The sequence below is a fragment of the Hyperolius riggenbachi genome, chromosome 1 (genome assembly GCF_040937935.1).
Source record: "Hyperolius riggenbachi isolate aHypRig1 chromosome 1, aHypRig1.pri, whole genome shotgun sequence".
Lineage (NCBI taxonomy): Eukaryota > Metazoa > Chordata > Amphibia > Anura > Hyperoliidae > Hyperolius > Hyperolius riggenbachi.
Window position 1 is genome coordinate 275971952 of NC_090646.1, and position 144179 is coordinate 276116130.

Below are 144179 nucleotides of genomic sequence, written 5' to 3' on the forward strand. Positions count from 1 at the left end.
TATCACCAGTGCCGAGATCAACAGAACCTTGACAGCCACCGTGCTCATTCACTAATGTAAAAGCTTATACAGATGCTCAACTATTGTTGCCCCGAATAATCATTCATAAGAATTCCAGATGACAGTTTTAGTAAGAGTTGCTCTACAGACATGCTGCTTGGCTACAGCTGAGTGACTTGTTCTGTTGTATGGAAAGAGGAAGCTGAACAGTGAGGAGCGGATGAGCTGCTCACTGAGACACATGTCTCATATCACACATTATCAATTCAACCCAGGAAAATCTGGCATCTGATATAAGTTAACTTTAGAACAGTGCATAGTGCAGACTGTGACGGGGGAAGCATTGAGCACATTTTCTTCATGAGAGAAAGGCAGAAGATAAGACTATTCTATAACTGAATATGCCAATACTCAGCATTATAATGAGGTATGGGTGCAGCTTTAACCAAGAAGGCTGCTACTCACTTTCCGCAACTGTGACTGGGACTATGAGCAAGACAGACAGACATCTGTAGAAACTATTATTGTGGATATTCCTGCTGCACTGGGGGACAAGGGTTCTAAAGGGGACCTTACTGGATAGATGGGTATCTTTTCATCTTACAGGCACATTTTAGATGTTGCTTGGAGATGGGCTGGGCAAAGTCTCACCTCTCCTGTGAGGCCCTTATCCACTGGTAGGGAATGTGTTTGTTACTATAAAGGGCAGAATTAAAGTCCATGTATTTTAGTAGCAGAGATGGAACCCTTAACCTCCCTGTTCAATTTCCCCAGGATTTTTGTGCAAAAAGTTACCTAATTAATTTTCACAATCTTTTTTTCCTGTAACTTGTCAAAATGTGTCAAGCAAGGTTCTAGTATACAGTGCAGGAGAGTATTGACGTGTATGCATGTCTATACTGTTCACTGCATATTTTGTATTGATGTGTATAACCGTCAATACCGGCAGTTAGGTTAAAAGATAATTCATGTAATCCGGGTGTTTAGATTAAGCAGCTGGTTGCCACAAAAAAGGACATTTGGCAAGTAAGTTATAGGCCTCGATTCACAAAGCGGTGATAACCCAGTTATCACGCCTAAAAGACTTTAGGCGTGATGACCTTTTCACCACTGAGTTATCACCGATTTTTCCTGCTCTTCGCGCGAAGTTACCGCGCGAACGCGCGTTCGCGCGTTCGCGCGTGAGAGCGCGCGCAAAGTCCCATAGGGCTTAATGGGAGCTTCGCGCGAAGCGGGGACGCTGCGCGCGCACGCGCGCGGTTGCGCGCGCAAAACTTTGCGCGCGGCAACTTCGCGCGAGTTTCTTCTTATCATGCCTAAAGTGACTTTAGGCGTGATAAGGGCCTTTTCACCACGGTGCTAACACTTTGCACCGCTTGGTGAATCGAGCCCATAGTCATTTCTTTGTGAACCATTTCTGTAGAGAGTACTAGGAATACAATCTTGTATATAGCATGCATTGGGCCTGATTCACAAAGCGGTGCTAACCCAGTTAGAGACTTTAGGCATGATAACCATTGCACCATGCTGGTGAAAAGTCAGTTTAGGCGTGATAAGTTTAGGTGTGATAAGTTTAGGTGTGATAAGTTTAGATAAGTTTAGATCGCTTGCAAAGTCCCGCACGCAAAGCAGCGCCATTAAACTTTATGCAAAGTGCACCAGACTTTGCTAGCGCAAAACTTTTGATCAACTGTGCACTGCGGTGCTAACCCAGTTGGTGTTTAAACTTATCGGGCCTGATTCACAAAGCGGTGATAACTCAGTTATCACGCCTAAAAGACTTTAGGCGTGATAAGCTTTGCACCACTGAGTTAGCACCGTTTTGTGCTCTTTATCGCGCGCAAAGTCCCGCGCGCAAAGTTTTGCACGCGCAACTGCACAATTCAGCGAACAGCGCCCATAGGGTTTAATGGGCGCATCGTGCGCACTGAACCGCGTGCAGCGTGATTGCGCGCGCAAAACTTTGCGCGCAGGATTTCGCGCGAGTTTCATTTTATCATGCCTAAACTGAGTTTAGGCGTGATAAAGGGCTTTTCACAGGTGTGCAAACACTGTGCACCGCTTTGTGAATCAGGCCCATCATGCCTACACTTATCATGCCTAAACTTATCATGCCTAAACTTATCACACCTAAACTTATCATGCCTAAACTGAGTTTAGGCGTGATAAAGGGCTTTTCACCAGCGTGCTAACTGTTAGCACCGCTTTGTGAATCAGGCCCTTAGGGCCTGATTCACAAAGCGGTGCTAACAGTTAGCACCGTGGTGAAAAGCCCTTTATCACGCCTAAACTCTGTTTAGGCATGATAAGTTTAGGTGTGATAAGTTTAGGTGTGATAAGTTTAGGCATGATAAGTTTAGGTGTGATAAGTTTTTAGGCGTGATAAGTTTAAGCACCAACTGGGTTAGCACCGCAGTGCACAGCTGATCAAAAGTTTTGCACTAGTCTGGTGCACTTTGCATAGAGTTTAATGGTGCTGCTTTGCGTGCGGGACTTTGCATGCGATCTAAACTTATCTAAACTTATCATGCCTAAACTTATCATGCCTAAACTTATCATGCCTAAACTTATCATGCCTAAACTGAGTTTAGGCATGATAAAAATGGTTATCACGCCTAAAGTCTCTAACTGGGTTAGCACCGCTTTGTGAATCGAGCCCTTTGTGTGTATGTAAGATCCCTACTTAAAGTACATCCTAATGCTTCTATATCTATCTTTTAAATCATGATAAGATAACATTTTACGGTAATTATGAAATAAAAATAAACTAGTTCAAGCAGACATTTTGACAAGAAACCAAAAAGGCAGACAATGGGCTCGATTTACCAAGCGGTGCAAAGTGTTAGCACCGTGGTGAAAAGGCCCTCTTCACGCCTAAAGTCACTTTAGGCATGATAAGAAGGGCTTCGCGCGAAGTTTCCGCGCGTAAAGTTTTGCGCGCGCTCCCGCGTGCGTGCGCGCGAAGCGCCCCTCACTTCGCGCGATGCGCCCATTAAACCCTATGGGACTTTGCGCGCGCGCCTGTGCGGGTGCGCGCGCAAAACTTTGCGCGCGATAACTTCGCGCGAAGTGCAGCCAAAAACGGTGCTAACTCAGTGGTGAAGAGGTCATCACGCCTAAAGTCCTTTAGGCGTGATAACTGGGTTATCACCGCTTGGTGAATCGAGCCCATTATGTCTAACTTTAATTCTCCAGAGTTTAAAGAGGGTCAAAAGCCTGAAAGATTTGCTAAGGCTGCAATTTGATACAGAGCACAAGGATTTGCATCAATTAAGGTAATACAAAGAAATCAATGTGCATCCTGTAACTGAGAATCAAAATGCTCTTATCAAGGGATGCTTGTAAATGTATGGGAAATGCTCTGTGCTGCAGAGAATTAATATTACAGTTGCTATTTATGCACTTTGTATAGTAAAATATATTTTTATTATTGCTTGTGCCCCTTCCGGTTTGTCATGGGAACAGGGAGTTCAAGGGAAATCCCCATATTATGGTCACATGTTAATGATTCAATTAACAAATCAAAATAATTTATGTCCACACTTTATCCAGACCGCCATACATCTTCTGATCCATCATTTATGCTACCAGAATGTGGAGAAACGTCAATCTCCTGATAGCCAGACAATAATAAGGTTAGGTTTCCACTTCGGGGTTTTGGATTAGATTTTTCGCATAGACAATTCGCATTAGTTTCGCAACACATGGTAGTGAATAGAGATGGCCCAAACCTCCGATTTTCGGTTCTCGAACTTCCGCAAAAGTTCGGTTCGCGCAAACTTTCGCGAACCGCAATAGACTTCAATGGGAAGGCGAACTTTGAAAACTAGAAACACTTATGCTGGCCACAAAAGTGATGGAAAAGACGTCTCAAGGGGTCTAACATCTGAGTTTTTGCATGGATGAGAGGGATAGACGCCAAACGTCCCGGGTAAAAATCTGGATTTGACGCAAAGCAGCGTTTCAAGGGCAGAAATCACATAGGGCTCGATTCACCAAGCGGTGCAAAGTGTTAGCACCGTGGTGAAAAGGCCCTTATCACGCCTAAAGTCACTTTAGGCATGATAAGAAGAAACTCGCGCGAAGTTGCCGCGCGCAAAGTTTTGCGCGCGCAACCGCGCGCGTGCGCGCGCAGCGTCCCCGCTTCGCGCGAAGCTCCCATTAAGCCCTATGGGACTTTGCGCGCGCTCTCACGCGCGAACGCGCGAACGCGCGTTCGCGCGGTAACTTCGCGCGAAGAGCAGGAAAAATCGGTGATAACTCAGTGGTGAAAAGGTCATCACGCCTAAAGTCTTTTAGGCGTGATAACTGGGTTATCACCGCTTTGTGAATCGAGGCCATTGAATGCTAAATTGCAGGCCTAAAGTGCTTTAAAACATCTTGCATGTGTATACATCAATCAGGGAGTGTAATTAGAGTACTTCTTCACACTGACACACCAAACTCATTGTGCAACACACCGCAAAAAGCTCTTTGTGTTGTGACGGCCGTGCTTGATTGGTGCGCACCATGGCAAGAGTGTAGGCCGTGGCGGTTTTCAAGCCCATATGGTCGCCAGGCTGTGGTAGCTCAATGATAGTACAGCAGTGGCCTTAAAAATTCAGGAATTCGCCTGGACCCTGTTGGTGGTGGCGGAGAAGACAATCAAGCGGCCTGCGGGCAGAGGTGCTGTGTGGGGAGCGACTTAGTCTTGGGGCAGGCAATCACACGGAATGCAGGCAGAGATGCTGTGTGTGGGGACTGACTTAGTCTTCGGGCGGGCAGTAGCCCTCCGGGATCCATGCCTGTTTTGCCTCACGGGAAGGGTTTTTAAACCCTCTAACTTCGTTCACCACCGTAGTGGGTAAAATGAATTGCAGCAAAACATTCAATAATAATATTTATTGAGCTACAATCCTGTTATAATAATTATCTAGGCTTGCAAAATCATAGTTACATTGTAATTGAGTAATTAGTGAGCATTAATATTATTTCTTACGGAGTATTGCAGCATCACCCAGAGAAGATCGGGGGACCTCAGCGACCTCGGAGGGGAAATACTTGGCTACACCAATAGACGGCATGTCTGCTTGTCCTTCGAAAGCACCCAACTCGAAAGCATTTTCCCTCCTTTATATAGACAAGATTCAATGTCTGCGCAGGCGCAGAACATGTTTCATCCATGCACCTGTGCAGATAAGGGTAAGTGATCACCATGTGCTTGTATCATTGCGCCTGTGCAGACAAGACACATGACTGCGTGATCACAACGTGCTTTAGAAGCGTCATAGAACACGTCTGACTATTGTTGCTTATGTGAGAACTTGCGCACAACATCTCATATTTTGACTAGTGTTGGAGATAGCAACATTCTCATGGTCAGTTGCCGATGAGAATGAAAAAACATGTTTACTAAAATAACCACTAGTGTTGTGACTAGCTGCATTTCATGGTCAGTTTTCGATGGGAATGAACAAATGTGTTATTTTGAATTATAACTGCCAGTGTTGTAATGAACTATCATAGACCATCCAGTACTGAAAGAAGATAACATATATACCGTGAACAGTAATCTCTTATCAATCAATCAGACATTCATGTCACTTTTGTATCTCAATGCCTCATTCATTTTGGTAAAGGTCAGGTACTGAACACTTTTGTGACTTAGGCGACTTCTCTTCTCAGTGACAATGCCTCCAGCTGCGCTGAAGGTCCTTTCTGCTTGAGGCAGGGCAAGACAGAAGTTGGATGGCAAATTGGGACAGCTCTGGCCACAGGCCAAGCCTGCGCACCCAGTAGTCCAAGGGTTCATCGCTGCTCACAGTGTCTGCATCCACACTTAAGGCCAGGTAGTCGGCTACCTGCCGGTCCAGGCGTTGAAGGGCTAAGGCGAGGCGTTGGACTAAAGAATGTCCGCATGTCCGACATCAGCATGAGATCGCTGGAGCATCCTGTCCTTGCCTGCGTGGACATGGGAGAAGGATTACTGGCAGTGGTACCTTTATTGCGTTGTGCTGTGACATCACCCTTAAACGCATTGTAAAGCATAGTTGCCAGCTTGTTCTGCAAGTGCTGCATCCTTTCTGCCTTCAGGCGATTTGGAAACATCTCCGCCACTTTGTGCCTAGCGTGGCCACCCAGTACAGCTCATTCCCCTTGAGTTTTTTTATACGGGGGTCCCTCAACAGGCTGGACAGCATGAAAGACACCATCTGCACAAAGTTGGATCCAGACGTACTATCCATCTACTCTTGCTCTTCCTCAGTGATGTCAGGTAAGTCCTCCTCCTCCCCCCAGCCACGAACAATACCACGGGAACGTTGAGCAGCACAAGCCCAATGCGACGCCTGCTGCGGTTGTTCTTCTGCCGCTGCCTCCTGCTCCAAAGAAACACCTTCCTCATCATCCGAGTCTGACTCCTCTTCCCCACATGACTCTTCCTCCTCCTCCTGCTTCTGTGCTGCTGCAGGTGTTGAGGAAACATCTGGTTCTGAGGAGAATTGATCCCACAATGCTTCCTCCTGTAACTGTTCCTGTTCACGCTCCTCCACAGCTTCATCCACCACTCTACGCACGGCACGCTCCAGGAAGTAAGCGTAAGGGATCAAGTCGCTGACAGTGCCTTCACTGCAACTCACCAGGTTGGTCACCTCCTCAAACGGCCGCATGAGCCTGCATGCATTTCGCATGAGTGTCCAGTTGTTGGGCCAGAACATCCCCATCTCCCCAGAGTGTGTCCTTCTACTGTAATTGTAGAGGTACTGGGTGACGGCTTTCTCTTGTTCTAGCAGGCGAGAAAACATAAGGATGGTCGAATTCCAGCGAGTCGGGCTATCGCAAATGAGGCGTCTCACCGGCAAGTTGTTTCTCTGCTGAATCTCGGCAAAGTGTGCCATGGCCGTGAAAGACCTCCTGAAATGCCCACACAACTTCCTGGCCTGCTTCAGGACGTCCTCTAAGACTGGGCACTTTGACACAAGTCTTTGAATGACTAGATTCAGCACATGTGCCATGCAGGGTACATGTGTCAGCTTTCCCAAATTCAAAGCAGAAAGGAGATTGCTGCCATTGTCACACACCACGTTGCCAATCTCCAGCTGGTGTGGGGTCAGCCACTGATCCACCTGTTTGTTAAGAGCAGCCAGGAGAGCTACTCCAGTGTGACTCTCGCTTTGAGGCAAGACATGTCTAAGATGGCGTGACACTGTCGTACCTGGCATGCAGCATAGGCCCTGTGGAACTGGGGCTGTGTAGCTGGAGAGGAGATCGTGGCACCAGCCAAGGAGGAGGAGGATGATGACAGTGAAGAGGATGTAGCAGGAGGATAGGAGGTGGCAGGAGGCATGCCTGCAAGCCGTGGAGGTGTCACAAGTTGGTCCGCTGCACAGCCACGTACTCCCTGCTTGCCATCGGTCACCAGGTTGACCCAATGGGCTGTGTAAGTAATGTACCTGCCCTGACCGTGCTTGGCAGACCAGGCATCCGTGGTCGGGTGGACCCTTGACCAATGCTGTGTACCAGAGATGACACCACTTGCCTCTCAACTTCACGGTGCAGTTTGGGTATCGCCTTTTTGGATAAATAATTGCGGCCTGCTAGCTTCCACTGTCCCAATGACTACAAATTTACGGAAGCCTCAGTCCACCAGCTGGTATGGTAACAGCTGGCGAGCTAACAGTTCCGAGAAGCCAGCTGTCAGACGCCGGGCCTGGGGGTGACTGGCAGAAATTGGCTTCTTCCGCTCAAAGATTTCCTTCACAGACACCTGGCTGCTGTGGGCAGAGGAGCAGGAATCGCTCAAGGGCAGAGGCGGAGTGGAGGAGGGTGGCTGTAAAGGTGCAAGGGAGAAAGCGGCTGAAGATGCTGCTGAGGGTGGCTTTGCTTTTGTGTGCTGCTTTTGCTCAGGTGCTCTTCCCATTGCAGTTTGTGCCTTTACTGCATGTGCCTTTGTAAGGCAGTTGTCCCTAAGTGGGTGTTGGCCTTTCCATGGCTCAATATTTGGAGGCAGAGAGTACAGATGGCATTGCTCTGATCTTTGGCATATACACTAATACATTTCTACTCCGCTGAGCCACCCTGGGGTGTGGGCACTATGATGGCGTCAGCAGCTGACGTTGAAGGGCAGGTTGGCTGGCTGTCCATAGGTGGCAATACATGGTGTCGGACACTGCCACCAGCTGTTTCTGATGACGAGCTCCCCCTGCTTCTATCAGCAACTCATCTCCTCCTACTCCACTCTGACTCCCCCTCTGAACTGTCCCCTTGGTCATCGTGTCTCTTAGGATCCCATGTGGCATCCGTATCATCGTCATCATCATATCATCCTGCCCAGTTTCGCTTGCCTCAGACACCTCATAAACTGCACCAACAGCAGGTACTTCATCATCCTCCTCCTCACACGTTACATCCATAGTATCGCCGCCTAACTCAGACATATGAGGTGGTGTAACTTGCTTAGCGCCTTCATCTTGTTGTGCATCAGTGATTTCCTCACCAAATAACTACTGCGAAGTGTCAAATACAGCGGATGTGGTGCTTGTAGTAGAACTGTTGGCTGTGGAAGATGAGGTGTTCTGTGTTAAAAAGTCAACCACGTCCTGACAATCTTGGGAGTTAATGGGACGTGCCTTCTTGTGAGCACTGTACTTTTGTTCAGGGCCGCACAAAATCACATCAGCACGACCTCGCACAGACCTGCTGGGTGGCCTTCCCCTGGGTCTGTCTCCACCTCTGCCTTTACTTGTTTAGTCCGTTTTGTCCATATCGGGGGGGGGGGGGGATGAAGTGAAAGGTATGCACTGACTTCACTAATACAATGTGATGTCACACAGGTGCAGTTAACAGGTAGGAATGATCGGAATAAGCAAATTCCATTCGGCCGGAATTGCGCCAGAGCTAAATTCCGTCACCATTACATTTCCACGGAATGTTGCGAATTTCCCATTCCGGCAGAAAAATTAAAGTAATCGTAAACGAAACCTTGTTTTTGCTAAATGGTAGCCCATGGGACCTAGCGGCTGTTCCCCCGGTCATTTTTTTTTTTGCAGCAGCAGGAGGTGTCGCTTAAGCCATGGGACCTAGTGGTGGTCCCATGGTGGTCATTTTGTCAGTGCAGGAGGTGTCTCTGAAGCCATGGGACCTAGAGGTGGTCCCATGGCGGTCGTTTTGGCACCGCAGGAGGTGTTGCTTACGCTGTGGGGCCTTGCGGTGGTCCCATGGCGGTCAATTTGGTGCCACAGGAGGTGTCGCGTAAGCTATGGGACCTGGCGGTGGTTTCATGGCGGTCATTTTGGCGTGGCAGGAGGTGTCGCGTTAGCTATGAGACCTGGCGGTGCTCCCATGGCGGTTGTTTTGGCACCGCAGGAGGTGTCGCGTAAGCTTTGGGACCTGGCAGTGGTTACATGGCGGTGGTTTTGGCGCCGCAGGAGGTGTCGCGTAAGCTTTGGGACCTGGCGGTGGTTCCATGGCGGTGGTTTTTGCGCCGCAGGAGGTGGCGCGTAAGCTTTGGGACCTATACAAAATGGTTGGGATAGGTGAGATAGCTAGGGAGCTGGTTGCTAACATAGGATTGATTGTTTTTTGTTAATACTGTAATTGGTGCTGAAATAACTCAGATTTTCATGCAGAAATATATTTGGGTGGTTTTTGTAAGCCTCTGACAGGTGCAGAAATTCCGATTTTCATGAAGAAATCCTGTTGTTTTCACTTTAAACTTCTTCTAGGGGCTTCTTTGTGATTGGCTAGCAAAATTCCGCATTCCGCCTGAATTACGCATTGTTCCGCGGAATTTCCGCTATAGCGCTAAAGCAATTCCTTTCCGATGTGATGGAACGGAATCACCAAAATCCGTCCGGAATCGCGGAAAACGGAATTCTGTGGAACGCGGTGAGCATCCCTATTAACAGGTATGCACGGAGTGGGATATCACACTGCGTGCACTCACGTAGTTAGGTGGGAGCACTGAACACAACAGTAGGTATGTGCAGTGATGGGTATGACAAATGTGCACCTGTCTCACACACACATACTGTGAACAGGTACAGTGACTGGTGGTATTAAATATCACAGTGCGTGCGCTCATGTAGATAGGTGGGTGCACTGAAGTGAACAACAGGTAGTTATAAGCAGTGATGGGTATTACAATATGCACCTGTCAGTCACACACAGTAGGAATTACCAAGGCTGTCTATGCAACACAAGTGTCAGTGGGACACACACTCAAAAAAAAAAAAATAGATCACAAGAACAAGATTAGCTCCCAAAAGAGCTGTTGAGAGGTGCTTTTTAAGCAATAAGAATCAGCAAGGAGCAAGCTAACAAGCCTACAAGAGCCTAACTAAGCTTTCCCTATAGGTTTCTGCACAGCAGCTCTCCCTTCTCTAATTACTGCAGGCACACGAGTGAGTCCAATGCCTGACGCTGCCTGCCTTTTATAAGGGGGGGGGGGGAGTGGCTCCAGGAGGGAGTGTAGCCTGATTGACTACAATGTGCCTCCTGACTGTGATGTAGAGGGTCAAAGTTGACCCTAATGATGCACTATGGGGGCGAATAGAACTTCTGGAAAAGTTTGCGGTTCTCCGTGAACGCGAACAATGGAAGTTTGCCGGGAACCATTCGCGGGTCATCTCTAGTAGTGAATTTACATTTAATGCAAATTTTCGTAAGTGTTCGTATGCGAAAAAAAAATCTGAGGTCCTGCTTAATTTTTGGGTATATTTTATGAGTATTGGTCGCAATTCACGTATAATGCTTTACAATGGCATCGGATAGCAATGCGAAAATTTTCCTTAAAAAGCATGGTTACAGGAAGTTGTCAGCATATATTGCAGAAAATGACCAGCACTGGAAGGCTTTGCAGACAGGTATTTTATTCACCTCCAATAGTGAACAAAATGTAGCCAACATCCATTTAAAGGATACCCGGAGTGACATGTGACATGATGAGATAGACATTTGTATGTACAGTGCCTAGCACACAAATAACTATGCTGTGTTCCTTTTTTTTCTTTCTCTGCCTGAAAGAGTTAAATATCAGGTATGTAAGTGGCTGACTCAGTTCTGACTCAGACAGGAAGTGACAACAGTGTGACCCTCACTGATAAGAAATTCCAACTATAAAACACTTTCCTAGCAGAAAATGGCTTCTGAGAGTAGGAAAGAGATAAAAAGGGGAATTTCTTATCAGTGAGGGTCACACTGTAGTCACTTCCTGTCTGAGTCAGGACAGAGTCAGCCACTTATATACCCAATATTTAACTCTTTCAGACAGAGAAAGAAAAAAAGGAACACAGCATAGTTATTTGTGTGCTAGGCACTGTACATACACATTTCTATCTCATTATGTGACATGTCACTTCGGGTATCCTTTAAAGCATCAGATGTAATTGTAGCTCAAGTAAAATAGCTCTTATGCTGCCAAGCAATGAATCAACCACCAGATGGAGTAGGCAGTGTCACATTGTGGCATGGTTCCAACAATGGACTGTCCCTGTTTTGTCCTTTGTCAAGTAGGTGATGCACTGAAATGTGCATCACCACCTCTAAGTACCCTCTGAGTAGGTCGTACCAACTTAAAGTAAATCACAAGGACATCTAATGCAATAAACAACAAATTGAGAATTATACTCAAAAAAGCCCTGAATCGAAAATCTTTTACCACTGGGGGTAACAGTGGAGAGTGAGGAGAGGTGTACTTTTTGGGTGGGAGGTATTACTGGTGGTGTTGAAATATGTGGTACCCAATTGGACTTATACAATATGTTACAGATATGTGTAGTTTTTATGTAATGGTTTTGATATTTGTCCATTGGCTGCTTTGTATGACAGCATGGCTTGTTCCCTCCTGATCTCACTGTGAGGCTTATCTTGAATATACTTGTTAGCGTTTCTAGATCTGGCGTTTTTTACATATGTGGATCGTTTAAGCTGTAGTTCACCAGGTTACATTTCTTGAGGTTTGCTGGGGGCAACCAAGCCAGACAATGCATGAAATTCAGCCGTTAATTATATATTTTATGCATCAATGCAGCACTTTATACGCATAGATAGTTGTATCAGGCGTAAATTTTTACCCGTTTGCATGTTTTTTCCTAATGTTATTGGACGTGTACATGCGACCAAACTTACGTGGCGTACTTCCGGCTATATGCAATGTAGAAAGGCGGATGTTTATGGTTTTTCAAGCGCTAATTGGATTCTATGATAGATAGCATTGCTGGCAGCAGCCATACATCATCCCACAGGGTTGGAGATGATCCTCACAGTGAGTATTAGCACTTGATTCTCATTGGTTGTCAGTATACCACTCCCCATTGCCGAAGTTCCCCATCAGGTCCTCATTTGTCGGGATTGGTTGGGAGGGAAGGAGATATGTATATAAAGATGTGGTGATGCTCATTTCAGTGCAATACCTACTTGACAAAGGACGGACATACCGTCCAAAACAGCGACAGTCCGTTGTTGGAACCACGCCCCAATGTGACACTGCCCACTCCATCTGGTGGTTGATCCATTGCTTGGTAGCATAAGAGTTATTTTACTTGAGCTATAATTACATTTGATGCTTTAAGTGGATATTAGCTACATTTTGTTCACTATTGGAGGTGAATAAACTACTTGTCGTCAAAGCCTTCCAGTGCTGGTCATTTTCTGCAATATACGCTGAGGAGACCTGTCGATGTGGGACGGACCGGACCATTGCACGGATTGAAAATTTAAGAAAGGTGCGCCCTCATACCCTGGTTTTACTAAGGAAATTGGGAAATTGTAAGCACTCATGACTAAGTTGTTACTAGGCAGACCATGACAGATTTGACTAATGCAAATTTTGGCGTATGTAAATTCGAATAAAAACACGTGCAAATTTACAGGCAAATTTTCAACAAATCAACAAAAGAAAAATAGTGTACGATTTTTTGGATGCAAAAATTTCCCACTACAGTGGAAAAGTAATATGTTCTTTCTTCTTTCTAAAATAATTACCCTCTCAAGCATATGCAAAGATAAATCCACAGTATAATCAGGATCAGGGCTAGCATCTCCATAAGGGCTGATGAACCCACCCCCCCCTCTGCAAGTGGGTTGTGGTTCCACAGCCAGGGACATAACTTCATAGTGGCAGGTCCCCCAAAGAGATCTTTCAATGGTTTCCACTCCCCACTTACATCACCGGAGGCAGCAGCTGGGGGGCCCAGTCCTGCAGGTATGCAGAGTAACAGTAGAACATTATATGTTACCTTCTCCCGGTGGTGATACAGGTCGTCTTCACTCCTCTTAAGTGTACAAGTGCCGTGCAGCTAACAAATCACTATGGGCTTGATTCACAAAGCGGTGCTAACTGTTAGCACGCCTGTGAAAACCCCCTTAGCACGTCTAAACAAGCTTTTTGCGCATAAAACTTTACGCGCGCAAAACTTTATGCGCATAACACTTTACGCGCGTACTGCACAGAGCGCGAAGTGCCCATTAAAGCCTATGGGACTTAGCGCGCATAAAACTTTGCGCGCGTAAAACTTTGCGCGCGCAAAGTTAGCGCGCGATCTGATTGAGAAATCCGGTGCTAACCTACTTAGCACACTGGTTAGCGCGTCTAAAGATTTTAGACGTGCTAAGTAGGTTAGCACCACTTTGTGAATCAAGCCCTATGTGGCTTCCGTCCCATACCATGTGACCGGGATGGAATACAATTAAACACCTCACCTTCCAATAGTTACAGACTGAATGCTCCAGAAGCTGAGGTGTTTATAATTTCATTTTAACTCCCATTTATTTGACTCTTGGACTTTTGACAGTGTACCCATAAGAATTATGTAGAGAGAACTAGCATTTTTCGTACAGTTAGTGTAAGACTTGTCAAATTGGGGACACTTTGACACAGTCGGTGAGTTTAACCATTTGAATCAATGGTGTAAAAAATGACCTGCTGTCTGCTGCAGCCCTTTGGATTTATATATTTTGCACATGGAGATTGGAGAACTTCATTGCTGCATGCATAGATTGCATAAAATTGCATAAAATTTGGTTTGTGCTGCTCACTCCTCTGTATTATTCATTACTAGCTGGACGCCCGCCGTTGCCCGGGTATGTATTTGGCTAGTGTTGGCTCTGCCCACTTTTCCTAACCCTAACACACAGTTACTTAATGACCAAGTATGTGAGCTTTGTGGTCTTTGGCATCAATAATTTGCAATGAAATAAAATTAATCAGATTGGATGTGGCTCCACCCCTTTTCTGAATTTGAACCCCAATCACCCAATGGCCAACTGTACCAGGTACGGGTGATTAACAGTGCAAGAATGGCAGCAATTAAATATTCCCCTTAAAAATCAATAGGTGGATTTTGATTGGCTTTTATAGGCTCCACCCACTTTTCTGAATATTTATCCCAGTCACCCAGGGACCAACTGTGCAAAGTTTAAAAACCCTACCATTAACAGTGTAAGAATGACTGCAGTTTACATTTCCGCAATGAAATTCGTATTTTTCTCCACCAACTTATTTCCTAACATTATTGGCTGCTGTTGGCTCCGCCTACTATTTCTAACCCTAACACACAATTACTCAATAACCAAGTTTGTGAGCTTTGCGGTCTTTGGCATCAATAATTTGCATTGAGATTAAACAAATCTGATTGGCTGTTTGTGGCTCCACCCCTTTGTCTGAATTTGAACCCCAGTCACCCAATGACCAACTGTACCAGGTTTAAGGCCTGTGCCATTAACAGTGCAAGAATGGTAGCAATTACATATTCCCCTTGAAAATCAATAGGTGAATTTTGATTGGCTTTTGTAGGCTCCACCCACTTCTCTGAATATTAATCCCAGTTACCCAGTGACCAATTGTGCAAAGTTTGAGAACCCTACTATTAAAAGTGTAAGAATTGCTGCAGTTTACATTTTCTCAGTGAAATTTGCATTTGTCTCCACCTACTGATGACCCAGCATTGCCCCATTATGTATTTTGCAGGTGTTGGCTGCGCCCACTTTTCCTAACCCTAACACACATTTAATCAATTACTCAATGACCAAGTTTGTGAGCTTTGCGGTCTTTGGCATCAATAACCTGCATTAAAATGAAACAAATCATATTGGCTGTGTGTGGCTCCACCCCGTTTTATAAATGTAAACCCCAGTCACGCAATGGTCAACTGTACCAGGTTTGAGGCTTGTGCCTTTCACAGTGCAAGAATGGCAGCAATATATATAATATATATATATATATATATATATATATCACACAACAGGAAAGCAGTGACAGGGGCTCTTGGTTACGCTTTAACGCGTTTAAGCTCACCAACTGTGCCAAAGTGTCCACAATCTGATGAGTCCTACTCTAACCAGGCAGAAATGCTATATTTTTTTTTATCAGCGTTCTAGTGGACACTCATGGTTCCCACTAGAATGCTGATAAAAAAAAAAACTAGCATTTTTGCCTGGTTAGAGTAGGACTCACCAGATTGGGGACACTTTGGCGCAGTTGGTGAGCTTAAACGCGTTAAAGCGTAACCAAGAGCCCCTGTCACTGCTTTCCTGTTGTGTGTTGCAGCCCCATCGGACGTGTGTATGTATGTGTGTGCCGCCATTACTTTAAAACACCTACAGTGATTGCAATGAAGCTTGATGAATCAGATTTTACCCATTCACGTCAATAGAAAAAATGTAAAACGCTTTCATTGTCACAGTAATATAGCCAGAGTCCCCAAACTTTTTTCAATGGAAAAATACACTGTAAATGGAAAGGTTCACAAACTTGGCACACTTGGTCACTAGGTGACTGGGATTAATATTCAGAAAAGTGGGTGGAGCCTACAGCAGGCAATCAAACTTCATCTATTGATTAACAAGGGGAATATTTAAACTGCTGCCATTCTTACACTGTTAATGGCAGACTCCTCAAACCTGCTACAGTCATTCATTGAGTGACTGGGGTTAAAATTCCTTAAAGGGGCAGAGACAAAAACAGCCAATCAGATTTCTTTGCTGGATAAAATGCTTCCATGCACACATTTGTGTTGCCAGGAACCCGAAAGCTCACAAACTAGGTCATTAAGTGTCTATATGTGTCAAGGTTACAAAAAGTGGGTGGAGCCAAAAACAAATTTCACAGGAAAATGTAAACTGCAGCCATACTTGCACTGTTAGGGCTTGATTAACTAACCGGCGCCAAGCCCGGTGCTCTAAGTGCTAGTGTGCGCAAACCATGGCGTTAGGTGGTTTGCGTCCACACAGTTGAAATAATCCCGCTCACTGCACGCGCAGCGCGGATAATAGTGCGCACTGCTGGTACTTAAAAGTCGCACCCGATGCGATGAAAATAACACATCGGGTGCCTGTTAAGCAGCACCCGATGCGTCATTTTCATCGCGTTAAGGCCAGCGGGTGCAACGTTATTGTCGCACCGCGCACTAATATCGGCGCACCCACGCTGCACGTGCAGTGCACGGGGCCGCGACCAAAGTAGGTTTGCGCACACTAGCGGCCAAAAAGGGCTTTTCACACCGGCGCTAACACTTAGCGCTGGTTAGTGAATCAAGCCCTAAATGGCAAGGTTCTCAAACACCACACAGTTGGTCACTGGGTGACTAGGAGTAACCAGTTCAGGACCATAGGCTTACACCCCCCCCCCCCCCCCCCCTAGTGACCAGGCTATTTTTTTGCAATTTAGTGCTCTGCAGCTTTAATAGCTTTCTGCAGAGCCATATCACTTAGCACACAAGTGAGTCCCCCTCTTTTCTGCCCACTAACAGAGATTTCTGTTGGTGGGCTCTGACCACTGGTGTCATATTTATTTATTTTTTTATTTGTATTTATTTTAAATAAATTTCTCTATTTTTTATTTATTTTTATAACTCCACTCCCACCCTTCCCCCGACAGCCAACCAGGGCGATCCTCTGTCATAGGCAATGGCCTATGAGAGAGGATCGCGATTGGAGCCTCTCTAGGTGACAACGAGTGACACGGCTGTCCCCAGTACAGCGCTGAATTAGAAAATAAACAGACGGTTCTTTTCTTTTCAGTCTGCTAACGGTGATTGTCACTGGCAGATTGTTACAGAGCTCCGCTCCATCAATCAAACAGGGATGCGCGCGCATCGGCGCGCACAATCTCCACTAATCTCTGCCAACTGCTCTTGTTCGGACCTGGGGCTGCCACCTTTACAATACCTATTGGTGTTAGGCGGTCGGGAAGGGATTAATATTCAGGAAAGTGGGTGGAACCTACAACAGCCAATCAAAATCACCTATTGAATTTCAAGGGGAGTATTTAAATTGCTGCCATTCTTACACAGTTAATAGCAGAGGCCTCAAGCCTGGTAAAGTTGGTCATTTGTTGACTGGGGTTCAGTTTCAGAAAAGGGGTTGGAGACTAAAACAGCCAATCAGAGTTGTTTCATTTCAATGGAAAAATACAAATTATTGATGTTAAGGACCCCAAAGCTCATAAACTTGGTCATTGAGTGACTGTGTGTCAAGGTTAGAAAAGTGGGCAGAACCAACAACAACCAACTTTTACATGGGAAAATAAAGACTGCATTAATTCTTACATTTTTAATTATTGCTCCAAGGGCATACAGTAGATATTCATTTATGCAAGGTAGTGAGAAGTGAATGAGCGGTGACAATTGCTCTGGTCCTGAAGTGCTTAATGGCAAGGTTCTCAAATGTCACACAGTTGGTCACAGGGTAACTGGGATTAATATTTAGGAAAGTGGGTGGGGCCTACAACAGCCAATCAAAGTTCACCTATCAATTTTCAAGGAGTATATTTAAATTGCTGCCATTCTTACACTGTGAATGGCAGAGGCCTCAAACCTGGTACAGTCGGTCATTGGCTCACTGGGGTTCCAATTCAGAAAAGGGGGCAGAGCCACAAACAGCCAATTCGAGTTGTTTCATTTAAATGGGAACATTTTAAATTATTGATGCAATGGACCCCAAAGCTCCCAAACTTGGTCATTGAGTGAATGTGTGTCAAAATTAGAAAAAAGTGGATGGAGCCAACAAAAAACAAATACATAACCAGGCAATGCTGGGTCATCAGCTAGTAGCATACTATCAAGCAGATTGCATATATCCAGAAAGTTAAGTCAGTAGCTTGTAGGAAGATAAGGTGTTTACATTTCTTTTCCACTCCCATTTGATTCTTGGGCTTTTGGACTCACCGTAATGGGAACACTTTGGCATAGTCTGTGGGTTCAAATGCTTGTACTTATCCTACTACTAATCCTGTTCCTGCTTTTTCCTGTTGAGCACTCTCATCCCTCTGCTCAGCTGGTAGCGGAACCCCTTCTTATAGCTGAAAGGACCTTTTTTTGGGCGTAAGGACTTATCACATGTTCCAACAATCCAAAGGCCTTATCCCAAATAAACATGATAGAGCAATCAGACTCCTCTGTTCCAAGCCATGGCCATGGTGGAGTAATATTCATCCTGCCTGACCTCAGTTTCACTCCAAAGTGGCTGTGATGGAAGATGCTGCGGTGATGGCTTGAATCCACCATAGTTATCAGCACAATGGAAAAGTACTTATTGTAGCTGAAGTACCAGCTTCCACTTGAAACCAGCATCACCAACCTGATATGCTTTTCATCCACTGTTCTGAGACAGATGGGGAAATAGTGCTTCTCCCAGAAGCTAGCAGCAATTTCTTCCCACTTTTGCAGTATCTGGAAGCGTGCAGGGTGCAGATCTTCTGGACAATCCTCCAGATCATAGTTCTCCCCAATCAGAGCTCGACAGAGTCCATTAGGGATAATTTCAGGTTGGAGATTGACAAGGAGAAGCAGGACTACAGGGAAGAAACAGTACTTGGAGGATCTGTTCCTCAGTAGCAAATCGATCTGGAAAAAAAACAGTAAAAGTTGCTACAAAAGCACTTAGCAATTGCAATGCGTACATTTTAGTGGGACCCAGTCCTAAGAATGCAGCAGGCTTGAGGTTGCATCTGGTAGGAACGTTTTTTGCAACCATACTGAACCTATTCTAGTGCCAAAAAAGGGGAACCAGTGTAAAGCAAGAATACATTATTTATAAATTTTAAATAATATGCAGATAAATGGATTATACTGTATATAGTACCTTAGAGGCCAGAAGAGAAAGGGAAAAAATGGTTGGTGGGAGATAGAGGTCAGCGTGCTTGAAGCAAACTTCTATATTGTGTTTTTGTCAGGAAAAATCAAATTCTTTGACAAAACTGCAAATCAGCAGCCGTGCCAAATAATCACAATATTTCTATCTGTGCTTTGCAACAGCAGCTGAAAAATAATAACCTTCCTACTGTCTACAAAATGCTTTTCCTAACTCATGCCTAACAGTAAATTACCTAAAGTTACAATAGTTTTCACTGTGTAAAAGCTTTTATCTGTCACTGTGTATCACAGTTCCTATCCTCTCCCCTCATATACTGCACAAAGGATGATCTAAGTCCTGTTTTCTTATAGTTTAAACAGCAAGGAGGATGGCTAAGTAATTATTGGCAGATAAGGATGTCTGTATATGGCATCAGCCTTTGCAATGACATCTGGGAATACTCAGTTTGCTGATGGTGCCGAGGGGAGCTGGGCAAAATCACCACATGGAAGAATTAAAGATCAATTCTCCCAAAATTCTTCCGGACCTGAAAAATCTGCAGTGGAATCAATTCTGCCTGCTATTTAAGAGATGGGTATACATCATGCACTATTGTATGTGTGATTTGCTGGATGTACCCAACCGTTGCACACTTTTCACAGTTACCCCTGATGAAGCCTCTTTAATAGGGATGAAACATGGATCTAACAGCCATTAGACAGAGTGAGTTGTTTTGATTAAGGTAGGGTAGCAGAGTAGATGGATACTGATGTAGGTAGGACTACTGTAGGGATGTTGCTGCTAATATATTGTACCTGACTTCTGCCCCAAAACTCTCTGTCCCCCTGACTGCCCTATTCCCTACCCTTAACTAGCAGACTCCATGCAACAATATAAAAACTATAACTCACAGCAGGATTAATAACAGATTACCAATTCATGACTTAAAGTTGTAAGGTCAAATCCAACCTCTTTAACCTTCCTGGCGGTAACCCCGAATGTAGTTCGGGGTAAGCCGTGCAGGAGATTTTCTCCGGCCCTGCTCGGCCGATTTTCTTAATTTTTTTTTTGCTGGACGCAGCTAGCACTTTGCTAGCTGCGCCAGCACACCGATCGCCGCCTCCCCGCGCCCGATTGCCGCTATCCGTCGCGGCGCACGGCCCCCCCCCCCCCAGACCCCGTGCGCTGCCTAGCCAATCAGTGCCAGGCAGCGCCGAGGGGTGGATAGGGACTCCCAATGATGTCACGACGTCGCTGACGTCATCCCGCCCCGTCGCCGGGGGAAGCCCTCCAGGAAATCCTGTTCTTTGAATGGGATTTCCTGATCGGAGATCGCCGAAGGCAATCGAAGTGGGCGGGGGGATGCCGCTGAGCAGCGGCTATCATGTAGCGAGCCCTGGGCTCGCTACATGATTTAAAAAAAAAAAAAAAAACTGCTGCACTGCCTCCTGGCGGAATTTTTCATACCGCCAGGAGGGTTAATACGTATTTGTTATTATTAGTATGATTGATTCATAAAGCACCGAAATATTCAGTGGCGCTGTACAAAGTAATAAAAAAGTGGGGTACAGAGTAATAGACAATGGTATACACCAATATACTATAATATAGAATTGTTACAATATACAAAATGGGTAATTACAGTGACAAGAGTAACATAATAAATAAAATGTATAACAAATTCCAAGGCATAAATGGGTGAGAGAGTCCTGCCCTTGCGATTTTACAATCTAAATAATCTAAAATGATGTTCTAACATGTTTGTTTATTGTCCTCTATGCATAATGCTTACGATTTATGTGTACATCTTCCCAGGAATCTAGAAATACACCTATTTGTCATTTCAAACTTATAGTAGGTTACCCTAATTAAACTTTTGATTATTTTTACAATTTAAATCAGATGTGTTATAGGAAAGTGCCTGTAATGCAGTTTTTCCACATTCTTTATTAAGTACTAAATTTCAGAATGTCTGTATGTGACCATAACTAAAGCTCTGTACACACCGAGGGATTGCTGTCAATGGGAAGGGATCGAAACTTGATCCCTCTGGTGTCAGTGCATAGCCGACACTGTACAAATGCATCACTAGCTTCCAGGCTAGTGACACACCTGTTATTATGGGGGGTCAACGGAGGGAAACCAAGAGGTGCGCAACTGAGCAGCTTACCACGGAGTGAGTGGGGAGAACAATGCACTCGATCCTCATTCACCGTCAGGGATCGATAAAGCCCTAGCATGCTGGATTTTTATTAGATGTTGGGGCGACCTCTGTACACATGCTGGATTCACTCAAAATTCTCAGCCATGGCGGTCTTTATCGGCTGCCATGGCCAATTTCAATCCAGCAGGTGTACATAGCTTTAGTGAATTTCTGGTTACTAAACCTATCGGCTTATAGTAGAATGATTTCAGAGAATCTGTATAAAGCAACATATCAATATCTTCAGAGCATTTGCCTCATCATGTCTGCCTACATTTCAGCAACCTCGGTACACCTGCCTAAAGCTTAGTACATACTTTACATTTTTCTTGGCTGAAACAGCAATTCCTGTTTGTTTCAGCCAAAATCTAAAGTGTGTACAGGCAGTGGCGAAGCTTAGGAGCTCTGGGCCCCAGTGCGAGTTTTACACTGACCCCCTCTCAAGCCCTCTATACATAACAATTGATATGGCCCACCAAAACCTGCTAGGAGAGCCCTGGCGTCAGAGAGGTGTGCTGGGGAGGAGAATAGTCTATTCATGGTTACATCTGATTAAAGTACATATAGAGGTGATTATAACCAGCATAGCACATATAAAGAACTACTAAAGTGGTTGAAGGAAGGCCCTTAGTGGGCGCCTCTGTTCCAAGGAGCCTTGTGTGGTCCCTACCTCTGCATCCCCTGTTGCTACGCCGCTGTGTACAGGTGTCCCCTGACATTAGTGGCTTCCTTTTCAGTAATCCACCAAGACAGATCGCTCCGGCACAATACATTTTGCTCCTAAAGGAACATCAAAGGAAGTTCATTCAGTGTTGTGCTGCTCCCGCATTGTCCCATCTCCCCTGCCCATAATGCAGAAAAACATGTTTGCTGGTGTGTCTGTACAGCACTTATTCCTAAGTCAGCCCTTATATAGAGTTTAGTTTACTATTCAAACTGTTTATCCGGCAGATATTTAAATTTGTTTAATTTAACTGTGTGTAAAACAAGAACGCAACATTTTTTTTTATATTGTGCATCATTAGTTCATGGTATTGATTAATTCATTAATGAAAGGACTGTAACGCTACAGTAGCTTTCCAGTATAAAAATGTTCTTTTTTTCCCTCAGTACATCATACCAATGATGATGTTGAACACTATAATGATGTGGTTCATTAATCTGTATGTCTGTAGCATCAGTTCTTTGCCCTTGAGCTACAAAAATACGTCTTTCAGTGCTAACTACTACACAGATTCTATAAATCATATATCATTTTAAGAGCATCGTTAAGAAATGATAACAAACACATGGAAAAATGTTTTAGTCTCTAAATAATGATGAAATAAATAGCATGACCTAGTTAATTTTGTGTCCTTATCCACACATGGGCTTCAATTCATCAAGCATTACCGCATTCGGTAATGCTAAAAACAGCTGAGTTAAGGGAGCACTTTAGAAAATGTTAATTCATCAAAGCTGTTACCGAATGAGAAGCTGAAATGACACAGCAATGAGATAAATTACCGACATGTGCTCAACAAATGTTAATTCATCAAGGTTCCCACATTCGCTAACACATTCGGTGTTTATCTCAAGCTCTCCCCTGTCGTTACAGGCTTCGAAAGCCTTCTGTGTGAATGTTTTCATGATTAGCAGGAGCAGGCAGCCAATAGAAACAGCCCCTGTTCTCCTGCAAGTGCCGCTGATAGGTCACACAGGCTTCTCCACACAAGCTTTCAGACCCCCCAAGCAGTGAGCAGAGAGAACGGGACAAAATATATCCCCAGATTCCCTTCGGTGGTTTCACCCTTTCAGGCCCTGTTTGATAATGCAAAGATGCTGGTGGGGAAATCACCAAGCATGGCATTTGTAATGTCTCCAGGAAGTTCATCTACGTTGTGGCAAATAAGTCAAATGTTAAGAAAGACTGATGGACAGATTCAGAGCTGCAGAGGCAGTATAAGTAACAGTAAATATAACACACGTTTACATGTAAAGGGATGTCTGGATGCCTTCTATTGTTATCAGCTTGTAACAACACAGAGACATTCCAAGCTGCTCTGCTGTTATCGAACAGCCTTTGATGAACTGAAGCCTAGTAGTTCGGTAACTTAACGAACCTCTACCGCACATGGGAAAATATTGATGAATTAGCACAGTGAAGTGTAAAATACCGAATGCGGTATTTTAAGGACTGGGGTTTTGTTATCGAACACCCTTTGATGAATTGAAGCCATTGTATCTGATTAGAGTCTTGGTCTATAAAATGTAATGGTATTTTATCTTTGAAAAAAAAATACGCTCTGTGAAATATATCATATTTCCTTTGAGATCCTTAAAAGCAAATATGCAGTTTATAAGTGGCAGCGAGCAGAGTAACAGCTGAACCCAACTTAATTACGATGTAAAATCTTCTATGTGTGCTACCATGGTGTATACAGATGATGCTGCGTGCAGATCTAATGCACTGTAAAACTGGTTAATGACACTTTACTAGCTATTGGATGACTTTTTATTTGTTAAGTGACATTGTAATGTACTCACAATGAAAAAATAATAAGTACATTTTGCAGCCTATTTTAAATTAACATTTACAACCCAGGCTGGGAAAGTTAATGGCTGGGATGTTAATGCAGGAAAGAGGTTAAGGAGGAATTTGATTTTTATGAAGAAGAGGGTTAAATTGTTCCTTGTTCAACAGAACACAGGAGAAATCCATTATTTGAGGTGTCATGTACAGGTGCAATATGCATAGAGAGACATTTAACCTTTTAGTCGCCAATTTATTTAGAGACTTGCAAGTGCTCCAGGCCAATTTATTTTAGCACATTTTTTTGTATTTCTTATTTGTCACATTTCCCTGCTTCTAATTAGTACTGCTGTAATGTGTATTTATGGCCACTTGTCACTAGGGGACAGTGTGAGACAATAACAGATGACTTCTGCTTTCAGTTTCTATGAGGGACATTTATCAAGAGTGTCTGAGACAAAATATTAATAGGCTTTTAGAAATCCATGCAGAACGGTCTTAGACATCCTAAGCAGATTCCTTCTTAAACTGTTTGTAATGGGAGGAGTTAGGAAGGTCTCTCAGGCAGTGCAGTGTGTGAGGGAAATTACTGTTGCTGAGGTAACCAACACATCTGCTGTCAGCAGGCTCTGAGTGAGGGGGAGGAGCCCTTCCAAATCATATCTAGCCTGCACTGCTGCACTGGAGAACTGCTATGAAGCACTCAAATGAGATAACTCTATTGAAGTTGCTAATGGGTTAAAGAGGAACTGCACTGAAAAAAACATAATACAAAAATCTGCTTAGTTTCTACAGTATTACTTTAAAAATTATTAGTTTGTGTTTGCCCATTGCAAAACCTTTCCTCACCCTGATTGTCATTCTAAAAATGTATCACAGGTAGCAACATCTTAAGGAAAGTGCAGCTTTGTGGAATGTTTGTTTACTGAGAGTACTGAAGCCAGTGAAAATAATACCTGGTCTCCCAAAATACCCTGGAGGAGAGTTTCACATATCTAAAAAGCCTAGGCTATCCATCACTGGAAGGGCAGGGCTACGTACAATATACAGCAATGCATAGGTATAGGAAGTGTTTCAGGAAAAATACTGCACATGTGGGTATCCTGAGTAATTTACTGTATTCTACTATATGTCTTTATATTGCCTCTTTAAGCTGAACATAATACATTGGAGTTTTCATGCATTCAAATTTTGATCAGAGTTAAGTAAACCAAGTAAAGTCTAAATTAGGTGTTCATATGTACCGTGTAGTTACCACATGTTATGTCTTTTCATCAACTGGCAATCTACTCTGCACTAAGTGGCTGTGCGTACAAGTGAGTATTTATATGCGTGGCTGTGGCCATTGTTTGCCAGGTAGCCATGAGCCACACTCTACAATATGGTTCAAAAATGTTGCATCTCATCTCATTCCTGACATGCTAAAGTTGTCTGATGCAACTGGCCACCTGCAGACTGCTTCTAACACACAAGTGCAGCTGACAGGCAATAAATACATGCCCTGTTCTACGCTTGCACAAATAATATGATCAGTTTAAATAAGAACTTTTGATGCAAAATTGCATTTCATCCCAATCAGTTTCCGATACCCCCATCACATGAGAAAGATGTACGTTTACTTGAATAGATCATCAGGGATGTCTGTGTGGCTGATATTGAGGCGAAACCCCTCCTACAGCGTGATGCCATTGCAATTGCCATAACAGTCTAATGTCTGTAAACCTCATTGTATTGTGGGAGAAAATGGCTGTTGCCAACTGGCAAGCAAACAGTATCTCTTTCTGTGTATCCTCTATAATAATATGCAAGTGTCTCTGCGTCCCTGTGCGACTTCCTGTGTGTGTGTGTGTGTGTGTGTGTGTGTGTGTGTGTGTGTGTGTGTGTGTGTGTCCCGTGCAGGCAGGGACGCAGATACTGTGTAGAGCGGAGGGAGGACGGGGCCAGAAGGGGCGAGCGTGTGCACGCATGCGCTTATGCGCCTGGAGGAGTGCAGACAGACCTAGCCCTTTTTTAGACTGGCTAATGTTACTATTAAATAAATAAACTTACCTTTATAATAGCACATCGTTAGTGGAGGTGTTTATGGATAAGGGCAGCCAGTGCTGTCCAATTTTTTTTGTGCCTACCAGCAGTACAGATGATGACCTGCGGGCTCATGAAGGATCAAACAACATGAACAAATTAAATGGCTAGTATCAATCATTTCTTTATCTATTTTCTATTTGTAACTTCTCACTGTGCAATGTCTTGATTTATCACCCCCCCCCCCCCCCCCCCCACACACACACACACACACACACACACACAAACCTCTCTAAATGGTCTCTGTAAAAATGTGCCAGCACTTAATACAGGTATATCCACAAACAAACACATACTAATAGATCTGACATTAAAGCCCAATCCCAGGAAATATTTTACTTTAGTTTAGAACACTGTAGAAATGAGTTAGAGCTTTCAGGGGTTTTGTTGCTTCCAGTGTCCCTATTGGAGACATATAAACTCACTTCCTGACAGTTAACTTATCAGTTTGTTTTGGGGATGTTGGAGAAAATCCACTCAAACATGAGGAGGAAATGAAAATTCTATTCAGGTAGTATCCTGGTCAAGGTTTAAACCTTGGACTGACTATTGCTGAAAGGTAAGAGTACTATCTGCCTGGCATACGCTTTATTACTATAGAATATGTTCTATTTGTATGCCCATGTGGCCTGTCATTACCTTGTATTATGTTTTTCTGGCATTAATGTGTGTAATGATCTGCTCAGCTGCCTGTGCATGCAGGCAGCTTTTTGACCATTGTTTAGGTTTGCATGCTGCAGGACTCTGGAAAGAAGAGCTTATGTCAGTTTTGCAGCTTGTGTTTGCTGAGGAATTTGCATATGTTGTCATGCAAATTGTGTGGCCACATTCATTGGAGGCGTGTACTATAAGTACTAGGTGTTTCCCACAATGCTTGGCTGGTCATAAGGATTCCTTCCTGTGAAACACTCCTGGAGGAGTGTCAGCCTTACTCTCTGTTTGAAGATCAGCTTAGAGTAATTCCTGGAAAACTGCACTAGGCAGGTTTCCTTAGTGCAGTTAGGATTGCTTATCTGTTTGTTTGTTCTGTTGCGATTGTCCTGTCCCAGCGGTGGTCGACAGGAAATGGTTCTGATCTCTGTTCTTGGAGTATAGCTGGTGCAGCGGTTGCTACCAGCTATCTCTTCTGATCTGTCTCACTTGGATCGCACTAACATCTTGCGCTAGCGCTGTGGATCCTTCTGTTCTGTCTCCTTGGATCGCGCTAGCCACTTTCCGCTAGTGCTGTGGATCCTTCTTTTCTGCTACTCTGTACCTGGATCGCGCTAGCCACTTTCACTAGTGCTGTGGATCCTTCTGTTCTGCTACTCTGTCTGCCTGGATCGCACTCGCCTAGCGCTAGTGCTGTGGATCCTTCTGTTCTGTCTTCCTGGATCGTGCTAGCCACTTTCGCTAGTGCTGTAGATCCTATCTCTCGCTTGTCCCTGTTTTCGTGTGTCTGTCTTGTCTGCTACGAACGCTTGCTGGAGGCTCGGTGAGGTAACCGTTAAGCAAGCGCTCGCATCCTCTGTTACATGTTTGTCTGTCGATGGTTAGTTAGGCGTGCTTGTCTCTATTGTGCTTATCACGTGGAGACCGCGCATGAACGCATGCACTGTTGCGAATGAGTGCGGTGTTCGCGTTCAGTTAGCGTTTGTTGTTTTCCGCATCTCTTCATTGTATGATTTGCTGTGCCTTTGCTATCCTCGTATTCTGTTCTGATCTGCCTTGTGTCACTTTTGGCAATCGCCTTTCTTGCGGTTGCGTTTCTGTTTTGTATCTGCTGTTGTGTGTGCGCTGTCGCGGGGTGGCGACTAGATTGGCGCACACACATACAACCTGTCCCTTTGCTCGTTCTCATTCGCAATCGCCTCTCTTGCGATTGCGTTCTGCGCTTCGTACAATTCCTGTCTAGCATTTGTGGAGGTACAGAGGATTGGTTCCTCTGCACTCCTCAGCGCCATCTGCCGACAGAAATTTCCCTCTACAGGTGCGTAGCACCTTTTGCTGGGTGCCTGCAATTATACGCTTGTGGAGGATTTCCGCCGTATCAGCGCACACGTTGTGCGCTGATCACGGAGAAAGTTCCACAATCGTTACCATGTGCAGTTTAGCTTGATGGAAAGCTTCCACCAGTTGATTGAGACTCTAGTCCAGTGTGCCAGTGTTCCCCTGTAAAAGGTCTATAGCAACAGAAAAAGCCATGTTTTGCAATGTTTTATTTAGTAATGTCTGGCCGGGGTTTATTCTTATTTTTCTACTCATTCTTTCCAACATCAGATTAAAAAAAACATTTAGGACAAGAGATCAACATGTCTCATTACCTAGTTCACCTTGAATTCACAGTACAGCTCATTGGGCACCTTGTATTTAACAAACCGCTGATATACAGAAATATTATGTTCATATTTTTTTCAGACTGTTGTGTATAGTTAAAATGTTGTTTCAGGTATTAACACATTTTTTACAAAATCCACACAGTCTCTTAATATGGCTTAACCCCTTGCATACCAGCAGTCTCTTGTCCCTTAAGGACCAGAGACTGTTAGTACCAAAAACCGCTGCATACCAACGAATCACCACACATACCTGCTGCTCTTTCCGGTCATGCCGCTATCGCACTGCCGCAGGCCACTCTCTCTGCTGTCTCTATGATGGCATAGCTCTGTGCGCTGGCCAGGAGCCGCTTTCATTAGTTCCTGACACCGTCCATCAATGTAAGCCAATGGAATTGGCTTACAGTGGTCACATGGAACCAAAGAACCCGGCTCCCGACAGGCTCACAGAGTTCTGCCATCATATGGACGGCAGGACGAATGAGCTACAGTGGGGAAAGAGCGACGCGATCAGCGTAGCGGCAGGGATGCTCGGAAGCAGTAAAATCTACTGTCAGAGCTGCAGCACCACCTGCAGGACATATATTCGTACTGCTTCGGTCCAGAAGCAGTTAAACAAAGGATTTCAATCTTTTAGCTTTTGTCTTTGTCAAGAGTACATACACAAACATTTAGGGGCACAATTCTAGTTTTAATTTGTATTTATAACCAAGAAAACATAAAATAACTTTCTATTTAGCTGACTTTTGTTCGTCCTCCCTAATTTGCTACAGCAGCTTATATAGCTCTTGATTGATTTCTATGTCAATTCAATTATAGCTTTGGAAAACCCAGGCAATATAGAGGGATACATTTCCTCTAGATTGAAAAACTCATGAATGCATCTGTCAGTTGTTTAAATCCTCACCTGCATTAATTGCTTGTTAAAAGATGTACATAAATCATGAAAAACAGTTCATATTTTTGTATTGGAAAAGGTTAGATAGCTTTTATCTGACTCCAGTTGTCAAGATCTCAGTACATATGTCTCTCTTATGGAACATTAAAGAGAGACTGAAGCAAACAAAAATTGCTACCTTTACTTGCTAGTTCGCTTCAGTACTCATTAGATGTAAACCACCGCATTCCCGCTGCAAAACGAGGGCTTTAGACCTCCCAAATCCCCGGGGGGCAATGCGGTGCTTCCAGAAAGAGGCAGAGCTTTCAGCTGCAGCTCTGCTTCTACTGATGTCAATTGCCACGGATCGCCGCCTCTCCCCGCCCCTCTTACTCTTCATTCACAGAGAGGGGCGGGGGAGAGGCGGTGATCCACATGGCGATTGACGTCAGGAGAGGCAGAGCTACAGCAGAAAGCTCTGCCTCTCAGGGCAGCACAATACACGACCAAGATGGTCGTGGATGTTTGCCCCGGGATTTGGGGGTCTAAAGCCCTCGTTTTGCGGCGGGGATGCGGCGGTTTACATCTAATGAGACTACTGAAACGAACTAGCAGGTAAAAGTAGCAATTTTTGTTCGCTTCAGAGTCTTTTTAAAGAGGAACTTTAATGAAAAGGGAAAAAAATCAAAAATATTTCAAAGTGTGAAGTTAAAAAAATAAAAGAGAGATCAGGAAATGATTGATATTCACCATGTAATTTGTTCATATTGTTTGATCCATATTCAGGCTGCATATAATCATCTGTACTACTGGCAGACATGAAAAAAACAGACAGTCCCAACTGCAATTATTTATAACCACACCCACTAACAATTTGATAGGCTAAAAGATTGTTTTTTACAGATATGCATATGCACAGAGGGAGATATTGGTTGCTTGGCAGTTGGAAACAGTCATTATTTCTCACAATACAACCAACGTGACCTAGGCCCTGACATCACACTGTGGGAGGGGTTTCACCACAATGTCAGCCATACAGACCCCCCTGATGATCTATTTGAGAAAATGTGAAGATTTCTCATGGGAAAAGGGGTATCAGCTGCTTAATCATTCAAAGTAATTCTGGACAACAACTCCATCAATTAAACTCCATCAATTAAAACAGGTTTTATCTCCTTGCATTAAAATTGCACCAAGGGTGCTATGTAAAAATTGCCCACAGAGAATTAGCTGTTAAGTGGGCAGCACGGTGGCGCAGTGGTTAGCTCTCTCGCCTTGCAGCACTGGGTCCCTGGTTCGAATCCCAGCCAGGGCACTATCTGCAAAGAGTTTGTATGTTCTCTCCGTGTCTGCGTGGGTTTCCTCCGGGCACTCCGGTTTCCTCCCACATTCCAAAAACATGCGGATAAGTTAATTGGCTCCCCCTAAAATTGGCCCTAGACTACAGTACTTACACTACATAATATAGACATATGGAAATTGTAGGGATTAGATTGTGAGCTCCTTTGAGGGACAGTTAGTGACAAGACAATACATATATATACACTGTACAGCGCTGCGTAATATGTCGGCGCTATATAAATACTAAATAATAATAATAAAAAAATAAAAAAGTCATCATCATGTAACACATACTGAAGCAGTAGAAGATTTAATCACTTCCATATGGTTTTCCCCCTCCATACTCTTTGAGCTCCCCATACCCCCCTCTCCATCATCTATATTCCCAGGATCCCATTGACTATCTACTCTGTTTAACCTGCATGTAGTCTCTGCTCCCACCCCCCTCCCCTAGGTCTTAGTTTAAAAACTCTTCCAACTTTCTTATCATCTTCTCCCCAGCACAGCAGCACCCTCCCCGTTTAGGTGCAGGCCATCCCTACAGTAGAGTCTGTAGCCAACTGCAAAGTCATCCCAGTTCTCCAAAAACCCAAACCCTTCCTTCCTGCACTAATTTCTCAGCCAACTCCCTAAGGTCCTGCTGCCTTTCTATTGAAGCACGTGGCACTGGCAGTATTTTGGAAAACACCACCTTGGAGGTCCTTGTCTTAAGTTTGTCTCTAACCTCTAACCAGTTGTGCTTTAACCTCTCCCAGAAAAGCTGATAGGGGAGTACAGAGGGGCTATAATGATGATCAAAAAATAAAAACATGCTTTTTATTTATTTTTAAGTTTTAATATGAACCTAATTAGCGAAGGATCAGGCATATGTAAGGAGGGTCATCAAAGATTAATGTTACCTAAACTAACTGTCAATAAATTAGTAAGAGAGTAAACATTGGGCAGCTTTGTTATTTCCATAGCTAGAATATTGACAATTTAAATTAAAACTGTATTTCAGCATAAGAAGAGAAAGACCTCCATTAAAAGTTAAGAAAGCAAAATTTGCGGACACACTGTGCAACACATGCCTTCTGCTCATTGTTGAAAGAAATTATTAGGACAAAAGACTGACAAATCCTCTCATTTGAGCACATATCTTTTCTAGCATTGCTGATGAGTTCTATATATTGTATTGTAACACAAGCTGTGCAGTACAGTGCATAGCTGTGCTTAATTAAAGAAGTTCACGCAATGCAGACTCAGTGTGCATGTGCTCTTTCATAGTCATTCATTAACTAAAAGCCCTGACAGAACTAAAACGTGCTAGCCCGAGTAACTTAAGATGCCTAGTTTGATCCCAGTTGCAAATATTACATACCCATTCGTATCATAGTAAATCAGAGAGATGTGTCTTTCATATGTTAAGTGAGGAGTTTTGGAAGCAGTGTGCATGTGTATAAACTTCCTCGTCAGCACATGAAGCTTATCTGGAATTTCACAATCCCTATCAAAACCTCTCCAGCTGTCTGAAGAAGCCCATTTACCTCAGGAAAACAAAGATTGCATTACAAACACGCATTCCTGGTGCACATAAAAAATGTTGATTGCTTAACACAAAAGTGCTGAAGCCATTAGTATATCCTTTTAGTATTGAAAAGTACACATGTATTATATGGCTCTCTCTCTCCCAGTGGAAATCACCACTAGTGTCACATTGCACAGTGGATCCATTAGTAACATAATGTCATTTAACCACAGGACAGACTAATGGTCTAAATTAGAGGCATTTTCTTCACATTATTTGGTCAAAATACCCAGTCAGCTTCACCATGCTGTTTGATAGGAGTCATTAAACCGAATCCTACACCAGTCAAGCATGGAGTCAGTGGATCCATGAGAATGATAACAGGAAAGTTTGGAGGTACATTTTTAGCATCCTATTCATAAAAATGTACATATTATATGTATAGATGACAGTTCATAATATAGAGTTTGTATTGTGATACATAATCATCTTGAAAATAGTGTGAAGTTGAAAACATAATAAATAAGTTGCACATAATAAAAGCAACACCAACATAGACGTGGACAATTTCAGGCAAGTTAAACTCAGTTTAATAATAAATTAGGATTTATTTAGAGGCATAACATACATTTAATTATATTTTTGTTTTATTTGTTGTGTTTATTAATTTCAGCACTGAATTTGATTTTCTATTTTGAAACCTTTTACTCGAGTGCTTACAAGTTTAAATAATATTTATGTTGCTTCTGTTTTTGCCTCTTTACCAAGGTGAACCCCTTGTCTAATAATACAATTCTAAGTGGTTCCCAGTCTACCTCATTCAGCATGAATTGCCTAATACAAGAAGGTGTGCAGGGCAGGCACATTTAACCACTTGAGGACCCACCCTTTACCCCCCCCCCCTTAAGGACCAGCGCTGTTTTAGCTGATCTGTGCTGGGTGGGCTGTGCAGCCCCCGGCACAGATCAGGGTGCAGGCAGAGCGACCAGATCGCCCCCTTTTTTCCCCACTAGGGGGATGATGTTCTGGGGGGGTCTGATCGCTCCTGCCTGCCTGGGTGTTGCGGGGGGGGGGGCCCTCAAAGCCCCCCTCCGCGGCGAAATTCCCCCCTCCCTCTCCTCCCTCCCTTCCCCGGAGATCCGAGGCTGCACAGGAACGGATCTGTCCTGTGCAGCCTCTAACAGGCTCCTGCCTGTCATGTGACAGCGATCCCCGGCCGCTGATTGGCCGGGGATCGCTGATCTGGTACAACGCTGCTACTGTTAGCAGCCTTGTACGGATGTAAACAAAGCGGATTATTTCCGCTTGTGTTTACATTTAGCCTGCGAGCCGCGATCGGCGGCCCGCAGGCTATTCACGGAGTCCCCCGCCGTGAATTGACAGGAAGCAGCCGCTCGCGCGAGCGGCTGCTTCCTGATTAATTAGCTTGCAGCCGGCGACGCAGAACTGCGTCGCTGGTCCTGCAGCTGCCACTTTGCCGACGCGCGGTATGAGTGCGCGGTCGGCAAGTGGTTAAATAAGATCTAGACTGATTCAGCATACATTGCCTAACACAGGAAAGTGGGCAGACACATTTAAATAATGGATTTTAAGTTCGGTTATTGTTACGCCTCTTTGCCTTTTTTCCTCGGATTCCCTTTTAAATGGGGCAATTCCCTTTGACTGGTCTGGTACACAGCTAATGTTTTTCCCTTATTCAAAAGGGAAAAAAACATAACCAGTAGACTATAGAACTAATTTTAATATCAGTTGTTTTTAAACTTTTTGAAGGTATCCTGAGGTATGATATACAAAATTATATAGCACGGAATAATCTAATTTCCGATCAATAGCATGGGTCCATTAAAGTGTACCAGAGATGATCTAAAATAAAAGTTTTATACATACAGTACCTGAGGCTCCCTCCAGCCCCATGCATGCAGATCGCTCCCACGCCCCTGTCCTCAGCCTTCTGTAACGCTGGTACCGAGTCCTGAGAGAAGTGCGCTCTCTATGTATCTCTCCAACGGCCCATTTCTCTTGCGCAGACTGGCCGCGACTGGCCGAAGTTACGGGACCCAGTACCGGCGATACAGAAGGCTGAGGATGGTGGTGTGGGAGCGATCCATGCACATGAGGCTGGAGGAAGTCCCAGGTATGTATAAAACTTTATTTTAGATCGCCTCTGGTTTCCTTTAAATAGAGGTCCTATCTCACAAAATGTTCAGCTTTTTTGAAGTGGTGGATGTAAATTAAAATCTTGGGAAAGCAATAGATGTAATATACTTGGGCTTTGCAAAGGCTTTTGACATGGTTTCCCACAATAGCCTGGTTCAGAAACTGAAGATACAGGGACTAGGATAAAATGTTAGTATATGGATAAAGAACTGGTCAAGGGTTAGTAACAGAAGGCAAAATGTGGTTGTAAACTGGATCACACCTAAAATAGGAAACTGTGTTAGCAGTTGGGTCCCACAAGGGTCACTGCTAGGTCCTATCTTATTCATTTTATGTATTAACAATCTGGTAGATAAAATAAAGTGTAATGTTCCTATCTTCCCAGATACAAAATAATGCAGAATTGTCAACACTAAGCGGGATAGTGACATACAGTATTACAACAAGATCTCAATAGCATGGCCATATGCAGGGCCGGCCCGCTCATGAGGCGGGGTGAAACATTTGCCTCAGGCGGAAAACTTCTAGGGGCGGCCGCCGAGCCGGAGGGGTAGCGGGCAGGTCGGGGGTATTGGGCCTAGCGGTGGGGAGGGGTGTCGGACCCCCCCTCCCTCGCCTGGGTCCCCCGATCTGCGCTCCCCTCCAGCTGTAATTAGGAAGCAGCCACTTGCAGATCGTAAGAGGCAACGGGCGGGGAGGACTCACCTTTTCCGCGTTCCAGCGAGCGCTCCACTGACGTCACTTCCTGCATCGCCGCCCACTGTATTGTAAGTGGACGGCGATGCAGGAAGTGACGTCAGTGGAGCGCACGATGGAACGCGGATAAGGTGAGTCCTCCCCGCCCGTGCCTCTTACAATCTGCAAGCGGCTGCTTCCTAATTACAGCTGGAGGGGAGCGCAGATCAGGGGACCCAGGCGAGGGAGGGGGGGGGATCCGACCCCCCTCCCCACCACTAGGCCCAATACCCCCAACCTGCCCGCTACCCCTCCGGCTCGGCGGCCGCCCCACCTCCCCGCACCCACGGACGGGCGGGGGGGAGGGGGTATGGGGCGGCAGCAATTTTCTCCTAAATTTGCCTCAGGCGGCAAAAAGTCTAGGGCCGGACCTGGCCATATGGGCAGCCATATGGGAGATGACATTTATAAATGGAGATAAATGTAAGGCTGTGCACCTTGAACGTGCCAATGGTAGAGCACCATACACAACAGATGGCATAAAGCTGCAAACAACAGACTTTGATAAGGTCTTGGAAATGCTGGGTAACTACAAGTTAGGTAACCATATGCAATGCCAAGGAAGCAGCAGCACAGTTAAAAGCAAATACAATTCTGGGATGCATAAAACAGGAAATGAAATCATGAGATGCTAGTATACTACTCCCTCTGTATAAATCACTTGTGTGACACCATATGAGTATGGGATACAGTTTTGGGCACCACACTATATAAAGGACACTGATGTTATAGAACAGATGTTAATATGGGTAACTAACTTAATAAGATAGATGGTCCCATTTTCCGAAGAAAATTGGACAAACTGGGTCTATTTAGCTTTAAAAAAAAAAAGACTGATAGGTGACCTGATTAACATGGATAAATGCTTTACAGGGCAATGCAAAAGCTTGGAAGGTGTCCCTAGGCTAGTACAAAGGACAAGGGGACTTGCATTTAAGGGCATTTACAGCTATATTTACTAAGTAATTCCCAGAGGTGTTGATCCAGAGATTTAATCTGCCTGGCATCTGACATCATATTTGGTAATTTGAATTAATAAAGCATACTAACTGGCTAATTAACTTCAATTAACAGAATTCTGCATATTGTGCCTATTTTTAGGAACTGCCTCTAAGTGAGGAGCAACTTCCATGCTCTATTATTTGAAAACCCAGGAGATTTTATATCAAACTAGTAATAAGTCTTCCCATTTAAAAATGGGCACTAGGTCTATGCCGTGACCCTCTCCCTCCCCTTTCTCCACCCCGCAATGGCCGCGCTCCAGCACGGCTGTGCGATAAGCACACGTACCGCCGTGTGCACACACCATCATGCTCCAGCACGCACACACAGGGATTATATTATATAGGATAACATATGTTAGCACAAAGAGTTTACCAGTGTTATAGAGATAATTCATCTGTAGATTTGTAAACAAATTTGCACACACACAGACACAAACACACACATATATGCACATTGCAAAAAATGATTTTAAAATCAAAAAGAAAAATGCCTTCTCGACTGTAAGCTCCACTTCTTTGTTGTAAATCTTCTGTCACAACACGCAGTAAATATTAACAAGTGTTGCTTGGGAATTTTCGCCTAAGTAATTTTCGTATCGAGAAAATATTCGCGAAAATACATTGTATTTTTTTCACTATGGTCAAAGGGTAAAACAAATTTTTCTTTCCACTGAGAAAATTCAGGAAAAATCGTTATTTAAAGTGGAAATTTGTGAAAAGCCTTTATTTTAGAGCAAAAATTCATCAAAAATGTGGAAAATCACAAACTTATTACAAAAATGGTTTTTGTTGGAATTTTTGCTCGAAAGTTGAATTTTTGGCAAAAATTAATGTGAAAATAATATTGGCATTTTCACTCATCACTGATAATGATGTTTGCAAACAGCTAAATGTCCCATTATAATAAGCATATGCATATAGGTGTGTCATTATTAGAGGCCTTTGGCTAGTGGCATCACTATTGCAGAGCAATTGGGAGCAGTTACTAGCCAGTCTCCCCTGCATGTTATTTACAATTTGTTAATGGCAAACCTTAAATCCTCTTGAAGCAGTATTTTCAATTCTTAGACAGATTTTGCATCCTCAAGAGACACATTACAATCAATTACATTCTAAAAGGACCATAGTGTTTTTAACGGTTTGCTAAGTTGGCTGTTGGAATTACTCACTGCCTGGGTGTGGTAGTAAAATTAATTGCTGAATGTGGAGGGACAACAACTTATTGCTTCAGGTGAGAGATGTTTTACAATTTACCACTATGGTCCAGAGAAATTTAAAGTGCTTGCATCCTTATACTTAAGACTGGTTAAAATATTTTAGAATTAGTCTTTGAGCAATATTGTGTTAAACTTGCATTACTGATTTTAGCTGTGTTTAAAAAAATGTGCAAAACAAAAGGTTCATCCAGAAAGTAACATCGTTTTTTATTCAATCAATTAAGGAACACACTGGTCCATATCCCATTACCATATTTTCCACTGTATAAGATGCTCCGGAATTGAAGACGCTCCAAGGTTTAGAGGGCAAAACCAAGGAAAAAATATACACTAAACCTGGTCCGTCCATGTTCCAAGAGTCAGGAGTTAATTAACACCCTTGGCGTTATGATTCTTTCCAGGTTTTAGAGTCTAAAAGCAGTGCAATTTTATTGCATGCTTTTAGCTCCTAAAACCTGGAAAAAATCATGCTGCTAGGGAGTTCTGCAGCAGCCCAGCACTCAGTCACATCGCTAGGATCCAGCACTGCAGTTTTCCCTCCGTCCTCCGGGTGGCGCTGTAACCCTATAGTGAGATTGCTGTCTGTCGGCATGACGACAGGCGATGATCTCATCAGGGGATTCAGAGCATCGGAGGAGAGGAAAAAGAATAGCGGCCACCGTCAGGATCCCCCGGGAGGTGAGTAAAGACGCCTGCCGCGCATATTGCTCTGCAAATACCTCCCGGCGGCTACCACACGTTCAGCTCTGGGTTACTGCTCCTGGCTTGTTTTTTCCACCCTGAGATGAACTCTTAATTACCGCTAAGGAGGTTAAATAAGGGTCACGGTATCTTCTGATTTTTTTTCACATAATCGCCTCATTTATTTAAGCAATTATCATACCTTTTTAAAAGGGTTTTCAGGGATGGGAGGTTCATGTTAATGCTGCTGAATAAACAACTACTGGTATTCTACAGTTATGTAACAGGGGATCCAGAAAAAAATAGGTTAACCTGACTTTTTCAAGTTAAATTAAACTGAAAGCATACCTTGCGTGGAAGATAAAAGCAAATGTCTGCCTATTTCTGATTGATCGTCATATTATCACATGAGTCACACTATGCACAAAGAAATGGGTCTTCACTAGTCCAGTATTTTTAGGCTCAGTGTGTACTGAAGTGGTGATAAAGTCTGAAAAGAGATGATAAGCAGTGCCAACACACAATTTACAATACGAGACAAAGGCAGGTATTTACACATAGTTATAACGTGAAAGAACTATGTATGTATTTGTGGAACCCATCCATGTACATAACTTATTTTGCTATATGAAATGATTATTTTTATTAAAATATGACTATAAACCACTAAACTTTCCTTTTAATTTGAGATATAAGTCAATAATATATTAATCATCATTAACCAACATATTTCATAAAAACAATTTATGTAAAACATACACTACACTAATCAGGACTTGTCTAAAAAAATGTATTTACGGGTATTCAAAAAAAATGATCTGACAGCAATACAATATTTTGGCTACATGCTAGGATACACTCTGCCAAAAATATCACTGAAGGAGACTGCTTCCTGGCCCTTATATAGCATCAAAACATGGCAAGGAAACTTGTAGAAGGACTTTGTTCCTTTGGGACAGATGGCATGACCAGAGCGTGATGCCATCTGCCTCCTCTAGAACAGAATGCGTAAACTACATATTGATGCAGACACACATGTAGGCATTCCTTTAGGAAAATAACATCTTGGATAAACAAGATAAAGGAATCATTCCACATTGCCTACATGAACATTTCACAATTCTAAAACCCACAACTTTAATAATAGAGCATCACATCAACAATCTTCTCACAAACTTCTCCGTTGAGGGTTTTTACACAAGTAATTACAGCACCACGTCACTGTACACAAGAACATAGGATATTGAAATTCAGTGTAACTGTGCAGCAGTGTGTTCCTTCCATGAATATTATTTTTCCCCTAGAAAGAAAATTATTTGCTAGTTTGTGAAATTAGTGTTCCAACATTCAAACATTGAAAAAAATTACCACAAAAGTTATCTTATAACTTGTTCCTCTAAGAGGTTAATGAGCAATGAAACAGCAAGGTAACTATTAATGTCAAGGGAATTGCTATAGCTATTTATAAAGTGTCCACATACTACCATACAGTAGATTCGCAATGTGTGTAGACTCCATATTTGACACGAGCAATCAGATAAACAGGGGAAGTCCCCATGTTATCAGTCTGACAATCTAAAAGGTACATGGAGTACAGTAATTATGGGTGAAAGCAATACTGCAGATGATGCAAGTTTTTTATTAGGTAGAAGGTGAAGGCTCCACCCACTTTTCTGAATATTAATCACAGTCACTCAGTGACCAATTGTGCAAAGTTTGAGAACCCTGCCATTTGCAGTGTAAGCATGGCTGCAGTTTACATTTTCTCAGTGAAATTTGCATTTGTCTCCGCCTACTGATGACCCGGCATTGCCGATTATGTATTTGGCAGGTGTTGGCTGCGCCTACTTTTCCTAACCCTAACACACAATTAATCAACTACATAATGACCAAGTTTGTGAGCTTTGCGGTCTTTGGGATCAATAACCTGCATTAAAATGAAACAAATCTGATTGGCTGTTTGTGGCTCCATCCCCTTTTAAAAATGTAAACCCGAGTCACCCAATGATCAACTGTACCAGGTTTGAGGCTTGTGCCATTAACAGTGCAAGAATGGCAGCAATGTAAATATTCCCCTTGAAAATCAATAGGTGAATTATGATTGGCTTTTGTAGGCTCCACCCACTTTCTTTTTTGAATATTAATCCCAGTCACCCAGTGACCAACTGTGCAAAGTTTGAGCCCTACCATTAACAGTGTAAGAATGGCTGCAGTTTACATTTTCCAGTGAAATTTGTATTTGTCTCTGTCCCCTTTTTGGTTATGGGAATAAAAAGTATCCTATACTTTATTCCAGGTAATGTACTATGTGTGTGACAAATTTCATTCAAATCCATTCAGCCATTTTTGCGTGATCGAGTAACAAACATCCAAACATCCAAACTTTCCCATTTATTATATATTATAGATGATGACAATATTAAAGGAGTACTATCGATTGAAACAACTTTTTTTTTAATACTCTATATTAGTGTACACATTACCACTAGTGCTAAGGGCACTTTATTTATTCACCCAGGTCTCTCTCTCACTATCCCTGCTTAAAAATTCATTTCTCACACAGCTCATAGTAGTTTGGGTCACCCTGAGCTGCTTGGTTACTCTGCCACACAGCTCACAAATATATTTCACTGTGTCACTCACAGCATGCAGGACACATGAGGAGAAATAGGCTGATCTGAGGTGGTAACAGGTAACTAAATGAGCTGGAGTATTGCTGGAATATAACTAGCTATACCACGAGTCTGTGTTTACACTCAGACTGGCTGCCTGCTTGAGGCGATTCACTCCAGGCTGCATCCACTTTACAAGCTGCTGAGAGGGGCAGACCACTGTCTACAATTAGCATTATTAGTATCTTTATCAGTCAAGAGAAGCAAAGATAATAAACACACATTGCTAGAATCTTTAACCCCTTACCACCATATCAACAAGATTCTTTCAGCAAGGTGATAATTAAACTATAAACTGAGGAGTTGATAGCAACTCCCCTTTGCAGAGACATGGTCTAGCCCTCTGGGAGCCCAGTATTTAGATACATTTGTATCCAACACTGACGCCAAAACTGACGGAGGATTTTACAGCTGAGAGGAACAGCTGTGTGAGGAATCAAATTGCTCCTAGTACTTGCCCTAATGTGTGCTACAACATACAGCATTTAAAAATAAATGCATACATCGATAGTATTCCTTTAAGTCAAAGAATCAGTGGAATCGAACGTTTGTTAGCCAAAGAATGTTAAATCCCCATTACAATTTACAGATATCTATAGAATTTAAGACCTTTAATATTTAGTAGAAGTTTTCTAAATTATAAACTATTGATTTTGTATTCCTTTTATTTATATTGTAACACTGTACACTGTACTAGTAATAACAGAATAGATTTATCCAAGTGGGATGTACAGGGATCGTCCCAACCTGCAGAGATCCAGTGGTGGCCATACATGGTACTATTTTTCATCCAATCTTACCATTTCTATGTAGTATAAGGGTAAATTAAGGGAATACACTGAAAGGATAATTTAGGCAGTTCCCTTATATTACATAGAAATGGTAAGATTGGATGAAAAAATTGTACCATGTATGGCCACCATTAGGCACTTTTACACCAAACGCATTTCCAGGCGTTTCTGCAAATGAAGGCATTTTATGGAGCTAGGGATGGTGTGGAGGAGCCATTAATGATCTGGTAAGGAGTTATTTAGAAGTTATAGAAATGCATTCGTGAAAGTCACCTCAGGTCACCTAGGGATGTGTTTGACCAGTAAGAGGCAATATAGATCAGTCATAACCAAATTAGTTAATTGATGTAACATTTTACAATTTGTGAGTAATGATGATAGCATTGTGAGGCATTTGCCTTACAAATCCACAATTAATGGTGAACTATTATTTTTATTAGATTTATGCAGTACAAATAAATACAACAATGGTTTGTAAACGTTAAGAGGAACTTTAACCCAGGATTGAACCTTATCCCCATCAGTAGCTGATACTCCCTTTCCCATGAGGAATGTTAACATTTTCTCAAACAGTTCTTCAAGACATAGACAAGACAAATAACATTTATATCACGCTTTTCTCCTGGCGGACTCAAAGCGCCAGAGTTGCAGCCACTAGGACGCGCTCTATAGGCGGTAGCAGTGTTAGGGAGACTTGCCTAAGGTGCTGGCTTACTGAACAGGCAGAGCCAAGATTCGAACCCTGGTCTCCTGTGTCAGAGGCAGAGCCCTTTACCATTACACCATCCAGCCACCACAAGGGGGTCTGTATGGCTGATATTGTGGTGTAACCCCTCCCACAGTGTGATGTCAGCAACCTCACAGCTCTGAGGTCCTGACTAGAGTGGGGCCGAACCTCCGATTTTAGGTTCGCGAACCGGGTTCGCGAACTTCCGCGTAAGGTTCGGTTCGCGGAAAAGTTCGCGAACCGCAATAGATTTCAATTAGGATGCGAACTTTGAAAAAAAAAATTATGCTGGCCACAAAAGTGATGGAAAAGATGTTTCAAGGGGTCTAACACCTGGACCCCCAGGTGGAGGAGTGGGATACATGCCAAAAGTCCCCGGGAAAAATCTGGATTTGACGCAAAGCAGCGTTTTAAGGGCAGAAATCACATTGACTGCACAGGTATGCGCACTGATGCGGTGGGTTCACTGAACAGAACAGGTATGCAGTGGCGGGTTCAATGAACAGAACAGGTATGCAGTGGCGGGTTCACTGAACAGGTATGCAGTGGCGGGTTCACTGAACACAACAGGTATGCAGTGGTGAGTTCACAGAACAGGTATGCAGTGGCAGGTTCACAGAACAGGTATACAGTGGCGGGTTCACTGAACACAACAGGTATACAGTGGCAGGTTCACTGAACAGAACAGGTATACAGTGGCAGGTTCACTGAACAGAACAGGTATGCAGTGGCGGGTTCACTGAACAGAACAGGTATGCAGTGGTGGGTTCACTGAACAGGAATACAGTGGCGGGTTCACTGAACAGAACAGGTATGCAGTGGCGGGTTCACTGAACAGAACAGGTATACAGTGGCAGGTTCACTGAACAGAACAGGTATGCAGTGGCAGGTTCACTGAACAGGTATGCAGTGGTGGGTTCACTGAACAGGTATGCAGTGGTGGGTTCACTGAACAGGTATGCAGTGGTGGGTTCACTGAACAGGTATACAGTGGCAGGTTCACTGAACAGAACAGGTATGCAGTGGCGGGTTCACTGAACAGAACAGGTATGCAGTGGTGGGTTCACAGAACAGGTATGCAGTGGCAGGTTCACAGAGCAGGTATACAGTGGCGGGTTCACTGAACAGAATAGGTATACAGTGGCAGGTTCACGGAACAGAACAGGTATACAGTGGCGGGTTCACTGAACACAACAGGTATGCAGTGGCGGGTTCACTGAACACAACAGGTATGCAGTGGTGGGTTCACAGAACAGGTATGCAGTGGCAGGTTCACAGAACAGGTATACAGTGGCAGGTTCACTGAACAGAACAGGTATACAGTGGCGGGTTCACTGAACAAAACAGGTATACAGTGGCAGGTTCACTGAACAGAACAGGTATACAGTGGTGGGTTCACTGAACACAACAGGTATGCAGTGGCGGGTTCACTGAACAGAACAGGTATGCAGTGGTGGGTTCACTGAACAGGAATACAGTGGCGGGTTCACTGAACAGAACAGGTATGCAGTGGCGGGTTCACTGAACAGAACAGGTATACAGTGGCAGGTTCACTGAACAGAACAGGTATGCAGTGGCAGGTTTACTGAACAGGTATGCAGTGGTGGGTTCACTGAACAGGTATGCAGTGGTGGGTTCACTGAACAGGTATGCAGTGGCAGGTTCACTGAACAGGTATGCAGTGGTGGGTTCACTGAACAGGTATGCAGTGGTGGGTTCACAGAACAGGTATGCAGTGGCAGGTTCACTGAACAGGTATGCAGGTATCCAGTGGGCTCACTGAACAGAACAGGTTTGCAGCCAGGAACAAGCTAAGCCTAACTAATCTTTCCCTATGAGAGACAGTCTGCAGCAGCTCGCCCTACTCTCACTAACGCAGGCACACGAGTGAGCTTAATGGCCGCCGCTGCCTGCCTTTTATTAGGAGGGGAGTGGCTCCAGGGGCTAGTGTAGCCTAATTGGCTACACTGGGCCTGCTGACTGTGATGTAGAGGGTCAAAGTTGACCCTCATGGTGCATTATGGGGCGAACCGAACTTCCGCAAAACTTCGCCTGCGGGACGCGAACGCGAACCACTGAAGTTCGCATGGAACCGTTCGCAGGTGAACCGTTCGGCCCAACTCTAGTCCTGACATCACACTGTGGGAGCCTTGTTGCATTGTAGGAAATAACAGCTGTTTCCAACTGCCAAAACAGCAAGCAGCATCCCCTTCCATTGACATCACCTGCCAGCAGTAAAAATGTCACTATGTGGTAAGTGTCAGAATGTAAATCGGGGAGAGGGAAGATTTTACAATGGGCAGACACTGACTAAATCATTTGTATACAATTATTGTAAATATTAAGCACTTTTCTTTTACATTATTTTTACTGGACTTTAATCCAGGATTGAACTTCATCCCAGTAGCTGATAACCCCTTTCCCATGAGAAATCTTTACCTTTTCTCAAACGCATCATCAGGGGGTCTGTGTTGCTGATAATGTAGTGAAACCCCTCCCACAGTGTGATGTCACAACCATGATCCTGACAGTTGGTTTTCTCTGTACCATGGTGCATTGTGGGAAATAACGGCTTTTTCCAATTGCCAAATAAGCAATAACTCCCTCTGTGCATAGAACTCTCAGTAACAAACATTCCGCACAGATCACCTGGCAGAACTAAATATGTCGTCACCAGTATTACATTTCAGAATGTAAATCAGGGAGAGTAAAGATTTTACAATGAGCAAACAGTAACTTAATAATCTACAAATTAATATTGTAAAAATAAGCAATTGTATTCATTGTCATTTTCACTGCAGTTCCTCTTTAAGGATTAAATTGTGTTTAACCAATGGATTTCACACCAATCTGGTGGATCTCAAACCTTGGAAAAGTTGGGCAAGCGGCTTGTGGAGTTAATTTTGCCCTGTGTGCTTAGCACTTGTCAGTACCAATTACTGCATGTGGAAGCAGTTCACAGAGTGGCAAAGGTGGGGAGACATTGTTAAAAAGAGTAAAATCTCTACTTGTAATGTCAGCATTAATGCTAATGTGATATTTAAAAAATGTATAATCCTTTACATTCACCAGTAATTCTTGCAAATGCAAGAAGTCATTTAAGGCAACAACCTTACAAAGCGGAACTGGGTGACGCTCTCCCACAGTTCTCCTGCAATTAGCTACATTTTATAGAAATGTTATACAAGTGTGAAGATCCAGTGTTTTATCATAGGAATGAAACATATACATGATAACTTGGGAGTCGTTAAACATCAAATAACATTCAGAACTAAAAATCCTAGCTGTGATGCAGCCTCCTAAGTAGACTTTGTGTAATGGAACTGTGTAACAAAATTATTAATTACCATTTCCTCTCTCCATTGTTAACCTCTTGCGGACTGCTCCACGCCCATTGGCGTGAGCAGTGCGGCAGCCCCAGGACTGCTCCACGCCGATTGGCGTGAACTGCTGGGAATGGGCTTTGCAGGAGAGCTTGCGTGCTAATGCGAGCTCCGCCCCACCTTCAGTCTCCCAGCGGATATCGCTGCTCGGAGACTGTTAGACATCGAAAGCGCTGTCTAATAACTAAGTACAGCGCTGTGATCTAAAGCAGCGCTGTACTGGGGACAGGCGTGTGTCACGGCTGTCCCCCTCGGAGGCAAAATTGTGATCCGCTGTCATAGGCTGAAGCCGATGACGCTGATTGGCTGGCGGGGGGAGGGTGGGGGGTTTAAAAAATAAAGAAAATAGTAAAATGTATTTAAATAAATAAATATTTATTTAAAAAAAAAAAAACACTGGTGAAGCAATCAGACCCCACCAGCAGAGAACTCTGTTGTTGGGGAGAAAAGGGGAAGGGAATCACTTGTGTGGTGAGTTGGATGGCCCTGCAGCGAGGCCTTCAAGCTGCAGTGGCCCAATTTATGAAAAAAGGCCTGATCACTAGGGGGGTTTAACACCGGATTCCTTAAGTGGTTAAAGTGAATATCCACTTTTGTTGAAAATAAACCTTTCTGGAATATAAAGGTACTACAAATGTTTCCAGGTAAGTCTGGAGCTTAAAGGGACACTTAAGTCAAACAAAAAAAAATGAGTTTTACTCACCTGGGGCTTCCAATAGCCCCCTGCAGCTGTCCAGTGCCCTCGCCGTCTCCCTCCGATCCTCCTGGCCCCGCCGGCAGCCACTTCCTGTTTCGGTGACAGGAGCTGACAGGCTGGGGACGCGAGTGATTCTACGCGTTCCCAGACACATTAGCACCCTCTATGCTGCTATATGGTATATGATATATGCTATAGCAGCATAGATGGAACTATTGTGGCCAGGAACACGAAGAATCACTCGCGTCCCCAGCCTGTCAGCTCCTGTCACCGAAACAGGAAGTGGCTGCCGGCAGGGCCAGGAGGATCGGAGGGAGATGGCGAGGGCACCGGACAGCTGCAGGGGGCTATTGGAAGCCCCAGGTGAGTAAAACTCATTTTTTTTTTGTTTCACTTAAGTGTCCCTTTAAGAGGATTTTGTAAACAAAGAATTATGCTTCCTTGTGGCCATGGAAGTGTGAAGACTTCTCACATCCACATGAAATCCAATGCAAAATGTCTGTTTACAGCCCACGTGCTGCAACATCCATTTGGGCAGCTGATAGATCCCTCTCGGATTTAATCACAGAGGGATTGCAAACAGATTTCCAATAAATTTCATCTTGAAATGTATTGGAAATCTATGCAGCAGCCTTCGTCTGATGAGTGGGCAGATAAGCATGCCAGAAACGCACAAGGGTTGCCATTACCAGACCATCCCTATATCCTTTTTGTTGTGCTTTTTGCCGTAATGCAATAAGGCCAGGCAGCTACTATTGTTCCACCAAAATTGGAAATTATCTTGCTACAGGCAATAATTATTTCACTTTTCCATACTTCATTGTCAGGGACTAAAAAGAACCAAGTAAGGAAAATAAGTTTTGCGTCATTCTAACTTTGATGTAGTATTATAGTTGACATTTATCATTTGCACACAATCGATCTAGCACAGGCCCTCTTTCCAATGACAAACTGTAATAATAAATAAGATTCCATTTCATAAAAGGAAGGATGTTTTTTTCTTCCTGTATCTAGACTCTGTTATCCAGTGTTTATAAAGCTCGCTGTAATCAGCTAGTCTCAGCTCCACTTCTTTTGTACTTTTACTGAGGAGCTGTCAGTTTTAGAAGGAAATAAATAAGCACAGGAAGGTTACAAAGAGAGTCCTTGAGGGTTGATCTTTTTCATATCTTTAAATATCTCAATTTGTTTCCATCACTTGACAACTCATCATGTTACACTAATACTATAACAAATAGTTCCTTTCCCAGGAGATGCCATATGAAGTTTCCTGCTTCTCTGTTCCTGTGCTTTGTATCCTTGACTATCCAGAATGGTAATATTGTTTACAAAAAACGCAGCAGAACAATATACAGTTTTATATAAAATTGAATTATTTGAATATGCTTTTGTTTAAAAGCTCAGTTAATTAACCAGTGTTTTCCTTAATGCAAATGTATTATTATTCACTTTGTCAACTATTTTTTAAAAATAAACTGTAGTGAAAATAACATAATGAATAAAACTTCTTTTTTTTTTTCAGTATTCATTTATAAATTAGTCACCGTTTGCCAGTCATAAAATCTTTCCTCACCCTGATTTACATTCTGAAATTTAACACAGATGATCGCTGCAGAATGCTAAATACAAAGAGTTTCGTACACAAAGAGAGATATACTGCTTGTTTGGCAGGTAGAAACAGACGTTATTTCCCACAATGCAACATGGCTCAGAAAAAGGAAACTGACCGGGCCATGGCCCTGACATCACACTATGGAGGGGGGTCACCACAATATCAACTATACAGAAGTCCCTGATGCATTACTACAGAAAAAGATAAAGATTTCTCGTGGAAAAGGAGGTATCGGCTACTGATTAGGATGAAGTTCAATCCTGGGTTACATTTCCTCTTTAAAGATGACCAACATGCATCAATACATGTAATAAATATATATCTGTATACATTTTATTAAAATAAACTTTTAAAACTGAATGCAGCAGGTAGACTACATGTATTCTTCTTCATCTGCTCCTATCTTCATCCCTTCTTTGGTTTCCACATCGACTCAGAATCACAGTCAATACTGGCCCTTGACTATCACATACTCTCATATTCCACCTTTGTTAAAGTGCTCACTACAATTTGCACAGTGATGAAAGCATTGCTGAGGGACAATTTATAGCTGGCGAAGAGAGTGGAAAAACCTTTGAAGTAATAGGAATGTTTTACAAGGACATCTTTCAAACAGGAATTAGCACACATTTCAGATACTTACGGTCAACATGAACTCAGGGGGCCATATGCAATTCACTTTTTCACCTTTGTTTTCTCCTAGGAGAAAACAAATTATATTTGATTTAAAATAACTTTTTAACATTTTGCAATGGAAAAAAGTATCAATAAGTAGGTTTAACGTACTATCAAAATTATTTTGAGTATTTTTTTGCTTGCTGGTAGTTTAAATGGCATTTTATTGACAAGTGTTAAAGAGACTCCGTAACAAAAATTGCATCCTGTTTTTTATCATCCTACAAGTTCCAAAAGCTATTCTAATGTGTTCTGGCTTACTGCAGCACTTTGTACTATCACAGTCTCTGTAATAAATCAACTTATCTCTCACTTGTCAGACTTGTCAGCCTGTGTCTGGAAGGCTGCCAAGTTCTTCAGTGTTGTGGTTCTGTGATGCATCTCCCCCCTCCTGGTCCCTCTCTGCACACTGCTGTGTGTTATTTAGATTAGAGCAGCTTCTCTCTTCTCTCTTATCTTTTACAAGCTGGATAAATCGTCCTCTGAGCTGGCTGGGCTTTCACATACTGTGGAAATACAGACAAGGGCAAAGCTGTTTGCAGGAAGAAAAGAGCAGCCTGAAACTTCAGTGCATGAGAGATGCAGGGGGAAAGAAACACACAAATGATCTCTTGAGATTCAAAAGGAATGCTGTATACAGCCTGCTTGTGTATGGATGTATTTTCTATGTGTGGACATACTGTACATCAACCTACTTCCTGTTTTGGTGGCCATTTTGTTTGTTTATAAACAAACTTTTTAACCATTTACCGCCATCCTAACGTATTAAAACGTCATGCTTACCGCTATTAACAGCAACATGACGTTTTAATACGTCGCGCATTCCCGCCGCTGCTACCGCCGTGTGTCCGCCGCTACCGCCGCCATTACCGTCGGGATCCCGTGCTGGGCGATTGGGGAAGAGGACTGAACAGTCCTCTACCCAATCGCAGTGCCTGGAGTGAATGGACGTGACCGCAAACAGTGGCTACGTCCATTCACATAAACAGGAAATGTAACAGTTTAATAAAGTGTGTAAAAAAAAAAAAAAAAAAGTGAACACGTCCTATGAGTGTTCACCAGCGCCATCTTGTGGCCAAAAAGTATATTACACTTACAAAATACATACATTTTCAAGTATATACACATCATTAATAAAATTACACTTCCAACCCTCCCCCCTCAAATAAACACTTGTAAAAAAAAAAATCAGCTTAAAAAAAAAAAAAAAAAATAGTTGCCTTAGGGACTCAGCTTTTTTTATTCTATATTTTATGGGGGAAAATTAATTTTAATTTATTACATAGGGGCTTGTAATTATGGCCAGAACAAACAGAAAAATAACCACTTATATTTCAAAATAATATACTGTCGCCATACATTGTGGTAGGGACATAATCTAAACGGTTTAATTATCGGGACCACTGGGCAAATAAAACATGTTTGTTTTATCCACAGGAGAATGTTTAATTTTAAAACTATAAAGGCTGAACACTGAGAAATAATGATTTTTTTTCTTTTTTTTTCTGTTTTTCTCATTAAAATGCATTTAGAATAAAAAAATTCTTAGCAAAATGTACTATCCACAGAAAGCCTAATTGGTGGCGAAAAAAACGAGGTATAGATCATTTTCTTGTGATAAGTAGTAATAAAGTTATTAGGGAATAAAAGGGAGGAGCGCTGACAACTGAAAATTGCTCTGGTCCGTTAGGATAAAAACCCTTGGGGGTGAACTGGTTAAAACTGTTTTTAACCACTTTAAATGCGGCGGGGAGCGGCGAAATTGTGACAGAGGGTAATAGGAGATGTCCCCTAACGCACTGGTATGTTTACTTTTGTGTGATTTTAACAATACAGATTCTCTTTAAAATATCACCTAGGAGAAAACTCAGGTGAAAAAGTGAATTGCACATGGCCCAGGGTATTTTCTTTTTATTGTGCAGACATCTATGGCTAGGGTTACTATAAAACAAGTATATTGCATTATTGTTTGATACCCTCATTGAAGACATTTTATGAATAATAAATACAAGTACACCAATACAGTAAATCACTTCAAAAGTGTTTGCTCTATTTTAATTGATAACGTTTTTGTCCTGTCTGTTTCACAGATTACATGCCAATAACTTCCTTGTTCATATTCCCTGCCCATGCGCCACTTCAAGGCTTCTACAAGGGCCTCTCCTGATTTTAAATGTGTAAGATGGAGGATTCAACTTAAGTGTACCCAAGGTGACATGTAACATGATGAGATAAGCCTGTGTATTTGCTGGCTGTGTTTCTATTTTTTCTTTTCCTGCCTAAAAGAGTTAAGTATGCAAGTGACACCTTCTCTATTTTCGGATCCTTGTCAGATTATAGTGTAACCCTTACCGATAAGGAAATACAGCCATAAAACCTTTCCTGGAAGAAGAGATCTTCTGAGAGCAGGGGATAGATAAGAAAAAGGTCAATAGTTCATGTGTTTTAGCTCTGAGACACTTAATAGACTGCCACTGAGCAGAAGCAATAAAACATTAAATCTACTTTAAATTTATATATACTACTGTAAATGTTTGAATCTAAAATATAACCATATGATATCTAAAAAAGTAATTTTCAGTAGTAGGATAGATACAAATGTTTATTTAATCAGTTTATTTTTTTCACCTCAGGTCCACTTAACCACTTGAAGACCCACCCTTTACCCCCCCCTTAAGGACCAGCGTTGAATTCTGTGATCTGTGCTGGGTGGGCCGGGGATCGCCGATCTGCCTTACGGCGCTGCTGCGCAGCAGCGCCGTACAATGTAAACAAAGCGGATTATTTCCGCTTGTGTTTACATTTAGCCTGCGAGCCGCGATCGGCGGCCCGCAGGCTATTCACGGAGCCCCCCACCGTGAATTGACAGGAAGCAGCCGCTCGCGCGAGCGGCTGCTTCCTGATTAATTAGCCTGCAGCCGGCGACGCAGAACTGCGTCGCTGGTCCTGCAGCTGCCACTTTGCCGACGCGCGGTATGAGTGCGCGGTCGGCAAGTGGTTAAGGAGCAGGAGTTCCTAACAAAAAAGAACAATAAAAATATCCATGGCTCATGCATTACATTTTGTGCAATATTGCAGCAAAAGAAAAGTACAAATCTATGTCTCATGCATTACATTTTGTGCAATATTGCAGAAAAAGTAAAGTGCACAGTAGTTGCAGATGTAATTTCGTTAATGAATCAGTGCCAAGATCTCATTACATATTTTCCTATTGATGGTGCCTCTGCAGTGCTCTGAAACTAAAGAAACTAAAGGTGCATTCACTTTATATCTGTTGAATTGAAGAGTATTTCTGCATATGAACTCAATGCCCATGCAATTCTATGGTCAACACAATAATCTAACTCACTGCATGCAGGCCTTGAATTAATGTGTATGTTATAATGCACCCAGTGTTCATTGCAGTTCACACACATTATAACGCATGAGTTATGCAACATGCACAGTATGAATCCAGACTAACTGGCGGCTTTAAAGAACAAGGATCCATGCTATCCCAGGAAAACACACATATATAAGTAGATAAATACTTGTTCCACTTTATACTGTATATACTCGAGTATAAGTCTAGAAATTTAGGTCTGACTCACATAATAAAACTATAGGTGTTGACTTATACACGAGTCACTGGCAACACTGAGCACTATGGCCTCAATTCACTAAGCTTTATCAAGCACTTTATTAAACGTTTGATAATTTACCTCATGGATTAAATCTAATTTTGAATTCACTAAGGTGTTATATATTTATTGAATGTTTTATCGATAAAACGTTTAATAAATATATAACACCTTAGTGAATTAAAAATTAGATGTTACCCATGAGGTAAATTATCAAACTTTTGATAAAGTGTTTGATAAAGCTTAGTGAATTGAGGCTTTTGTGTGCTATTTATTTACATTCCCATTTGCAGTAATTTACCCAGTGGAAATTGACACTTCATAAAGGAAATGCCAAGAAAGCACAGGTCTGAAAGTCCTGGCCACAACAATCAACAAGGAAAGGGAGGGGGGGGGATACTGGGCTGCAGGGAGGGGACTGAATACTTGCTGCGCTTGGGGGCCTGGAGGAGGAGGCTGCAATACTTTATGCAGTGCAGTCATTAAGCCCTCCTGGTCCCCAAGTGCAGCTGTTACCGTATTTTTCGCGTATAAGACGCACTTTTTCTCCCCCAAAAATGGGGAGAAAAAGTCCCTGCGTCTTATACGGCAAAGGCAGGGAATCCCTGACTTCCAAACACCCGCCGATACGAACCGCCAACCCGCCGTCATCGGGGATTCCCTGCCTGTGTCCCCGCTGGGTCTGGCTCCTCGCTGTGCTTTCATCCTGCCCCCCGCTTATGTCTCCTGGCCCCCGCTTACGTCTCCTGGCCCCTCCGCTTATGTCTCCCGGCCCCCGTCCAGTCAGCGGCAGCAGCTTACCTCCTCTATCTTGCCCGTGCCGACTGAAGACATCCGGCTTCTGTGTGCAGCTTCCTCTAGTGCCGGCTTCTAATGACGTGTCATTGATGATGTGTCATTAGCAGCCGGCACTAGAGGAAGCCGCACACTGAAGCCGGATGTCTTCAATCGCCGCGTGCAAGATGGAGGAAATACGCTGCTGCCGCTGACTGCACGGGGGGGCAGGAGACATAAGCAGAGGTGGCCGGGAGACATAAGCGGGGGGCTGACCAGGTTCAGCGAGGAAACATAAAGAGGCTGGGGGGGACCAGAGGACACAGGGGGGCGACCACAGGATATGGGGGGGGGACAAGAAGACACGGGCCGACCACAGGGTACAGGGGGGACAAGAGAACACAGGGGGCGACCACAGGGTACAGGGGGGGACAAGAGGCCACAGGGGGCGACCACAGGGGGGACCAGAGGACACGGGACCACAGGGTACAGGGGGGGACAGGAGGACACTGGGGGGCAACCACAGAGAGGACACAGGGGGGACTACAGGGTACAGGGGGAGACAAGAGGACACAGGAGGCAACCACAGGGGGGATCAGAGGACACAAGGGGTGACCACAGGGCACAGGGGGGCAACCACAAGGCACAGGGGGGGCAGAGGACACAGGGGGGCAACCACTGGGCACAGGAGGGGACTAGAGGACACAGGGGGGCAACCAAAGGGCACAGGGGGGTACCAGAGGACACAGGGGGAGACCACAGGGCACAGGGGGGCAACCACAGGGCACGGGGGAACCAGAGGACACAGGGGGCAACCACAGGGCACAGGAGGAGACCACAGGGCACAGGGGAAAACCACAGTGCACAGGGGGGGATCAGGGGACACAGGGGGCAACCACAGGGCACAGGGGGGAGACCAGAGGACACAGGGGGAGACCACAGGACACTGGGGGTAGACAAGGGGAGATAAGAGGACACATGAGGTACACATGAGGACACCATTTGGGGGAGGGCATGTACAAGACGCTCCTGAAATTAGGACGCACCAGGTTTCGTTTATTTTTTTCCCCTGTTTTTTTGCTCTTTAAATCTGGGTGCGTCTTATATTCCGGAGCGTCTTATACGGCGGAAAACATGGTAATTCTTCCTGGTCCCCAAGTGAAGTTGTTAACTTTGCTGGGTAGACTTATACTTGAGCTAATAAAAATTCCAACTTAAGAGGGTCAAATATTGGACTCGACTTTTACACGAGGTTGACTTGTATTCGAGGATATATATACGGAATGTATTGTGCTGTCCACATTTTTATTTTAGTGAATTTTATAAAGTAAATAAAGAGAAAGGAATTTTTCATCTTTAGTGCCTCTGACTGAAGCCAATCCTGATGTCATTTCTTCCCTTACTTCTCTGCCTGAAATGTTGTATGCCAAACTGCACTGTCACATTTAGTTTACCTTGTAAACACATGTAAGCAGAACGCAGATTGGATTTTAGTAGCTTCTGGAGAGGGGTGAGGTGACTTATCTTCTATTTCCCTTCTCAGCCCTGTTTCACATTGAACTGAACTCAGCCAATTAGAAAGGGGCATATTGTAATGCTTGCAATGCAGGGTCAGGATGTAGACTTCCATAATAAACCAGTGGCGTACCTAGGGAATTTGACACCCAGTGCTGATTATTCACAGACACCCCCGAAAACAACCAATTTTTTTGATGGAAGGGTTGACAGGTTGGTGCGCCGAGCGTGTCGCTGCAAATTTTGGGGTTTTTTGGACTAAAAGGAGTCATCAGGATGTGGATGGAGCTAACCGTTATGAAACTCTGTACTCTATACAGTGCTGCAGAAGATGTCAGTGCCATTGGCTTCTGCAACAGCAGACTGCCCTGCATTATTGATTAATTACTCTGATCAGGATAAATAATCAATAGTCTTATATTACAGCAGCCAGTACACATGGCTACTAATGACAGGCAACTCCTGAGGTACTAAACACATCATGTCACCTCTCCTAGCTAATGTTCCAGCTGCAGCACAGCAATCATTCTTTCTACTCACCCTGCTGCTCTGCGCATTCTCTTACTGCACGTAGAGAGCGAAGAGGCACATTGCCCATGGTACAGGAAGGGGGAGGGGTGCTACAACTAGTGCAGGAAGTAGTACAGTCCGCTGCACTGCCTGCTGCTATTTTCCCAAATGTAGCCCAAATTATGAGAAAAGGTCCCAGGTTGAAGAACACAGTGACTGAGCATCACAGCAGCACCCCTAGCCATGGCTACACCCGGTGCTGTGAGCACCTGCAGCCTTATGGTAGATACGCCACTGTAATAAACACAGAGTTGTGGCTAATAGGAATTTGGATTTTATGGCTGACAATCCCGCTTAAACCAGTTTGGGACTGCATGTAGTCAAAACTGTTGGCGCTTTATAAATACAATAAATAAATAACTATGCCTCACTTGTGGCCGCTTAAGCCTGATGTGGCGCAGTTTTAATGCCGCTGGCTCCTGTGCACGAGACACAATAGCGCGTCCCTGTCGGCACAAAACTCAGTTGTGTTTAGACAGCTGAACTTCGCAGCTCGATCAGGATCCGATGTCATTGGTTCCACTCACAGTGAGCCAATCACAGTGATCAGGAAATGAATAATGAAAAACAGGCTCTGGTCCTTAAAAAGGAACTGCGCTGAAAATAACGTAATGAAAAAAGTGCTTAATTTTTACAATAATTATGTATAAATGATTTAGTCAGTGTTTGCCCATTGTAAATATCTTTCCTTTCCCTGATTTACATTCTGAAATTTATCATATGGTGACATTTTTACTGCTGGCAGGTGATGTCTGTGGAAGTAGCTGCTGCTTGCTTTTATGGCACTAGGAAACAGCTGTTATTTCCCACAATGCAACAAGGCTCTCACAGTGTGATGTCAGATCCATGGTCCTGACATTACACTATGGGAGGGGTTTCACCCCAATATCAGCCATACAGAGCCCCCTGATGATCCATTTGATAATAGGAAAAGATTTCTCATGGAAAAAGGGGTGTCAGCTACTGACTGGGATGAAGTTCAATTCTTGGCTATGATTTCTCTTTAATTTAAAGTGCCAGAGCCTCACCGTTCGAAATGAGGTAAGCAACAAAAACTGTTGTTTTAAAGCTTTCATATATGAATAAGTCCCCATATATTAATAAGTCCCAGGAGTTTATTTAGGTATAGAATATCAGCATGATTTCCTATCATTGGAAAATATTGTAATGATTGTGGAATTCTCTCCGTGGTCAGCGCACAGGCTGTGCGCTGACACTGCAGAGATCCTCCACAAGCGTATAATTTGAGAGAACCCAGCAAAAGGTGCAACGCACCTGTAGAGGGAGATTCCTGTCGGCGGATGGAGTTGTGGAGTGCAGAGGAACAGATCCTCTGCCCTGCCACAGACGCCAGACAGGAATTGTACGAAGGGAAGAACGCAGGGCAAGATAGCCCTTAAAGAGAGAGAGTAAAGCGACAGAGTGTATGTGTGTCCACCAATCTAGTCGCCACCCAGCAACGATGAACACACAACCATGAAAATCAGGTGAGAAGGCAATCGCAAGGGATGGCGATTGCTAACAGCGACACAAGACTGAATAAGCACAGAGGAGGGTTGTATGTATGTCCACCAATCTAGTCGCCAACCTGCGACGGTGGACACACAACAGAGGAAACCAAGTGAGAACGCAATCGCAAGGGAAGCGATTGCAAATGAGAATGAGCACAGGGACAGAATGTATGTGTGTGCACCAATCTAGTCGCCAACCTGCGACGGTGTACACACAACAGCAGATACGAAGTAGGAACGCGATCGCGAGAGAGGCGATTGCCAGAGGTGACACAAGGCTAAAGCAAGACAGGGCACGAGAGTAGCAAAGGCACAGCAAATCATACAATGAGAAGATAAGGAAAATAACAAACGCTAACTAAACACGAACACCGTACTCATTCGCAACAGCGAACACGTTTACAGCGCGATCTCCGCATATTAAGCACAACAGAGACAAGCACGCCTAACTAACCACCTACAGACAAACACGAAACAGAGGACGCGAGCGCTTGCTTAACGGTTACCTTACAGAGCCTCCAGCAAGCGTTCGTATCAGACAAGACAGATAAACGAAAACAGGAATAAGTGAGAGATACGATCCACCGCTCTTCCGCCAGAGCGAGTGCGATCTAAATAGGGAAACAGAGTTAGCAGGATCCACGGCCCTTTCCGCCAGAGCGAGTGTGATCCAAGTAAAGCAACAGAGCTAGCAGGATCCACTGCTCTTTCCGCCAGAGTTAGTGAGATCCAAGCAAAGCAACAGAGCTAGCAGGATCCACTGCTCTTTCCGCCAGAGCAAGTGCGATCTAAGTAAAGCAACAGAGCTTAGCAAGATCCACTGCTCTTTCCGACAGAGCGAGTGTGATCCAAGTATAGAAACAGAAGGAGCTACCAGTAGCAACCGCTGCTCTGGTGAGCACCCAACAGACAGACAAAACAGGCAATACAAATATACAACCTGACGGAACTAGAGGGATGTCTAATACAGCCCCCAGAATTACTTTAAGTTAGCTAACAATCCAACAGAGAAGGCTGACATTCCAGGAGTGTGTTTACAAACCGTTATGACCAGAAAAGCCTTCTGGTCAGCAGCAGGCTTTTATACTGCTAGCCCTCAAACGAGACAGCTGGGCAATTTGCATGTATGCAAATCTCTCAGCAAAGCAACTCTGAAAGTTGCAAGATGAAGCCAGGTCTCTTTTCCAGAGACCTGCATCTCTCAGACATAAGGAATGGTCAAACAGCTGGCTGCCTGTGCAGCCAGCTGAGCGGATCATTACAAATATTAATCAAATGTAGAAATGTAATGCAACTTTAAATCCAGATATGTATACATGTACCATTTTGGTATAAACACTTTTCAATTATTATTATTATTATTAGTATTATCATTAGCACTTTGCAATCTTTTTTGCATATATATATATATATATATATATATATATATATATATATATATATATATATATATAGTATATATATATATAACAAGTGCATATAAGACTTGCCTTTTGCAGCCATTGTATTGCCACTGAGTTCATGTGTCTGCCAATTTAAATATAAGTAGGTATGATGGCCCAAATGGTATCCTATTACACGCGAGACAGCCAGCTGAGCAAATACAACAAATTCAGAAGATTTTATTTCTAAAGCAAACGTCTAAGAATTCTTTTAAGGCACATAGAATATTAATCTGTAAAAAATAACCGTGACATTTATGAACAGTGGCAAAAAAATGCCAGGTCACATCAGGGTCATCTCATTGCCTTTCGATGCCAGGCCCAAAAATCCCTTCCATTTAGTAGAAAAATCCTTCTTTTGTCCCGCCGCTGATCGCATCCTGTTTTGCGGATTGGTCACACACTGGCTGCAGCAGGTTTAATATGCAGATGTGCAACAGACCATTATGATCGCGGTGTCCTCAGCTGAACAAAGTTTTGTTGAAAATATGTGAGATGATTAATGCCTTCCACAATTATCTCTAATTGAACAGACATGAAAGGGAGTATTTTGTCAGTCCAGATAAGCCTATTGCATGGCCATTATCAGAGCCTTCAGTCCTCCACTGAATAAAACTATTATTGCTCCTTGTCTGCAGTCAGTGTAATGTGTCACTGCAGGTTTGTGAGAAATATAAGTGACTCTTTGAAACGTAGCTACAATAATCCCTTAAGTACCAGCATAAGAGAAATAAGGCTGGCTATTTAGGCAATAATTGACTGTGACACAGAGTTTGCATTAGTATTAAGTAATTCTCCTTTATTTTCATGTATTTCTGTATTAATACTACAGCTGACATGAAGTTCACAGCATGATTCAATAAGCACTAAAGCTGAATGAGTGGGGGTAAAATATTCTGCCAAAGGAATTAACAAAGTAATATTATACAGCGCATCACCAAGTTGCAATGTACAGCGTGGAGCAGTAAGGCCTGTAAAGCTACACCCTACATATACTATAAGCTTTTCTAAATAACCATAACCATAATTATAGGGATCCCTTCTATGTTGTTGCTGTGATAAAAATATCTTTTGACATGTTTGCAGGGCTATGAGTGTGACTGCCAACTTGCTGCAATGATTTGACTGCATCTTAAAAATGTTTACATTTTGCCCATAAAGTAAGGAAGTAAGTAACATGATGATATGCCTACCAGAAAATAAACTTATAAAAATGGCAACTAAGTGTAATAGCCAAGGGTGATGTGATACCTGTTTTAAGATGCCAAATGAATGAAAAGAAAAAATAAACATTTTAGAAAATACAGTACATTGCGGTTGATTTACAGAAGCTGTGTAGAGCAATGGAAAAATTATTGCAAAACTAGGCTGTTTATTTTTTTTTAAAGTGGACAACTATTAGGTGGAAAAAAATGTATAACCTTCAGTTGGGTCATATAAGAATATAGTGTGTATGTATTGCTGAAAGGTTAGTAAAATGCAGTCACGTGCATGCACACGCAGTACATCGTACCAATAATAAGTTTTGGACTGCAAATGCTCACTTCAAGATTGCAGTCATATGACCATTAATTTACGAACCAGTCAGCAACCGCACTGAGGGCTGCAAACATGTGCAAGTATCTTGAAAAATCAAGTTTAGATTTGATACACCACTTGTGTTCTCCAGTGTTTCCTGCTATTGGTCAACCTCTATAAATCAAATTAGTGGGAAAAAATTAACATTGCCAGTAAAAATACACAAATTTAATAACATTGCTCAAAATACAAATAGCACAACCATTCTTGGCTCTGATTTACTGCTGAAGAGTCCTTGCCAGATGCTGCCTTTCTGGGGAACCATTCTGCATATTGCAACCAGTACTTAGATCAACTCCCTGCTAGATGCTGTGCTTCTAGGTCTTTAATATTCCATTTTGCCCACTCTCAACCAGGGCTGGTTTAAGGGGGCCCGGGGCCCTGGGGCAAACTGAAGTGTGGGGGGAACCTTTGCCAGAGACGCAAAGCCCCCCTGCAGCCATCAGATGACTGCTCCCCAGGTCCCTGCGAGTGTAATAGCTGCAGCAATTATCTGTTCCAGCACGTGGGAGGGCCGTGGCTGCACAATCCATGCGCTCTAAGCATGCTGCTTCCCCCCTTTCTCTATGACATGCGCAGAAGAAGGAGGGAGACAGCGTGCTTTAGAGTGCACGGATTGTGCAGCCGCTTCCCTCCCGCCCGCTGGGATGAATACAGTAATTGCTGCAGCTATTACACTTGCAGGGAACTGGGGACTTGTACTGACTGTGAGGGGAGTGCAGCATTTGACAGGTTCGGCGGTGCGGGGGCTTCAGCAGAGGTCGGGGCCCTGGGGCAATTGCCCCCTTTGCCTTTATGGCAGTGCCGCCCCTGCTCTCAACAATACATAGCCAGTACTGGGATAGCCAAGAGAACAGAGCATAATTTACAAAGATTCTCCAGGACTGAAGAAGGCTAGACATCATCCTACTTACCAACTCCCTCAGCACCAACAAGAAAACGCACTCAGAGCTCTTTTTGCAATACTGACACTGTGATCACTGTCAGTGGCTGTGGAAAAGTATAACAATAACCTAAAGTGTTTCACCTGGACACAGCACATCCCAGAAGCCAGGATACCTGTATATACCTTTATATTATATCTTGCATAACCAACTTCATCCCATGCCAGGCTAGTCCAGGTGAGGACTGGGTCTTCTTGGACTTGAGGGTAAACACCACTTAGTAGCCCCAGCACAAATTCTTATCTTTCTTGTGTGCAAATACACTGCCTGTCCAAAAAAAGGGTCACCATCTGGATTTACTAAAGACAATATGTTGGCAAGAGCCTCCCATTGGATAATTACTGCATGCATGATTATGTTTGCCAAATAAATAGGTCAACTGTCTACCTGATGGCTCAGGCATATTCCAAGATGACAATGCCAAAATTAATCTGGCTCAAATTGTGAAAAAATAGTTCAGGGAGCATGAGACAGAGTCCAGACCTTAACCTCACTGAGAATATTTTGGGATATGCTGGAGAAATATTTGCATTGCAGTCTTACTCTCCCATCATCTCCACAAGATCTTGGAAAAAAAATTAAATCAACTAGATTGAAATACATTTAGTGACATTGTAGAAGTTCATAAAATTAAGCCACAGTATATAAGTGCCAATATCAAGGCTAAAGACGATCCAATTAAATATTGCGTGTCCCATTTGTTTGGACAAGAAGTAGACATAGAATATCATTGAAACAATTTGGTAGCAGAAATTAAAGAAAAATGTTTTTGTACTGGATTCATCTTTTTTCCTGAGTAACAAGCATCAATATTTTTTTTTCGAAAAATGTGTGAGATAAAATATACAGAAGCAAAGAAACTTTCATTATTACTCCACACAGCTGAAAGGTTTTGACTAGCTAAATCTAAGTGCAGGTATATAAAAAGTGTCTTCTCACCAACAAAGTTCACTTCTAAACAAGTTAAAGTAGCCAGTCAACATATTTCTTTAGGTGTATAGCATCGGGGTGCAGCTAATCTGCATGTTAACAGCCATATATATATATAGAGAGAGAGAGAGAAAGAAAGAAAGAAAGAAAGAAAGAAAGAAAGAAAGAAAGAAAGAAAGAGAGAGGGACATACATATTTACATTTTTAGGATGTTAACAGCTCCAACCTGTAGAAACTTTTTGCTAAGATAAGAGATCATCTATAATAGACTGCCACAGGCTGGGATTACTGGCTCCAGAGCTCAAGTACACTTTACTTTCAAAACAATTTTGAAAGTACTCTATTAGTTGACTATGATAGACTCTGCAGTACCGTAGATACCCATCTAGTTATTGGTTGATCATTAGCAGCAGAATTATGTCAATAACATGCATGCTCTGTACGATGCTCATAACTCTGGAGTGGCCTTTATTGCACACCTCTAGCCTACTTCTTACACTAATTGATGGGTTTCAGAGCTAATCAAGCACCTTTGATACAATTATAGAATTATAATTATACACACATATTTAATCATAAAATCTCCATATTCAGATGTACTGCAGTTTTTGGATGATAGAATGTACCAACAAGCATATTTTTTTTGTACTGTTAAACCATAAGACAAGACATTTCATTTTCTGTCACTTGAACATATGCCTATATGCTATCATTAAGGGGACAGACTATGCATAGTTTCAGAAGTGTGGTTTAATGTAGCTATGCAAAAATGAAGCATTGTCCCCACTTCAAGCACAACCATGCAAAAAAGTTTAAAGGAAATTTAATTTCCTTTATGCCTCAGTTGGCTAAATGCGAATTGCATATCTAGAACTATCTGTTGACCCTCATACTATATGGACGTGGTAAAATTGGTCAGTGATTGGCCAATCATAATTAATTGAATCCTAACATTTGTAAAATTGAAAGTGTGTACCAGGCTTTAAAGGGAACCTGAATTGAGTAAAATTATTTAAAATAAACACACAAGGTTACTTCAAATTAACATTACATAGTTACCTTGCCATCAGTTCCTCTCAGAAGCTCACCATTTTCTTCTGACAATGATCCCTTCCAGTTCTGACAATATTTTGTCAGAACTGAAATATATCAGTTGCTGTTAGTTATATATCAGTTGCTGTCAGTTATAGCTGAGAGGACTACTAATGTGCCAGGTAATGTCCATGTTTCCCTATGGCTCAAGTGGGCGATGTTATAGTTTAACAGTGTGCTGACCAGAAAGCTGTTATGGGGTAATGGCCATTTTTAAAATGAAGGACAGAGAATTCCCTTGATCACAGTGGACAAATAGGACATGGGACAGGAGACAGGAGAAAGAGATTGAGGAGTAGACTACATGGGAGGTAAGTATGACTTGTGTATGTTTATTTTGACTTTTAATTTTCAGTTCAGGTTTTCTTTAACCTCCTTGGCGGTAATCCCGAGCTGAGCTCGGGGTATGCCGCCGGAGGTCGCCGCTCAGGCCCTGCTGGGCCGATTTGCAGTCTGAAAAAAGCAGCACACGCAGCCGGCACTTTGCCAGCCGCGTGTGCTGCCCGATCGCCGCCGCTCCGCGGCGATCCGCCGCGTGCAGCGGCGAAAGAGGGTCCCCCCAGCCGCCCGAGCCCAGCGCAGCCGGAACAAACAGTTCCGGCCGGCGCTAGGGGCTGGATCGGGCGGCTCTGACGTCAGGACGTCGACTGACGTCCATGACGTCACTCCGCTCGTCGCCATGGCGACGAGGAAAGCGAAACAAGATAGGCCGCTCATTGCGGCCTATCTTGTTACTTTCGATTGCCGGAGGCGATCGAAAGTACGCTTCCGGAGCGCCCTCTAGTGGGCTTTCATGCAGCCAACTTTCAAAAAAAACCCTCCCGCAGCCTCCCTGGCGATTTTAATAGAACGCCAGGGAGGTTAAGGTCATTTTTACATCTTTCTGTTTCAAGCTAGTTTTCTTTTATAAGTGCAAGCTGCAGGAAAAGTTATTATTCTTAAATACTAACTCTGGTTAAATTGGTATATGCTGTGAGTAGGGTGGTATAAGTAAATACTTACCATGCCTTCCTTTCCCCTCCATCTCTCATGCAGTAATCCCCGTTCTTTCAGCCAACCTGCGCGACTCGAATAACCTAGCTTCCGGACATACTGCAGTGGGCATGCGTTTTATGTCCTTTCTTCTCCCCTGAGCCCGCGCTGTATGATGTCAGTATACAGAAGCACTCGGTCCCCTCACTTCTGTGTCCCAGCTGTGCACTCCACTGCATGCTGGGATGCAGGAGTGAGAGCGCTCCTGTATAGTGACATAATTCAGCGCGGACACAGGTGAGAAAAAAGAACATACTGCGCATGTCCACCGCAGTATGTCCGGAAGCTACGTTATGCGAGTTGGCCGTGGCGGCCCAAAGAACGGGAATTACAGCAGGAAATGGCAAGTGATGGAGGGAAACGGAAAGTGTGATGAAGTATTTACTCATACCACCCTACCCACAGCATATGCCTATTTTCCCGTCAATATACAGCCGATTCGATCACTGCGATCTAATTGGCTGTGAAATCGTTGCGCAAAAGCTGACCGAACGGTCGATTTCTGTCCAAAATCGATTGTTCCCGTCGATTCCGTCGTTTCTGTTCATGCGGAAGATTTCGCTCGATCTCCGGCGGGTCGGGAGTGCATCGATAGCGGCGTTCGAATGCCCGATGACCGACGCTAGCGGCAATACATACATTACCTGATCTGGCCGGTGCGAGTCCCCGCTGTCACCGCTGCTTCTTCTCCGCGCTGGGCTCAGAGTCCGGCAGGCTTCACTTCTTCCTGTCCCGGCAGGAAGTTTAAACAATAGAGCGCCCTTTACTGTTTAACTTTACTGGACAGAAAGTACAGTGAAGCCTGCCGGCCCAAAGAACGGGAATTACAGCAGGAAAACGACGAGTGATGGAGGGAAACGGAAGGTGCGATGAAGTATTTACTTATACCACCCTACCCACAGCATACGCCTATTTAACTAGAGTCCTTTTGCTCTGGTATCCTTTAAAAATACTGTGAAATGTTCTTGTAAATCACACTTAAGGGGCCCATACACTTACAGATTTTCCCGCCGATATACAGCCGATTCGATCACTGCGATAGAATCGGCTGTGAAATTGTTGCGCAAAAACTGACCAAACGATCCATTTCCGTCCAAAATCGATCATTCTCGTCAATTCCCGTCGTTCCTGTCCATGCAGGAGATTTCACTCGATCGCCAGCAGATCGGGAGTGCGTCGATAGCGGCATTCGAATGCCCGACGACCGACGCTAGCGGCAATACATAATTACCTGATCCGGCCGGCGCGAGTCCCCGCTGTCAACGCTGCTTCTTCTCCGCGCTGGGCCCCGAGTCCGGCAGGCTTCACTTCTTCCTGTCTTGGCAGGAAGTTTTAAACTGTAGAGCGCCCTCTACTGTTTAAACTTCCCCGAACAGGAAGTACAGTGAAGCCAGCCGAACTCGGAGCCCAGCGCGGAGAAGAAGCAGCTGTGACAGCGGGGACTCGCGCCGGCCGGATCAGGTAATGTGTGCGGGGGCAGCTTTACAGATGGGGAATCGATTTCAGAGAGGGATCTATCTGTTGGTCGATCTGATGGCAAATCGACCAGTGTATGGCCACCATTAGAGAGGCTGATGTGGTGTCTGATTTTTGAAAAGCTAATTGCAGGTGCTTTCCTATTTCTATTCCAGATATCCTGAGGCAATCAATGATATGCTAAATACTGAGGATCTTCTTTTCAGTTGCAATGCGGTGATAACAAATACTATAGGTCAAGCATCCATTTATACATGCAAATATCTCCCCAAGAGGAAAGTTCCATCTAGTGAAGGACATTGCTAAGAGCGTCTGTAATTTGCTCTCAAGCTCTGTGCAGCTATGGCCACAGGGGAATGATAGTTCATGGACTTCCTTCATAAAATTAAAGAGTCATTGCTGAAGTTAAAAACAAGTTATCATTTAATGTTCAGCAAATGTATAATCTTGCAACTACAGCCTCTGAGATAATTGACATATCTTTATATATATATATACAAATATACACATACATACATACTGCTACTTCTTTCCTTACATCTGTTGCACTGCTTGTAGTAATGGGGTGCATGGGGTTATGGTTGGGCCTGATTTTCAATAGAATAGACAGATTCTGCCTGAAAGAAAATGCTTATTGTTATCCCCAGTCAGGTTCATGAAGCCATCGTTCAGTCTAATGTCACAAAGGTTGTAACAAGCTGTTTTAGCAAATCTCAAAGCAAATTATAAGCAACAGAAAAAAGGTATGTGTATGTAAATATGGTAATATTTATGGAAAAAAAAAACGAGACGCTCATTACAAGTCTCAAAAGTCATTAAAAACAAATCTTTTGGGTAGTTTCATCAGACAACTGAGCATTAAATTCAGTGTGAATGATTCTACCTCACACCAACAATTGACCTTTATCTGAGAAAATGTCAGGCTGAGAAACGAATTTTTTTTCAAAAACGTATTATATAATTGTGATAGCTGCACACTCATCTGATTATGTGGATGACAAATGTTGATTTTTGTCCATTTTCTGAGTTTCTGTGTCTCTGTGTAACTTGCTGCACAAGTACACAGATCAGAGCTGAAAAACAAAATGTGATCATATACCACCAAAAATAGCAATGTAAGTAATTAATATAGCTGCTAGACTGAAAACAATAGTTAAAGTGAAAACTAGCTTTCCTTTGTCTAGGTGGCATCCTGTATCTGCTAGTGCCCCTCCAGTTAGTATTTAGAGGCAACTTACCTCAATTCATTAAGTTATCAGCAATAGTTTAGCTTTCAGATTAAACCCATTGGCCCATATGCAATTCATTTTTTCTCCTTAGTTTTCTCCTAGGTGATATTTTTACAACTTGTCATAAAATATGTTTTAAGCCACCAGCAAGCAAGAAAATACAACAAATAAATTTGATAGTACCTTTAGGATATTTCACCAACTTTTGGGTACTTTTTCAATTGTAAAATGCTGAAAATGTAGTTTGAAGAGAAGATGAAAATTATCTCCTAGGAGATAACACAGGTGAAAAAAGGAATTGCATATGGGCCACACGTTACAGGGTTCTTGGCCAAAGCAACCAGCCATGGGTCATCTCTGCCAAGTATCTAGCATGTGTACTGCCTAACTGATGTGCAGATGAGAGATCCGGAGGGCCGGATTATCTCATCTGAGCATATTGCTCTCCTTCTTACCCCTCCTACTGGACTTTGCTCCACCATGTGCTTCATAAGCTTTCTTCCCCCTCCATAGCAACAGGATGTTTGTAGACAACTGATGCCTGAATGATCAAATTCCAATCCCTGCGGTTGACATTCTGCCCTTTCATTTTTAGTGAATAAGAAATGCAACAACTAGTGATAAGCCAAGATATTGTGTTTTGGTAAATATGACAAAATCAAATTTGCAAATATCAGAAAGTATTTAATTTTTAATTTCATTTCATTGTAATTTCACGTTACAGCGTAATTTCGTATTTCATTCGTAATTCTGTAATTTAGTGTTTTTTACGAAAATTTTGAGCAACACGAAATTGTAATTTCATGTTTTACAAAAAAATACTGGTAATTACAAAAAAAATGTAAATACGAAAAGGTCATCATGAAAATGATCGTAATTATGAAAACTAATGTAATTATGAAAATGCCATAATTTGTGCAATCATCAGCGATTCAAATTGCTGCTGAAATTTTGTAGTGGGTCATAGCTGTAAGGCACGATTCATATTGCACATTCCATTAAGCAGAACAGAGCGGATGTGAATATGCGAATTCTATGCAAACCAAAAGTGAATATGCGGATTCTATGCAAACCAAAAGTCATCAGTCTGTTTAGAAGGTATTTGCAATAATTTAGCTGGTTACCCACAATGCACCACTACTTAAATATGTATATTATCTTTTTATGTCCCTGTAGCCAGGCTTACATCCAGGACCTCTGGTGTATAGAAAGCCTATAGCTTATACATTTTACAGAGCCACATCAACCCAACATGCAGACAGCCTGTTTAAGACGTTTGGTCCTCATCAGTGCATGACAGAGACTGATATGGCTCTATGGGATAGGGCTTGGAGCAGTACAACAAAATACCCAAGTATAAACGATAGGCTTGCTATACACCAGCGGTTCTGAATGTAAGCCTGGCTACAGGAGCAAATTCAGTAGTGGTGCATAGTGTGTAACCACAGTCGCTCACTAAAAGCTGAATTATCACAAATACGTTCTGCTTCAAGAAGTCAAACTACACTGAGCATTGCTTTTTAGTAGGAGGGCTTTTCTGTCTCTTTTAGTCCCTATACTTTCCTAGTGGTTTTGGGTCTCCACCAGCTTCTTGGGTAAACAGCCAGTTTGTAATGGACCCATTTGGTCCGTTCAGATAAGCAGAACTCAGGCATTGGGAGTCTACGATAATTCCAGATCGAATGGATCTGTTGAATGTGCTGCGAATGTACCGAGCAGGTTGCACAGATGAAAAGTAAGGGATCGCGTGCGCTGATGCACCTGCATCCCCACTTGAATGACGGAGCTCCGTTCCGTCATCAGCCTCCCAGGGACAATCGCTGCTAGGGACTGTTAGATGGCAAAACTGCCGTCTAGTAACTCTGTACAACGCTGCAATCTAAGGCAGCACTGTACTGGGGACAGCCGTGTAACACGGCTTCCCCCCTGGGAGGCAGAAAAGTTATCCGTTGTCATAGGCTAAAGCCTATGACAGCCGATCATGCTGATTGGCTGGCAGGAGGAGGGAGGAAGGATACAAAAAAAATGTATTAAAAAAAAAAGGTTATTAAAAATAAATAAAAAACAAGGCAGGAGGGATCAGACCCCACCAACAAAAAGGGGGGAAATCACTTGTGTGCTGCGTTGTATGGCCCTGCATCGAGCCCTTAAAGCTGCAGTGGCCTATTTTGTAAAAAATGTCCTGGTCACTGGGGATGGGGGGGGGGGGGGTTATGACTGCAGGCCTCAAGAGGTTAAATACACATGTGAGATAGCTCCTGATCAAAGGATATATCCCCAATAGCATATTCTTGGCAAAATCATCTGAAGCATGCAACATTATTTTCCCTTGTGAGAACTGTGGAACTTAGTGCACACACTTCACATAGCTGTGCCTTGGTGTGTGTTGCAGGAAATTCTATTCTGTGGAAACTGTGGGGGACTACAGCCCCCGTTTGGTGCCAATTTGCCTTGATGGTTTTTTTTTAGATGTGTGATTTTTCTAATGATACAGTTTTTGGGTTGTCTATGAATAATAACATTTTGTAATTCTCATGCACCCAAGAGCCAATTCTTGTTATTTTACCTTTCATTGATTGTTCTGTTTGCATGGTGCACATTAATTTGTTTATATAGGTATAATATAGACCACTACTTATGGTCATTTAGATTTTTTTCAATCCCCTGGTGTTTCCCACTATTACAAGTTGTTTCCATTGGCATGTAATTTACTTTTATAGATTAAGAGTTACATTTCAAGCACAGCTTGATATATTTCACATTGGAGCAAGGCGATAAAAATGACAAGCATTATATTGTTCACCCAAATGTTTTACCCCTAAAATTTATATCTTGTCACAAACGTAAGATCATCATCAAATCCCAATGCTGACTCAGACTATAATCATAATCCAATCAGCATATCAACATGCACTTTGAAAGTCAAATAGACACAAAATTTGCTGTATTTCTAATCCATAAAAATTCATCTTTTTGCAGGTACAGCATGTAACATTATCAGCAAGATTTAGGTTAAGTGATCTTGTACGTATAGAATTATAATAACCATTATTTTAACGTCGTAATATTTTGGATAAAGTGCCACACTCCTCTAGAGTCAAATCTTTGTGTTTGAGTCGTCTGGAGTTTTACTCCCTTACATATTGTACTGCACTACAAAATATGTTGGTATTATGTAGTATTAATAATAATAATAATAATATAGCACTATATAATTATGTAATATTAATAATAATATAACACTATATTGTACAGTGCTATTCATTATATAAGACAGCAAAACTTCGGACAAAATAATCACATAGACTTCGCTGGAGTGGAGTGCATGGCACAAAATTTGAAGCTGACATTACTATCGTCAAGAAACAGTCCTTAAATTAAAAAAGAGGAACAATAATAGTACTTTATTAATGAAGTGGCCTCATGTTAGTAAAAGAACAGGTGACAAAACTATGACAGAGCCACCTAGTGTTTTTATTTGGTAAAGCAGCCTTGTTAGAGCATGCCTTCAGTACATTACAGTTATCATGAGCAAAGACAGATGTGTATGTTTGCTGCAATGGTTTTAATGCTTTCAGGATAGCAAACATTGTAACAAAGTAAGATAAAGATTCTCATGTACCGTAGTTTGTCAAGCAATTTACAAATTTGTAAATTACAATTTACAAATGATTGTAAATATTTAGAAATGCAAAACCACAGCAGACTATACTGTCAAAAACTACCTCTCTCTCTATCTATCTTTCTTAAAAATGCAGTACCATGTTAGCCATCAGTAAAAGCAAGACGCTTTGAATCAGGATGATACAATTTATTGGCTTACTTAAAATCTATGTCTCTTTGTTTCTCTCTTTCCATATCATTATTTTTTATTTATGCTCTGCTCACATTTTCCACAGTGCTTTACAGAGTATACTTAATAATTCATGTCACTACCTATCCCTAAAAGGGGATCACAATCAAACGTTCCTGACATAGCCATACTCTAATGTCCCAAATCAAGGGTCAGTTTAGGGGGAGCTAGTTGTCCTACTAATATGTTTTTGGAATGTGGGCGAAAACTGGTGGAATCCCAAGAAAACATGGTAAGAACATGCAATCTCCATGCACTAGCATCCTGGCCAAGGCTCAAACCTGGGATCCTAGCAAACAAAAGGATAAAATATTTTCATGGTACAGCTCTGAAGATATGATACTTTGATACAATATTAAGTAGTCAGTGTACAGCTCCTTACTTTGCTGCCCCATCTACATAACTCAACATACAGCCATTAATTTCTAAACCATTGGAAGCAAAATTGAGTACTATAGTATTTATATAGCACTGACATCATCCGCAGCGCTGTACAGAGTATATTGTCTTGTCACTTAACTGTCCCTCTGAAGGGCTCACAATCTAATCCCTACCATAGTTCTATGTCTATGAATGTATTGTGTAGTGTATGTATTGTAGTCGGGCCAATTTAAGGTGAAGCCAATTAACTTATCTGTATTTTTGGGGATGTGGGAGGAAACCAGAGTACCCGGAGAAAACCCACACAGACACAGGTCAACACCTTGCAGATGTTGACCTGGCTGGGATTCCAACCAGGGACCCAGCGTTGCAAGGCGAGAGCGCTAACCAGTTTGCCACCGTGCTGCCCTGCATTTAAGTACCTTTGCCAGTTCCACACACATTCAAATAGTTACAGAGCCTGACAAGTATTTATTGCATATGCTAGTCTTGGGTAGACAAAGCAAAAAATAAACAAACGGTACCTCTTAAAACATTTGCCCCTTTGATGCATGTCATATGCATTCAAATCTAGTATTGAAAACAAATATCTTATGTTGAGTAGGTTGTCGGATTTCATCTTGTATCAGGTGGCAGTACGTATGTTTCGGCCACCTGGTCAGTTTGGCGCAGGGTGAGATGAATGCTATTCCCCATCCGAGTCGTGGCAACTCGGGGGCAGAAGTAATTATATAATGTCAATGGCGTTGCCCAGGTCAGACGCAGCGTGGCAGTGAGCTTGTACTGAAATAACCTGCTTCGTCACGTGGGGCCTCTCTATTCAAGAGTACTTCAAGGACTCAGCTGTGCCAAACAAATTGTGTTTTGTGTGTAGTTAGTATAGATAGGATGTTCACTGTTTCCAGATGGGTAATACAAGGCAGACTTGCAGGTGGGCAGGTGAACCCCAAGGCAGCTTAAATCAACACTGCTACCAGCAGACAAAAAGTGGCAAGACCCCCTTACCCTCCACTTTGGGTTACCAAATAGAGCAGAAATGGCTTTAGATCACAATACAATAGTACATTGTCTAAGTCATTTATATGACAAATTAAATAATTATAACAAAAATAATGTAAACAATAATTATAAGGAACTAAGAAAAATGTTTAATGTCACAGAAGAATCTATTAAACAGGAAAGGAAACAGCAGAAAGTGCCTGACTCTCAATTAGATGAGAACATAATCCTAGACAAGTCTTCCAAGCCATGTGTGTTGTCATTGCTTTATTGATCAAGTGTGTCAGTCATCTTAATTGCTGGAAGGATGTCAATAATTGAATGATGAGACATAGCTTTCAGCAAATCTGTAAATAATGCAAGGGATTAACTGAGTTTAAACTGTTGAAGCTTTCAATAAGCATTATCAATTAAAGCAACAGACGTGGTTTTCTTAAATGTCAATTAGCTAAATTGTCATATTTCATTGACATTTCAATTATTGCAGAAGAAATTGAAATGCATTGTTCATTTTATTCCACGTGTACTGTGAAAAAAGGCATAGCAAGCATACCAGTTGTTTTTTTCTATACACATTGCAATAAATAAGGTGTGCTTCTTTTTCTTTCTTAAAGTGGTAATTCACTTTTACTTTTGTGTGCCTAAATATCTTAAAATGGGGGAAGTGTTCAATTATAATATATTTGAAATATCCAGCACATTTTCAGATTCTAGCATGTTATCTCCACTATGTACAACATAAATTGAAGTTTATATGACCACACTGTTCAGGTTCTCAACTTGTGATACGTGTACCCCAGGGGCTTCTGTTCTGATGGTCTCATGGAGATACTTAGCTTCATACGGTTCAAAAACTATAACATAATTTGATTTCAGAAAATTATAAATCATGTCCAAAGAAAATTAAATAATTATTTTAGTCAATTACCATATTTTCCCCAATCTTGGGTATAAAAAGTCTTACGGACTTGCGTCTTATGGACAAAGTAATATATTATTCAAGCAGGCACCAGGTCACCTTCCAAGCTGTCTCTCCACCACCCTATCGCAATCCCTGCACTGTGATGGCAGTGAAGTACACTCCCCTCTCTTTCCAGCACGCTTGTCCCCTCTTTTGCCTTCTATCTTCATTGAAGCTGGCACCCCCTCATCTTGGTGGCAGGTGCATACCCAAATAAATGCCGTCCAGTTACATAGAGGGGGGCAACAGCATTGATAAAGTTAGAAACACAGAGATGGAGAAGCATGCACAGCAGAGGTGAGTGCATGCCGCTGTCATTCTGCTCTGCTGGGGCCATGGGAACTGCTGTGGGATGGAAGAGAGAGAGCTTGGAGCAAGCTCGTGAGCTGGATGCTCCTACTTTTGCTCCAGTAGATGCCACTGCACCATGGATGCACCAGGTTTTGAATATTTTTTATCCCTGGTTTCAGTCTCCCGAGTAGATTTTATGGTCAGTTGCATCTTATGGTGTAAAAGATATGTAAAACAGTTGACAAAGTGACAATATCTTAAAAAATGTTTATAAACCATTAGTGTATAGTAATAAATGTTTAATGTTTAAGGGATACTTAAAATATTCTTATCTAATCGAGTGGCTAAGTGGTGTGTACCAAAATGATGCTGAAACTGCTGATTGTAGGAGGAACTCATTGCTGAAAGCTTCACATTTTTTTTTGCCTCCAAGATGAAACAAAGGTCTCCTTTGATCACGTTTCTTTAATGAGACGGGACAATAGAGTGTTGTTTCGCACATGTGCTGCTTAAGTTTGTCACAAGATACAGCTTTGGATTCACATGATATGAAGTCCAGGCAGGTGACTTCTAGGCCCCCCGGATGCAATGAAGAGAGCAGACCTCCTTTTGCCTGTCTTCACTTCCAGTACTCAGATTCAGAGAATTGCAAAGATATTTCCATGATTACTAATAGCAACAATGTTTCACCTTATAGGCCTCAATTCACTAAGCAGTTTATTCTAGTCTACTGATGGTTTTTAATCTACTGATGGTTTGGTCAGTTGCATCAAAGGGGAATTTACTATTACCAAATGTTTTAGACCTGGTTTAAATCATTTGGTAATTAGGTGGGTAAAGCAGGGGAAATGATAAAAAGATGCAATTCACAAACAAGTAGCTATGACTGACATCCTTCTCTTTTGATGAGCTCTCCTCTGCATACAATTAAACTCCTGGATAATTAATTAAAAACGTTCCATCCTCATATCTAAAATACCTCACAGAATTACTTTACCAACAAGAAATCAGCTGGTCTAATCTCTGTCAGAAATAATGGGCGTGGTTACTCCTTGTTTGCCTTTGTGAATTGTGTAATTACTGAATGTTAGACCAGGTCTAAAAATAGGTCTAAAACATTACACCAAACCATCAGTAGACTAAAAACCATCTGTAGACTAGTCTAAACTGCTCAGTGAATTGAGGCAGTGTGTAATCCACAGACCGTTCTTAATGGTCATCTGCCTATCTCTAGCTATAGTGGTAGTTATTATTGTTATCATACAAAGGAGCTCTACACCAAAATCAAGATCTTTATTGGATCCAATCATTCCACACAAGTTGAAGTCTTCAGTGGACCTCTAATCCACCACTACTTGTTGATCCTTTCAGTGGCTTAAGCCTCGTACACATACATGACTAAAGGCGGTGGCGAGCAGTGCTGCTCGGATACCACTTTTCACTATCTAGATCTAATTCGGATCTGGATACCCAGATATCCAATCCGGGTCGGATATCGGAGTTTAAAATTTTCCAATCCAGATCCGAATCGGATATCCGACCTCAGTATCCGGCCGGATTCGGATATCTGGATAGAAAACCGGAAGTGACCTGAAAATGGCTTAAAATGCTTCCAAAAGTCTCTTGAAATGGCCAAAATCCCTTTTGGAGGTCTCTCTCACTCTCTCTCTCTTTCTCTCTCCTCTCTCTCTCTCGGATTTTTTCCTTTGAAGGTGATTTTGACTTCTGCTCAGATATCTGAACTAACTATCCGCCCGGATTTCAAATGGGAAACCCGAGTTTGCTCGTATAGTCTATTCGGATTTAAAAAAATATCCGAATTGCTATTCAAAGTTCGGATAGTGGAAAAAGTTCGGATTAACTGTATAGTTCAGATATCCGAAATCTTGCTGAGCACCACTGGTGGTGAGTTCTTAATTTAGGTGATGTGGGCAGCCGGAAAAGAACTCACTTGGGCAATATAATCCCCCGCAAGCTCTTTACACGGTGTCCAGTTACCCTTTTCATGGCAGACATGAGCGTTAGCTTAGACCTGCACGCTGTCACCGCAGCATCTGGGGATCTCCTTTAACAAGGAGACCCCCAGAGCTCCCCGTCGGGTCGCCGCACACCTTAGAAGCTCCCATGTATCTCTACCGGGCTCCCCTGTAAACATACATACCGCCGCTCGCCGCAAATTCCGTCTCATAATTACAGAGTATCTATCACTGTAATTACTGTGCGCATAGAAGCCCTCACAAAGCATCTTTGAATCTGCAGCCGGGGCTCCCCATTGGTCCTCTGTCTGAGACATTTTATTGGTTCAGACAGCGGACCAATGGGAAGCCCCGGCTGCAGATTGAAAGATGGTTTGCCCGGGCTCCTATGCGCACAGTAATTACAGTGATAGAAACACTGTAATTACGCAACAGAATTTACGGCGAGAAGCGTCGGGTGATTAGCGGCGGTATGTATGCTTACAGGGGTGACCGGCAGAGCTACGTGGGGGCTTCCAAGGTGTGTGGTGACCCGACGGGGAGCTCTGGGGGTCTCCTTATTAAAGGAGACCCCCAGATGCTGCGGCGGAAGATGGCAGAAAGGTTTGGCGGGTGAGTGCGCATATGTGGGGAGTGAGGCCGTGGTGCTGAAGGACAGCACCACAGCGTAAACCTCACTCCCCATCGCCCAGTAAAAGGGAGCATCGTTCAGGCTTCCACCTGAGTAATGTTCCTTAACGATCGACCATCGCGCGAAGGATATGGGCAATAGGATTTGCCAGTAATCCTTGTGTGATGGCAAGGTGATAAGTAGCTCGCATCTGCAAGCTACTTCTCACCTTGAATAGGATATGGCCCTAAGTGTATAAAGTAAGGCTTGCCTGTTGGATGCATATAAAATGCTATACATATTGTACAAGGTGATAAACAACAAAACCCAAAAAGGAAAAAGGGGGGTCTCATCAGAGGTGCACAATGACCAGTATTCCATAGTGCAATCCTAATGCTTTAATTTACTTCCAAACAAGAAGGCTTCAAATATAATATATATATATATATATATATATATATATATATATATATATATATATACACACACACACAGTATATGCAATTCAAACCAAATATTGCTACCGTATATCCAAGTCTTATAGTTCAGGACAAAAATGTTGTGCAGTAGAGGCCACAGTAAGTGGGCAGATAAATATCCCACTATGTTTTTGCTAGCAGTGCATATATAATTATATACAATTAAATCATATAGATATTATTTTACCCCCCCCCCCCCCCCCCGCATTAGGATGGTTCCTTAAAAATATTGAATGTTTTTATTTTATGCATTTTTATCAATATTATTTCCCAGCTGTGTCTGCCTCTTTTTCTCAGTTATTGTTATATATTAACAAAGGCTTTTGGGATCATAACAATGTGATTTCTGAATAGATAATGTTTCATTCAGCCTGAGATGATGAACATTTTCACCTTTATTGAACCAATGCTATACACTAGTGCCTTCCAGCATTGTCTCTTGAATAATCCAAAGAAATAATTGAGGTGCTGTATAAATATTTACAACACTGACACATCATTAAAGCAAAGGGAGAGTCAGGTTACAGCCAATGACCCATACAAAGTTATAAATATAGCAGAAGCTAATAAGAACCTTTTCCTGCAAAGAAGACTAGCTTTTCTGAATTATATTCCTTTTGCTGTGATTGAAATGTTTTAGTTTCAAGCAAAGTAAATTACTAACTCAATTGAGCTTTGTTTTTACATGAACTGCATTCTTTTTTTATGTTTTAGTGAAGTTTTACTACCATAGATTTCAGAAAAGCAACGGGACTCTAAAAGGCCCATTTATAAATGAGTGTGTTACAATGATGAAGAAGAGCACTTTCAACACCTTTATCACTGTTTCTAAAGTTTTTGTTGTTTTTTGTTTGTTTTCTGTTATTACTAGCTATTGATAAGGTGCTCAGTGTTCTTATATTTATTATTGACAACTCACTACAAGCTGCACTAGGTTAATGTGCACATGTACCATTTATTTGACTCTGAATTGTGTTAGCCAATGCTTGTGGTTCCTGCAGTTAATTAAATTGAGATTACACTTCCACAACTAAAATGTTAGTAACTATTAGATATATAAAAGAACATTTGAAAGCATTTCCTGTATGTAAAAACATTTACTTTCACTGCGCAGTACAGTACAGGCTTGAAGAAGAAGGGGTGGGGGGGAAACAAGGTGAAGGTGGGAACTGGGGATCTGACTTCTAATAGCAAGGAACAACCTGGTATGTGAGACCAATTATAATTACTACCATATGGGTGATCACTGGGATGGTTATCACGTTGTATACCTTTTGACTTGTGGATGCTCAATGGCATATGTTGGCCGAACCACTCGACTACTTAGGCAAAGATTTGGGGAACACAAGCGCAACATCTTGGAGGGGGTAGAAAAACGCAGTGTTCCCCGCCACTTTAAATAATGCCATGAAAGTTCAGTAGATACACTTAGGATCATGGGACTGGAAATGACCTCGAAAAGTTTGCATCATGGTGAAAGGTTCAGGAGGTTATGTGAGCGGGAGACCTTCTGGATCTTTAAGATGAACACACTGAGTCCCAATGGACTCAATGAAAGTTTAGAGATTTCTACATATTTATGAAGATATTGTGTTATGCTGATTTTTAATGATTTTTTAGACCCTCCAGTAACATGTGTTCCTCTTTCCCTTCTCCACAGCACCCCCTTTAGCAGAAATCCACACTAGATGAGGATGGTGAGTATACCAGAAGTAAGGATTGGCCCATAGCAGGCTTGTAGATGTAGATGTAGATGCAATAGAAATAGATCTTAAGGGGTTATAATATATTTAAGGATAACCATCCCAGTGACCACCCATATGGTAGTAATTATAATTGGTCCCACATACCAGGTTGTTCCTTGCTATTAGAAGTCAGATCCCCAGTTCCCACCATCACCTTGTTTCCCCCCCCCCTCCCCTCTCCCACTCTGAATCTTCCCTTCCCACCCCTTCCCATCCCCCTACAGTCGCCCACCATTTTTAAGCACCATGTCCCCTGTTTGCCCTGAACCTATGGCGGTTTTTGCTAGCCTAATATTCCCACTTTTTAGATTCCAAAAATATATATACACATAGTTTTTATCATGTCTCACTTCAACTGTGTGTATAGAGAAAAAATATATATGTATAAAAAATGGTTTGGTATATAGGAAACACTTGGCATTTATGGGAGTGTGTCACATACTCTGACACATATACATATAAGGATAAGCACCTTAACCACTTGAGGACCACAGTCTTTCTACCCCTTAAGGACCGGCCACTTTTTTTCCATTCAGACCACTGCAGCTTTCACGGTTTATTGCTCGCTCATACAACCTACCACCTAAATGAATTTTGGCTCCTTTTCTTCTCACTAATAAAGCTTTCTTTTGGTGCTATTTGATTGCTCCTGCGATTTTTACTTTTTATTATATTCATCAAAAAAGACATGAATTTTGGCAAAAAAATGATTTTTTTAACTTTCTGTGCTGACATTTTTCAAATAAAGTAAAATTTCTGTATACATGCAGCGTTTACAAACTATGGTGCAAAAAGTGAATTTTCCCATTTTCAAGCATCTATGACTTTTCTGACCCCCTGTCATGTTTCATGAGGGGCTAGAATTCCAGGATAGTATAAATACCCCCCAAATGACCCCATTTTGGAAAGAAGACATCCCAAAGTATTCACTGAGAGGCATAGTGAGTTCATAGAAGATATTATTTTTTGTCACAAGTAAGCGGAAAATGACACTTTGTGACAAACAAACAAACAAAAAAAAAAAGTTTCCATTTCTTCTAACTTGCAACAAAAAAAATGAAATCTACCACGGACTCACCATGCCCCTCTCTGAATACCTTGAAGGGTCTACTTTCCAAAATGGGGTCATTTGTGGGGTGTGTTTACTGTCCTGACATTTTGGGGGGTGCTAAATTGTAAGCACCCCTGTAAAGCTTAAAGGTGCTCATTGGACTTTGGGCCCCTTAGCGCAGTTAGGCTGCAAAAAAGTGCCACACATATGGTATTGCCGTACTCAGGAGAAGTAGTATAATGTGTTTTGGGGTGTATTTTTACACATACCCATGCTGGGTGGGAGAAATATCTCTGTAAATGACAATTTGTTAATTTTTTTTACACACAATTGTCCATTTACAGAGATCTTTCTCCCACTCAGCATGGGTATGTGTAAAAATACACCCCAAAACACATTATACTACTTCTCCTGAGTACGGCGATACCACATGTGTGGCACTTTTTTGCACCCTAACTGCGCTAAAGGGCCCAAAGTTCAATGAGTACCTTTAGGATTTCACAGGTCATTTTGAGAAATTTCGTTTCAAGACTACTCGTCACGGTTTAGGGCCCCTAAAATGCCAGGGCAGTATAGGAACCCCACAAATGACCCCATTTTAGAAAGAAGACACCCCAAGGTATTCCGTTAGGAGTATGGTGAGTTCATAGAAGATTTTATTTTTTGTCACAAGTTAGTGGAAAATGACACTTTGTGAAAAAAAACAATAAAAATCAATTTTCCGCTAACTTTTGACAAAAAATAAAATCTTCTATGAACTTACCATACTCCTAACGGAATACCTTGGGGTGTCTTCTTTCTAAAATGGGGTCATTTGTGGGGTTCCTATACTGCCCTGGCATTTTAGGGGCCCTAAACCGTGAGGAGTAGTCTGGAAATCAAATTCCGCAAAATGACCTGTGAAATCCTAAAGATACTCATTGGACTTTGGGCCCTTTAGCGCAGTTAGGGTGCAAAAAAGTGCCACACATGTGGTATCGCCGTACTCGGGAGAAGTAGTACAATGTGTTTTGGGGTGTATTTTTACACATACCCATGCTGGGTGGGAGAAATAACTCTGTAAATGGACAATTGTGTGTAAAAAAATCAAAAGATTGTCATTTACAGAGATATTTCTCCCACCCAGCATGGGTATGTGTAAAAATACACCCCAAAACACATTATACTACTTCTCCCGAGTACGGCAATACCACATGTGTGGCACTTTTTTGCACCCTAACTGCGCTAAAGGGCCCAAAGTCCAATGACTATCTTTAGGATTTCACAGGTCATTTTGCGGAATTTGATTTCCAGACTACTCCTCACGGTTTAGGGCCCCTAAAATGCCAGGGCAGTATAGGAACCCCACAAATGACCCCATTTTAGAAAGAAGACACCCCAAGGTATTCCGTTAGGAGTATGGTGAGTTCATAGAAGATTTTATTTTTTGTCACAAGTTAGTGGAAAATGACACTTTGTGAAAAAAACAATAAAAATCAATTTTCCGCTAACTTTTGACAAAAAATAAAATCTTCTATGAACTTACCATACTCCTAACGGAATACCTTGGGGTGTCTTCTTTCTAAAATGGGGTCATTTGTGGGGTTCCTATACTGCCCTGGCATTTTAGGGGCCCTAAACCGTGAGGAGTAGTCTGGAAATCAAATTCCGCAAAATGACCTGTGAAATCCTAAAGATACTCATTGGACTTTGGGCCCTTTAGCGCAGTTAGGGTGCAAAAAAGTGCCACACATGTGGTATCGCCGTACTCGGGAGAAGTAGTAGAAGTATGTAACTATGCAACTATGTAACTATGTAATGTGTTTTGGGGTGTATTTTTACACATACCCATGCTGGGTGGGAGAAATAACTCTGTAAATGGACAATTGTGTGTAAAAAAATCAAAAGATTGTCATTTACAGAGATATTTCTCCCACCCAGCATGGGTATGTGTAAAAATACACCCCAAAACACATTATACTACTTCTCCCGAGTACGGCAATACCACATGTGTGGCACTTTTTTGCACCCTAACTGCGCTAAAGGGCCCAAAGTCCAATGAGTATCTTTAGGATTTCACAGGTCATTTTGCGGAATTTGATTTCCAGACTACTCCTCACGGTTTAGGGCCCCTAAAATGCCAGGGCAGTATAGGAACCCCACAAATGACCCCATTTTAGAAAGAAGACACCCCAAGGTATTCCGTTAGGAGTATTGTGAGTTCATAGAAGATTTTATTTTTTGTCACAAGTTAGTGGAAAATGACACTTTGTGAAAAAAACAATAAAAATCAATTTTCCGCTAACTTTTGACAAAAAATAAAATCTTCTATGAACTTACCATACTCCTAACGGAATACCTTGGGGTGTCTTCTTTCTAAAATGGGGTCATTTGTGGGGTTCCTATACTGCCCTGGCATTTTAGGGGCCCTAAACCGTGAGGAGTAGTCTGGAAATCAAATTCCGCAAAATGACCTGTGAAATCCTAAAGATACTCATTGGACTTTGGGCCCTTTAGCGCAGTTAGGGTGCAAAAAAGTGCCACACATGTGGTATCGCCGTACTCGGGAGAAATAGTACAATGTGTTTTGGGGTGTATTTTTACACATACCCATGCTGGGTGGGAGAAATAACTCTGTAAATGGACAATTGTGTGTAAAAAAATCAAAAAAGATTGTCATTTACAGAGGTATTTCTCCCACCCAGCATGGGTATGTGTAAAAATACACCCCAAAACACATTGTACTACTTCTCCCGAGTACGGCGATACCACATGTGTGGCACTTTTTTGCACCCTAACTGCGCTAAGGGGCCCAGAGTCCAATGAGTACCTTTAGGCTTTACAGGGGTGCTCAAAATTTAGCACCCCGCCCACTTGCCAGGACAGTTAACAAACCCCACAAATGACCCCATTTTGGAAAGAATACACGCTAAGGTATTCCATGAGGGCCATGGTGAGTTCATAGAAAATTTTATTTTTTGTCACAAGTTAGCGGAAAATGACATTTTGTGAAAAAAAAAAAAAAACACAAAACCACAATTTCTGCTAACTTGTGACAAAAAATAAAACATTCTATGAACTCACCATGCACCTCACGGAATACTTTGGGGTGTCCTCTTTCCAAAATGGCATCATTCGTGGGGTCTGTCCTGGCATTTTAGGGTCTCTGCAATCATTACATGTATGGCCAGTATTAGGAGTTTCTGCTATACTCCTTATATTGGGCATAAGGGTAATGCACTGTGGGCTGAAAGGAAAAATGAACGTCAAACAATCAATCAATGTGGATGAAAAAATATCTGCCAAAAAATTTTGAAAAAAAAAAAAAAAAAAGAGGAGGAAGGCGTCTGCCAGGACATAGGAGCTGCCGCCCCAAAAATCCAAACCCACCAGCTCGTATGCCCTGGCAAACCTGATTTATCCATTCACACCGATCGATGTGGATGAACAAATCATTGCCAGAGTTCTTTTTTGATACAAAGTGTTTGCCAAAGCATATGAATCCCCAACACCACTCCTCGGCCCATATGCCTCGGCAAACGTATCTTTTTGACTGCGGAGGAGAAATCTCTGTGTCTTGTGTGTAAGCTGACAGACGCGCAACGTTCTGTCAGGATGCACCATCAGTACTGCAGCTGGTTAGTCATTCGCTCGGTCCACCTGGAAGGTTATTGGATGGAAAAAGAGAAAAAAAACCCCAAAAAACAAGCAAGCAGCAAAGCAATTACTTCATTAACATTAATAACCTTTGAACTTTTTTAATAAAAAACTTAACATTGCAAACCAAACATTAACTTCTTTGCTTACCTGTTTTTTGTTTTTTTTTAACTTACCTCCCGAGGACAAACCTCTCCTCCCCCATGGAACAATGTGCGAAGTGCAAATTGCACAGAGTTGTGGCGAAATACATTACGCAATTTGTCCCAAGTGAAAGGAGAGGTTTCTGGCAGCCCTGTGTATTAGGGTCTCTGGAAACCCGATGTTTGGTTTCACACTGCATATTGACATATCCGGTGGGTCGAGCCCGCCGCACCGTATCGTCCAAAACAGACCTTCAGGCAATACCACAAGAGTAGCATTCGGCCTAGTAATGAACTGCGTCGCCATAGACTAACATGACTTCCGCGCCGATCGATATTGCCACAGAAGCCACGCAGTAACGTAGGCATGCACTAGCGTTAAGTCAAGCACTTCCGGCGTAGGGGGGGACCGCAAAGTGTGACTTTTGCTAGGCATTTTGCCCTAACGCATCGCAGCAGTGTGAAATAGCACTGAGAGACCCTTGTGTGCCTACCGCTGTGTGTGGAGTTCCCTACTCTCTAATAGTGTACCTGCTCGTGGTACCTCTCAAAACACTCCCCTAGGCATAGGCCAGGCTGGTCAGGACAGGTGGGACAATAAACAGTGGTGTCACGCCTTATTCCAGCCCTGCTGCAGACACGACAGCGTTTTCTTCGGATTCGTTGACCTGGGGTAGTCGGAATTGGATAGGCGTAATGCCTTCCATGCAGCCGGCTAGTTGCATCTTGGGGTTGGGCCACGGCACCTCCTGGATACAGGAGTTCCATCACGATCTGTTTATTAAATTGAATAAACGAGCCAGTTCTCCCAGCCTTACTGTAGAGAACAAAGCTGTTGTAAATTGCCAATTGAATGAGGTAAAAAGACACTTTTTTATACCAGCGTCTTGTTTTTCGGGCAACTAAATAGGGCGCTAACCTCTGGTCATTGAAGTCCACCCCTCCCATGTTAGTATTATACTCGTGGACGACAAGGGGTTTTTCAATGACCTTAGTTCGCCGTTGAATTTTAACTGTCGTGTCTGCGTGAATGGTGGACAGGAAGTAAACCTCCCTCTTGTCCTTCCATTTCACCGCGAGCAGGTCGTCAGCACACAAGGCGGCCCTCTGCCCCCGTTGAAGTCTGGTGGTAATGAGCCGTTGGGGGAAGCCCCGGCGACTAGGCCGCACGGTGCCACAGCATCGGATTTTTTCTATTTTTAAGTGCTGAAAGAGGGCCACACTTGTGTAATAATTGTCCACAAAAAGATGGTACCCCTTCTGGAACAAGGGTGACACCAAGTCCCACACAACCTTTCCACTGCTCCCCAGGTAGTCAGGGCATCCGACCGGCTCCAATTTTGAGTCTTTTCCCTCATAGACCCTAAAATAAGATGTATAGCCTGTGGCCCTTTCACAGAGCTTATACAGTTTCACCCCATACCGGGCGCGCTTGTTTGGGATGTACTGTTTGATGCGAAGGCGCCCGGTAAAGCGTATGAGGGACTCGTCTACGCAGATGTCCTGGTCAGGCGTATAAGCATCTGCAAATCTGGATGACAGGTGGTCTATGAGGGGTCGAATTTTGTGGAGCCGGTCAAAAGCAGGGTGGTCACTTCGATGACAGGTTTCGTTGTCATTGAAGTGCAGGAAGAGCAGGATGTTCTCAAATCGTGTCCTGGACATGGCAGCAGAGTACAGGGGAACATGATGTGCTGGGTCCGTAGACCAATAAGGCCGCAACACATTCTGCTTTACTAGTCCCGTGTGAAGGAGAAGGCCCCAAAAAATTTTCATTTCGGAAACTTGGACTGGTTTCCACCGAAAAGGCTGGGCAAGGTACTTTTCCGGATTGGCGGTTATATATTGTGTGGCCTTACGGTTGGTCTCTGCCACAATTAAGTCCAAGAGATCCTGGGTGAAGAACAGATAGAAAAAGTCTAGGGCCGATCCTAGATTATCTGTCTCCACCTGGACTCCAGACTGGGCGGTGAAAGGGGGAAGTACGGGTGCGGCGGAATCAGGGGATTGCCAATTTGGGTTTGCCAGCACCTCTGGTAAATTAGGGGTAGTACGGGCCCGTCTTCTTGGTGGCTGCGACTGGGATCTTACTGCACGTGCCACCGAACCAGTTTCAACTTCCATGCTGGTGCTCGCCACTTCACCAGGGTCTACGGAAGTACTGGTGCTAGGTCCAGGAGATGTTGTGCTGCTGGTGCCTGCCCCACCATGAAATCTCAGACCAGCACGAACACCACTCTGCTGCCCTTGAGGCTGATCCTGCGCCACCTGCGGTCCAACAACATGGGGTGTGGTACGCCTGGCTTTAGCCGGGACCTCAACCTCGTCATCACTATCGGTCAGTGAGCCACTGCTCAATTCAGGTTCAAACTCTGACCCGGAAGATTCGTCGAATGAGGCGTCCCAATCGTCCTCATCCGACTGGGCCATGTACCTGAGAACCTCATCATCGGAATACCCCTTTCTTGCCATGGTGGGCTGCTAAATTTAGGGGGTATTCCTCTGAGACTACGCAGAAAAAAGAGCACCTACCTAGCAAAAGGGAGTATTTGAGAGGTAGAAAGCTGTGCTCACTGAGTTTTGATAAAAAAAATAAATCAAAACTGAGGTTTACAGTGCCACAGCTATTGTACAGTGTTTTTTGCAGTGATCAGAAATAAAATTCTGTCACTGCGGTGGGGCGGGCTGAACGCAAGTGCAGGCGAACGATCAGGCCTGATCGGGCAAACACTGCGTTTTTTTTTGTGGATCCTAGTGACCCTAATAGATCTGACTGCGATCAGTAATGATCACTTACAGATACTATATAGTACCAATGTTGATTAGCGACAGTGATGACGCTAATTAGTGACTGTGGTGCAGTGGGCTGAGCACTAACTGACACTTACAAAGGGGCCTAGCTAACTGGCCTAACTGCTAACACTAGTGATACTAAAAAAGTGACAGTTTTCACTGTTTTTAGATCACTTGGATAGTGACAGGGGGGTGGTGGCGAGTGGGGAATCGGAGGCAATCAGAAACAATCACAGGACAATCAAAGGCAATCACAGGGCAATCGCAGGCCAATCACAGGGCACTCAATTCCCGGGACAATCAAAGTCAATCACAGGGCAATCAAACCAATCACGACACAATCAAAGCCGATCACAGGCCAATCAAAGCAAATCACAGGCCAATCACAGGCCAATCACAGGGCAATCAAACCAATCACGACACAATCAAAGCCGATCACAGGCCAATCACAGGGCAATCACAGGGCAATCACAGGGCAATCAAAGCCGATCACGGGACAATCAAAGCCGATCACGGGACAATCAAAGACGATCACGGGACAATCAAAGACGATCACAGGCCAATCAAAGGGCAATCACAGGGCAATCACGAGACAATCAAAAAAAATCACGGGACAATCAAATACAATTACAGCACAATAAAATTGAATGTCAGCACAATGAAATTGAATGTCAGCACAATCAAATACAATTGCAGCACAATCAAATACAATGCACTGGGAAGGTGATTGGGGGGGGGGGGGGGGCTGAGGGCGATCTAAGGGTGTGGGGGGTTGATTAGGTGCCCGCACGGGGCAGACTGGGTCCTGATCTGGTGGGTGGCAGACACAGGGGGTGACGATAGGAGATCAGTGAAGGATTACAGGGGAGAATAGATGTAAACAATGCACTGGGGAGGTTATCAGGAGGGGGGGGTCTGAGGGCAATCTGAGGGTCTGGGTTGGTGATCAGGTGCCCCCAAGGGACAGTTTAGGGTCTGCGCTGATGGGTGGTGGTGACAAGGGGTGATAGACAGGTGATAGATGGGTGATAGACAGGTGATCAGTGGGTAAGACAGCTATATAGCTGTATACAGCATACAGGGGGGTGGTCTGGGAGGGGGGTCTGGGGGGGATCTGAGGGTAGGGGGGGTGATCAGGGGACCCTAGGAGGCAGTTAGGGACCTAACCTAGGGGATAGCGTCCCTAGATAGTGACAGGGAGTGATTGATGGGTTTTTAGGTGGGTGGTGGGGTGCAGATGCTGGTGTGCTGGGGTGGTCAGGGGGGTTCTGAGGGCTGGGGTTGGCGATCGGGGGGTCTGTGTGGGTGAAAATGTGTTGTGTTACACTTAGCTGCAAGGCTGCCGTCCTCTCTGATGGTCGCACGACGAGTGACCATCAGCGGAGGAGGCAGCCAGTATAATACACTTTGTTACAATAACAAAGTGTATTATACTCCTCTGATTGGCCGGATCGCCGCATTTGAAACCCGCCGGCGCTGCTAATTGGCCGGCGGGTTTCCGTGCAGAGTGGGCGGAGCCTATTGCCGGCGGCGATCGCATCATTGATGACGCGATCGCCGCACAGCCACCGCTGATGCCGCCCCCGCCGATGGGCGTATTGCGGTCGTTTGGGCCCGGTCTTTGCCGCCGCCCATCGGCTGGGGGCGGTCCTCAAGTGGTTAAGTATAGTCCCATTCTGATAGGGAGCCTCATGTACTGATATGCAGCAGTAATGGGAAGCTGAGAAATAGAGGTTCTTTATGTAGTTTGCAGGTATAGTTATATGTCCTGAATCTGATATCTCTATGCCTTTTTTATTTTGATTTTAATTATAACATATATCATATTAGTGTTCCAACATGTAATTATGAATATGTCCTTTTAATGAACCCTTTTTTATTCATGTATTTACTAATTGTATTTTAGGTTTGTATTCTGTTTATTTGATCTGAACAACAATGTTCATATAGTGCACTATATATGAGCGCAGCTGTATCTAACAACAGCGCTCTGTGCGCCAGCACCAAGATTTGTAAACCCTGAGCTCCCCTTTATTGAGCTTAGCCAGATCGCAAATTTCCACCAGGTGCGTGTTTTTTAAATAAAGTTATTGAAATTGTCCTATTGGGAGTGCCCTGTAGCCATGACGACGGCTCAGAGGACTCCCATAAACAGTGTGCTGTGCGTATTGGCGTCATCTGACGAAGGCGCAGAGCGCCGAAACGCGTCATGACGTCATATGCACACTGACACCTCAGCCACACCCACAGCGAGACGGTGCTCCTAATCCACCAGAGATCGCGCTACTGGCCACAGCGCGCTGTTGCTGATTCGCCTGCAGGATTAAGCGGTGGTTGTACCGCTGAGAAGCGCTGATTTTATTTTTCATCTTGTGAGTATAAAAATTTTGTATGCGATTAAAGCCTACCTTGGGTAATGCACCATTGTGCGCTCCATTTCTTTCCTTTTAGAATTGTTCTTTGCCCTGATTTATGGAGCTGCACATTGCATTGAACTAAGGAGTTAATAAGACTTGTATGAGAAAGTGTGTCTGCAGCCTCTGAGAAAGGAGCGCAAGGACATCTTGTTTCTTCTACTAAGAGATAAAATGGAAAAAAAACAATTTTTTTCTCAGTTTTTCGGCCTATATAGTTTTAAAATAATACATGCTACCATAATTAAAACTCACATATTGTATTTGCCTATTTGTCCTGGTTATTACACCGTTTAAATGATGTCCCTATCACATATATGCATTTTTTAAGTTTTGCGTTCATCACTATGTACAAGCCTATATTTTCAAAAATAACAGTTATATACCCTCTTCACATACATATTTTAAAAGCTCAGTCCCTAAGGTAACTATTTATGTATTTTTTTAATGTATACATTTTATTTGGGTATTTATGGAACAGTGTGGAAGTTAAGGAGTTAATTTTAAATTATGTGTAGGTCTTTTTATTGTAATAAATGTATGTAGGTGTAATTTTACTATTTGGCCACAAGATGTCCTCACACATTACCTTCCTGAGCGTACTGTTAGTTGCGAACTTGCAATCAGGAAGCAATGTGCGCCTGTGTTCAGGTTGTTACAATGGCTGCAGGCATCTAATTGATGCCAGCAATCATTGACATGGGGACTTCTTAGATCAATGAATGGGAACGCAGTTCCCATTCACTGTTCTCCCTACTAACTAGCGGCGATGAGAAGCAGCACGGTAGTGTGTGTGAGAGACAGCCGGGAGCACACACAACGCTTTGCGGTGGGAGGCATATATTCACGCCCAGATATATTGCCTTAGAACCAATAAGTGGTTAAGGGAAATGGTTTTAAATAGAGTACAAAGTTTTTGAAAATTGTTGTGGTGTTATAACTCATCTGTAGCACTGCTGTCAACCTAATCCATCTTTGCAGATCAGGGCAATTTAAGGAAGCCAACTTTAGTTGCAAAAAAAAAATTGGTGGGACCAACTTTAGCTAAAAAATTTTTTGACTGTGATCAAAATATTAATTTCGCTTCAAGGGGAAAATGGTTTTAAATAATGTACAATGCTTTTGAAAATTTTTGTGGTGTTATTACTGCTGTCTTTCTAGTATATTTTTTGGAACTTTATGTCTAAGAGGTTTTTCTAGACATAGGAGACGGAGGGCAACCATTGATTAAAAAATAGTTGGAAATTCAAAGTATTTATAAAAAAAAAGATGAATTGTGTGCGGTTGCCTTTTTTACTCTTGGAGAAATTTTCAGCTTCCTGTCTGGATAGAAAGTGATAAAAAATCTCACAGATGGTGACACGGGACAGTAATAAAACTCCAAAAGAAGTGCAAGCCCCTTCTCACACCATTCAAAATTTAAATCATTTCTACTGGAATAATGCTTTAAAATACTATAAAAAGTGATGTGCAGCTATGTAAATAAATATTGCATATACAGTATATTTATGCTGATGGCAGCAGAAGAATGGAGGTGATATTAATGCAGACATAGGGCTATGAAGCTTCCTTGACAGAGTGCTATTTGCATACTGTCCTATGTTGAAGAGGCGATGAAGTGCTACTTCTTTGTCTGACAGACTGAGAATCAATGTTTTGCCTTACTGTTAACATCACTGGCAACACTGAGAAATATAAAATGTGCATCTCACTTGAAGTCTTAAAAGGTAATACTATCAGATCATGCTGTGCCCTCAAGTAAGTTCAAGTATGAGACTTCCAGCGATGTGACCACAGGGAGTCTCACTATTTGGACATTACATCCAGGTTACGGTCGGATACCACTGGGCAAGCCTGCACTAAGCAGGAAGGGTTACTGCATATATTTCCCTGTGTGCCTTCACCATTTTGTAGACACCTCCTAGCTTTGTTTAATAATCATAAAAACGTATTTTCCTTAAGTTCTGAAGATGCCGTTTTTAAGGTCCAGTGTTCGTTATTTGAACATTCTGTTCTGGGAGAAAGAAAGCCTCTCACTTGAAGGGAGCTCTCCTTGATCTTTTTCTTGAGACGCTATTGTATCTGGGGCACAGTGAGAAGCCTATTAGCTCTGATGCCTACACATAAGAAAGTGGAGAGAAAAAGAAGTCTTTATTAAATTTGTGAAAGGGTTTAGAAGTCTGCGCTGCAGGTGTAGGGTGTATGATTACCCATACAAGCAGCTTGCAGTGGATAATGAGATCTATAAAAGAGGTTGAGATCTTTTCCTACACCTCTTAAAAATGGCATGGACTTTATTTTATTTAGGAATGAATGATCCTGATGCTGCATTATGTCAGGATCTATGCTGTGCTACTCCCGTAAAATACATATTTAGAAAAATGGCATTCAGCACATTTGTTACACTAGTAGATACAAAGATATCATTTTACCATATACAACCACGTAGAACGTTAACCTCACTTGATGCCAGTTTATACGGATACTTTACAGCTGAGTAGGTGCATATTTGTTAAACAGCAGCTGCGCAGCATCACACAGTCGTAATTTATACTTGCTTTTATTCAAAAGCAAAGGTATCTTTTCCGCACCTACTGTAAATAGTCCTGTATGCTGTGTTATATTTAGGGACAATGGCCTCAATTCACTAAGCTTATCTCCTGTCTTTAATAACGTTTCTAGAGTGGTCACCATGGTGATGAGGCATATCGTATTCAGGAAACATTTTACCTCAGGCAAACCTAAAGTTAACTCTTCTGTCTTTAAGTTACCTCTTCAATCCTTAAAATAACTCCATAGTTAAAGACAGGCTGTTTATTAACTGTGTCTGAAAACAACTACAGAAGAGGTAAATTAACTACAGAGGAGGTAAATTAACTACAAAAGAGGTAACTTAAGGAATGAAGAGATAAGATAACTCTCTTACTGTGTGGAGGTAAGTTTCTCTTGCCTTATTATCTCCAGCATGATCTTAGTGAATTGAGGCCAATATCTTTATTTGGGATAAAGTGTTATTCAAGTACCTTCAATTCTGTGGTAAGGATTAAGGGCTGCTTTGTATTTCCTTTACAGTTTTCCTATCAGATAATTTCACTAGTTATTCATAGCAAATTCCACTATTTGGAAAAGTTTCTGGTAGATAATCTCTGGTGTGTCAATAGTTAGGGGCGAATGGACAAAATTTGGAACTTTTGCATAATACAGACCTTTAACCATTTACCGCCATCCTAACGTATTAAAACGTCATGCTTACCGCTATTAACAGCAACATGACGTTTTAATACGTCGCGCATTCCCGCCGCTGCTACCGCCGTGTGTCCGCCGCTACCGCCGCCATTACCGTCGGGATCCCGTGCTGGGTGATTGGGGAAGAGGACCGAACAGTCCTCTACCCAATCGCAGTGCCTGGAGTGAATGGACGTGACCGCGAACAGCGGCTACGTCCATTCACATAAACAGGAAATGTAACAGTTTGATAAAGTGTAAAAAAAAAAAAAAAGTGAACACGTCCTATGAGTGTTCACTAGCGCCATCTTGTGGCCAAAAAGTATATTACACCTACAAAATACATACATTTTCAAGTATATACACATCATTAATAAAATTACACTTCCAACCCTCCCCCCCAAAAAAAACACTTGTAAAAAAAAAAAAATCAGCTTAAAAAAAATAAATAAATAGTTGCCTTAGGGACTCAGCTTTTTTTATTCTATATTTTATGGGGGAAAATTAATTTTAATTTATTACATAGGGGCTTGTAATTATGGCCAGAACAAACAGAAAAATAACCACTTATATTTCAAAATAATATACTGTCGCCATACATTGTGGTAGGGACATAATCTAAACGGTTTAATTATCGGGACCACTGGGCAAATAAAACGTGTTTGTTTTATCCACAGGAGAATGTTTAATTTTAAAACTATAAAGGCTGAACACTGAGAAATAATGATTTTTTTTCTTTTTTTTCTGTTTTTCTCATTAAAATGCATTTAGAATAAAAAAATTCTTAGCAAAATGTACTATCCACAGAAAGCCTAATTGGTGGCGAAAAAAATGAGGTATAGATCATTTTCTTGTGATAAGTAGTAATAAAGTTATTAGGGAATAAAAGGGAGGAGCGCTGACAACTGAAAATTGCTCTGGTCCGTTAGGATAAAAACCCTTGGGGGTGAACTGGTTAAAGAAAGTGGACTTCTCATTTCAGTTTCTAACAATATTGTAAAGGTTAATGGGATATAAAGACAGACTCATTGGCCAATCATTACTTAGCCCTCTTCCTCTATATCAAGCACTGTAAGGCCTGGGACCCACTAGCAGCGCTTTTCTAAGTGCTTGTGATTTGTTAAAGGACAACTGTAATGAGAGGGATATGAAGGTTGCCACATTTATTTTCTTTTAAACAGTACCAGTTGCCTAACAGTCCTGCTGATCTGTTTGGCTGCAGTAGTTTCTGAATAACACCAGAAACAAGTATGTGGCTAATCATGTCAGATCTGACAATGTCAGAAACACCTGGTATGGTGCATGCTTGTTCAGGGTCTGTGGCTAAAAGAATTAAAGGCACAAAATCAGCAGCATCAGCTAACTCCCTGCCGTACATCTATTTAATGGAGGGAGGAGCATGGGGGGGGGGGACCCGATGAGAGGGAGGAAGGAAGGAGTTGGGACCCTCCACCCACAGCTGAGTCACATGTGCTGCCACTGCTCCCCTCTCGCTTTACAGCCTGGCTAGCCAACCTATACTGGGGCACCTATGGCTGGCTAACCTATACTGGGGCACCTATGGCTGGCTAACCTATACTGGAGGCACCTATGGCTGGCTAACCTATACTGGGAGCACCTATGGCTGGCTAACCTATACTTAGGGCACCTATGGCTGCCTAACTTATACTGGGGCACCTATGGCTGCCAAACCTATACTGGGCCACCTATGGCTGGCAAACCTACACTGGGATACCTTTAGCTTGCTACCTATTCTGGGAGGCAAAATAAAATATTGCATCATAAATAACATTTTCAAGCCCATGTGGGGGAGGGGTTGACAGATGTAGAGAAAGACACATTATGGAAAGGGTGTAATTATATTATATATGAATTATCTACCACTACAAGTTGCAGCAGCAGTATAAATGCAACACTTTCAGAGCAAGAGCTCAGCATATTGTACCTGGTTAACATGGGTGTTGTAGCAGTACAGCATCCATTTACAGAATAGTGTGTAACTGCATCACCGCTATAGGCCACTGTCACTGCTCAAAAGTTGAGTGTCACTGACATTTGTGACATGTGTTATCCCCACACAGCATCACACCAATACCTGTGTGACTGACCGTACTGTGTGTTATCGGTGAAATCCGTGTACCCCCCCAAAAAAAATGTCAGTGTGACAATACCCCTTGGATAGTGTGATGTGTGATCAATGTGTAGTGTTACAGTGCCACACCAAAATCCATGTGACCAACCATACTATGTGTTGTTGATGCAGGGCCGCCATCAGAAATTTTGGGGCCCCTCACACAACATCAAGCCTGGGCCCCCCTACTGACTGCTGTGCACGCCCTCTAGCCACCCCACCCCCGTGCCCACCAAGATTTACAACAGGGGTCACCAAACTTTTTCGGTCAAGGGCGGGGTCAACATACTTCAGACTGCTGGGGGGCCGGAGTATACATAAAATGATGTTGAAAAACATTACATTGAATCTAGGTATTGATTTCCCCAATCAAGGCCAGAGGAGACCTCCCAGCAGCAGCCATTCAGTCATGCGCCGCCTGAAGAACAAAACAATATACTCTGTACAACGCTGCGGAAGGTATCGGCGCTATACAAATATTAAATAATAATAGATGAGGCTCAGGTGACCACGCTCCCCACCCCCACACAGTTAGTTTGCTACCCAGCAACCAGGCTTGCTCATCACATGTAACCACGGTGGTTCAAATGAGTTGTGATTGCCTCAGCTGAGTGGCTGTATGCGGCAGGGTTAAATACCCATAATGCCGTCGTCCGCGCTGTGTTTCAACAAGCTTGCAAGCAACCCATTGGTCGCATTGCAAGCCTCGCTATGGCGCACTTCCTCCTTCAAGCTGGAAGGAGGAAGTGCGCCATAGCGAGGCTTGCAATGCGATGAATAGGTCGCTTGCAAGCTCTTTGAAATGCAGGGTGGATGGTGGCATTATGGGTAATTAACCCTGCCGCATACAGCCACTCAGCTGAGGCAATTACAACTCATTTGAATCACGAGTAACCACCGTGGTTATTCGTGATGAGAGAGCCGGCTGCCAGGCGCCAGCAACAATATACACTCTGTACAGAGCAGCACTGCAGCCTGCAGAAGATGCAATGGTGCTATATAAATATTAATAATTAAGGTTCAGGTGACCCCCCCCCACACACACACAGTTAATTTGGTAGTGAATAGCAAAATATACTCTGTACAGCACTGCAGGAGATGTTAGCGCTATACATAAATAGTAGTTGAGGGCCACCCCACACAGTTAGTTTGGTAAACCTGCTGCCTGCAATTAAATGCTTTGTCACCCCCTCCTTGATCCAGGTGCTGGCAGTGTTAACTCTACTGTGTGACTCAGGCTCTTAATTCCTAACTCTCTCACCTGTTCCGCCCTGCGCGCTCTTTATGTTCAAATTCACTGCACAGTGCAGTCTACACATTTCCGGCCTCCCGGGTATTCTCTCTGATAGGTACTGAGCGGCAGCGTCATGACGTGGCCGCTCAGTCCCGATCAGAGAAGAAGGGAGCCCGGAAGGTCGGCTGGAAATATGCAGCACAGACGAGCGCTGGGACGGGTCCCTGGACGGGAAGCTGCTCAGTCAATGCCAGCACCTGCATCGGGGTGGGAGTGAGCCAACTGCTGGCTAGCAATTAGCAAATACTCTAGGGCAGTGATGGCAAACCTTTTAGAGGTCGAGTGCCCAAACTGCCACCCAAAATCCACTTATTTATCACAGAGTGCCAACATGGCCATTTGGAGGGAGGATGGGGAGGTTAAGTAGCTAGCAGGGTGGGGGGGCTAGGTAGGGAGGTTTAGTAGCTGGGGGAGGGGGGTAGGTAGGGAGGCTAAGTAGCGTAGGTAGAGATTAGGAAGCTGCAGTAGGACAGGAGGGAGTGTACGGTAGGTATGGTAGCCGCAGCTGGATGGGTGGATAGCTGGGAAGGTTAAGTAGTTGCGGCTGGTGGGGAAGAACTATAGGTAGATAGGGAGGTTGGGTAGCTGCGACTAGGTGGGAGGATAGGTAGATTGTTTAGCTGCTGAAGGACAGGAGGGAATGTAGGTAGGAAGGTAAGGCAGTTGTAGCTTGGAGGGAGGATAGAGAGAGGTTAAGTAGCTGTGGCCGGGGGAGTGGGGGTAGGTAGGTTAGCTGCAGCTGCTGTAGGACAGGAAGGAGTGTAGATAGGTAAGGAGGTAATGTAGCTGCAGCTGAATGGTAGTTAGGTAGCTGCAGCAAAGCAGTAGGAAGAATAGGTAGCTGCTGCTGGGGTGCTGTATAGAAGGCTAGGTAGTAGCGATTTGGGTGGAAGGGACTGCGATTACGTAGCATGGACAGTAGGTAGCTATCGAGAGAGAGAGACGTTGTGAAGAGTATTGGGAGAGAGTGAAGACAGAAAGGGAGCAGGGGATAGTAAAAAACAAAACAGAAAGGCAAGAAGTCAGACTTTTTTTTTTCTTTTTACAACCACAGACTGTCAGGAACCACTCACTCCGACCACAGCGCTTAGAAAAGCCAAACACTTTCTTTCAGGCAGCTTTTCTTTTTACTCTCAGCGAACTTCCCAGGAGCCAGCCAGGAGTCCAGGACATCATAAAGTAAATGAACGGAAGGAAGATCACAGGAGTCCTCTCACAGCAGCGTGAGTGTAGGGGGCGGGGCGGCTGGAAGACAAGTCAGTCTAGCAGGTCTCTGATTCTGTTCCCAGCCGGAACTATAAGTTTATTGTCGGAGAGATCAATGCACAGTGAAGAGGCAGGTCTATATTTTGTCCACTTTCACCTGCCTGCCTCTCTGCCCTGTACCTAATAAAAAGTTTCTGGAGGGGAGAAGTAGGAGGGGAATTATTTCGTTCAAATGGCCAAAAAAACAGGAGACAGGAGCGCTCAGTCAGGAAGTTAATGCCTGGGGGGCCCGAGGCTGCGGGCCCTGATCACGCCCGGGCCCATGACGGAAGTGACGGTTGTACCCCCCTGATGGCGGGCCTGTGTTGATGATCTCAGTGAGTAAAAAAGAAAAAGAAAGAAAAGGCAACATACATTTGGAACCATTTCACTAAACTACAGACAGACAACCCCAAGGTACTCTACTATAACCTTGAGCGTCTTAGATATGAGAAGCAACACAGGCCCATAGGTGATATTTTCAAACTTTTCAATAAAATGCCTTTGAACCTCCTTGCCGGTTTTCCCGACCTGAGCTCGGGGTAGAAAAAACAAGCTATTAGCGGTGATCCCGAGCTCAGGTCGGGCTATGCATTGCAGAGCTTTACTTGAAGTTGTGGAGTCCCGCGCGCGATCTCGCTGCGCAGCGGGACTCCAGCCTCTCTCCCCGGTAGTGTGGGGTCTTTCCCTGGCCGCCGGGATCCCCCATGTCCCCGCTATTCTTCCGGGGACCCGGCAGCCAGTTGGAGCAGCGCAGCCGTGGTGGCAGCAGAGCAGTGGTGGCAGCGTGACGTCATCGGGGGCGGGGCTAATATTGAAAACGAACTTCTCTATATTAGAGAAATATAGAGAAGTTCGTTTATATGTATATTAGCGCCATCTTGTGGGCAAAGAGAAAACTGCAGCACAGGAGCCCAGGAAGGTACATTTTTTTTTTATTTTGCTGCAGATCTCCCTGCCAGAATGATTTTTTTCAGGTTTTAGGGTCTGAAAGAGTAAAAAAAAATTGCACCGCTTTTAGACCCTAAAATCTGGAAAGAATCAGACCGCCAAGGAGGTTAAACCACCAGAAAGCAAGGAAATACCTGTAATAATACAGGTACATGTTCTCCTAGTTTTTGGTACATTTTCAATTGGAAAGTGCTGATAAGTTAGTCTAAATAGAAGATGAAAATTTATCTCCTAGGAGAAAACTCAAGAGAAAAAATGAATAGCATTTCGTCCACAGTGTTGTTAATCTTGCACTAGACTTTTATACTATATGCCAATATTGCATAAAGCTAAGCTATTATGCTCTGCCCCTTCAAAAGAAAAGTGCACACGCCAAAACCTTACTCTAGATGATAATGAGTGGGATGAAGCAATGTTAGTAGTCAAGATATGCTCTTTATGCGTCTGAGAAAATCTCACGCAACTTCATAACCTACACTGAGCATCCATTACCCCAATTAGAATTGGGAGAATTCAGGAAAGATACTTCTAACACCCAAAGTTCAGGGCCCCTGATTTACATAACATCCTCCCGCCCTCCAGCAGAATTTTGATTACAGGTCTATAAATTTCTGCATAACAGAATGGGAAGCCCTGTTGAGCTGAACTGTAAATTGTGCATACTTTTGATATAGTGACAGACTACTCTCTACCAAAATGTATGAAAACTTTCATAACCGAGTCTATCTTTTGTGTTCCTAAATGGCTTTTCCCTGACTCTGGTATATTCTTTAAGAACTTGAGTATATGCACAGAGAAGCATTTTAGAAATTACACGATACAGTACTTATTGGGTACCTGTTAACTTAAGTCTTCCACACTAGTGTCCCATTCTAAAATAATTGGTCATATTAGTAAATATGATTTTTTATTATTCTGAACCAGAAATAGAATATATATAACCAGATTGATTGCAAATCTATTTATTTTTAGAGTTGCAGTAAAGTATTATATTATTAGATAGCTGAAATGTACAATGTAAATATATAATGGTGCAGCCATGTTGAATGTTTACAATGCATCTGTAAATATTACTGTCAAGTAAAGCAGTTTGCAGAAATGAAAGAAAAGCATAAAGAAAATGAACTAAATAACACCGCTTGCCCAAAAAAGAAAGAATGCTTTATTGGCAGAGTATCACAGTCCTGTGGTAAGAAGTCAGCTGTCGATGATAGCCAGGTAATATGATAAAATTAACAAGCAGCCTGGTGTAATAAAACATATATAGTATAACACAATAAGCAGTAAGGCCTGGTGCACACCAAAAACCGCTAGCAGATCCGCAAAATGCTAGCAGATTTTGAAACGCTTTTTCTTATTTTTCTGTAGCGTTTCAGCTAGCATTTTGCGGTTTTGGGAAGCGTTTTTGGTGTAGTAGATTTCATGTATTGTTACAGTAAAGCTGTTACTGAACAGCTTCTGTAACAAAAACCGCCTGGCAAACCGCTCTGAAGTGCCGTTTTTCAGAGCGGTTTGCGTTTTTCCTATACTTAACATTGAGGCAGAAACGCATCCGCAATCCAAAATCTGCAGCAGCCCGGGAGTATGCGTTTCTGCAAAACGCCTCCCGCTCTGGTGTGCACCAGCCCATTGAAATACATTACCCAAGCAGATCCGCACCCGCAAGCGGATCGCAAACTGCAGCCGAAACGCTCTGGTGTGCACTAGGCCTAAGTGTGGATGCTTAAAATGTAGCCAAAATAATTGAGTGCTTTAAATAGGGGAAAAGCAAAGGAACCTGTAAGTATATCATAAGCCTGACAGTAAAGACACGATAAAGCTCAAACAAACTGTTGGAGAGAATAGGGTAGCAACATGGCATAGTGGATAGCATTGGATCCTTGGTTTTAATCCCAGCAAGGGCACTTATCTGCACACAGTGTGTATTCTCTCCGTGTCTGTATGGGTTTTCTCCCAAATCTCAAAAACGAAATAATAATGGCAACTGGCAAGAATATACAAAAAGTGTTGGCAGTATCAACAGAATTACCTAAACTGCAGTATAGTAAAGCAATCACAAGATGTCACTGTAAAATGTGCTGCAATGATCTCTATGGTATTGCGATTTTCTATATTCATTCTGTGTTCCTTTCTGTAAGCTGCATTTCCTGATGGTGGTGTATGTCTCTGCATGTTTTCTTTGATAAAGAGTTCTAACTTGCTATACAGGGTACCCACTTTGCTCCATCAAAAAGTACACAGAGAAAATTACAGTATATATTTTATGTAACAGGAGCAGATAACAAACCCCCCACCCCCCCCACCCTCCAAAAAAAAAAAAAAAACACAGCAACACTGTGCATACAGAACAAAGGTGAGTAGCAAGCAAATATGGCCACTAATATTTAAATGTGTTATCATGAGAGCATGGCTTTAAATAAAAGTATAAATACTCCCTCTAGAGAGCAGGCTCCTCTGCGCAAGGCTCATTGGCAAAAATGTAAACACCATAATGTCAGATGGCCTGAACCTCTGATATTAGGTTCGTGAACTTCCGCAAAAAGTTCGGTTCACGCAAACTTTTGCGAACCGCAATAGACTTCAATAGGGATGCGAACTTTGAAAACTAGAAACATTTATGCTGGCCACAAAAGTGATGGAAAAGATGTTTCAAGGGGTCTAAAGGGGGCATGGATGAGTGGGATAGATGCCAAAAGTCCCAGGGAAAAATCTGGATTTGACGCAAAGTAGCGTTTTAAGAGCAGAAATCACTTTGAATGCTAAATTGCAGGACTAAAGTGCTTTCAAACATCTTGCATGTGTATACATCAATCAGGGAGTGTAATTAGAGTTCTGCTTCACACTGACACACCAAACTCACTGTGTAACGCACCGCAAACAGCTGTTTGCGTAGTGACGGCCATGCTGGACTGGTGTGCACTGTGGCAATAGCGGTTTTCAAGCCCATATGGTCGCCGGGCTGTGGAAGCGCAATGATAGAACAACAGTGACTGTCCAGCTGATCAAATTTGGTCTGTCCACAATGAAGCAATGACCTTATTATCTTCTTGTATGTAGGTAGGCATAGGTAGGTGCCCTAGTATAGATAGGTAGGCATAGGTAGGTGCCCCAGTAGATGGCTAGGCATAGGTAGGAGACCCAGTATAGGTAGGTGTCCCAGTATAGGTAGGTAGGCATAGGTAGGTGCCCCAGTAGTTAGCTAGGCATAGGTAGGAGTCCCAGTATAGGTAGGTAGGCATAGGTAGGAGTCCCAGTATAGGTAGGTAGGCATAGGTAGGTGCCCCAGTAGTTAGCTAGGCATAGGTAGGAGTCCCAGTATAGGTAGGTAGGCATAGGTAGATGCCCTAGTATAGGTAGGTAGGTAGGCATAGGTAGGTGTTCCAGTATAGGTAGATAGGTATAGGTAGATGCCTCAGTAGTTAGCTAGGCATAGGTAGGAGTCCCAGTATAGGTAGATAGGCATAGGTAGGTGCCCCAGTAGTTAGCTAGGCATAGGTAGGAGACCCAGTATAGGTAGGTAGGCATAGGTAGGTGCCCCAGTAGTTAGCTAGGCATCGGTAGGAGTCCCAGTATAGGTAGGTAGTCATAAGTAGGAGTCCCAGTATAGGTAGGTAGGCATAGGTAGGTGCCCCAGTAGTTAGCTAGGCATAGGTAGGAGTCCCAGTATAGGTAGGTAGGCATAGGTAGGTGCTCTAGTATAGGTAGATAGGCATAGGTAGGTGCCCCAGTAGTTAGCTAGGCATAGGTAGGAGTCCCAGTATAGGTAGGTAGGCATAGGTAGGTGTCCCAGTATAGGTAGATAGGCATAGGTAGGTGCCCCAGTAGTTAGCTAGGCATAGGTAGGAGTCCCAGTATAGGTAGCTAGGCATAGGTAGGTGTCCCAGTATAGGTAGATAGGCATAGGTAGGTGCCCCAGTAGTTAGCTAGGCATAGGCAGGAGACCCAGTATAGGTAGGTAGGCATAGGTAGGTGTCCCAGTATAGGTAGATAGGCATAGGTAGGTGCCCCAGTAGTTAGCTAGGCATAGGTAGGAGTCCCAGTATAGGTAGGTAGGCATAGGTAGGAGTCCCAGTATAGGTAGATAGGCATAGGTAGGTGCCCGAGTAATTAGCTAGGCATAGGTAGGAGACCCAGTATGGTAGGTAGGCATAGGTAGGTGCCCTAGTATAGGTAGGTAGGTAAGCATAGGTAGGTGTCCCCGTATAGGTAAGTAGGTGCCCCAGTAGTTAGCTAGGCATAGGTAGGAGTTTCAGTATAGGTAGGTAGGCATAGGTAGGTGTCCCAGTATAGGTAGATAGGCATAGGTAGGTGCCCGAGTAATTAGCTAGGCATAGGTAGGAGACCCAGTATGGTAGGTAGGCATAGGTAGGTGCCCTAGTATAGGTAGGTAGGTAAGCATAGGTAGGTGTCCCCGTATAGGTAAGTAGGTGCCCCAGTAGTTAGGTAGGCATAGGTAGGTGTCCCAGTATAGATAGTTAGGCAGGGCCTGGCTGGCACAGTAATAACAATACCAAGGTCCAGCTGCAACAGATAGGGCTGTATAATGTCAGTGGGCAACACAAACACAAAACACATCAGGAGAACATTAGCTCTCAAAAGAGCTGTTGTGGGGTGCTATTTTAGCAATAAAAATTAGCCAGGAGCAAGCTAACAAGCCTACAAGAGCCTAACTAATCTTTCCCTATGAGAGTCTGCCAGCAGCTGTCCCTTCACTAAGTAATGCAGGCACACGAGTGAGTGTAAAGCCCGGGGTTGCCTGCCTTTTATAAGGGGGGGAGTTGCTCCAGGAGAGAGTGTAGCCTAATTGACTACAATGTGCCTGCTGACTGTGATGTAGAGGGTCAAAGTTGACCCTAATGGCGCACTATGGGGGTGAATCGAACTTCCGCAAGTACCACCGAAAGTTCACCTGGAACCGTTCGCATGTGAACCATTCGGGCCATCTCTAGTCAAGCCTGATACATCACTTCCAGTAGTGTGAGTGTGCTGGGTGTTGGGTGTCAGGCAGAGCTGTAATTACCTAAGGTAGCAGTGCAGCTTCCAGGGTCACCTGACTGGTGACGTGGGCGCTCCACTATACAGCCCGGCAATCTTCCTGCATGAGCATCATCAGTGGGGCGTGTGAAGTGTAAAAGGACCCTGAAGGCATCATTATTTGTGGTATGCCTTGAGTGCCACTGGTCTCGGGGGGGGGGGGGGGGCACTAGGGCGAGTTGTGAGCAGCCAGGCAGAAGCACAGCACAGGACTCCAGCGGAGAGGTGAGAGCACAGCTTTTGCTGCACTATACTCTGCATTTACATACTAACCTGAGATAGTACAGGAACGGGTTGAGCAATAAAATGCGAGAGTATTGGAGGGTTGTTTTTATCTCAGGGACTCCCTGTATTTTGCATCCAGCCTATATGGCACATACTTTATATTCTCTAGTGTATGGTGTTTCCTTTCCGGGGGGGCGGGGCACAGGACTTCTTGCCTGGGGTGACAAAAAGGCTAGAAATGCCCCTGCATGGTGGCGTAGTGGATAGCACTCTTGCCTTGCAGCACTAGGGCCCCTTGTCCAAATCTTTGCATGGATGTTCTCCCCATGTTTGTGTGGGTATACATTATTAAAGCACTGTGGAAGATATCAGATTAATGTGGCAAAACAATCAGCACTGCTATAGATAAACCAGGGCCAGTGGAGTGAAATCAAACTAAAATCACACCATACATATTATATTATGCTATAATGATGTAAATGTGTCCTAGGAAGGCCAGTAAGCATGGTTAACCACCTGCTGAATGATTAATCCCCGGGCTAATGGGTAACAGTTGATGGGATATACAAATCCATTGAGCTCCAGACACTGCCCACAGGTAAACCAAAGACTTGCTTTCTACATAAGCTGGAGAGGGCCACCTGCTAATGGGCAGCAGAAGTCCACACTTAACAGTTCCACTTTCATTCTGCCCTAATCTCTGGAACTGTCAGAATTTTAGATATGCAGCTTTCACTTCAGATAACCACTGATGTAAAGGTGCCAAAAATAAGAAAACAGTTTAGTGCATCAATAGAGGCATTATTAGCATAAAAGAACCCTGGAATATTATCACTTTTGTGTGGTGTTGTAATTTGGTCTGGAATGTCAGTAAAAGCACAAATTCAATACTTCAGATATTCTCTCATTGTGCCTGTAAAGCACCACTTGGCAGAGATCTGTCATGATAACAAATTCTTGCTTCATCATTCGCTTTTACATGAGCTGCTTGCTGCCTTTACTGCACAAAAACAACTTCTCTTTCCCATTGATATTCACATTGGTTGCTTTCTCATGTCCACATCTAAAATTGCTTTGAGATCCTGGGCAATGTACAAACACAGAAGTGTTTGTTTCATCTCAGTGGTAAGGTCATCACACACAGTATTAGGTCACTATGAAATAATAACAGAGGATGCACTAGGCTTTGTTTGTCAGTTTCTTTTTACTCCCTACGTTGTAAAATGACTTGCTTAGCAATTTATGAGATATGTATTTTTAACCACTGGGAAGCACACCCGAATCCCTAATCCAGACAACTGATTTCATTTATTTGCCTTGGAACAGACATCATTTGGCTGTGCAAATAACAGAGTTCAGAATGATTGCTTACTACAGTTATTAGGTGAGTGGGAGAACGCAAAGTAAATCATTTTGATCTGAATGAAAGGCATGTAGAATATTTTGATTATGAATACTTTCTTGTTACAGCTATCTCTAGCCTCAGTGGGGAGTTTTCTGATACAATGGCTTCAGTTCACAAAGGACTGTTTGATTTAAAAAAAAATTAAATTGGTAAAATACAGAATTTGGTATTTTAGACTTTTTTTTTCCAAATTCACAAAGATTTTCAACAGGTGTGGTAGAAGTTTGTTAATTTACCAAACAATGTTGCTTCAATTCACCAAGGCGTGTTCGGAATGTAGAAGTGTCACCAGTGGAGTTGGTTTCTGCAGCAAGCTGTGTGGACTGGTCTGAATCAGCAGCTCCTGTGCCTTGTGACAGCTTGTTAGGGCTGGTGCACACCAAAACCCGCTAGCAGATCCGCAAAATGCTAGCAGATTTTTAAACGCTTTTTTTTATTTTTATGAGGCGTTTTGCTAGCGTTTTGCGGATTGCTGCTGCGGTTTTCAGTATAGTAGATTTCATATATTGTTACAGTAAAGCTGTTACTGAACAGCTTCTGTAACAAAAACGCCTGCAAAACCGCTCTGAAGTGCCGTTTTTCAGAGCGGTTTGCGTTTTTCCTATACTTAACGTTGAGGCAGAAACGCATCCGAAATCCAAAAAATGCCTCACCCAGGCATTTTTCGTTTCTGCAAAACGCCTGCCGCTCTGGTGTGCACCACCCCATTGAGATACATTGACCAAGCAGATCCGCAGCCGCAAGCCCTTAGGGCTGGTGCACACCGAGCGGCTTTTTGGGCGTTTTCAGATCCGCTTGCGGCTGCGGATCTGCTTGGTCAATGTATCTCAATGGGGTGGTGCACACCAGAGCGGCAGGCGTTTTGCAGAAACGAAAAATGCCTGGGTGAGGCATTTTTTGGATTTCGGATGCGTTTCTGCCTCAATGTTAAGTATAGGAAAAACGCAAACCGCTCTGAAAAACGGCACTTCAGAGCGGTTTTGCAGGCGTTTTTGTTACAGAAGCTGTTCAGTAACAGCTTTACTGTAACAATATATGAAATCTACTATACTGAAAACCGCAGCAGCAATCCGCAAAACGCTAGCAAAACGCCTCATAAAAATAAAAAAAAGCGTTTAAAAATCTGCTAGCATTTTGCGGATCTGCTAGCGGGTTTTGGTGTGCACCAGCCCTTAGAGAGGAGAAGGCTTCCTGCATCACTTTGTGCTCACATGCCACTAGAGGTCTCTCTTCTGTGTATCACTATATAGATCTGCACAGAAGTGATACAGAAAAGACTCTGAATGTCTCTTTCTCCTGCTCCGCTACTGTCACGTCCCACCCGCAAATGCATCCGATCAAATTGTATGAGACGCAGGAGGTGAGGATCTTCCTATTGGATCTGCTTTTGTGTAAATGCTACTGCTGGTTTCAAACAGAGCGCTGGAGGTAAATACCGAACATCTCTTTTGGCTTTACCGCATGCTTAAATCTTGGTGAATTGGCATTTACTGATATGTGTATATACCGCACAATTTGTATTTACCTCACTGATTCAAAATTTCAGCTTGCAATAATGCGGTAACAGCCTTAGTGAATTGACATTGCACTAAATGTGTGGTAAAATCAGCTGTTTTCTGCATTACTGTATGCGGTAATGCTTTGTAGATTGAAGCCATAGGTAGGTATGAAGTTATCTCTGGTGATATTATTGTCCGGTGATCTCTTAGTTTTCCAAGTAGGGATATCATTAGTGTAAGGCCCTGTTCACACTATGCACATTTGTGATAGGATTGCAATGCAACGGTGCAGCAAAGTTACATTACGTGTGCGATGTGATGCGATGTATACTTTGAACACACATATTGCCTTGTAAATACACTGCATGCTGTGTGTTATTCTGATGAAACCGACTGCACCGCACTACTGATGTGTCGATGTGAATGTACCATAGACACTTAATTGCACCATGTTGGGATGTGATTATATTGTCTATTGCAATGGAACACAATGGAGCAAATGAAGAAAAAGATCCGCACTACCTTCAGAAAAGCTTAGTCTGTTTTATTGGAAAAAGACATACAAATTTTAAAAGAACTTTAAGTCTGCCTTAAAGTTCTTTTTAAATTTGTATGTCTTTTTCCAATAAAACAGACTAAGCTTTTCTGAAGGTGGTGCGGATCTTTTTCTTCATTTGCTACAGTTTGAGTCCCATGGTGTCCGGGACTATTGGATCTGCACACCTGACCATCTGAAATTGATGGAAGCCAAGCAAGTGCGACTCCACACTCAAAATTACATGGAACACAATGGATGCAGTGTGAAAGGAGTCTAACGTAGATTTGGTATTGGTTGATTTGACTTGTTTTTCACTACAAAGTACATTTGCAACTTCTGTATCCCCTTTGCTATACAAAATGGTTTTTCCCAGCAGTAGCAATTACGCCTCTATTGTTCAGCTAGTCAATAGTAAAACTCCCCTTCCCAGAACTTTAATCTCACCCTTTACAGTAAATCCTTATCTGATTCTTAACTCTCACCTTTCCCTTTAATATTTTCCTGAGGCTTAAACCTAATTTCTTAACTCTAATGGTGGCCATACATCTAGCGATTTTGTTGTATGATTGACCATTTGATTCAATCAATTTATCGAATCGTGAGAGAATTGAGTGTGTCCTAGTGCAATTGATGGATTACAAATGTTATAGTATTGTATTAAAACTGGAGAATATGATGTTGAATTGACCAACTTCGTCAATCCAGCATGATGGAAGATATCAGTCGATCATACATCGATCGATTTTTGGTTTGAGAGCATGGAAGCACAACATTGTTCAGATGGAATGTGATGGGGAATCTCACAGGCTCTTGCTTTTAGTGTGTGGGCCACTAGCAGTGGCGTAGCTAAAGAGCTTTGGCCCCCAATGCAACTTTAACATTGGGCCACCCAAGCATTATACACATAATAATTCACATGGTGCAACAAAACCTACCAAGGACATCAACAGTATGAGAGGCATAAGCAGAGAAGGGGGACAGTTTGCTAATGATCACCACAATTCAAAGCATATGTAGAAGGGATAATTACCAGCAGAGCACCAATGAAGAGGGCTCCTCTGGTCAAAGGGTCTAGGTGCAATCGCAACCTCTGCATCCTCTATTGCTACTCCACTGGCCACTAGTTCACCGACTTTCGATCAACCACACTGATGTTGATTGACAAAAAAGTTGATCACTTTGTCAATCAATGCAAAATTGCTAGATGTATCGCTAAATAACCCATTAAAACTTACCTCCCCCTGCTTGCTTAATGATAAGCTCTACCTGATGCATAGCCCAAACCTCCTAAGTCTCCTGACTCTCCTTATTGACTATAATCAAACCACAGCACAACTTTAACCTCCACTAGCCAAAATCTACAGCACCTCCATTTTGAATATCCAATAGCTCAACATCAAAACATCACCAAAATGAGCCATGCTAAACTTAGCTGTTCTGATCATAAGTGATCCAGCAATGGATCTGGATTAACTACTTATTGATCAGACCTGTACTGTTAGGTAACTCATAATTGCTTGGTTTTGTAGTCATGTACTTGTACATGGTCCAAATCAACCAGGATTAAAAAGCAAGATGAGAAAGAAGGTTAATTGCTTGTAGAAACACTTGTCTTGGGTGGCAGTGTGTGAGGAATGAGTTGTAGAAAACACTTGTCTCATGAGATGGAATGTGGGTCCCTCTGTTAGCCTATAGCATTTTTTCTGACGCTAGTAATTAAAATGTACCTGAGACGATAATAAAGAAAGATTTGGTACTTACCCGGGGCTTCCTCCAGCCCCATAAGCACCACCCAGTCCCTCTCTGACCTCCCAAGTGCATCCGCTCTCCAGCTATCGGTCTCAGTAATCTGGCTCAGTCACCTCAGTTGGGGTCATCTGCGCATACGAGCCTGACTGTCGCGGTTGAGTCAGGTACCGAGATCGATAGACGAGAGTGGGAGAGCTGAGGCACTCGGGAGGACATCGAAGGACTCAGCTGTGCTTATGAGGCTGGAGGAAGCCCCAGGTAAGTATCAAATCTTTCTGTATTATTGTCTCAGGTTTACTTTAACCTAAAGAAGTGCATTAATCCTGCCCAACATGTAGTCTTGAGTGTCTGAATAAATAAATTTTTTTTTTTTTACTTGCTTGTGATCCTTGGAGGAGGTAAGTTTGTACTGCCTTCATCATTGTGAGGAAAGTCCTCTAGCCAATCACAGTTCAGGTTGTCACATAACTGAGGCTAGGTTCACAGTGGTCAGTTGCATAACATGTTATAATTAGTTTAAACTGCAACGAAGACTTGTCAGAGATTGGACATAGACTTTAATGCAAACCCTTCATGCAGCGAGTTAGAATAACCCAATGCAGCACTGTGAACAGGCCCATAGAATTGTATGAGCAATGAGTTAACATGCAGAATTATTCTGCAACACAACTGAGCACTGTGAACTAGGCCTTATTTGTGCAAATTAGTGATGAGCCGAAATATAGCATATGTGTAATTTTGCATCGTAATTTGCAATTACGATGCATTTCGTCGTAATGTTGCATTGTAATTTCAAATTAAATCGTAATAATGTGCAGAATTTTGTCTTCACTCATAAATTCATAGTTTTGTGTAATTTATCAGAAGTATGTGAAAATCTTTTGCCTAGCAATGTATCTGATAAAATCAATAAATGTATGCACTTAGGACTCTGGTCAATCACTTGTTACTTATTGCCATGCTATGGTTTGCATACCAACACACTGCTGTATACAATGTAATGAAATAAAATAGTTGGTTAAAGGTACGCGCTCCCCGGCTGTATAGAAGCAGCAGGTAAAAAAAATATCACCCAACAGGTCGCCAAACAAAGTTCAGTCTCTCAGCTTGAATCCAAATGTCCTTCTCAAACACTGTTCTTCCTCTTATGTCTCATGCGACCATCATAGGACATGCAATAAATCAAGAAGATAAAATCATCATAGCATATCACTATACATCAAATATGCATCCAACAACAAGTAACGTCTCCAAGCCACCTTACACAACATGCAGTACCATTGTCGGGTCACTCCCCCTATGTGCCCGCACTTACCCTGCTAGCCTCCTAAAATCCAGAGATGTCTCCGTTGTCACTACAACTCCGGGGCGGTGCTACAACCCACATGACCGGTAGTTGTACAGAGCAAGAGATGTGGAGATCTGAGGCTGGAGGGGTGTGAACGGCTACCAGGGAGACAATAGGGGAAAAGGGGCCCAAAGGTGTCTCCCCCCCCCCCCCCTCTACAGCTATGGTGACCCTATTCATGACTGCAGGGATTGAGGAAGAGAAGAAATCCAGAGCATATGAGTATGGTGCTGCCTCCTGTGTCCTGCCTGGATTAGATAAGACTCTGCTATGTGTACACTCTGCATTTGTGAGGTAAAAGATAATGGGAATAATGAGAACCCCAACACTGCTTTTGGGGACATATGAAGGACACCTAATGATATTGTTTGACTGGGGAGGGGGGATTGGGTATAGCAGGCAGCTCGGAGGCCTAGAGTGGTAAATTTGCTGTGGGGACGGGGCTGTGCTGGGGGGGCAAGTTACTTTTTCTCCGGGGACCAATTGTAGGTAGAATTGGCCCTTACTACAGATGCACAAGTTGGTGATAATGGTACGGCACATTCCCAGCTAGTGATGAAATAGGGCATGTAGGGTATTATTTTAACCAGGAAAAGACAAGTAACATATTTTGAGATGTTTTATGACTATGGCACTTGTAATGTGAAATTTGTGAAGGGTGAAATATGGAAAGAGAGTATTTTCTGCACGTACACCTATTTTTTTTCCCTATAAAATGCCTACAAAATTAAATAATTCTTGAAAACACATATTCCCAAAAGAAAGCCTAAATTGTCCTGAAAAAAATACATATAAATTCCCTTGATGGCATAAGTAATAAAAAAAAGTTATTGGTGGATCAATATTGACAGCTGAAATGCCAAAATTGTCAGGAATCTTAAAGGGGAAAAACCTTGGAATGCGAAGTGGTTAGTCATTATTTACTTACTGATTGTTTTTCAATGATCTACATTTTATGAGAAAATATTTGCATGGGTACAATATTGCTCTTTATTTTTGACTATATAGCACAAAACTAGAGGTTGTGCAGTCAGAGGAGAACACAGTTTGTAATAAAAACTAATATACTGTAAGATGCAGAGGCCACACTGCATTACATTTTCAGATTTGCCTCAAAGATTCATAACAGGAGACATGTTGTTGTTGTTAGTGTTGTTGTTCTATTTTAATTTTCTTTTTGTGTCTGTTTATAGAAAATATGAGTTCTTTGCAGGCGCGGAGCTAGGGGGGGTCGGGGTAGGACAAGTGCCCCGGGGCGCCTGGTCCCCGAGGGCGCCCTCAGCCTGGCTGAGCTGCGGGGTTTTTTTTTTTTTTGCGGCGGAGGGGAGCAGCGCAGAGAAGATGGAGAGCTGTGCGGACGGTGGGGAAGGGGGGCCATATCCCCCCTCCTTCCCTCACCTTAGGTGCTCTCTCTCTCCCTCGCTGTCCCCTCCAATGTCCGGGTGGCTGGCCTGGCAGCGGCGGGCGGAACTCACCTCCGTATCGCTCCAGCGCCGGCCGGAAGTTCGAGTGCGCAGCCGCTGCTCTGGTCTGGACCAGACCAGAGTAGTGGCAGATCCATCCGGCGCTGCGACGAGACGGAGGTAAGTTCCGCCCGCCGCTGCCAGCCTGAGCCACCCGGACATTGGAGAGGACAGCGAGGAAGGGAGAGCAGCTCTTCTCTGCGCTGCTCCCCTCCTGCTGGGGAGGGGGACACCTGACCTGGCTACCTACTCTGGGCACATATACCCCTGGCTACATATACTGGACATATATCCCTGGCTACCTACTCTGGGCACATATACCCCTGGCTACCTACTCTGGGCACATATACCCCTGGCTACCTACTCTGGGCATATACCCCTGGCTACCTACTCTGGGCATATACCCCTGGCTACCTACTCTGGGCACATATACCCCTGGCTACCTACTCTGGGCACATATACCCCTGGCTACCTACTCTGGGCACATATACCCCTGGCTACCTACTCTGGGCATATATACCCCTGCCTACATATACTGGGCATATACCCCTGGCTACCTACTCTGGGCACATATACCCCTGGCTACCTACTCTGGGCACATATACCCCTGCCTACATATACTGGGCATATACCCCTGGCTACCTACTCTGGGCACATATACCCCTGGCTACCTACTCTGGGCACATATACCCCTGGCTACCTACTCTGGGCACATATACCCCTGCCTACATATACTGGGCATATACCCCTGGCTACCTACTCTGGGCACATATACCCCTGGCTACCTACTCTGGGCACATATACCCCTGGCTACCTACTCTGGGCACATATACCCCTGCCTACATATACTGGGCACATATACCCCTAACTACATATACTGGGTACATATACCCCTGGCTACATATACTGGGCATTTATACCCCTGGCTACATATACTGGGCACATATACCTCTGGCTACATATACTGGGGACACATACCCCTGCCTACATATAATGGGCACATATACCCCTGGCTACCTGTTCTGTGGACATCTCTACCCCTGGCTACCTGTTCTGGGGACATCTATACTGCTGGCCACCTATTCTGGGGACACCTATAGACCTGGGGCTACCTATTTTTGGGCAAGCATTGCTGTCAGATTGAGTGTATTTTGGGGAACTGCTGCCAGGTGAGAGGTGTCTACCATATTAAGGGGACATTCTGCCTATTTATGTGAAATGCTGTCTATTTATGTGCCTCATGACTGCTGAATTTGTCTTGTTGGGGGCCTCATGGTTACTGAATTTGTCTTGTTGGGGGCCTCATGATTTGTTGGGGGCCTCAAGATCGCTGAATTTGTCTTGTTAGGGGCCTCATGATTGCTGAATTTGTCTTGTTAGGGGCCTCATGATTGCTGAATTTGTCTTGTTGGGGGCCTCAGGGTTGCTAAATTTGTCTTGTTGGGGGCCTCATGTTTGCTCATGATTGCGGAATTTGTCTTGATGGGGGTGGGGGGCTCATGATTGCTGAATTTGTCTTGGAACATGCTGGAAGGTACATACTGAGGGAGGGTGAGTGAGCGTGAGCCTGCTAACCTCCATGTACATTTGAAGGGGCGTGACCAAATGTGGAGTACCCATAACCACGCCCACATTTGGTCACGACCCTTCACCTTAGGGGGCGCATTAATAGTCTTTGTCCCCGGGCGCTGAAAACCCTAGCTACGCCTCTGGTTCTTTGGCTACTTTAGTTTTATTATATGGTCTGTATTTCATTATTTATTGAGTCACTGTCCCATGGCAAGCATTCAAATTCATACTTCTAATTGCATCAGTGACTGATTCTTTCAAGCAAATTCCAAATTAGGAAGGAACCAGGATGACTATTCTTACTTCTTCATTTAATGCAGCAGCAATTGAGTATATATTACTGTACACATAAAAAAAATCAGGAAAAAACAGCATGCAAAACCTATACTGGTATACATTTGTAGACCATATGGCTCTGCCCCCCTAAGCAATAACAACCCACATGGTCTAGAACATTGGGGGGAAGGGGGGGGGCTCTGAAAAAGAGGGGTATTAACAGTCCCACCCTTAGCAGATCACCTTTGTCAAATGGGGTATTGACTAGTAACATAAGCATCCAACAATATATTGTACCAAATGAATGGTTGGACATCATATGGGAGGAGACAGGTCTGCCATACACCACCAGGGCTGCAGACTAGGGCATTGCCAGCAGTGCAGTAAGTTGGAATGGGTAAGTAACAGTGACAGCCCAGATCTCATGGTGCAGTGTAACTAATCCCATTAGCCACATTTTTAGAGCACATTCACTTTAAATAAGTTTGCTAATGTTTAAATATTTCTAAAAAAGCAAGATCAAGATTGTTAACTACTCTGAAGTGCAGTAAACAACAGCAAGAAAAAAAATATGTCCTGCTAATAATATAATTAAGTATTTTACAGGTAGGTGTATTCAGTCGGAACGCATGCTGTTTGGTGTTATGAATGTAACTGTAATGTTCAATTTATACATTTAGCTCAGACAAACAAAAGCAGGCACAAATAACGTGGAGCATGAAGGAAGAGTATGAGTAATTACAATAAACGGTAATTACATCCCGCTTACTCGCTTATTACACAGCATTTTTTTTCTTGTTGTTGATAGGCAAAATAAAACTTTATAGAAATAACACAGCTCTAAAACTATAAGTGGTGGCAAAAAACATATTTCTGAAATTACCAAGAGCTTCAATCAACACTTTCATTTTGCACTCAGCATGAACAAGACTTCAAAGCTTTATGAAGAAAAGGGGTGAAAAAAGCAAATTGTATTCAGGCGTCCACTGAAAGTTTATGCCTGCCAGAACTATTTAGTGGGGCTGCTTAACAGCTTTGTTGAGGTGTTTATCCTTTCGAGAGAGTTCATAGCTCTCGGCATTCAAGGGAATGGAAATAGATTCAGACTTGCCAAGCATTCAGGACAATGTTTCCTAGTAAGACACAATGTTGCAACTCATCTGCATAATCCCTTCATCCTGCTGGAGATAGGGAGAGGCCGCGGATAGTGCATGTCAAATTTGACAGCTTTATTAAACTGGAAAAACTATACTGCTTCCTCCTGCTGCTTTACCATAAAGACGCGACTCACAGATCCTACAGAAAATTGCTTTTATTTGGGGAAAATAAAAGGTATCAGAGTGAAAGGAATTAATCCAGTAGCGTTTTTCCGTATATATGTCACGGTCAGAGCCAAGCAGTATAATGCTTTTCTGACTTTGTATGAATGTTTATGCCGTTTTCCTTTATAATGCATTAACTAAAACCCTTTCGTAGAATATGTGAGCAACAGGGGGAAAAAACATATGTACGGTGTTATGTACAGGTCTGCATTGTGTTAAGCCTGGTTTAGTTTGACACCCTGTAATTGCTTTCCAACATAAAGATGAATGTAAGGTTTGCTTTGGAAAGAAATGTGTAGTACACTGATAGCGCATGACACAGAATTCATTTTTATGAAAGGTGTAAATGTTTCGTTTCATGGATGGTTTTAATATTATAGTTTTGAGCGATTTCATCCCTCATTTTAAGTACATTTATTTCAGTGAAAGTAAAAGGGGGTGATTGGCAACATAGCAAAGGACCGAGAAAGGGGTGGGACTGGTAATAGGCCTTCCTGGTACAGTCTCCGCCTCTGCACAGTCTTTTGCTATTTGCCTGCACTCACCTTAGACAGTGGAACTCTAGGCAGTGAGGAACTCAGGACATATTTTCAGTGCCAAGCTGTACTGGACATTGCAATGCAGATTGCTCAGCAAGTGCTGTGGAAGATCGTAAATAAAGACCTTAGCAAGATAAATGACTTGTTTACACTACGTTTCACACTGGGCTCGGCTCCTTCTGCTCCCATTGCTATGATATTCCCCAGCACTGCCTGAACCGCCTGCATCTCTCGTACAGCAGGGAGATAATAAATAGCTGTTACAGCACAGCAGAGTCAGCAGAGGGGGTAGTACATGTTGCATAGCTTGGAAAGAGACAGGCAGAATTTCTGCACATGCTCTCTAAGCTTTAAAGTCCACATTTAAAAAAAAAGCTTAGTAACTTATGCTCCTAATATTAGGTACATGCTACCAGGGTTATCGTAGTAGCCTAATTTTCACTATAGTGTCCCTTTAAGGCTGCATTTGTCCTCTTATTGGTTCTGCATGACATATGTCCTAGGGCTTTCAATATGCCAGCCATCTCTAACCTCTTCTGCAGTAGTGCAGAGGGCATGCATATAATAAGACAAGACAAGACAAATAACATTTATATAGCGCTTTTCTCCTGCCGGACTCAAAGCGCCAGAGCTTCAGCCACTAGCGGACAATCTATAGGCAGTAGCAGTGTTAGGGAGACTTTCCTTAGGTCTCCTACTGAATAGGTGCTGGCTTACTGAACAGGCAGAGCCGAGATTCGAAGGCAGCGCCCGTAACCATTACACCATCCAGCTACTGCATAATCATGTGATTGGAGGGAGAAAGTCAGAAATACAGTAGTGGTAGAGATCAGATTTATTGTAACCTTGCTTTTTTATATAAACATACAGTATACTTTTGCCGACGCTCCAGGCATCACTATTTTGTGCTGTCTGTGGGACTCTTTATAATATATTTCCAAAGCAAGTACATGTTACCATTGTTAAAAAAGAATACAACAAAATGTGTATTTACTTGCAATGAGAGTTACAGATTACCCAGCAATCTCATGGTAAACCAAACTCACGGTGAACCAGAACTCCTAGGAGTGTGTAAGGGGCTAAAGAGGACCAAATATCCCTTTTACTAAAATGCTATGCAAAACAGAAGTTTACCTTCTTAAAAGGGACTTCGAGCACCTCTCAAGGGCATGTCTTTAAGACTCCGACCAGTACTGTAAAGTACTTAAAGATGCATACCTTTCTGTAGCTTGTGCTCTCCTCTTTCATTTGATGCCTGAATCGTTAAATAGTTTTCGTTCAATTTCAATTTAAAAATCAGCTGCCATCTTGGCTGTGTTATAACTTCCAGGTCACCCCTGTCTTCTCAGTTAGAGAAGTGCATCACTGAATGAAGCAGGAAGAGGAGGTGACACGCATGGCCATTGCAAGAGGCTCCTTCAGAGGGGTCATAGCACGAATTTGTTGGAAGTCTTCTGGCTTAACCTCCTTGCCGGTTTTCCCGACCTGAGCTCGGGGTAGAAAAAAGCAGCTGCTATCGGTGATCCCGAGCTCAGGTCGGGGTAGGCATTGCAGAGCTTTACCTGCAGTTGTGGAGTCCCGCGCGCGATCTCGCTGCGCAGCGGGACTCCAGCCTCTCTCCCCGGCAGTGTGGGGTCTTTCCCTGGCCGCCGGGATCCCCCATGTCCCCGCTATTCTTCCGGGGACCCGGCAGCCAGTTGGAGCAGCGCAGCTGTGGTGGTGGCAGCAGAGCGGTGGTGGCAGCGTGACCTCATGGGGGGCGGGGCTAACATTGAAAACGAACTTCTCTATATTAGAGAAATATAGAGAAGTTCGTTTATATGTATATTAGTGCCATCTTGTGGGCAAAGAGAAAACTGCAGCCCAGGAGCCCAGGAAGGTAATTTTTTTTTTATTTTGCTGCAGATCTCCCTGCCAGAATGATTTTTTTCAGGTTTTAGGGTCTGAAAGAGTGAAAAAAAATTGCACCGCTTTTAGACCCTAAAATCTGGAAAGAATCAGACCGCCAAGGAGGTTAAAGGCAACCCCATGAGAGGTGCTCGGAGTCCCTTTAAAACAGAAGGTATTTGCAATTATTCAGGTTGGAGTGAGCATATGATGTCTCCCACAATGCATCACTGCTGAATATGCAAATCATCCTTTGTTGCAATAACACAGTGTATTCAGGCATGAAGAGGTCTGTAATTTGTGTATGTATTTGTTTCACTTACTAGTTAGTATTGCAGCTGGTGAAGAAAATGAAAGCTCCCTACTTAGTGTGTGTATATTTGTAATCACACAATCCATCCAGTTCCCAGGTGGTTTGTCATTTTTCAGTGTCTCATCTATAAGTTGCTTTTACTATTCTTTAAAAAAATATAAAAGGTACTTTATTGAGTGTGCATGCATTTGTAATGACACTGTCCATCTAGTTTTAAGAGGCTGTCATTATTTCTTGTATCTGACTTATACGTTAGGGCTCATTTGTCATTCCCACTATAGGCAAATACCCAGTGCACTGGCGAACTGAGGGGGCTATGCCGGGTGTCTGGAACACCCCCCCCCCCCCTGCACTGAGCTGTGTATTCAGCCAGGGAAGCCTGCATAATATAAAAAGCCTCATTCTCCCTCCCTTCTTACTTTTGGTGCCTCCCTCCAGCTAATAGAATGAGAGAGGCAGCGGAGCTTCCCCCACAAGAAGATGCAGCCTGCAGTGAGAGAATGTTGATTCTGGAGTCCCAGACTCTCCACAGCACAGAAGTGTCAGACATGATGCAGTTAGAGGGCAGGCAAGCTGGTAAATATCCACAGCATGATGCAGAGCTTGCCTGGACTCAGGGTCCATGGGCAAACATCTGTCTAGTCTCTCCCCATTGTTATAATGACTGCTTGTGTGGATAAGGTGTTAAACAAGTTGAAAAGTTTTTGACAGTCCCTAGACTCCAGGAGGGCTTCTTTCTGACTTGTGTGGGAGACTGGCAGGGACAGGAGTCCGATTACAGGCAAGTAACCTCTCTGTTGTGGGACTGCAATACAGATAAGTTCTCTGCTCCATCTCAGGCTATTCTCAATTTCTCCACTCCTCTCTCTGGGCTAGTGCAATGCCAAAATGACAATAGCAATCGCTAGCAATTTGTGAGTGTGATTTTGTGAAGCGATTTTCAGAGCGATTTTTGAATGAATCGCTCAAAAACATTCTACATGCAGTATACATTTGAAAAAGTCACAACGCTGCTGTGAGAACACTGTCATAGGGTAACATTAGCCAAGCGCTTTTCAAATCACTGTTGATTTGAAAAACGCTCAGAAGCACTCTTGGTGTGCACCAGCCGCCTTCATTCACCTTTGTTTCCCTCTTCCCCTAGTGCTGGCTGTGTCTTCTTGTCATACAGGAAAGCTAAATAAAAGTGCAATTCTGGTGAGGCAAAATATTATTATTTAGTATTTATATAGCGCCGCCATCTTCCGCAGATGCATATATCCCTGCATCATATGGGTATCGCTTGCGCTATGTGACACTATGTGGCATATTCCACTGAATTGTCCAAACTAAGTCTATCTCCCGTTCCTCTCTCAGGGAGTTGTTCCAGCGCTGTACCCCGTTCAAATTTGCTGCTACTAGAAGCCCTCAGAAACACTCGTGTCCTTGAGTACTTCCAAAGATAGGCAGCTCCGTAATACGCCAGCGCACTTTTGTGCATGGGCAGTATGGAGCCACCTGTATTCGGAAGCACTCGAGGACATAAGTGCTTCTAGACCTTTCAGGAATCCCCCCCTTAAAAATCCTGCGTTTGCCCTTGCAGTGTTTACCTGCATGCAAGCTGAACAGGGGAATTCTGCCTATTCAGACACCTGCATTTGCCACCCAAATTGCTTACCGACATGATGCAATTTTCTGTAGCACGCATCCGAATCTCTATGGCCATGCATGGCACGGCTACAGGGATTCGGATGCATACTCACATTAGAAGTGGAAACCAACCATTTGTCTTTCCGTTGTTAACCTATAAATGAATTGAAAAACAGCACAGCTGATTGTATATATATTGTTACACAATCAAGCCAGCTATAAACAGGGCTGCCAACCTTTTTATGCCTAATTTGACACAGCAAGTTAGTGTTAGCATTGTTGCAAAATATAAAATACACAATTCTTGGTAGCCATTCTATTTTTGTAACATATTCACTTAAAGGGGAACTTCAGCCTAAACAAACATACTGTCATTGTTACATGAATTATGTTAATTAGAATAAATAGGTAATATAATCTCTTACCGACCCTGTTTTAAAAGAACAGGCAAATGTTTGTGATTCATGGGGGCTGCCATCTTTGTCATGGGGGCAGCCATCTTTTTGGTTGAAAGAAGGTGACAGGGAGCAGGAGACACAGTTCCAACTGCCCTGTGTCCTGATTACCCCTCCCAGCTGCGAGCTAGGCTTCAAATGTCAAATTCAAAATGTAAAAAAAAAAAAATTGCACCAAAACAACAGAACGAGAACAACAACATCAGAAATCCCATCATGCTTTGCACAGCATTAGGGGAAAAATGCCCGGGCAGTTTTTTTCTGTGCAGCTAAAAATGAGGCTTGTATAAGAGAAAAAAAGTTCTGATGCTGTGAAACAGTTAAAGAAACACCAGGCCTTTCCAGTGCTGCTGAGTCAATTTTTAGTCTGGAGGTTCACTTTAAGAACACGTCTTTTTCAAGCAGAACAAAAGCAAAAGTGAAAGAAGATAAGCTCAACGAAGGCAGAGGGACCAAGCTGTACTGTGCACTTACCAGGTATCACCTACCTCCAAGCAGGAGGTACAACTGTATTTTATTGAGTACTGGTACTGGTAGTATACTGCCTTATCAGATAAGCCCTTATTTAATAAATATTTCCTGCACAGTTTTATAAAGAATGTGTGTTAGCTGATGAACACGAGCATAGCTAAAATATTCTCTACATTAGGATCGAACTGTAGAGCATGTTTTTTTATTGATTTTTGCTGGAAAATATATTTGTAGCTTGCACCACTTCTGATGAAAGTGACATTTAGAAATTCATAAAATGTTTATTTCTGATGAAGATGGGACGGCATAAATGTTTGGGTGCATGCAACATTAAACCACATCTCTAAAGAAATCTAAACTATCTATGCACTTTACGGCAGCCATCAGTAGCAGTGATTTTAAAAGACTTAAAAAAGCAGGTTATAAAATGTTGCCTTCAGACTATCAAGCTCATGAAACACACACACACACACACACACACGCACACACACACACACACACACACACACACACACACACACACACACACACACACACACACACACACACACCACTCACGCACACACCACTCACACAGGCAAGCACACACTCACACACACACACACACACACACACACACACCACTCACACAGGCAAGCACACACTCACACACACACACACACACACACGCACACACCACTCACACACACGCACACACCACTCACACACACACGCAGGCAAGCACACACTCACACTCAAACACACACACAACACTTGATGTTTTCTGGGGAAACAAATCCCTCCAGAACAAATATACATCTATTCCAGCAGACATCGTGAAATTCTCTTAGGACTTGTTCACACTATCAGCGTTTGCTGATTTTTTTTAAGCGCTGGCGATTTTGCAAATCACCCGAAAAGTGCTTGTGTAATAATTTCCAATGACAGTGTTCACATGTAAGCATTCTGATTCCCTTGAAATCGCAAAACGCGCTACGTGTACCATTTTCTGAGGGCTTTGGCTCAATGGAAGGTATAGGAAAATCGCAAAACACTTGAAAAAGAACTTTGTATAGCGATTTCCCGAGCGCTTTTATGAATAAATACATTGTATTTATTCATTTCCGGGTTAAAGAGCACTTATAAAATAGCTTATAAAAGCACTTTTCTAAGCGCAGGGAAAAGCTCTTCAAAAATCACAGTATAAATCGCCAGCATTTGCTATAGGGTTGGCGATTTATAATCAGAATAAAGCCAAACCTTGTCTGTTTTTTGGGATAGATATGTCCTAAAAACACCTACAGTATGTGAGGCAGGTGATTTGATTAAGCACATGTACAGAAATTGGTAACTTTGACTGCAGATGAGGCTCAGACTAAATGCAGACAGAGTTCTTGGTGTGCAGTTGTTCAGGCTAGTGTAGATTATTATTATTGATTTATAAAGCACCAACATACTCCACTGCACTGACATAATTGGCAATAAGCCCAAATCAGGAAGAAATAAGGATTAGCCAACCATAGCTTCTAGCAGCTGTTTCAGTTAACCAGAATCTATGTTAATGTTCAAGGATTTCATAGCCCCAACATTCCTCTAGTTGGTGAAGCTATCTTGCATATTGAGATAAATGTTTACACATCCCTAGTTGTCTTATATTTTCTCAGGATTTTTACTTTAGGTTTAGACAATAATAACTGAATAAACACGTTTCCATACATTATTAATTTGTTGCATATTGAACTGCTAGATATGGTCTCTTTTTTTTCAATAAACAATACTTCCCTTCCCAGTTGCACTCTCCTACGCCAGCTAGATACCATTTTTTATTTCAAATGTGTAATATCATACTATATTCATGACTTCCAGATTACCAAAAGATCCTGTCAGTTGTCCAGTATTATTCTACATATGGTAGTTTTTAATAACATTACATTTTAATTACAATTTTCAAAGAAGGGGACACCTGAGAGGCATATGGAGGCTGCCATATTTATTTCCTATTAAACAATATCAGTTGCCTGGAATCCTGCTGATCTTTCTGGCATCAGTAATGTCTGAATTACACACCTGAAACAAGCATGCAGCAAATCCAGTCAAAACATCTGATCTGTATGCTTGTTTGGGGTCTATGGCTAAAAGTATTAGAGACAGAAGATCAGCAGAGGAGCCAGGAAATTAGCATTGTTTAAAAGGAAATAATAAGGCAGTCTCCATACCCCTCTCACTTCAGGTGTCCTTAAGTTAGGGGGAGGTGACTTGTCCATTTCTGCCATGCAAGCCTCACACTACACAGTTGTTAATGTGAGTGGGTTGACAGGGTTCTTTTTATTACATCCTAACACACAACCCAAAAATGATCTATGGCTGATTGGGCTGTAGATAGAGAAGGTAATAATGCTACAGGTTCCGCTTAGTGTTGGGCGAACAGTGTTCGCCACTGTTCGGGTTCTGCAGAACATCACCCTGTTCGGGTGATGTTCGAGTTCGGCCGAACACCTGATGGTGTTCGGCCAAACTGTTCGGCCATATGGCCGAACTAAGAGCGCATGGCCGAACGTTACCCGAACGTTCGGCTAGCGCTGTGATTGGCCGAACGGGTCACATGGTTCGGACCCGAACGCGCTCTGATTGGCCGAACGGGTCACGTGGTTCGGGTAAATAAATACCCGATCCACGTCATTTCTCCGCCATTTGTCTGTGGGTTTAGCTTTGGGTAGGCAGGCAGGGTAGTTCTCTCTCCAGCCAGGCTAGCCAGGGTCCCCCGGTCATTGTTTCGCTGCTGGGAATAGTAGTACACCGCTCACCCACACTATATAGCATTGTGTTTACTGCCACTCTGTGTGTCTGCTGGGAACAGTAGTACACCGCTCACCCTGTATAGCATTGTGCTCTGTGTCGCTGCTGGGAATAGTAGTACACCGCTCACCCACACTATATAGCATTGTGTTTACTGCCACTCTGTGTGTCTGCTGGGAACAGTAGTACACCGCTCACCCTGTATATAGAGTTGAGCCGAAATTTTCGTAATTTCGCATTACTATAATTACGCATGCAAAATTTGCGATTACGATGCGAAATTACGGTAGCGTAATTGCCATTAAAATCGTAATTGAAAATACCGTAAGCGTAATTTTCAACGCGTAATTTCGCGTTTCGTTCATGCTGTAATTTCGCATTCAACGCTACCGTAATTTCGCGTTAAACCGTAACGCTCCGTATAGTATAAAAAAGCCGCCGACTTTAAGGGTTAATAGCAAAGCCCCCTTAAATGCTAAGAGCCTCAAATTTGGAGAATATATTAAGGAGATCAGGAGGAATAAGAGGAAAATTTTTTTTTCAAAAAGACCTTATAGTTTTTGAGAAAATCGATGTTAAAGTTTCAAAGTAAAAATGTATACATTTAAAAACCCGCCGACTTTAACGGTTAATAGCAAAGCCTGCTTAAAGTTTAGGAACACCAAATTCCTAGGGTATATTAAGGGGATCAGTGGGAATAAGAGGAAAAAAAATTCTTCAAAAAGACCTTATAGTTTTTGAGAAAATCGATTTTTAAGTTTCAAGGGCAAAATGTCTTTTAAATGCGGAAAATGTCAGTTTTTTTTGCACAGGTAACAATAGTGTATTATTTTCATAGATTCCCCCAAGTGGGAAGAGTTTTACTTACTTCGTTCTGAGTGTGGGAAATATAAAAAAAAAACGACGTGGGGTCCCCCCTCCCAGACCTCTTTAACCCCTTGTCCCCCATGCAGGCTGGGATAGCCAGAATGCGGAGCACCGGCCGCGTGGGGCTCTGCACCCTGACTATACCAGCCCGCATGGTCCATGGATTGGGGGGTCTCGGAAGGGGAGGGGCAGCCAAGCTTTCCCCTCCCCCTCCGAGCCCTTGTCCAATCCAGGGACAAGGGGCTCTTCTCCACCTCCGATGGGCGGTGGAGGTGGAGGCCGCGATTTCCTGGGGGGGTTCATGGTTGAATCTGGGAGTCCCCTTTAAAAAGGGGTCCCCCAGATGCCCACCCCCCCTCCCAGGAGAAATGAGTATAGAGGTACTTGTACCCCTTACCCATTTCCTTTAAGAGTTAAAAGTAAATAAACACACAAACACTTAGAAAAAGTATTTTAATTGAACAAAAAACATAACCACGAAAAAAGTCCTTTAATATTCTTAATTAACCATTAATACTTACCTGTCCCTTTAAATAAATGATCCCTCGCAATATCCTCGGAAATGTTCTATCAGTTACAATGTAACAAAGTTATTACAATGTAACAACTTTGTTACATTGTAACTACGCCGCACCCGACGTCACTCGCCGCTCAGCCGCCGCACGGACCCGACAGAGCTCTGAGCTATATAGCTCAGAGCTCTCTAAGCATCTTTGTATTTGGGCTCCAAGGAGCCCCATTGGTCCTTAGCAGACCAATGGGGTTCCTTCTGATTTGAAGGAACCCCATTGGTCTGCTAAGGACCAATGGGGCTCCTTGGAGCCCAAATACAAAGATGCTTAGAGAGCTCTGAGCTATATAGCTGGGTGACATGTGGGTGACTGATGTGGGCGGGGTGGACGGCGGGAGCCGGCGGGGACTTAGCGTCCTACACGGACGCGTAAGTGTATGCGGTGGCTGAGCGGCGAGTGACGTCGGGTGCGGCGTAGTTACAATGTAACAAAGTTGTTACATTGTAATAACTTTGTTACATTGTAACTGATAGAACATTTCCGAGGATATTGCGAGGGATCATTTATTTAAAGGGACAGGTAAGTATTAATGGTTAATTAAGAATATTAAAGGACTTTTTTCGTGGTTATGTTTTTTGTTCAATTAAAATACTTTTTCTAAGTGTTTGTGTGTTTATTTACTTTTAACTCTTAAAGGAAATGGGTAAGGGGTACAAGTACCTCTATACTCATTTCTCCTGGGAGGGGGGGTGGGCATCTGGGGGACCCCTTTTTAAAGGGGACTCCCAGATTCCACCATGAACCCCCCCCCCCAGGAAATCGCAGCCTCCACCTCCACCGCCCATCGGAGGTGGAGAAGAGCCCCTTGTCCTTGGATTGGACAAGGGCTCGGAGGGGGAGGGGAAAGCTTGGCTGCCCCTCCCCTTCCGAGACTCCCCAATCCATGGACCATGCGGGCTGGTATAGTCAGGGTGCGGAGCCCCACGCGGCCGGTGCTCCGCATTCTGGCTATCCCAGCCTGCATGGGGGACAAGGGGTTAAAGAGGTCTGGGAGGGGGGACCCCACGTCGTTTTGTTTTTATATTTCCCACACTCAGAAGGAAGTAAGTAAAACTCTTCCCACTTGGGGGAATCTATGAAAATAATACACTATTGTTACCTGTGCAAAAAAAACTGACATTTTCCGCATTTAAAAGACATTTTTGCCCTTGAAACTTAAAAATCGATTTTCTCAAAAACTATAAGGTCTTTTTGAAAAAAAATTTTTTCCTCTTATTCCCACTGATCCCCTTAATATACCCTAGGAATTTGGTGTTCCTAAACTTTAAGCAGGCTTTGCTATTAACCGTTAAAGTCGGCGGGTTTTTAAATGTATACATTTTTACTTTGAAACTTTAACATCGATTTTCTCAAAAACTATAAGGTCTTTTTGAAAAAAAAAATTTTCTCTTATTCCTCCTGATCTCCTTAATATATTCTCCAAATTTGAGGCTCTTAGCATTTAAGGGGGCTTTGCTATTAACCCTTAAAGTCGGCGGCTACCTAACATTGATCCATGCGTCAACTTTTCCGCTTGGGAGCATGGCCATACGCATTAATTTCGAAATACCCACTGTAATGCGAAAATTACGCGAAAATTACGGTTACGAGAAATTTCGCGAAAACCTTCTTCATTACGATTATGTACTTACGGCCATAATCGTAATTACACTAATTACGCGAAATTTCGCGAAATCGTAATTACGTCGTTACGCTCATCTCTACCTGTATAGCATTGTGCTCTGTGTCGCTGCTGGGAATAGTAGTACACCGCTCACCCACACTATATAGCATTGTGTTTACTGCCACTCTGTGTGTCTGCTGGGAACAGTAGTACACCGCTCACCCTGTATAGCATTGTGCTCTGTGTCGCTGCTGGGAATAGTAGTACACCGCTCACCCACACTATATAGCATCGTGTTTACTGCCACTCTGTGTGTCTGCTGGGAACAGTAGTACACCGCTCACCCTGTATAGCATGGTGCTCTGTGTCGCTGCTGGGAATAGTAGTACACCGCTCACCCACACTATATAGCATTGTGTTTACTGCCACTCTGTGTCTCTGCTGAGAACAGTAGTACACCGCTCACCCTGTATAGCATTGTGCTCTGTGTGGCTGCTGGGAATAGTAGTACACCGCTCACCCACACTATATAGCATTGTGTTTACTGCCACTCTGTGTGTCTGCTGGGAACAGTAGTACACCGCTCACCCTGTATAGCATTGTGCTCTGTGTCGCTGCTGGGAATAGTAATACATTGCTCACCCACACTATATAGCATTGTGTTTACTGGCACTCTGTGTGTCTGCTGGGAACAGTAGTACACCGCTCACCCTGTATAGCATTGTGCTCTGTGTCGCTGCTGGGAATAGTAGTACACCACTCACAGACACTATATAGCATTGTGTTTACTGCCACTCTGTGTGTCTGCTGGGAACAGTAGTACACCGCTCACCCTGTATAGCATTGTGCTCTGTGTCGCTGCTGGGAATAGTAGTACACCGCTCACCCACACTATATAGCATTGTGTTTACTGCCACTCTGTGTGTCTGCTGGGAACAGTAGTACACCGCTCACCCACACTATATAGCATTGTGCTCTGTGTCGCTGCTGGGAACAGTAGTACACCGCTCACCCTGTATAGCATTGTGCTCTGTGTCGCTGCTGGGAATAGTAGTACACCGCTCACCCACACTATATAGCATTGTGTTTACTGCCACTCTGGTGTTCCTAAACTTTAAGCAGGCTTTGCTATTAACCGTTAAAGTCGGCGGGTTTTTAAATGTATACATTTTTACTTTGAAACTTTAACATCGATTTTCTCAAAAACTATAAGGTCTTTTTGAAAAAAAAAATTTTCTCTTATTCCTCCTGATCTCCTTAATATATTCTCCAAATTTGAGGCTCTTAGCATTTAAGGGGGCTTTGCTATTAACCCTTAAAGTCGGCGGCTACCTAACATTGATCCATGCGTCAACTTTTCCGCTTGGGAGCGTGGCCATACGCATTAATTTCGAAATACCCACTGTAATGCGAAAATTACGCGAAAATTACGGTTACGAGAAATTTCGCGAAAACCTTCTTCATTACGATTATGTACTTACGGCCATAATCGTAATTACACTAATTACGCGAAATTTCGCGAAATCGTAATTACGTCGTTACGCTCATCTCTACCTGTATAGCATTGTGCTCTGTGTCGCTGCTGGGAATAGTAGTACACCGCTCACCCACACTATATAGCATTGTGTTTACTGCCACTCTGTGTGTCTGCTGGGAACAGTAGTACACCGCTCACCCTGTATAGCATTGTGCTCTGTGTCGCTGCTGGGAATAGTAGTACACCGCTCACCCACACTATATAGCATCGTGTTTACTGCCACTCTGTGTGTCTGCTGGGAACAGTAGTACACCGCTCACCCTGTATAGCATGGTGCTCTGTGTCGCTGCTGGGAATAGTAGTACACCGCTCACCCACACTATATAGCATTGTGTTTACTGCCACTCTGTGTCTCTGCTGAGAACAGTAGTACACCGCTCACCCTGTATAGCATTGTGCTCTGTGTGGCTGCTGGGAATAGTAGTACACCGCTCACCCACACTATATAGCATTGTGTTTACTGCCACTCTGTGTGTCTGCTGGGAACAGTAGTACACCGCTCACCCTGTATAGCATTGTGCTCTGTGTCGCTGCTGGGAATAGTAATACATTGCTCACCCACACTATATAGCATTGTGTTTACTGGCACTCTGTGTGTCTGCTGGGAACAGTAGTACACCGCTCACCCTGTATAGCATTGTGCTCTGTGTCGCTGCTGGGAATAGTAGTACACCACTCACAGACACTATATAGCATTGTGTTTACTGCCACTCTGTGTGTCTGCTGGGAACAGTAGTACACCGCTCACCCTGTATAGCATTGTGCTCTGTGTCGCTGCTGGGAATAGTAGTACACCGCTCACCCACACTATATAGCATTGTGTTTACTGCCACTCTGTGTGTCTGCTGGGAACAGTAGTACACCGCTCACCCACACTATATAGCATTGTGCTCTGTGTCGCTGCTGGGAACAGTAGTACACCGCTCACCCTGTATAGCATTGTGCTCTGTGTCGCTGCTGGGAATAGTAGTACACCGCTCACCCACACTATATAGCATTGTGTTTACTGCCACTCTGTGTGTCTGCTGGGAACAGTAGTACACCGCTCACCCACACTATATAGCATTGTGCTCTGTGTCGCTGCTGGGAATAGTAGTACACCGCTCACCCACACTATATAGCATTGTGTTTACTGCCACTCTGTGTGTCTGCTGGGAATAGTAGTACACCGCTCAGCCACCACTGTATAGCATTGTGTTTACTGCCACTCTGTGTCTCTGCTGGGAACAGTAGTACACCGCTCACCCACCACTGTATAGCATTGTGCTCTGTGTCGCTGCTGGGAACAGTAGTACACCGCTCAGCCACCACTGTATAGCATTGTGTTTACTGCCACTCTGTGTCTCTGCTGGGAATAGTAGTACACCGGTCACCCACCACTGTATAGCATTGTGCTCTGTGTCGCTGCTGGGAATAGTAGTACACCGCTCACCCACCACTGTATAGCATTGTGCTCTGTGTCGCTGCTGGGAACAGTAGTACACCACTCACCCACCACTGTATAGCATTGTGCTCTGTGTCGCTGCTGGGAATAGTAGTACACCGCTCACCCACCACTGTATAGCATTGTGCTCTGTGTCGCTGCTGGGAACAGTAGTACACCGCTCAGCCACACTATTTAGCATTGTGTTTACTGCCACTCTGTGTCTCTGCTGGGAACAGTGGTACACCGCTCACCCACACTATATAGCATTGTGCTCTGTGTCGCTGCTGCGAATAGTAGTACACCGCTCACCCTGTATAGCATTGTGGTCTGTGTCGCTGCTGGGAATAGTAGTACACTGCTCACCCACCACTGTATAGCATAGTGCTCTGTGTCGCTGCTGGGAATAGTAGTACACCGCTCACCCACCACTGTATAGTATTGTGCTCTGTGTCGCTGCTGGGAACAGTAGTACACCGCTCACCCACCACTGTATAGCATTGTGCTCTGTGTCGCTGCTGGGAATAGTAGTACACCGCTCACCCACCACTGTATAGCATTGTGCTCTGTGTCGCTGCTGGGAACAGTAGTACACCGCTCAGCCACACTATATAGCATTGTGTTTACTGCCACTCTGTGTCTCTGCTGGGAACAGTAGTACACCGCTCACCCACCACTGTATAGCATAGTGCTCTGTGTCGCTGCTGGGAATAGTAGTACACCGCTCACCCACCACGTTATAGCATTGTGCTCTGTGTCGCTGCTGGGAATAGTAGTACACCGCTCACCCATCACTGTATAGCATTGTGCTCTGTGTCGCTGCTGGGAATAGTAGTACACCGCTCACCCGCCACTGTATAGCATTTCTGTACTGCCACTGTACTGCTGCCAGTCAGCGTGTACTTTAAGGATAAGTGAAATGAAGAAGAAATCCTGTGAAAGAGGGAGGGGCAAGGGAAGAGGTGTTCCCCCTGACGGTTCACGTACAGGCCACAGTGGAGCACCGAAGAAAACCCACTCAATACCGCCCATGTTGTCCAGGAAATCAACCCTCACAAATCCAAAAGAACAGGACCAGATAATTAATTGGATGACCTCTCAAGCGTCCAGCAGTGGGTTAAGCAGCACCAGCACATCACGCACGAGGTCCGAGTCCTCAGCCAGTTACAAGGAGCCAGTGGGCACAAAGCTGACACAACCGGCAGCGACACCACGCACACAACTGCCAAATAACCAGTCCGAAGAATTTCCTCAGGACACAATAGGGTATTCGCAGGAGCTACTATTCCCAGCCCAACAAACTTCCACCTTTCAAAGGTCAATGGAACAGCCAGAAATTTTGTGCCCGGATTCACAACCATTGACTGTGGGAAATGCACCGCGCACTGAAATGCAAGGCGAGTCCGAGGAGGACTCGGAAACCCAAATCCCAGAGCAAGTTGGGCAGGAGGGGTTTCAATTGCAGGAGGTCGGCCGAGAAGATCTGGAAGACGACGTTGGAGTGTGCTGCGCAGAGGTTGTTGTGGGGAGCTCTACTCCACGGCGGCGGCCCACAATCATATATGACGAGTTTGAGGAGATGGAAGAGGAGGAGGGTATGGACAATGTTGACAGAGACCCAGATTTTGTATGTGAAGGAGAACATCGCCGTCGTAGCAGCACAGATGAGTCTGTTGAAGAACCCACTGCTGCACGAGTTCGCCTTGTGCCACAAGGTAGGCGGCGCGAAATTTCAGGCACCACAAGCGTGGAAGTTCAAGTGAGACGCAAAAGAGGCGCAAACAGAGCAAGGCAGGTGCTCCAAAGTCTGGCCTTTCTTTGAAGACTGCAGTGAGGATGGTACCATGGTGATTTGCAAGGTGTGCAAGACCCGCCTGAGCAGGGGGAAACATATTAACAACCTCTCCACCACCAGCATGACCCGCCACATGGTATCCAAACATCCCACTCTGTGGCCGCCAGGACAGGGTACCAGCAGCAACACTGCCTCCCTTGGTGTCACCAGACTCACCACCAGACCCTCCTCAGCAGCAGCAGTAGCCCAGCCATTGCGTGGTTCACAACAACATTCACAAACATCAGACGACGCTGACACTGTCACTTTCCGGAATAGTGCTCTTGAGGTCTCCCAGTCATCAAACACAACAACCAACAGCCCTTCAGTGTGCAGCCCTACGGTTCAGTTGTCTGTCTCGGAGATGCTTGAGCGTAAGAGGAAATTGCCAGCAAATGACCCCCGGGCCGTGGCACTAACAGCCAGCATAGCCAACCTTCTGGCCTGCGAAATGCTGCCATATCGAGTGGTGGAGACAACCAGCTTCAAGGGCATGATGTCAGTGGCCATCCCACGTTACGTGGTTCCCAGCCGCTACCACTTTGCGCACTCTGCAGTGCCTGAGTTGCATGAGCACGTGGTCAGCAAAATAACCCGAAGCTTGAAGAATGCCGTTGCCTGCAAGGTTCACCTCACCACTGACACCTGGACGAGTGCGTTCGGCCAGGGTCGATACATCTCCCTTACCGCGCACTGGGTGAACCTTGTGGAGCCTGGCAGCGATTCCTCACCTGCTACGGCGCGGGTGTTGCCCACGCCGCAAACAGCTGCACCGCCGTCCCTCCCACTGGATAACAACAGGAGCACCTACCTCTCTGACTCCTTCTCCTCCAATGCATCTCAAAGCTGTACCTCATCCGGAAACGCTAACCCAGCAGCAGTAGGATCGTGGAAGCAGTGCAGCACAGCTGTTGGCATGCGTCAGCAAGCGTTGCTGAAGCTGATCTGCCTTGGGGATAAGCAGCACACAGGGGAGGAAATTTGGAGGGGAATAAAGGAACAGACGGATTTGTGGCTGGCACCGCTGGACCTGAAACCGGGCATGGTTGTGTGTGATAATGGGAGTAATCTCATTCGCGCTTTAAGGTTGGCTAAGCTGACACACATCCCTTGCCTTGCACACGTGATGAACCTAGTAGTTCAGCGGTTCCTGAGGACATACCCAGGCGTGGCCGATCTTCTGTTGAAGGTGCGACGAGTGGCCAAACATTGTAGAAATTCCAGTACTGCTTCGGGGGCACTCGCCAAGATGCAGGAGCGCTTCAATCTCCCCCACCATTGCTTGCTGTGTGATGTCCCTACGCGCTGGAATTCTACGCTGCACATGCTAGCCCGCTTTTGCGAGCAGAAGAGTGCAGTGGTCCAGTACATGACGGCGCAGTACCGAGGCGCATCCGGACAGCTGCCAAGCTTCTGTTATCCGATTGGGTCAACATGTTGGACCTCTGCCAAGTCCTCCAAAATTTTGAGCAATCCACGTTGCTTGTGAGCAGTGACAACTCTTCAGTCAGCATTACCATACCACTGCTGTGTTTACTGAAGAAGTCAATGTTGAAAATCAAGGAAACAGCTGTCATCATGCAACTGGGGGAATCTGAAGGAGAAAACGATCAGCGTGATGGTACCAACATCAGGCCATCCGCCTCAGGAAACGCTGGCCCCAGCAGCTATGACGAAGAAGAGTAGGAGGAACAGCTGGAGTTGGAGCAGGAATTTCATGCCACCACTGACGAGGGCCAGAGCGGTGCATGTTGGACTTCCACAATTCAGCGCGAATGGTCAGCAGAAGCAGACCAGGAAGAAGGTGACGACTATGATGCATCACAACAACTATCACAACGCTCACAAGAGGATGATGAGGATTCTGGCAGGACTCTGGCACACATGGCTCAATTCATGCTAGACTGCATTGAACGCGACCCACGCATTGTGCTCATTCTGGACAACACCAATTACTGGGTTTATACCCTTCTGGATCCACGGTACAAACACAATGTTCCAAAACTGCTTGAAGAAAGAGTCAGACAGGTCAAAATGGAAGGATACCAGCAGGCCCTTGTGGAGACTTTAGAGAGGAGATTGACATCCTCCTCTAGCCAGTTGTATGCCGACAGACTGACTTCCGCAAACCTAGGACGACCAGGAGGGAAGCAAACAACACAAGCCGCAGCTAGTGCCCAAAAGGGAATGGTATCGGCAGTGTGCTTGGAGTGGGAAAATTTTCTGACACCCATGCAGCAGCCCACAGAACAGCAAGCGTGCAGATCCACCTCCAACACCGATCGCCTGGAGAAGATGGTCAAGGACTACATGTCAGATGGCGTAGCTGTGTTGAACAATCCATCTGCACCCTTCAACTATTGGGTATCGAAGCTAGACACCTGGCACGAACTGGCAATGTAGGCAATAGAGGTGCTGGCTTGCCCGGCAGCCAGCGTTATGACGGAACGCTGTTTCAGTGCTGCCGGAGGCATCGTCACAGATCGGCGTATCCGCCTCTCCACAGAAAATGCAGACTGTCTGACTCAAATTAAAATGAATCAATCCTGGATTGGAAACGACTATGCAACACTCCTGGACCCCAACCAAGTAACATGAACAATGACCATCTGTGATGGGTTAGCGTTGCCGGTCCCTGTTTATGGAACCTCTTATCTTTATTACATTTATGACTGCATGGCGGCAAAAAGCATGCTATCCGCATGCTTCTTGTCCTCATGCAAGGCCTGGGTTGTTGTGTCTGAAAGCGTGGTCTTCTCCTCCTGCGCCTCCTCCTGTTCCATCACGTGTGCTGCTGCTGGGTTAGCGTTGCCGGTCCCTGTTTATGGAACCTCTTATCTTTATTACATTTATGACTGCATGGCGGCAAAAAGCATGCTATCCGCACGCTTCTTGTCCTCATGCAAGGCCTGGGTTGTTGTGTCTCAAAGCGTGGCCTTCTCCTCCTGCGCCTCCTCCTGTTCCATCACGTGTGCTGCTGCTGGGTTACCGTTGCCGGTCCCTGTTTATGGAACCTCTTATCTTTATTACATTTATGACTGCATGGTGGCAAAAAGCATGCTATCCGCACGCTTCTTGTCCTCATGCAAGGCCTGGGTTGTTGTGTCTGAAAGCGTGGCCTTCTCCTCCTGCGCCTCCTCCTGTTCCATCACGTGTGCTGCTGCTGGGTTAGCGTTGCCGGTCCCTGTTTATGGAACCTCTTATCTTTATTACATTTATGACTGCATGGCGGCAAAAAGCATGCTATCTGCACACTTCTTGTCCTCATGCAAGGCCTGGGTTGTTGTGTCTGAAAGCGTGGCCTTCTCCTCCTGCGCCTCCTCCTGTTCCATCACGTGTGCTGCTGCTGGGTTAGCGTTGCCGGTCCCTGTTTATGGAACCTCTTATCTTTATTACATTTATGACTGCATGGCGGCAAAATGCATGCTACCTGTGCAAAGAAAACAGACATTTCCCGCATTTAAAAGACAGTTTTCCCTTTGAAACTTTAAAATCGATTTTCTCAAAAACTATAAGCTCTTTTTGCTAATTTTTTTTCCTCTTGTACCCACTCCCAAGGTGCACGTACCCTGTAAATTTGGGGTATGTAGCATGTAAGGAGGCTTTACAAAGCACGAAAGTTCGGGTCCCCATTGACTTCCATTATGTTCGGAGTTCGGCGCGAACACCCGAACATCGCGGCCATGTTCGGCGAACGTTCGCGAACCCGAACATCCAGGTGTTCGCCCAACACTAGTTCCGCTGTCCTGGATGTGGGGAGGATGTCAACTAATGTGTCAGAAAAATACCTAATGTTACTGCCTGCTGATAAAGCTGAGCATGATGAGGCAAGTAAGTAGGGAAGCACTTAGTTAGTCAACAATAGCCTAATTAACTGTTTTCATTGAAATCTACATATATTGTTAGGGTATATAACCCCTAAAATAATGATTATTATTCTGTTGTGTTTTTGTTCACAGAGCACCAGTATATTAATAAGCATTTATAGAGTTCCTAGAACCATCAGTGTGTGAAAACATTCTTTGGTCAGCCATACTCCTAATTGCAGACCAGAATCTACTTTGTGCTGATAAAGTCACTTGGCAGATCTACAGTGCGTCAAACCACTCATATATGCAACACATACAAACAGTGGTGCACTTAGGGAATTTGACATCCAGTGATGATTATTTACAGACAACCCTCTCCAACCCGTCCCCCCTCCCCCCACACCCACACAACCAATTTTTTTTGATGGAAGGGTTGACGGGATGGGGCACCAAGTGTGTTGCTGCAAATTTGGGGAGAAAATGAGTCATCAGGATGTGGACGGAGCTAGCCATTTTGAAGCTCTGTACTCTATACAGTACTGCAGAAGATTTCAGTGCTATATAAATACACAATAAAAATATGGTAGGGCATTAGACTATGATTATGGTATGCTTAGATTGTAAGCTCCTCTGAGGACAGTCAGAAAAGGGGAACATACAAAAGAGCGGATGCATAGGAGAGGGGGGCTAAAGTGGTGGTGGCACAAAATAGAGAGCCTGGTGGAAGAGGAGAAATGGTAGGAAGGACTCTCATTAGGACTGCAGACTTCACCAATGCTGTTTGGGAGGGACATGCTGTTAAAAGAACCCACTAAAATCTGAAAATAGGAAAGGGTCATGGAGGAAGACAACACGGTGGGAGGGGGAGCTTGGAAAATAGATAAGATTACCTGCAATCAAGGTAATCTAAATTGCCTGGAGCTGCTTGCTTCTCCGCTCACTACACAAGTCGGCTGTCAGCACCTGTATCACTGACTTCTGCAACAGCAGACTGTCCTGCATTATTGATTAATTACTTTGATCAGGATAAATAATCAATAGTCCAGGGCACTCTGGTATTACAGCAGCCAGTGCACATGACTAGTAATGACAGGCAACTTCGAAAAACACTAAACACATCCTGCCACCCCTAGCTGCTAATGTCCCAGCTGCAGCACAGCAATCATTCTCTCTACTCACCTTGCTGCTCTGCACATTCACTCACTGCATGCTATGTGTAGAGAGCAAGGAAACACATTGCTTGTGGGACAGCAAGGGGGAGGGGTGCAACATCTAGTGCAGGAAGTATTACAGTCACATGCTCTGCCTGCTGCTATTTTCCTGAATATAGCACAAACTATGAAAAAAGGTCCAAGGTGGAAGAACACAGTGGCTGAAAACCACATCAGCACCCCTAGCCATTGCTACACCCGGGGCTGTGAGCACCTGCAGCCTTGTGGTAGGTATGCCACTGCATACAAACAATTTCCAAATACATGGAGCACATGTTGTTTAGTCAACAAACAGCATCAATTTTATCTATTCACACATTTCTTCTGGTTTCATACAACAATGATATGTAGCTCCATATGCAGACTTCCCAGTACAGGACCGAAAGACATTTTTGATTAAATAAAAGTAATGTGGTTTGTTGACTAAATACAACTTTTGCTCCATGTAAACCCCTATTTGGAAATCGTTTGCTTAAAGCGGAACTGTAGATATAAAATAAGCACATTGTTTCACTTACCTGGGGCTTCCCCAAGCCCCCAGCAGCTGTCCTGTCCCGCGCCACTCCTCAACGAGTCTCTGTTCCCTCGCCGCCGCTCGGTCCCGTACCTCAACTTGTAAGTTGATGCCAGCGCGGCTCTGGCCAAGCGTATCCTTTCTTCGCGTTCCCCTCTGCAATAGCGGGAAATGTGAACAAAGGATATGCGTGGCCAGAGCCACACAAGCGCAGTGACCCGGCGGCGAAACCGAAAGTAGCTGGTGGCGGGCGAACAGAGGCTCGATGAGGAGCGGCCCAGGACAGACAGCTGCTGGGGGCTTGGGGAAGCCACAGGTAAGTGAAACAATGTGTTTATTTTATATCTACAGTTCCGCTTTAAGTCTACAGATCTATTTGGTTGAAAGCACAAGGCCCATTTTCTTCTGCCTATAGTTTTTATACATGTTAATTTTCTTGCTAACCCACATTTCACTCTTCATTCTGCAACACTATAACTCTAAATACTTGTATAAAATTAAACAAAGAACTACCTGCAGTGAAAAGAGCAAAGAGAACTTGTGTAAGTGATGGAATGACCTCCACAAAGCTCTGATCTTACCACCATCAAGCCAGTCTAGGACTACGCAAAGAGACAGAAACTGAAAAGACACACAAAGGGCTTGATTTATTATAACAGTATTGGGCAGAATTGCTAAATTATGTAAAGGAAAATTCTGACCGCATATTTTAAAAAAAATGATGTGATTCGTGGTCATTAGTACTCTCGAGGTGATGACTGCAGTGATTATTAACAAATAACTGGTGATGCTGCTATTCTAAACAGGATTTTGCCATGGAAATATATACAAAACTTCTCTATATCCTCAAACAAATATTTTATCATTTTCATTTTTTAATCCTTTCTAATCCCTTAACCACTTACCAGAGCAGGTACAGTATAATTACGTCCTGGAAAACTTCATCTGAAACCCCAGGCACGTAAATATTTGTCTTCTGCTGCAGATGGACACACGGGTACTCGTCGCCGGAACTCAGTTCCGATTCATTAATCTTAGTCCCCGTGTCAATGATCGCCAGCATCAATGAGATGCCTGCGTCATTATATCTTCTGAACTAACACGTCCACACATTACTTCCTATTCATGTACTCACGTAATACACCCTCTGGGGTGTATTTGAATTTGCAGCTATGTTGCACAATCATCTAGATTGAATAAAGATGTATGTCCATCAAGTTCAAAATTTTGAACCTCACTGTACCTTAATCCAAAAGAAGTAGAAAGCCACAAGGGTAAACATTTTTAACCACTCATACTGTAAAGAAACCAGTGGAATTTTTTTTCTGCATATGCTGTTCACAAAGGATAAAATGCCTAACTTACTATCAACCACTACTGCCAAGTCCTTCTACAAGTCTGTTGTCCCCAGCACTATTCCATTTAGCTTATATGGTCCAATTACATTAGACATCTGTCATCATTATCTGGCTTGTAGATGATCTAGACGAGCACAGTTCCACAACTCTGTCCTCAAGGCCCACCAACAGTACATGTTTTGCAGGAAACTGCACACAATCACAGGTGAGGTCATTAGTGTCTCACCAGAGCTAAGTATCTACCTGTGTGGATTAATATAAAACATGCACTGTTGGTGGGTCCTGAGGACAGGGTTGGGGAACACTGATTTCTAGAGGACAACAGAATGATAGACCTCCAGTTTTTGTTTTTTTTTACAATATTTTTAAATCCCTCCACAGCATTATAGGCAACTATAACCTTTTATCTCAAGGAATCACAACGGTCTATTGATAAAGATATGGTGATATTGCATAATACAACAACAAAGCAAATCAAGTGTGTGAGGTCAAATAAGACAGGACCTTCTAAAACCTTCTCTAAAGATGATCCTACCATTTGCACCCAGTTATTTAGACTGTGGGGTTAGCTATAAATGTAGAGGTGTGCTTATTTTTCAACATGCAACATTTCATTTCTGTTTATGTAAATGACACAATGGAATACAAATTGAAAATGGTGCATGATACTTACTGTATATCACAGTTACCTATTTTGTTGAAATAAAGATTACTTTATCTGTTGAAACACATTCAAAGCATAACAAATGTTCATGGAGTGTACTTACTTTTTCATGTGATTGGAAAATGGAAGCACCAACTTCAACCAGCTGATTGGATATAAGAATATTTTTTTAATTTGTTTCAGTCCCCAAATAATATGATGCTTTTAGTGTTACAAGTATCATCCTTTTTTTCAGACATTAAACTGTGGTTCATAAGGATTTTAAGATACAAATACATCTTGATAATACAAATGATATGACGTCTGAGGGATGGTAGCAACACTTTTATATTCATAAGTGGGGTGATCCTATGTATACATATTAAAACGAAAAACTGCCCCAGTGAAAAAGACCATCAAGTTAGTCAAAGCACAATTGGGTCAGTTCATAAAAGGCTGTGTGGTAAAAAAAATCTGGTCTGGAAAATACCGAATTCGGTATGTTAGACTTTTGTGTGCTTTAGAACTGCGGTAAATTTCCGAAGCCCATTGACAAAAAGCTTTGTGGTAACAACGCGTTACAAGCTGTTCTGTGCAGTGAGGGCATTGTGAGGCATCCAGACATCCCTTCAGATGTACATGTTTTGTTATACTGCCTCTGCTTGTTTTGAAAGTGCTCTGAATCAGTCTATTTGTCTTTCTTAATATTCTATTTAATTGCCACAGCTTAGATTAACTTCTTAGAAACTTTACACATGCCCTGCTTGGGTGATTTTTTCCACTAGCTTCTAACAGGTACCCAAGAGGTTGAAACAGCCACACAGCCTTAGGTATTCAGGGGATGCCTGGCTTGTTCCAATATTGCTCTGCTGCTGCTGCTGCCTGGGGGATTTAAAAGTGTGTCCTGCCGGTGAAGGCTGCGGGTCCTATCAGACTACAACATTCAGACTTGCAGGAGAAAAGGGGCTGTCACAGCTGCCTCTGCTTCTGCTTGTGTGACTCATGGCTCCAGCACAGACTCACACAGACTTCGTATAATTAAGACCACACCAGAGGTGGCGGTAATTACCGTGGGTATTAACGCTTGTTCTAGTTTTCATGAATTGACATTTGCTGACATTTACTGACATGTGTTGAGGTAATTACCACACAAGTTAGTAATTTACCGCACTGCTCGTTAATTTCCGGTTTTCATGCGGTAACAGCCTTTATGAATGTACAGTTTCCTAAGTCAGCTGTTTTATGAATGCTTTATGAATCGAGGCCATTGACACTTTTGACTACTGCAGCCTGATGATGGGGATATCACTTACAACTTGTAACGATTGGTGTCAGCAACACAGATTTTTTCTGATTATTGGTGATCTGCAGTATCACCAATAATACAGATGCTATACCTGATTATGTGTGATCTGCAGAATCACCAATAATGCTAGTATAGCTAGACAGAGGACACCCAATGTGATGTAGTGTTTGGTGCAGCAGTAATCAGAGAAATTATCTCCCGTGAAGCGGGAGATAGACACTACTGCAGCCAAGGATTCCCTGAGGGGCAGGGAACCAGGCTGTACTGCAGCCAGTGGATACCTGAGGAGCAGGAATCACTGTCTGGAGTAGTATAGAAGATGATTGGTCTGCAGCTAGTGATTTCCTGAGGAGCAGGGAATCAGACTGTACTGCAGCCAAGGATTCCCTGAGAGGCAGGGAATAAGACTGTACTGCAGCCAGTGGACCTTGGATAGGTAGAGACCCACTGACTGTGCTGCACGATGGTCTCCAGTGGAGCTGGTGATCATAGGCCTGATATAGCAGCTAATAACCACCTGAAGAGCAGGTGTCACAGGTATACAGTAAGGCTGATCACCCAGGGGCTAGGTGACAGCCAGAAAGGTCAGGCAAGCCAGGTCGGCAACACACGGACAGACAAAGTACAGAAGCGGAAGATTCGGTATCCAGGTACAGGCAATGTTGGCAACAGGTAATCAGATGGGCGGAAGTACCGAATCAGAGAACAGGAGAGTAGTCAGGAAAGCCAGAGGTCATAACAGGTAACAGTATATAAATCAATCCTAGTCTTAGGTGTGAGGTCCTTGGTCTCAACCCCGGGAACTAGTCTAACAGATGATAGTAACAATATAGCAATCTCCTAGTCTTAGGTGTGAGGTCCTTGGTCTCAACACCTGGGAACTAGTCTAACACATAAACAGTAGCAAGCAATAGCACTTTAAAGCTATCAATGGAATCTGACTCAGTGTGAATTCCCAGCTCCGGCTGGTTCTAACACACTGTGGGATCTGACTCAGGTCTGAGCGCTCACACGTATATGTTCGTAAAAAACAGCAGACAACTTGCAAGTGACAAGCGGGTCCTATATATACTAAACGCGCTCCACAGCGCCGCCCCAGTCACTCAGCCAATCCGGAGCATAGCTGGAGTCAGCTGATCGGCATGATCAGCTGACTCCTCTTCTGGCAGCATAAAGGTCCTGTCACCTGGCGTTCTCCATCTGTGTGCACTAGAAGGACCAGGCAAGGCAGCATCACGCTGCTGCGCGGCAGCAGCCGCCGGAGATAGCCGCCATGCTGCTCTCCCATGCGGCGGCATCTCCGCTATTCATTACATAACTACATAACTTCAGAAATGTATCTCTTGTGCATGTGTGCCTTTGAAACATCACATGTTATTGTAGCCACTAGCCAAAGCTGTAGACAGACAGATAGATCGAGCTCTATCTACAGTAAACTCAGCAAAATAATGAATTATTTTGCAAACTAAAACTTCAGCTTTTTGATAAGCTGTAGAAATAGTGAGAAATAGTGGCTCCTTATCATTATGTTTGAATGAGTATTTGTGTGTGCAAAGGGTTCATTGACTTTGTGTAACAACTTGTGAATCGGCGGCTGCTGACACGCAGGGGGTGTCTGCAGCCGCCTCCCTCCCTGGCTCTCAAGTGTTCTCCGTTGGCGTCTAGTACGCCAGGAACGGTCTTGTCTGCGGCTCACAGGGGTCTGTCTCGCGCAGGCGCGCGCGGAGACAGGACCTTTATGCTAACAGAAGGCGCGTCAGCTGACCTGCCGGTCGTCTGCCGTCAGGGATGACTCTCGCCGCTTGGATTGGCGGAAATCCGAGGTGGGAGTGGCTGAGAGTCTCCCTCTTCCTCATAAGCCTTCGTTTGCCATTCAGTCGGCGTCTGCTGTCGTGAATACTTACGTGTTAGCGCTCAGACCTTAGACTAGATCCAAGTGTTAAAACCAAGGACTTCACACCAAGACTAGGAGTATTGTATATAATTGATTACCTGTGTTTGACTCTGGCTATACTCTGACTTTGCTTTAGCTTACTGAATCTGTACTTCTGCCTATCTGCCTAAAGTTACTGAACCCCTTGCCTGATTACTGATTACTCTTCTGCCTTCCGATTTCTGTACTGATACTGTCTCTCTGTTGCCGAACTTAGCCTATCTGACCATTCTACTCACCAGTGGGCCCTCGCCACTGGTGAGGTGTGCTATTTAACCACCAGCCCTCTGGTGTGGTATCACTACTCCTCCTTTAGTGACTAATAGTACCTTGCCAGCTCCTCTGGTAAGGTTTAGTGAAACTACACAGTCACGACTTTTGCTATTACCTTTCCAGCCCCTCTGGAAAGATCTGCTCTCCTTAGATTGTCACTTAACTGATAGTGCCTTACCTGCTCCTCTGGTAAGGCTTCACCAAACTATCCAGTTATCTTTATTGCTAGTATTCTCTAACTCTTCTGGAGAGGTTTCTCCTGATTCCTTGTTGTTGTACTGTTTCTGTGGGTGCCTTCCCAAACCCTCTGGAAAGGTCTATCCAAACTATACATCAGGGGTCAGGAACCTTTTTGGGTGAGAGAGCCATAAATGCCACATATTTTAAAATGAATTTCCGTGAGAGCCATAGAATAAGTTTCAAACTGGGACAGTGCGCATGCGCAGCGGAGGGCAGTCCCTGTTGCCATGGTAATGTGCAGTGCTGGGCGTAATGGAAAAAGCTACGCTTACGGATCATTACGCGTAATTTTACGCTATTACGCATTACGGAATTACGCTTACGGCGTAGACATTCAATTTCGGTACATGTCTGTAATTACGCATAGCCCTTACGCAATTACGCGTAAGAATACCGTAATTCACGGTTGTTACGTTATTGGCTTACGCGTAAATTCCTACTAGCAATTAATGCGGTCATGCTGCCAAGCGGAAAAGTTGAAAATCGAGAAAATCGATGTTAAAGTTTCAAAGGAAAAATATATACATTTAAAAACCCGCCGACTTTAACGGTTAATAGCAAAGCCTGCTTAAAATTTAGGAACACCAAATTCACAGGGTATATTAAGGGGATCAGTGGGAATAAGAGGAAAAAGAGCTCTGTCGGGTGAAGGACACTAAGTCCCGCCGGCTCCGCTGCCCTCCCCGCCTCTCCCACATGTCACCTATATACATGCTGGCACCCATGGGTGCCAGCATGTATATGGGTGACAGGTGTGGGCGGAGTGGACGGCGGGAGCTGGTGGGGACTTAGAGTGTATGCGGCGGCCGGCGGGTGAGCGACGAGTGACGTCGGGTGCGGTGGTGTTACAAAGTAACAAAGTTGTTACATTGTAACAACTTTGTTACATTGTAACTGATTAGTATATTTCCGAGGATATTGCGTGGGAACTGGCTTTTAAAGGGATAGGTAAGTATTAATGGTTAATTAAGAATATTAAAGGACTTTTTTTCGTGGTTATGTTTTTTGTTCAATTAAATTACTTTTTCTATGTGTTTGTGTGTTTATTTCCTTTTAACTCTTAAAGGAAATGGGTAAGGGGTACAAGTACCTCTATACTCATTTCTCCTGGGAGGGGGGGGTGGGCATCTGGGGGACCCCTTTTTAAAGGGGACTCCCAGATGCCACCATGAACCCCCCCCCCAGGAAATCGCGGCCTCCACCTCCACCGCCCATCGGAGGTGGAGAAGAGCCCCGTGTCCTTGGATTGGACAAGGGCTCGGAGGGGGAGGGGAAAGCTTGGCTGCCCCTCCCCTTCCGAGACCCCCCAATCCATGGACCATGCGGGCTGGTATAGTCAGGGTGCGGAGCCCCACGCGGCCGGTGCTCCGCATTCTGGCTATCCCAGTCTGCATGGGGGACAAGGGGTTAAAGAGGTCTGGGAGGGGGGACCCCACGTCGTTTTTTTTAATATTTCCCACACTCAGAACGAAGTAAGTAAAACTCTTCCCACTTGGAGGAATCTATGAAAATAAAACACTATTGTTACCTGTGCAAAAAAAACTGACATTTTCCGCATTTAAAAGACATTTTTGCCCTTGAAACTTAAAAATCGATTTTCTCAAAAACTATAAGGTCTTTTTGAAAAAAAAATTTTTCCTCTTATTCCCACTGATCCCCTTAATATACCCTAGGAATTTGGTGTTCCTAAATTTTAAGCAGGCTTTGCTATTAACCGTTAAAGTCGGCGGGTTTTTAAATGTATATATTTTTCCTTTGAAACTTTAACATCGATTTTCTCAAAAACTATAAGGTCTTTTTGAAAAAAAAATGTCCTCTTATTCCTTCTGATCTCCTTAATATATTCTCCAAATTTGAGGCTCTTAGCACTTAAGGGGGCTTTGCTATTAACCCTTAAAGTCGGCGGCTTTTTTATATTATACGGGAGCGTAATATTACGCGATTACGGCAGACTGTGTAATTTCAATGGGAGTTTACTGTCTTACGCGTAATTTGTTACGCGTAATAACGTAACCTACAGTCTACGCGTAATTAATTACGCGTAATACCGTAACATTACACGTAACGCTTACGGTGCACTTGTAGTGAATTACGATGCGTAATTACGCTAATGCGTAATTTCGGCCCAGCACTGGTAATGTGTACACAGTTGATCCTCGCGGCAGTGTCAGAAACGTCTTAGGTTGGGAACACACGACTGTTTTCGTGTGTGTTTTCTGCACAGAAAAACTGAGAACTCATGATAATCAATGTGCTAGTTCACACTTACTGAGTTGTTCACACGCAGGAAAAAAAACTGACATTCAGCATGATGACTCTGCACATTTTGTCAGTTTCCTCTATCATTTACATCAGCTGCTGTGAAAAAACGCGCGCGTTTTCCTGCATGGAAACACACTTGGTGTGCAGAGAAAGTATGCAGAAAAACACGCGCGGAAAACAGAAAGTCAAGTGTGTTCCCTGCCTCAAGCTTCTCTTGGGTTTCAGCAACATCAGCAATTTCCCCCAGAGCCAGACAGGAGAAATACCAACTAACAGCTTGTACAATTAGCTAGTGACAGACGGCCTATTGGACCAATCAAGTACCGGTATCTCGTCCTTCAAAGTCACTGGACCTGACAGGGTCCAGGGTGGGACATTTGGAGCGGCTGTTAGTTTTGTGGGGAGCACAAGTAAGTTAGTAGTGCATGCTACAGCAGTAGTGAGCCTACTTTGAAAATGTTACTTGCGCTGCCACACTAAGCTGCGCTGCTTGAGCAGTGTGATTTGTCTGTGAGCCAAATGTAGCCATCAAAAGAGCCGCATCTGGCTCCCGAGCCATAGGTTCCCTACCCCTGCTATACAGTCTCCAGTACTGATAGTACCTTACCAGCCCCTCTGGTAAGGTTCAGCTAAACTATTGAGTTACGGTTGCACCAAGCACTACACACTTAGCATCCTTGTAGCTATACCGGCATTATTGGTGATTCTGCAGATCACCATATAATCAGACATCTGAGTTGCTACACCCAACCGTTACACTTTGCTATCCACAGATAAAAAGCTGCCTGACATTACATTAAATTCTTACAGCGATGTAGACACCACTTGATTATACTATATATCTCCTGTCCATTATGCCTAGTACACACCATATGATTTTCTGTTTGATTTTTCTGTTCGATTTTCTGTTTTAGATTATTTTCTGTAGAGACTGTTCATTATCTCTGGCGCATTGTCTTCTGGTTATACCATTAGGGAGTTATTATTGTCAAGCAAAGTGACATTCTGTTATGCCTAGTACACACAATACAATTTTCTGTTAGATTTTTCTGCTAGACTTTTCTAATAGATTTTCTGTTAGATTATTTTCTATAAAGTACTGATAGAGACTGGTCAGTATCTCTTGTGCATTGTCTTCTGGTTATCTTCTGCTGAGTAGAACAATGCCTAATTGCTAGGTAGATAGATGGTTAGATAGATAATTTCCAACATGTTGGAAATTCTCTATCTGGCAGGTAAATCTAACAGAAAATCTAACAGAACATTGTATGGTGTGTACCTAGCATTAGACAAAAGGGTACTCGCAGAAGTGCCTGTAGGTGGCCATACACATTTAGATTGCCACCCAATGTGGCAGACAGATCAATCCCTCTCTGATCTGAATCTGATTAGAGAGGGATCACATCCCCCCACCCCCCAAATACATGGCACACAGATTGTCAATTGATTTCTCCATGAAATCTATTGAAAATCTATTGAACTGTAACATTACCCTGTGCAACGTTCTGGACCATCGATCTGCTGCCACCACATTCGATTGCAATTTAGCGTCTGATCATAATTTCTATAGATTTTTTCAGTGAGTTAAATGTGCAGAAGACGTAATGTATGTCTGTGTCTTGAAAATGACTATACATTTTCTTCACCATGTTACATTTGTCACTGCAATAATTATTTCTACCAACTGGATGTACCAACATCTATATTTTGTGTATATCACTGTCTATTTTATTATGTACCCCATGTTTGTTTCTTACGATATACAGCACAACGGAATATGTTGGCAATTTATAAATCAATATTTATAATAATAAAAGACAGCAGGGTAGTCCTTTACAGCTAGAATTACCTCTTTAAAGTTGGAGGCATGATATATTAGTTTGAGGTAAGCTGCTGTCATGTTACTTTTAAAGAGTCTATAGAGTCTAAAGAGCTACCAACCCTTAACTTTGCAGCTTTGCTCAAAAGAACAATGATGGAAGAATTGAATTGCTGGATGATTACAAGCTTGTGCTGCTAACAAATTATTCATAATCATTTAGAGTGTTAATGCATAAAGAATTGCATCTTTCAGCATTGTATATATTGGAAGGCATAGTATAGTCACTTAAATCAGATTTACAATGTCCACTTACTTGAGGTTCGCCAAACTGCCGGCTAATAGTTAAAA